This window comes from Peromyscus californicus, unplaced genomic scaffold (genome assembly GCF_007827085.1).
Source record: "Peromyscus californicus insignis strain IS unplaced genomic scaffold, ASM782708v3 Scaffold_10__1_contigs__length_136768540, whole genome shotgun sequence".
Classification (NCBI taxonomy): domain Eukaryota; kingdom Metazoa; phylum Chordata; class Mammalia; order Rodentia; family Cricetidae; genus Peromyscus; species Peromyscus californicus.
The window spans coordinates 31185838-31330016 of NW_026294391.1; the positions used below are offsets into that span (position 1 = coordinate 31185838).

General features: G+C 37.7%; 1 protein-coding gene, 1 non-coding gene and 1 pseudogene across 9 annotated transcripts; all 3 read right to left on the reverse strand.

Annotated features, from left to right (window-relative positions):
• Nucleotides 1–4073: 4073 nt before the first annotated feature.
• Nucleotides 4074–111824, reverse strand: Rps6ka3 (ribosomal protein S6 kinase A3). Of its 8 annotated transcripts, none has more exons than XM_052728573.1 (25): nt 111339–111432; nt 90780–90873; nt 89774–89810; nt 84134–84154; nt 83405–83461; nt 59528–59644; nt 53222–53303; nt 47152–47232; nt 46481–46560; nt 45838–45944; nt 39422–39459; nt 39086–39228; nt 37640–37710; nt 31040–31128; nt 30793–30857; nt 30390–30492; nt 29482–29606; nt 26872–26997; nt 24243–24332; nt 22851–23009; nt 20687–20848; nt 18518–18594; nt 17139–17256; nt 9645–9785; nt 4074–9080 (listed from the first exon to the last, which is right to left on the reverse strand). In XM_052728573.1, the coding sequence occupies exons 5-25, from the start codon at nt 83444–83446 to the stop codon at nt 8958–8960; spliced, it is 2139 nt and encodes a 712-aa protein (XP_052584533.1). In that variant the 5' UTR covers nt 83447–83461; nt 84134–84154; nt 89774–89810; nt 90780–90873; nt 111339–111432; the 3' UTR covers nt 4074–8957. The 8 variants fall into 8 exon arrangements, with proteins under 8 accessions (XP_052584533.1, XP_052584392.1, XP_052584455.1 ...); XM_052728432.1 differs by lacking the exon at nt 84134–84154 and adding an exon at nt 84466–84512; XM_052728495.1 differs by lacking the exon at nt 84134–84154.
• Nucleotides 55335–55498, reverse strand: LOC128118294 (U1 spliceosomal RNA). Its single transcript, XR_008221126.1, has one exon. It is a non-coding gene; the product is annotated as a U1 spliceosomal RNA (small nuclear RNA).
• Nucleotides 111825–136157: 24333 nt separating the features above from the next.
• Nucleotides 136158–136604, reverse strand: LOC128114106 (non-histone chromosomal protein HMG-17-like; annotated as a pseudogene).
• Between the last annotated feature and the right edge of the window lie 7575 nt (nt 136605–144179).

Below are 144179 nucleotides of genomic sequence, written 5' to 3' on the forward strand. Positions count from 1 at the left end.
CAGACTGTGGAGAGGCCCAAAACAGCTTGACCACACAGCTGCCATGACAGGTTTGCTGGCAGGCAACACCCCAATCCAGGAAAAGCCATAAGCTGACACCACCCAGGGATCCACCAGCATCTAAGGGGAAGAACCTGACATCCCAACCAGTCCAACCATTCAGATTAGATAAGATCGATAGATGTCCATGAGCCTAGCACAGACCTATTTCCTCTTTTTATCAAGATACCCCCTAGACAAATGTCAGCCAATCAGGGTCCTGAACCCTGGAAATCCCCTCACCCCAACCTCTGTTACGATAAAAAAAAAAAACCCACCCTGCCCAGGTTTGGAGCTCTCTGCTCTCACAGCTGAGTCAGACAGACAGACAGACCAAGCTCGAGGTTGAATAAAGGCTCTTTGCTTTTACATATGGGATTTGGTCTCTGTTGTGGTCTTTTGGGGGAGTCCCCTCGATCTGGGCATAACACAGACTAGCCTGGGCTATGAATGTAGTGAGACTCTGATTACAAAACAACACAACATTTAAACAACCCATTACCCATTCTCTGGTTCTTTGTTTTGGCAGTCCCACCAAGGAATAACTGCATGGCTACTCAGAGCAAATAGCTTCACTTCAAAACAGGCTTATTTAGGCCGGCAAGATGACTCAGTAGGTAAAAGCACTTACCAGGAAAGCCTGGCAACCTGAGTTCAGTTCCTGAAACCAATGTGAGTGTGGAAAGAGAGAACCAACGCTACAAAATTGTCCTCTGACCACCATACATACCCCCCATTCCAGTAATAATATGTAGAAATTTAAAAGTAGGCTTATTTTTTTTGTCTTTTTTTTTTCGAGACAGGGTTTCTCTGCAGTTTTGGTGCCTGTCCTGGAACTTGCTCTGTAGCCCAGGCTGGCCTTGAACTCACAGAGATCTGCCTGGCTCTGCCTCCTGAGTACTGGGATTAAAGGCTTGTACCACCACTGCCCAGCAAAAGTAGGCTTATTTTAAATAATCTTTCTGGAAACATCAGTGTTTTAACATTGTCTCTATAGGGAGGGAGACTAAATGACAGAGAAATAAAGGTATAATCATCTAACAGTACTTCTGGACTGTGGACATTTGGCAGTGTCTGGAGACAGTTCTGGTTATCACAAGTGGAGGAAGGAATCAATGATGTTGATATCTGAGTAGAGACCAGAAATGTTAAACATTCTACATCTCCTGCCCTCAGTGAAGGATTATCCAATGAGAAAACAAGAATAGAACTGAGGTTGAGAAACTCATCAACAGATGTATTTCTCAGAGTGTAATTAAAAGTGACAGGGCTGCTAGGTAGTGGTGGTGCATGCTCTTGATCCCAGCACTCAGGAGGCAGAGGTGGGTGGATCTCTGTGAATTTGAGATCAACTTGGTCTACAGAGTGAGTTCCAGAACAGCCACAGCTGTTACACAGAAAAACCCTTTCTAAAACAAACAAAACGGGGAAAGCTGGGCATGCCAGTGCACACCTTTAATCCCAGCACTATTAATTATAATAGTGATTAAATTATATGTATATAATATGGCCTTGAACTCATAGATCTGCCAGCTCTGTCTCCTGAGTGTTGGGATTAAAGGCGTGTGCCATCCTGATCTACATATACCTACAAATACAGCGAGACTTGGTCTCAAAAAATGAAAAATGACAGGTGAGTGAAAGTTCTGATTTTCTCTTTTCATTTGTAGTTGTTTGCAACTTACACTTTTTTTGAGACAGGGCTGTGTAGCCCAGTCTTCCTCCATCTCTATGGTGCTAAGATTGCAGTAGTGAACTACAATCAATGCCTGGCTGAAAGTCCAAATAATTGGGCTCTGGAGTTTATAGAGACTTGAGTTTAAATGTGATTCTACAAAACTTACTCTGTGATCTTAGATAGTTACATCATCTTTGTAAGCCTCAGTTTTCTCATCACAGAAATTAATGCAATATGTTAGGAGTTTAGCAATTATGCCTAGTACACGAGTAATCAGATCCCAGGTATATAGCTACATGTTTAAAAGTCAAGTACTTGATGTAAAACCTCATAGGAGAAAACCAGTTTTTTTTTTTATTCCTTTAGCAAGGTTCCTACATCTGATAATCAGAATCACTGAGGAAGAGGTGAATCATGTGGACATCTGGCCTGAAATATCTAGGCAGAGAAAACAGGAAAGGCAAGAGCCTCATTGCAGCACCTATGCTTGCAATGTTCAAGAAGGACCAAGGCCAGTGTGCTGCTTAGTTTTTGTCAACTTGGCACAAACTAGAGCTACCTGGGAAAGGAGAATCTTAACTGAGGCATTACCTTCATCAGACTGGCCTGTGGGCATGTTTGTGGGGCATTTTGATTAACAATTGATGTAGGACAAGTCAGCTAGCTCACTGTGGGTTATGCCACCTGGGCAGGTGGTTTTGGAGTTAGAAGAAAGCAGGCTGAGCGAGCTATAGAGAGCAAGTCAGTAAGCAGCATTCTCCCGTGGTCTCGGTTTCGGCTACTGCCCTGACTTCCCACTATGATGACTATGATCAGGACATTTAAGCTAAACAAACACTTCCCTCCCCAAGTTGCTTTTGGTCATGGCACTTATCCCAACAGATAACAAACTAGAACAAAGCAAGCCAGGGAGCAGTTTGGGAGGGAGAAGATCAAGATCAGAGATGTAAGGAGACCAGATCACTTGGAACCCTTGGTAGATTTTAAATACATCATTTTGGCTTGTGTGTTAAGAATGGCTGTATGAGCCAGGCGGTGGTGGTGCACACATTTAATCTCAGCACTTGGGAAGCAGGGGAAGGTGGAGCTCAGTGAGTTCAAAGCCAGGCTGGTCGACAAAGCGAGTTCCAGGACAGCAAGGGCTGTTACATAGAGAAACCCTGTCTCAAAAAACCAAAAAAAAAAAACCAAAAAAAAAAAAAAAAAAAAAAGAATGTGTGTATGAGACAAAAGAAGAAATAGAATCATGTGGACATTTACGATTGTCCAAGCAAGACAGCTGTGGTGGGTTCAAGTAGGATAGCTTCTTTGGGGATGATGACATATTCTAAAACTAAGCTATCATTATGGCCATGCAACTCTGTAAATATGCTGAAAACACTGGATTGTAAATTTTAAATGTGTAAACTTTATGGTACATGAATTGTATCTCAATAAAAACATTTTGAAAAGAAATGGCAGCTGAGTGTATCGGTACATTCCTGTAATCCCAGCACTTCAGAAGCAGAGGCAGGATGACTGCCCCAAGTTTGGGGACAGGATAGTCTACATACTCAGTTGCAGACCAACCAAAGTCACAGAGTGAAATCCTGTTTCTAAAATCCAAATCCAAACTAAACTAAAACACCTCTAACTCTCCCCAACAAACATTTTTATTTAAAAATAACGGGAGGGGTTGGGGATTTAGCTCAGTGGTAGAGCGCTTGCCTAGCAAGCGCAAGGCCCTGGGTTCGGTCCTCAGCTCTGGAAAAAAAAAAAAAATAAAAAATAAAAAAAATAAAAATAACGGGAGAATGGATTTCAATAAGGAAAAACGATGGACAAATACTATAAGGATTTAAGTGCAATTAGAAAACAGAAACTTGCAGGCCATTTGCATAATTGAATGGTTTCATACAATATCCAGAAATGTATATAGAATTAACCAAACAGCAAATACTGGAGTTTTGCTCAGTGGGTACAGTACAAAAGCAAGGATGTAAGAAAATTCAGGATGCATCCGAGAAAGAAGTTTGGGTGATCAACTCTGAGGTTACAAGGTTCACTCTGGATAGCAAAGGAAATCCAAAGGATAACTAAGGTAACAAAGGAGAAGGGCAGTTTTGGAGCCAAGTCTGGTAGTTTTGGACTTCTCCATGAAAAAGATTATTTCATTTGTGCCCGGCCTGATAGTTGGGAAGATGTTTGGCTCACATGAGTCTAAGATGATGCATAGAAAAATTATTTTGCACTTATTAAATTAGAAATAGTCCTGTTTTAAATTCTACCAATACAATTTCATAAATATAATTTGGAGAGAAATATTTATATTTAAGGTCTAATTATATAACTAAAATAATCTGATAAAAGGAACATACATGGTTTACTTGAAACTTTATTATATAAATTTCCATTTCTTTTAAAGATTACAAAACCTGTTCTTTGACAGGAATACAAGCAATATTGTTCCAGGATTATTCATGGATACATTGGAAAGAGCTTAGATTACACATTAATAGTATGATTTGCAAACTTCCCAGATTGAACTCTTAAGTAAAACAACTTAAAATACTCAGTGAAATCTGATCCTTACAAGCAGTTCATAACTATGGCAGCCGTGCCAAGCATCTATGCTATTTACCCACCAATAAAAGGTACAACACATTAGAACCCTTGATATGGTACCTTGCTTGAGCTTCTGGCATGCCTTACTAGAGATAAACTAGTATAAAGTAAGATCATATATAACAGTAGAAAAATATTTGTGATTTTTTTTCTTTTTTAAAAACTGCTTAAGTAGATACCCACCCCATTCCCACCCATGGCCAAAAATGCAAAATAATTACATCTTTTAGGTGTATACCTTCCCTTTTTATTTAGGGAAAAAGTTAAGATAAACTAATACATGTATATGATTTTGAGTTATACACTCATCACTCATAATCATTAAGTAGGCTAATGAATGACAATACTTTGAAACCTTTTTTAAATTAAAAAACAAAGCTTTATATGGTAAACTACACTTACAGAAACACAACCCAAGTCTTTATCCTCATGCCCTTGCTTTGTACTTAAATGTTCTACTTTAAATACTTGTTTGAAAAACTCAGTATACAGTTCATCCAGTACGATAGTAATATAGGAATAAAGATGTTCACTTTCATTGGACATTGAACTAATCTACTTAGAGAGAACTATTATAGTGACTCTCTTCTCAAATACATTTCCATATACTGTACTTAAATGGTATGTGCTAGAAGACATTTTCTTGAGGTTCATATATCTGGACTTAAATCTCTAAGTTTTCCTTTCCACTAATATCTAGTCAAAACATCATACACCTTGCTAGTTGCTCTGGGAAAAGTCATGATATTTCAACAGTTTATCATGCAGTTCAAGGTATATGGCAAAACAATGAGGAAAGTGCCTTAAGAGGTAGGAAAGTAGGCTCTCATCCCAACCCTTGCTATGCCCATTATGAACAGGTAAAAGACTGACAAAAAGTGGTAAATGTGAGACCTATAATGACACCAGGTTTACGAAAATTAAGTTGACTTAATTACTAGAATTTTTGAGAACTGTCACTTTGGAACTAGTTACAAGTCACTTGGCAACACAGAATACAGCAGTGTCAAAAACACACAAAGCACACTGTAGATACAAATTCTTCTTGGCCATCCATATTTGGGCATTATCACTGTGTAGATTCTTCAGTGGAAAAAGTGGTTAAGTGTGGCTCTGGAGAATACCACAGTCTCAAGAAACTGAATTCATTCCTTCATTAATTGGTCTCCACCAATGGTCACTTGGGGGAGATCAGCAAAATGTAAGCAACCTGGGGTTGAAAAGAGGACTATTTTCATTAATTGAAATAAAAACACTGAATTAAGTCAACTTCTCTGTGAATTAAATAAGGCTCAAAGTATACATCCAGTTTAGTCACATGGAGTTGGATCTTGCAGAGGGACAGATAGAGTTAGACTGGACCCTCCTGGTTTAAGCACCAAGATCAGCCATGGAATCCATTGTTTTTGTGAGTCACAGAAAATAGACCTTTTTTGATCCTTTATGTTCCAGAGCTGAGTACTTTCACAAGTCTCAAATTCTCATCACCACACTAAGGACTTATAAAATACAGAAAAACCTGAAATATTGTAGGTAATTCATAAAAGCCAGGGACTGGAGACTATCGAAGTCATGTTGAGATGTGTATTACTGGCTTCCACAGTGAATAAGAACAACTATACCAAGGTCCTGAAGTCTAGAAAGCCTTTGGCTAACTATCATCCCAGGATGAGTCTACTCTGGTCCTTTTCCTATCAAATACATGCCTTTTCTTGAAGCCTCTGCACCTACTCTCTGTTCCAATCCTTCTTGGACTGAGGGTATGGGCACAGCTTTAAGGACACCCCCACTTCTCTTGATGTCTTCTGATCCCAACAGAAGCCATGTCTAAAGAACAGATGGAAAATGGCTGATCCTCCCAACCTGTCCTTTGGAGAGTAATGCATGTGAAATGTGGAAACTACCACACATACCCTACATCCTCTCTCTAGACACTCAGAACTTACTCTTCTGTATGCCAGCTTCACAGCATCTTGACTTTGGGGCTTGCCAAAATTATTTTTAGAGTTTTGGAGTTGCTTGTTAAAAACAGATTTACATTACATCTGTTAAATTCAAGGCATTAATGCACTTAGAAGATACCTTTTTAAACAGAAGGAGCTGAAATGATTCATAAAAAGCAAAACAAAACAAAAAATAACAAAAAACTTACCTTAATTTAATATCATCACTTGAAAGGGAAGATGCAAAACACATCATATTTTAATTCATAGTTTCCAGTATATGCTTGGCTATGTTAAACACATTTCTATTGCTTGGGATGTTATTTTGCATCATAAACCAAGAGATGTCTGTAAAAAGAGTCCTGTCAGTTTAGTTCCTTTTTCAGTGAAACATAAAAGCAGAGCTGACAACTCTGGGATAAGCCCCCAAAACTGGCAGCAATGGGTGAAAGGCAGAAGACTTCAGGAGCCTTAATCCCGTAAGTACAGTGGCCTATAGGAAATAGACTTTGTGAAATAAATGGAAAGGCTAACCCAGCACAAGCACTACATTGTCGGCCATGTTTGCCCTAAGACAATGTGAACACTAGAGCCACAGAAGAAGTAATTTATGCTCCTAACCTGTTTTGTCAGTAGGAAGCCTTCAGTTTTGTGAATCTATTGGGGAAATCTTCATTTCTCCAATAAAACTAGCAGTTTGACTAGATAAGGAAGGCAATTCTTAAAGGAAATAAATTTGGCATCATAATATAGTATAGGACTGCCCTAAAATTACATAATTTTGACTTTAGCTCCTTTTGGTGATAATATGAAAGAAAGGCAGCATGGTGCTATAAGGAAAAACTAAATGAGAGACAGGATAAATGGGAGAATCTGACACACTGAATAGAAGAGGGGGGGGGGGCAAAGGCTTTCTTGCCAGGCAATGGAAAGCAACTTTGAATAGTTAGCATCCATATACTCAAGAACTTCAGTAGTTGGTATGTAGAACTTCTGGCATCCTCCTAATGTGTACTTTTTATTTAGAAGATAACCCTACATTTGGTTTCTATGCAATCATCATTTCATGTTGCTTGGGCAAAGGTGGTGTTGGAGATTTTCTCTTTCTCTTTAGTAGCAGAGAAGATAAGGAATGACAAGTGTCTTTTATGAACTGCAAAAACCACACTCTTGGGCTAGTACTCTAAGTGAGAAGATTTCTGATGTACGCAGCTCAGTAAGTGACTCACATCTACTGGGGCACATTCCTGATGAGGTAAGCTAAATCACTTTTTTCTTTGCTCATGTTTTTTACAACACATATTAACGTACACTGGGTAGTGTGACAAAGATATGGGTAATGATGGGTATAGAAGTTTCTTTTGTCAAATAAAATTGGAAACCAGCAAGTTAGATGTAGATCCTGAAGCACATGAAGCAGAGCCAGGGGCCATTATGAAAACTGGTCACTACTGAAGTCAAAGGAAACATCATATGGCTATAAACCATCAGCAGGGATTCAGAAAACAGTCAGTGCTGATCAGTCATTGAGCCTGCCTCAGCTATGACTTCAGGTTAGAACAGATACTGTTTGGCCAAGAATATTTTATTCTCTAGAATAATAAAGTTTAAATCCAATTTCATATGGAGGCCTGTGGCCTTTATTACATTCAAATTAGTGTTTAATATAGAATACCTATTTAAACATGAAATATCCAGTAAGGCTTTAATTATCAATTGCTAAATTTTCTTTTTCCAATTTCTTTAATATGATTTTTTAAAGGCCTTTGATGTATGTTGGCAAGATTTCAAATGATATGCCAAATACTAAGTATGAGCACTATGTAAGGTTAAAAGTTCAAGGATTACTTCCTTAATTAAGGAAAGGAAACCCTAAGAAATCACAAAGTATATGGATTAACTTCATAGGTGTATTCTTGATTTCATGCCACACACACAACAACTTTCTCTACCATTAACAGCTCTTTAGGTTAGTCTGACAGAGCACCTGACTTGAAGAAACAAATGAACAAACCAGTGAAACAGATGGAGGAGGATATGTACAATTTGAGAGAATTACATTCAACAGCTGTTCAATCAGTCTGGCCATCTTTAAGGTTTCCCAACAATACTGTTAATCCAGGTGAACTATTTATCCAGATTTAATAGTCAATTGATTAATAGACTCCAAGTTAAACAAGGCATGTATACATTAAAGAAATCAGTACAGAAATGTACTGTATATGAACTGTTTACAAAAACATACAAAATGTTGGATGGCACAAGGGATACAGTGCTAATATAAACGGATTGTTTAAGCTAAGTGCTTAACATAAACTGTCCATCCCTATAACTAACAAAAGAATATTTAGGGGACATGAAATATTTCCTATAAAAATAATGCTATATGGTGAAGAGTACTTTTATTCAGTGTATTTTAGGTGGTATTCATGTGTTCATTATTTTTCGTGTTGATTCAGTGATTATATCTTCATCATGTTTCCATTTTCATTTCGAAGCTCCAGGAAAATCTAACTTGCTAAGAATCAATTAAAGCGAGAAGAGATGAAAGCAGGAACAGCAGGAGCAGCAGCATTATGGGTACCAGCTGGGACAGTGTGTGCTTGCAGGTGTCTCTCAGGTATGTGCTACCTGTCGCCAGAACTTGTGCTATCAGCTTACATCATGGTACCAAATATCTCACTGAGGTCACTTCACAGGGCTGTTGAGGTGATTTTTTTAATACCCCTCCGCTGAGCAAGAGTAGAGCGGCCTACTGGTTCCAAAACTGGTGACTGATTGCGATTTAAAGCAGAGTATGTAGCTGCCATGGCACCCTGAGAAAAGCAAAGAAAGGTTACAACAAAAATGACATGTATACAAATATGAAATAAATGTTATGTCCCCCCCACCCTGGGATTTTCATAATGTAAATGATATAGATCTTTATCAGCCTCATAACGAGAATAACCTGTGGTCAAATTTTCAGATTATAACTAAAACTGAGGCCAATGTGAGAGGTTAAAATTTTGTATGAGAAAGGACAGGGAGGGGCTCAAATAGAGCAGTCCTCATTTTTCTTAGGATCATTTGTCTTTACAACCCTGTAATATGAGAGGCTGTAAACCATGATCTTTCATTTAGAAAAATTCATAGATTCTATCTCTACTGATAGTGAACACTTATGTACACAGAATGACAAAAATGCAAAAGTTTCCCTTAAGCTAACTTAATTACTGACATTCTGATACGCCTTGTGTCACCATGCCCTCAAAGAACTTATAAACAAGATGCAAGGGAAAGTTGCTTGGGGCATGGAGACAGGTTTCCTGGAGGCTCAGCTGGCTATGTCTATCCTGGAGGCCAGAGAGAAAGCAATGACTGGATATAGGGCTGTTCACCTTTACGAGATGTGGTGCATCCTGTCTGTTTAGTTGGTATTGTGGCAATTGGTCCCAATGGACAATCCAAGGATGTCTGAGCACAAGAGCAGCAGTCAGTCTCTGATGAGGATCTACATGAAGCATCTTTGATACCAGGTCCTATCATCAGATGAAGGAGAAGAATAAGACAAGGTTAATTCTTTGCTTCTCTCTTACTTCTATGATGCTTGATATTGTCAGCATTCTTGTTCAGCTTTTATGATGATGATGCTCGAGTTCCTGGTTGCAGTCCTTTTGTCACAAAGCAAATTTTAGGATAAGTTTGTGACAAAAACACTCCAATCTCCCCTCTCTCTTCCCTGAGTACCACAGTTTTGTTATGGTGCAAAGGATCAGTTTACTCTAGCTTTTCTTAGCTTTGCTCTAATTCTAGAGGGTTAGAATATTCAGAGTTCTGGCCTTACAAAGCTTTAGTTCAGTGAGGAAGAGACAAAGAATCAGTTATAAAGCAAGGTAAAGTCTCTGATGGGATGAACAAGTACCAAGAGCAGCTAGAAGAACATAGATACCTGACCTGAACTGGGAGATGGCTTCAAAAATGTCACTTTTGACTGTTACTTTTTTTTGAGAGAGTCTTTCCATGTACCCTCAATTAGCCTGGTACTCTCTACGTAGCTCAGTCTAGTCTCAAACTTGTGGGAATCCTTCTGTCTCAGTCTCCTGAGTGATGGTAGAAAGTGACTCTTAAGAGCAGTAGTTCTCAACCTTCCGAATGCTCTGACCCTTTAATATAGTTCCTCATGTTGTGGTGACCTCAAACTGTAAAATTATTTTCATTGCTACTTCAATGAATTATTTTCATTGTTACTTTAAAATTTCATAATTTTGCTGTTATGAATCATAATGTAAATATATGATATGCAACTCCAAAGGGGTCATGATCCACAGGTTGAGAACCACTGATTAAGAGGAAAGTAAGACCTCAAGGACAGGCAAGAGCTGGACTTGAAAAGGTATGGAGGAGGGCAGCGGTGGCACACGCCTTTAATCCCAGCACTCAGGAGGCAGAGGCAGGTGGATCTCTGTGAGTTCAAGGCCAGTCTGGTCTACAGAGTAAGTTCCAGGACAGGCTCCAAAGCTACACAGAGAAACCATGTCTCAAAAAATCACAAACAAACAAACAAAAGGTATGGAGGAAGCAGAACATCTCAGGTAGACAAAAAGGAGTGGATCTGGAGGAAATCCCTAAGGTACAAGAGAACATGTCTTTGGTGGTCTGAATGAGAATGGCGCCCATGGGCTCCTATTTTTCAATACTCAGACCCCAGTTGGTGAAACTGCTTGCTAAGGATTAGGAGGTGTGCTCTTGTTGGAGGAAGTGTATCACTGCTTGTGCATTGAGATGTGAGCTGCTGTTCCTGCCATCATGCCTTTGCTCCATCATGGACTCTAACCCTCTGAAACTGCAAGCCTAATTAAACACTTTTGAAATTGCCTTGGTCATGGGGCTTTATCACAGCAATAGGAAGTAACTAATACAATGTCACAATTGAGGAACTGACAATACAATGTGGCTACGGTAGAAATTTGCTGTCAAGAAGAACATGGCAGCCAGTAAAGTGGAAGAGATTGAGAATAGACAGATGAGGAAGGTCTTTGCAAGCCATATTAACAAATATGGACTTACTATAGAACAATAAAGCACAAAAGCAAGATGATAAGGTAGTCAAGTTTGAAATTTAGATAGATGATACTCCTTAAGTCTGGGGGATAATAGTTTGGAGGGGCAAAAGCCTGGAGATTTAGTTTTTTTTTTTTTTGTTTGAAGACGTCTCACATAGCCCAGGCAGGCTTCAAACTCACTAAGTAACCACAGATAACCTTGAATACATAATCTTCCTGCCTCAGATTCTCAAGTGCTAAGATTTTAGGAATGCACCATCACTCCTAGGTAGAAAAAAAATTTCTTGACAGAACCTGGTGGCTGACTAGATATTGGGAACTAGGCAGTTGCTATTCTAGCTACTCTTCTGCTTTAGACACTTGCAGTCTCTCTTGGTTATTATTAACAGCTAAGAACAGGACTAAGATACTGAACAGAATTGGAAATAAAGAGTGGGCCAGGAACAGTGGCACATGCCTGTAGTCCTAGCCACTTGGGAGGTTGAAAGAGGATTCATTAAAGCCAGGGGTTTTGGGATAGCCTGGGCAACACTTTGTGACACTCTATACAAACAAAATAAGTATAAATAAAAGATATGTTAAAAAAATCAAACTATGAAAAAAAATGACCTTTCCTATCAAATTCTGAAAATGAACCAAAGTGCTAAAAGTAAATGTTGCAAAACTTCCAGAGACAAAACAAAACTCAATTGTAATTTTAATTGCATCTCTGGGTTTGACTGGGCCAAGGCATTTCAAACTTATCTTTCTTTTACTGCTAACCCTTCAATGGCTACTCACTTTGCCTGCACTCCCTCCCTCCCTCACAGTTCTGGGGAAGGCCTTACACATATTAGGCAAGAGCTCAACCACTGAGCTATATATCCCCCTGCCCTAGGCCTAGCTTTCTCTTTAAATGGTAGCATTTCGTTGAATCCCTTCCTTGGTTCTTCTATCACTATGCTCTGATAATCGCATTCTTAATCATTACTTTAGCTACTATAGATGGTCAACTCCTTCAAACTCCACCATAGACTTCTAAGACCTACAGTCATATGGCCAGTTGCCTAATGACCAAACATCTTATAATTATATAAGCATTTTAAATTCATTATGCCGAAATCTTCAACTACTGCCAATCTCAAAGCTTCTTACATATCCAAACACTTGGTGAAAGACACTCTCTTACATTTGCCTGAGGTAGCATTGTGGACTGCATGCTTGATAGCTGCTACTTATTTATGTTCAATAAACTATGAAGTCTGCTCTGCCTTCTAAATTTTCCATTCATTTGTCTCAGATTCCATTGCAACTGCTATAATTTTGGTCTTCACCTTTCATGATTTGAAATGTATAAAACCTTACAAAAAACATCCCTAATCTTAGGTCAGTGAGCAGTGAGTAAAACAATGCAAGCCAGTTAACAGAGCCCGTTCAACACAGGCAACTGTTCTTTTTTTGTTGTTGTTTTTTTTTTTTTTTTCGAGACAGGGTTTCTCTGTGTAGCTTTGCACCTTTCCTAGAACTCACTTTGTAGACCAGGCTGGCCTCGAACTCACAGAGATCCGCCTGGCTCTGCCTCCTGAGTGCTGGGATTAAAGGCGTGTGCCACCACCGCCCGACCCAGGCAACTTGTTCTTGAATGGATACATCTATACTGACATAATCCTCTTTTCCATTTTGTAGGTAATGATAGTATTACATGATGTTTACAATCAGGAGTCTTAACTATATACAGGAGCAAAAGTTACTGTAATTGCATGGAATTTATAAGACAGGCTCTGAGTTAGAGATAATTTTTTGCTCTATATTTGTGTCTAATCTCATCTTTCACTAAAAAAAAAGCATTCTGGAGTGCAAATGAATGCAAAGGACTAGAGATAACTTTAACTAGTTTTAAATGACGAGAAAAAGCACGTGATGTGTAAGTTCTGGTACTCTGGTTATGGGTAACATTTCTTCATATACCTCATGTGATCTTGACAGTTTGTGGCAGACTCCGTGGATGAAAATAACTGTGCCATAGAGTGAAAAATGGAAAATCTGATCATTACACACAGCTTAGTAGTTTTCTTTTGTTCTTTTTGTTCTTCTGAGATGGTTTCTCTGTGAGGCCCTGGCTGTTCTGGAATTCTCTCTGTAGACAAGGCTGGCCTCAAACTCAGAGATATGCCTGCCTCTCAAGTGCTGGGATTAAAAGCATGTGCACTACCACACTTGGCTAGTTTGGTAGTTTTCTTTTTTTAAACTTTCCACCCAGAGTAAGCCAATAATCCCAAGTATGAGGCACACAGCTATTTACAATTCAGTTCATCAAGCAGCTTTGCTTGTGCATGCTGTAGGAGTCATATCAAATGACCAGTCTGGAGGCACTTGCTGTTCTCATGCTCCCATCACCACCTAACTGGCACGCACTGAGCTCCCTCAGCATGAGATAGAATACAACTTTTTATAGCCTCCTCAGCTGCTTGGAAAGATCTCCCACTGCTTTCTTGTCCAGTATCATCTGTAATCTTCTTTAGCACAAAAACTGCACTAATACAGTCAATCTTGTACTGCACATTTTGTGCTGTCTCTGTGCCAGACTGTGAGTTCTCTGAGATCAAGAATTCTATCTTTGCCATACCTTTGCTCTTCAGACTTTCCATATTATTATTAAACATATCTAGGTGCTCAATAAGGAAAATTAGGAAGGAAACAGGTACCCAGAAAAATAAAGTATCAGCTTTGACAAATTTTACTGTTAGAAAAAGAAAGGCTAACATTATTTTTTATTTTTGGTGCTGGGGCTCACCCAGGGCCTCATGGCTGCAGAGCACATGCTCCACTGCTGAGCTACACATGTTAATTTTAGTCTAACATGTTAATTTTAAACACAGTTAAAAGCCACATATCTAAACATCAATTCAACTGGCTAATTGAACTTTCTGCTCTATCTAAAAGAACCTATGAACTTTTTGGATGGATTCTATTTACAATCACCTCAACTCGAGCTTCCATTCCGAAGGAAAGTCAGTGAGCATTTTTACCAATGTTTCTTCAGTCTCTTCTGTATTTCTCTCATTTGACCTGGAAAAGTTTACTTCTTTAAAGAAAAAGAACTTTCTCTGATTTAAGTGAAAGCAGTGTTAGTCTAAGAATGGCATTTCTAGAGCCAAGGGTTTCTGAATGATTTCCAGCAACCAGGCTATAAACCAGGCTATTATGACTTGTGATAAGGATGAGACCCTGTTTGTAACAAATCAAAATGAGGACACAGTACAGTTCTTTTAGGGAACAAGGACTCTGCAGTGTGAGTTTCAAGTGCTCACATGTACCTGGTGTGCAACTATACACAAGTCTGTACTAAAGCTCTAGTCCTTGCTTTTGTTCTGTGAAATGGGGCTATTACCATCTATTTTACAAGGTTCTTATGAGGTCAAGTGCAGTATGAGGCACACGGTAGATGGACAAGTTTTAAAGATTTCCATCATTATTATTCATCATGCTTGTAAAGACAAAGATGATAATGTATAGACAATAAGGCCAAACCAATGTCCTCTAGGAAAGAAACATGATAAATAGTCCTTTTTGGAATTTAAGATGTTTGGTAATATCACTTCAACATACTACTTTATAAACAAAAACTTCTGTTAGTGTTTCTTCTCATCATGGATCATGAAAAATATTTTTTTCTTAAACACTTGTAATAGGAGCTAGGGAAATACTTCAGTCAGTACAGTGCTTGACACAAACTAGAGTCACCTGGGAAGAGGGAATTTTTTTCTTTTGTTTTGTTTTTTGTTTTTTTGAGACAGAGTTTGTCTGTGTAACAGTCCTGGCTGTCCTGGAACTTGCTCTATAGACGGGGCTGGCCTCAAACAGAGATTGGCTTGCCCCTGCCTCCTAAATGCTGGTTAAGATTAAAGGCATGCACCACCACCACCTGGCTGTAAGAGGGAACCTTAACTAAGGATTTGCCTCCATTAGATTGGCCTGTGGGCCTGTCTATGGAACAATATTTTCTTTTTTAGATTTACTTATTTTATGTATATGAGTGTTTTGCCTGCATGTATGTATGTATACCACATGAATACCTTGGGCCTCTAGAGGTCAGGAGAACGCACTGTATCTCTTGTAACTGGAATTATAGATGGTTGTGAGCCATCATGTGGATGCTGGGACCTGAACCCAGGTATTCTACAAGAGCAACAAAGTGCTCTCAAACACTGATCCATCTCTCCAGCCCCCACACTTCTTGATTAATGACTGGTGTGGGAGGGCCCGGTGTATTGTAGGTAGTGCCATCCCTGGACAGGTGGTCCTGGGTTATATAAGAAAGCAGGTTGGGCGGTGGTGGCGCACGCCTTTAATCCCAGCACTTGGGAAGCAGAGGCAGGTGAATCTCGGTGAGTTTGAGGCCAGCCTGGGCTACAAAGCAAGTTCCAGGAAAGGCACAAAGCTGCACAGAGAAACCCTGTCTCAAAAGAAAAAAAAAAAAAAAAACCCCAAAAACAAAAAAAATATAAAGAAAGCAGGTTGATCAAGCCAGTAAGTAGCATTCCTCCATGGATTCTGCCTCAGTTTTTTTTTCTCTCCCCCCCCCCTCCCCCCGAGACAGGGTTTCTCTGTGTAGTTTTTGGTGCCTGTCCTGGATCTTGCTCTGTAGACCAGGCTGGCCTCGAACTTGCAGAGAGATACACCTGGCTCTGCTTCCCGAGTGCTGGGATTAAAGGCATGGACCACCACCCGGCCCCCTGCCTCAGTTTTTGATTCAACTTCCTTCCATGGCTTCCCTCAGTGATGGACTGTGGTCAGAAAGTGTTAAGTCAAATACTCTTGCCTCTTCAAGTTGATTTGGTCATACTGTTTATCATAGCAATAGAAGAACTAGAACACTGTACAAGCATTAGGACCTGAGTTTGATCCCCCAGTACCCAAAGAAAAAGCTGAGCATTGCTGCATACATTGTAATCTCAGAGTTGGGGAGGCAGAGGCAGGTAGATCTCTGGGGCTCAGTGTAGCCTAATTGGTGAGCCCTAGATCCCTAAGAGAACCCATCTCAAAGCAAGCAAGCAATCAAACAACACCCCTCAACTCAAGTTGCATGGCCACCCAAAAATTTCCTTCGTACTTCACATCTTTTTGCACATATCCATCTGTTCACTGAAAAACATGCACACATATCAAACACCTTATTCCCCTGTCAAAAAGTCTATAATATGGCTGAGGGTATAATAGTTCAGTGGTAGAATGTGTATTTAGCATATATGATGTCCTGGGCTCAATTCTTAGTCCCAATAACAAAACAAAGTGAAACAGCCATGTAATTGGAAGTCTGATGTTTTTTCTGTCAGCTTAGGGGCCCACACCTGAATCTACTGATATTTTAACTATTGTCTGGGCTCTGTGGCCCCCCTGCTGCTACCCTGGGGGCCTCCCCCGTGTATGTGGGGGGGAGAGGGGAGGATTTCAGGTCTGCTGGCACTGGCTCAGCCTCAGCTGCCAAATGTAGGTTTTAACTAAGTCTCTATCATTCTATTTATCAATAAAAACTCGGGAGTCAGATGTTGCAGTGAAAACCTGCTAGATCAGAGAAACAGAAAAGCAACTAGCTGACCTTCCTTTTTGGCCAGAGATCCAGCAAGAGAAGCATCACTCCATTCGTCCCAAACCAAAAAGACCAGGAATCTCTAAGTCCCTCTCTACTCCCTCCTATGTGTCTCTCTGTCTTCCTGGCTCCTCTGTCTTCTCTATGGCTAATTCCTGTCTAGTCTCTGGCTCTGCCCCCTGATCCAAGGTTAATTTTATTTACATAGTCTTGGAGTTTCACAGTGTGATTAAATATCCCACAATAAAAGTCACACATACCTTTGCTGTATCTGAAACGGAATTCCAGTAACCACCACTGAGTGAGAATTTTCCGCTACCTATCCGTGCCAATATTTCCTCTGGAGTATCATCAGGACCATTTGCAAATGGAGTGTAACTAGATTATAATAAAGTCAAAATGTCAATGCATAAAATTTTTCTTATAGTTAATAATGTTTACATTTATTTATAGTTTCTAAAAGTATTCTGAGTAGTTCAGTTAATGTAATACTTTATTGGAGTCTATCAAAGTAAATAAAAGACAGTAAAAAGAAGCTCCATAGGCCAAATAATAGGTTATATTAATTACACTTTGTGGTAGTTTGAATGAAAATGGCTTCACAGGCTCATAGGGATTGGCATTATTGGGAGGTGTGGCATTGTTGGAGTAGGTGTGGCCTTACTGGAGGTGAGTCACTGGGGGTGGGCTTTGAGGTCTCAGAAGCTCAAACCAGGCCTAGTGTGATTTCATTCTTTTCCTGTTGCCTATGGATCAAGATGTAGAACTCTCCGCTCCTTCTCCAGCACCATGTCTACCTGCATGCCACCATATTTCCCACCACAACAATAATGGACTGAACATCTGAACTGTAAGCCAGCCCCAATTAAATGCTTTCTATTATAAGAGTTGTTGTGGTCATGGTGTCTCTTCACAGCAATAGAAACTCTAAGTAAGATAGACTTAATATATATTATATGTATTTTAAGTTATGACACAGTCTAAGATAATATATTAAAACAGCATGTTTATTACATAATCAGAATAAAAATATGAAAAATTTATTTAACACCATAAGACATTAAAAACACAGCTAAAGCCAAGTGTTGTGGTACCCCTTTAATCCCAGCACTAGAGAGGCAGAAGCAAGCACATCTCTGTGAGTCTGAGGCCAGCCTAATATACATAACGAGTCCCAGGCCAGCCAGGACAACACAGTGGGACCCAGTCTCAAACCCCCCACAAAACCAAAAACAAAACAAAAAAAGGAAAGCTAATTAAAAAAAGGATACAGCTGCCAGGTGTGTGTGTGTGTGTGTGTGTGTGTGTGTGTGTGTGTGTGTGTGTGTGTGCGTGCATGCGTGTGCGCGCGCGCCTTTAATCTCAGCACTTGTGGGGCAGAGGCAGGCAGATCTCTGTGAGGTCAAGGCTAGCCTGCTCTACAGAGCTAGTTCCAAAACAGGCTCCAAAGCTACACAGAAAAACTCCGCCTCAAAAAACAAACAAACAAAAAAGGATACAGCTATAAATATGATATAATTATACTACTATATATATATTAGTATGAGAAACATGGAACGATATTACAATATAGGGATTTAAAAAGCCTACATAATTTAGATAAAATATTGATGAATAAGTGCTTATGGTACACACTTACCCAGTAAGCATTGTATAAAGGAGGACACCAAGACTCCATATATCACAGGCAGCATCATAACCTTGTCGTTTCAAAACCTAGAAAAAGTAAAAGATGATTATTAACACACTAATATATTTAAAAATTTATATATTTGTGCATATGCCAGCTTGTCTGTATGTGCACCACAAAGGCCAGGAGAGGGGTCTGATCCTATGGAACTGGAGTTATAAATGATTGTTAGCTGCTGATCCTTTGCAAGAGCAGCAAATGCTCTTAACTGGAGTCATCTTCCCAGCTTCTCCACACTGGTGTTTTTTAGATATATTTAGATATTGAATGGAATTGTATTTTCCAAATCAACACACCAAGCTCGTGGGCGCTCACAGACTCTGGACTGACAGCTGTGGAGCCTACATGGGACTAAACTAGGTCCTCTGCATGTGGGAGACAGTTGTGTAGCTTGGTCTGTTTGAGGGGCCCCTGGCAGTGGGACCAAGATCTGTCCCTGGTGCATGAGCTGGCTTTTTAGAGCCCATTCCCTATGGAAAGATACCTTGCTCAGCCTTGATGTAGCAGGGAGGGGCTTGGTCCTGCCTCAACTGAATGTACCAGGCTTTGTTGACCCCCCATGGGAGGCCTTACCCTTTCTGAGGAGTGGATGTGGGGATGGGTACAGGGGGAATGAGAGGTGGCGGGGGTTGAGGGGGGGAATGACCGGGAGGAGGGGTGGGAGAGGGAACTGTGGTTGGTATGTAAAAATGAATAAAAATATTTTTAAAAAAGGAAACAACAACAAAAACCAAGTAGTAATCAAATTAGAACATTCTGCTTATATACATTATACATTATATACATTTATGTGTATTATGTTAAATTCATATATACATTTATGAATTTAACACTGGTATTTAAATATTTATTATGTACTGCTGTGGGTACAGAGAGGGATACAGAACATATCAAGGGTAATTTCTTTTACATATTTCTTCTTGAGACATAATCTCCCTATGTAGTTCTGGCTGGCCTGGAACTCACTATGTAGACCAGGCTGGCCTAGAACTCATGGAATTCCACCTGTTTCTGCCTTGGTGCTGTAATTCAAGGTCAAGGTGTCTGTGCTACCACACCTGACAGGTTTCTTATCTTAATGAATTTCTATTTTGAATGGAGCTATAGAAATGACTATAAATAATACTTTTTGAGACAGAGTTTCACTCTATAGCCCAGGCTAGCTTCAAGCTTCCCATGTAGTCAGGGCAGATTGTATATACTTTTGATCATATACTCAGCTTCCCTAGTACTAGGATTACAGGCATGCCTTTCATGCCTGGCAAATAACAATACTTTTAAGAACACATGTAACCTCATATAAATGATACAGTGCTAAACCTACTAATTCATATATTATTTGATTCACTCAAACATTTAATCATTATCACTGGTTATTATTAGGCATGCACTATGACCAATTTTGAAAAAGATCAATTTCTTTAAAAAATAGAATCTAGCAGGGGAAATCAACATATAGTTAACAATTCAATGTAAGTATTATAACAAAATCATGTTAATAAAGACTCTGATATTGAGATAAATACATGGTTTATTCATTTTTGTGGAGCTGGGGATCAAATCCAGGGTTTCCTGTAGGTTAGGAAAGTACTCTATCACTGAGGTATAATTTGAGCTCCAATAATTCTTGATATAGGGAGAGAGTTAGCTAGTTTGTATTGGACCTTCAAGTAAGATGGCTGTAGGCAAAGAGAAGAGGCAGAGGACAGTCAAAAATAGAAGCAAAGGACACAGCTGTGTGTGGTGGTTCACATCTGCAATCTCAGAACTTGGGAGGCTAAGGTGGATCACTGCAAGTTCACGGCCAAGCTGGGTACAGAATTGAGACCCTGTCTCAGAACAAAACAACAGGACAGAACAGTGCTAATGAAAGGCAAAGGAGTAAAAAGTAGCTAGAACTTCAGGAAGAGGATACTAGAGAAAGAAGAATTTAGATTTTTCTCCTGTAGGCAACCAGATGTCATCGAAGCATTAAACAGGGAAATAAAGGGCTGGCATTTTATTTCAATGATCAGTTCAGTGATTCTTCAATTAAACAATAATTAACTGTCTATATTAACGATATAAATGAGTTCTTAAATATACCCAAATAGAGCAAGCACACTCTCTCACAATTACCTCTGGTGCAACAAAATTTGCAGTATAACAAGGAGTCATGAGAAGACCATTTTCCGCTCTCAGCTGTTTTGCAAAGCCGAAATCACAAATTCGAATAGATTCTGGATTACCAGATTCATCCACATAAAGAATGTTGCTAGGCTTCAAGTCTCTGTGAACCACCTAGTTGAAATAAAAATTAGAGATTTATGTTAACACAATACATTTCCCCACTGAAATTTCTTTATTCTCATACTGCCAAACAATGCACCTAACAAGCTGATGAGTGCATAATGCTGTTAATTTAAGTGTAGTGGTCTAACACTGACTGACCTGGGCATAAGGAGGAGGAAGGAACAATGTTAGTTGCCTTTTCCCTCTTGTCCAATTGTGTAACTGGGTAAAGGAGAAATGCAAATAGCAACTATATCTATCTCCAGGTAATTCATTCACTTCATAATAGTTATCCAGTCTCTACCATGTGCCAGTGTATTATATAAAGAGCTGCAGATACTGTGTAAATAAGACCCATAAGATCCTGGCTGTTTCATGCTAGGTACTTGCAACATAGTGGAAAGGAATACAACAGACAGGTTCACATAAGGCATTTTAAAGTATGGGACAGTTTTGAGAGGAAATAAATTGTGACCTAAGGCCTAAAGTAGACACTTAAAACAAGCCATTCAAACTGTGAGATACAGCTTCTCTAAAGTGAGGGAATGGTATATATCAAGATAGGAAAACAATAAATACACACACACAGGCATGCTACCTAAGAGTAAAAACCAACTAATTTAAAAAACTCAAATTTAACCCTCCCCCCCAAATTCATTTGATGTACAAATCAAGATGTCACATAAACAAAATCATTCTCTTTTTAAAAAGTTTAGATTTGATTCTCTTTTCAATCACCAAATCCAAGTCTATATTCTAATCACCTTAGTTTTAGTTCCTAACATCCAGGACATTAATTGTATTTTCCTAATTAACTGGTAAGACACAGGGAAAAGAACACAGAAGACTTAGATAACCGTAAAGCTATCAGTTGTTCAGCAAATATTGTCTTCTACCAATTTCAAGGTACAGTACTAGGCAAATCTTGACTACCCCACAACCAGAAAGCTGTAGATCTAACACATTCCACTTGTTAGCTTTTAAGGGCAAACAAACAAACAAACAAAACCACCAAATGAACAAACAACCAAGATGAGACCACTACACTGAAATGAACTCCTTAAGAAGTCATTTTTCACACACACACACACACACACACACACACACACACACACACACACAAGCTAGAGATTGGCTTAGTTGGTAAAGTGCTTGCCTTGAAAGCTCAAGTACCCGAGCTCAATCCCCAGAAACTATATAAATGTGCCAGGCATGGTAGTAAGTGTTTGCAATCCCAGGGCTAGGAAGGCAGACAGGATGGAGCTTAATCGGCTGTCAGTTGAGCCTAATTGGTGAACTTCAGGCCAGTGAGAGACACCCTGATCCAAAAGAGATAGATGGTGTTCCTGAGGATGACAGCAATGTTGTCCTCCATGATCCATACGCATGTGCACACACACACCAAGAACACACACACAAATACGTAAAAAACCTTTGACCTATACCTTAAATGCATTTTTATTAATTAAAAATGTTAAAAAATAAGAAAACTTTCTCCCTGTGATATTTTTTCCTCCTCTATCTTCCTTCTCTTTATTTTTTTACTTTCCCTTTTCTTTCACAGACTTCATTCTTTTAAAAATATTAGTTTTTTTCTTTCCTTTTAAAAAAATCATTTAGTAAAATTTATATGCAGGAGAAAACAATGAGATCATTCACTAGGTGACAAATTGGCTTTACTCGTGTATGTGGATAGAAACCACCATTCTCTTTTTCTGCCTATAATTTTAAGTGGGCCTGGTTTTCAAGGATACAGAGTGCTAATGTTTTACAGGTTCAAAGATCTCATCAACTTTTTCTTAGAAAGCATAACAACTCAATATAAGCATGCTAAGATTTCAAAGTACTTCAGGCTTAATTAAAAAGGTTTGTGTAAAGGAAAAGTGGTAGAATAATGAAGCTCATTACAGTTTTCTGCTACTTTTATATTTTTAATTTTAGCTTGAGTATTAAGAAAAAAAGGATGTGCATACAAATATGTGTATGCATAAATTATGTTCAAAAGACTTACCCCTTGTGCATGAAGATACTCAACAGTTTTGGTTATAGTAAACAGGACAGCACTGGCCTCTCGCTCTGAGAAAAACTTTTGTCTAAGAATTTTATCCAGCAATTCGCCTCCTTTCATAAGTTCTGTTACTACATACACATATTTTCCATCATCATATACCTGTAAAATTTAAAATAACACAAAAATTATTTGAAGCTTTATGTATGTCTCTAAATTACTACTCAAACATACTAAAGATAAGTGAATATATTAAAAGAAATAAAATTGCATATTCAAGAAAAATTTACTTGTGAAAAACCAATACAGGATTTTTGGAGATTGTGTAAATGAATCATTTACAGTGAACAGCTTCACATTTAATGTGACCTAGTCAACACTCTTTATCTAAGACAAATTATTCTGAGAAAATAAGAGTTTTGACAGTATCTAAAGAGATAGCCTTTGAGTCTATGTGAGCACCAACAGCAAGAGAAAGCTGAATACTTACTTGGGAAGTGGATATTTTCATCAATACTCAGTTATAATAAAAGCCACAGAAGACAGAGGTATCAGGACATCCCAGGTAGAGAATACCTCACTTGTCCTGGGGTGGTAATGGTCAGAAAAGGCTTCCTGGGAGGAAGCAGCCTATAGCAAAGTCTTAGTTGTGGTAGTCAACCAGGTAAAGAAGGGAAATGATATTCCCACTAAGGATCCACACATTCAAAAGCACTTGGAGAAAATGAGGCACGTGTGCTTTAAAAAGTCTACATCCCAAATAAAGCATGGCCAGAACATAGGGTGTGTAAAAAAGTATGAAAACTACTACAAAGGAAGGCAGGTGGGAGCACAGTTTAGGGAGCCTTCAGGAAGACTAATCAATCTTGAATATTAATATGTTCAAATTCACATAATATAAGCAATAATGTTAAAATAGTTTTTAAAGTAAAAGCAGAAAATGAATTATAGATTTTAGAGTTTTATTATTAATTTCTTAAAAATCAATCCTCTTCCTCCAATACATTCCCTTCCAATCCCCTGTCCCTATCCTGCTGGTCCCCTCCTTCCTACTACGAGTCCCTTCTTATGATTTCATGCCCCCTTCCCAAACCTCCCTTAAGGTATCTTTATCACCTTTCATGGTCACCTTTCTTGTTTCATAACCTATACCCCCCACTTGTGTACACACACACATACAAAATCTAGGATCTTTATATAAGAAGAACTATGCAGTTTCTGTCATTCAAAGTCTGGGATACTTTGCTTAAGAAATTTCCACTTTCATCCATTCAATGTTACTTTCTAAGCTGACTATTCTGAAGTAGTGTTTGTGTACAATGTAATATTTGAAAAATATCCCAGATATGAGTTTGACAACTGCTTCAAGTTATCTTTGCTAAAGAATCTACTTACATCCTTTAGAGTAATGATGTTTGGATGCTGTCCATAACGAAGAAGAATTTCAATCTCTTCTGTTGGATCTCTCTTGCTTTTATCAATAATCTAAAAGGTGAGAGATTTGTCATAAAATTTTATGAACATGAACCTTAAATGTTTATAGTTATAGACCTTAGGTATCCTCACTGTATACTAGGCAGTTGTAGTTAACTACTTAGCCAGATTGTTTCATTAGAAAGCTAGTCTCCATATAGATGGCTAGATAAGGCTAACCATGCCACACATTCCTACTAGGTCATGCCAAAGAAACTTGGTAGTGAAGTTGGGACTCACTAAAAACTCAAAAACCTCAAGAAAAGTTACCACATCATTTTTTTTTCACCCTTGAATTTCTCAAAAATTTGAGAATTCAACTAATCCCCTATCAATACAGATAACTAAGAGATACATATGTCTGCAATACCACCATTAGCACCTGCTTATTGAATGGAATTTCCTTTTTTTTTTTCAAGACAGGGTTTCTCTGTGTAGCCTTGGCTGTCCTGGAACTACCCCTGTAGACCAGGCTGGCCTTGAACTCAAGAGATCCACCTGCCTCTGCCTCCAGAGTGCTGGGATTAAAGGCATGTGCTACCACCACCCGGCTGATTTACTTCTTTTAATTATTTTAATAGACTGTCACATTAGCTGCAAGCTACTTACAAAAATTAAGTAAACAACCTTATTTTTGAAACTAAGTAGAAAGCTCTGTATAAAACCACCCCTAGAATATTACTTGACTACATTTGACTATAATAAAGCTCTTTAAAATATTAACACAGACTATTAACTCTTTTATGTTAGTTGCTTAAATTTTTTTCTGAATGTTTTAGTATGTTCAAGTACTATACACACATATGGTGTTGAAATCTCCAGAACTGGAGTTACAGATGATTGTGTACTCCCACATGGGTTCTAGGATTTAAACCTGGGTCTGCTGGAAGAGCAGTAAATGCTTTCTTTTTTAAATGATTTTATTTTATGTGTGTGTACCACATGTGTGTAGGAGTCCTCAGAGATCAGAAGTGGGTGTTGGATCCCCTGGAACTGGAGTTACATACTACTGTGGGCCACCATGTAGGTGCTGGGAAACAAACCAGCAAGAACAGTATGTGCTCTTAACCCCTAAGCCATCCCTCCAGCTCTAAGTACTATATTTTGTAAAGACAATTTGTGCTTTGTTTTATGAGAAAGGGTCTCATGGACTCCAGACTGGCCTCAAACTCACTGTTTAGCTGAGGATGAAATCCCCCTGATTTCTCCTGCCTCCATTCCCAAATGCTTCAATGACAGGCATGTGCTACCACACTTGGCTCAATTCTGGCTTTTGAGTCATTCAAAGAGTAGTCTGAAACAAATTTTGTGGTCTTTATGTTCAATTTTATTTTTATCAGTTTTAGTTTTTAAATTTTTTAAGGCAGATTCTCATTTTGTAGCCCATATCAGCCTCAAAGTTTTGTAGCTAGTTCAGGCTGGCCTCACAGTGGCAGCAATCTTTATAAAATGGGACCTTAGGACATGTTTGATGTGTTTATGTATGCAAGACACATTCCTAAACTGCCTATCAAGTATACCATTCCCTTTTTCTCCTTGCATGTTAGTAATCTGGAACTTCTATTCACTTTAGATTTCAGTAAGAACAGTGTACAGCAGAATAGCATGTTAAATCCATTTCTTTGGTTCATCATTGTATCTGACAGAAAGCCTCATGGACACTCATGTCTCTTTAAAGCAATTATATTCAGTTTTACATAGTAATAACAATTTGCTACTCTTTCCCTAACTAAACATGAACTATTTATACTTATAAACTACTACTATGAAGATTCAAGGTCAGTTGGAAGCTTTAGGCATTGCTTGAATTACTTGAAGTGAGAAAGGATAGATTACTTAAATTACAGTGAAAAGGCAAAGAATTTGAATATAATGTTTGTTCATCGATAGCTAGGGGTTTAAAATTCAAACTTTATCACAAAACTATATACTTAGGTTTTGGCTTGAAGACTTCTGTCTTAAGATATCATATTAAATTAAACTTACTAATGATAAGAAATGATCATGGTTCTTTAATTCTTTTAATGGTTCAAAGATTCCTTTTAGATATAAAGAAAGGTATGAACATTTTCACCAGATATAATGCAAAATTTGAACACAGTTTTGAGGAATTCCCTGATACTCTGATCATAAAGTAGGGACTATTCGGAGTATAGGGAATCCTATTAAAAATCATGATGTATAAACTAGCACTTCTCTGGCTTAATTGGCTATATAGGCATCTTACTGTTCATTTCAGCAGAATGGGGATCCATGATTCCAGATTAAGATCTTTGAAGATCACTAACTCAGATACTTAAATTTACCTTCAATTTATTTTATAACAAAAGGCACTTTTGCTAAAGAGAAGAATGTAGTTTATTTTAGGGAGAGTCTTGCCATACTGGCTAGGTTAACTTCTAACTCATGATTCTCTTGCCTCAGCCTCCTGAGTGAAATATAGAAGTGCTACTGCACATGCACCTGGGTTGAAGAGTATAATTTTTAACTCATACTGACATATATGACTAAGAACTGCTAAGAGTTGCATTTTAAATCTAAAAATATTTACCTTCACCGCAAACTCCATGTTTGTGGCTTTATGTATACATCTCTTACAAATGGAGTATGAGCCAACGCCAATATCCTCTTTTACTTCATATCCATCAGTAAATTGAATACTGTTCCTGTGTAATTGCTACAAACAAAATCATAGATTGATATAAGAATTCTGTAATGTCTCTAATGCATTTTATAAACAAGGAATATTTTACTGAGCATGTATTGTTGATGTTATTTACTAATACAAATATTAATAATAAAAATGAGTAAAAATATTATTCATAGCATGTGAAATAGGCCCTTTGAATGTGCTTATATTTAACAAGAGAAATATGTAAAACATAAAAAACAGAAATAATTGGTAGTTCACCTATACCGTTATCTTTGATATATCTTCTTTTGTTTTCATTTTTCAAGACTATCATACAATATATTTTGATATTCTTTTCTCCCCCCAAACTCCTACCAGGCACACCACCCAACTTCATGTTCTTTCTTTCTCTTAAAAAGTAAACCGGGTTGGGGATTTAGCTCAGTGGTAGAGTGCTTGCCTAGCAAGTGCAAGGCCCTGGGTTCAATCCTCAACTCCAAAAAAACCCAAAAAAAACAAAACCAAAGAAAACAAAATAATCAGGAACACACACACACACACACACACACACACACACACACACACACACACACACACACACACACACACAGACACACACACACACCCACCCCACCCCTCCATGGAATCTGATTTGTGTTGGCCAACTACTCCTGAGCATAATGTCTGTCCTAGAGTGTAGTTGACATACTCAGTGTTACTCCATTGAAAAAAACAAACTTTACTTTTTCAGCAGGTATGAGTTTCAAATAGGTTCTTGCCTAGGGGTGGGACTTTGTGTCTACTTCCTTTTCTACATGCTAGGATTTTGTTTGGCTTGAGCTTGTACTTTTAATATAAATACATATATTATATATGTGTGTATATATATGTAATTTATACATATGTTATCTGTATGTTATATGTGTGGGGTGCCCACAGAAGCCAGAAGAGGGTGTTGGGTCCCTTGGAGCTGCAGTTACAGACAGATGGCTGTGAATTGCCTCATGTGGACGATGGCACTTAGACTCAAGTCCTCTGGAAGAATGGAAAGTTGTTTTAATATCTCTAGCCTCTTTCATTCCCCAAACACCTACAGGCTTTTAGAAGTACCTTTAAAAATGAACAGAAGTTTAAAACCTCTGGTACATAAGAAAAGATTCAGGAGGATTCAGAATCAGAAATCTGGATTGTTTCTCTCATTTTCATCTCTCAGTAGCTATGACCCCCTTTCTTCACCCCCATATGTTTGGCTAAAGAAAGCTATTAATTTAATTTTTCAAAAGGCAAATTGAAACCTATGATTTAAAAGATGAATTAAAATTTTTAAACGTATTTTTACTTTTCAACACAGTAATTGCACATGTTTATGATGTATATTATATCTCAATATATGTACACAATGATCACACAGGGTAAATTAAAATTATCTTCCCACAATACTATGACAAAAAAGTAATCTCATAGTTTCTACTCCTTTAACAGTACTTAGAAATACATGTACTTAGAAACCAGCTTCTAAAGTCCTTTACCTACTTTTCCCCCCAAATCTGATAATCAGATCATATAAAGGGGTAAAGGTCCAGTGCTAGATAATTTTTTTTGTTAACTTGACACAAACTAGAGTTATCAGAGTACAGGAAACCTCAACTGAGAAAATGCCTCCATTAGATTGGTTTGTGGGTATGTTTGTGGGACATTTTCCTGATTAATGGTTGATAAGGGAGGGTACAGCCCATTGTGAGCAATGCCACTCCTGAGTGGGTGGTCCTGGGTTGTATAAAAAAGCAGAGTGAGCAAGCCAGCAAGCTGTGTTCTTCCATGGCTTCTGCTTCAGTCTTGCCTCCAGGTTCCTGTCTTGAGTTTATTTATTGCTTGTTTTTATAAATGAAGTTTTACTGGAGCCCAACAATGTACTTTGTACATGGATTATCTATGTCTGTATTTTTGCTATTTTTATTATTTCTTTACTTGATCTTGCTAAGCAGCCAAGGTTTGTCTTGATCTAACTCTGAGGCTCCTCCCCACTAACACTGAAATTGATCCTCCTGCTGCAGCCTCCTGAGTGTTGTTGTACAAGTGGCACCATGGCTACTTTTTTGCAACAACAGCAGTGTTGAGTAACTGTGAGAATAGTTAACAAAGCCTCAGATGTTTGTTTTCTTACTTTTTATAAAGTCTGCTAAGTTATGAACTTGCAGACTTGAATCTATTATTGCTGACCTGACAGAGGCAAAGGCTGAAATATACTAAGCCTAATAAACATTTTGAGATATAGAAGAGGGGGGCAACAAAATAGTGAGTGATGTTTACCTCAATTCTCTTAGAATTACACTTTCAAATCACATACAGGATTTTGGTTCATGCAATCACTGCAATGATATATGAAAGAAATTTCTCTGATGTAAATGATCTAAAATGTTAACGTATTTTATATGTTCACTTAAAGTCAGCACATAAAATTTAACCTTACTATTCACATACTAAAATACATCAACATTTCAAATTCTAAATTATTGAGACACTACTTACCTGAACAATTGAATGCACACCAACTGTCTGCATAGCTTGGCTTTCATCATCTGAGGTAATAGCAACAAAACTAAACCCCCGAAAAAGCTGATGTGCATTAGCACTAGGTGGAATGCCAGGTGAATCTAAAAAGAAAGAGGAATTACTAAAATGAGTCTTTGGAAAGTAGTTGACATTTTGGATTTTCTCTCTTATTCTGGAGTTCTCAGTTACCTGGGACGTGTACATTTATATACACACACCTGCATACCTTTAGCTGTCCAGGATACCTCAGTGAGGCAGTGTATTAGATCTGTCCTGATTACCTACTGCAACCATCAGCCTACTAATCTACTCTTTTGTTTTGTTTTTTGGTTTTTCGAGACAGGGTTTCTCTGTGTAGTTTTGGTGCCTGTCCTAGATCTGCTCTGTAGACCAGGCTGGCCTTGAACTCAGAGATCCACCTGGCTCTGCCTCCCAAGTGCTGGGATTAAAAGCGTGCGCCACCACTGCCCAGCACTAATCTACTCTTAGAGCCTAGAAAATAGTTAATGTCTGAAGAACATAATAAATCAATGAATTATTGGGTTAACAGTATTTGAAATTAGTATCATCTCATTCATTTTCTAAGAATAAGGGAAATTTTCTTGATCTGTGCTGTCCAATATGGTAAGCAACCACATAGAGTTAATGAGTATTTAAAATGTGTCTAAATTGTAATTAAATTCAATCAGCCACATGTGATTATCATACTAGACATCATGGTCCTACATGATGATCTACTAATAATATGGCTCCTCATTTTTATTGGGGGGGGGGGGAATGCAAGGGTCATATACAGCAAATTTAGGAGATTCAAGGAAAAGATTTTCTGATTGAACCAGAAAGAGATAGCCATTGTCTTATGAGTTCTCCTGTTTTCTCTTTACCTTTGGGAGTTTTTGCCGTAAACTCAGGATCAAAATAAAATGTATCTTCAGGCCTGCCAGTTGCAGGCTTAAAAGGTGGGTGAATTTCTCTTCTATAAAGTTTCTGTTGGAAACAAGAAAAACTTAGACATGGGTTAGGTTAATTTTTTTTTTCCCCAGACACGGTTTCACTGTGTAGTCCTGGCTGTCCTGGATCTTGCCCTGTAGATCAGGCGTGTCTCGAACTCACAGAGATCCACCTTCCTCTGTCTCCTCTGGGATTAAAGGTGTGCACCAACACCATCCACAGGTTAATTTTTAAAAACAGTTCAAACTTTTCTTTTTTTTTTTAAAATAGTTGAGTACCCAGAGCCTTGGAAATGCTCCCTTAATTCCCTCAAGTGTGTCTTTAGTCTGTACTTACATTCCAGTCTATTGTTGAGAAAAATGAATGTCTTTTAATTTCTTCAACTCCATCTGGTCCAGCACCTATTGGAAATTGATTGGTTAACAGTTTTATTTCAAGGATAAACATGTACAATCGTTCACAGATTTTGCTTTGAATATTTGTATGAGTATGTAATAACCCCACTACAAAAAATAAACATTCACCTTCCACTGGAAAAAAAATACAAACTCATGAAGGAAACTGATTAATTCAAAGTCTTTACCTAATCTGTTTGCAGGATTCCGTTTGAAAAGCATTCGTAAAAGACTCTGGGCTTCAGGACTCAGAAACTGTGGCATCCCAAGTTTGGCTCTAAATATAAATCCATGTAACAACATTTAACTTTTGGAGGCATTTTTCATCTTCAAACATTAAACTTTTTATTTTGAAATATGTTTAAATTCATACTAAGTTATGAAAAATAATAGCGATCATTCCACAATTCTTACAATGGCAGTATCTTATAGAACTATAATGCAATATAAAACTGACTGAAATAATCTACTGATATCATTCAGGTGGCTCCAGCTTTATTTGCACTTATGTATTTGTATAGTTTTATGCAATGCTCTCATGTACATGAGTAATCTCCTATATGGATGGACTAGTTCATTTATTTATTGCATTCTGAATGATACCTGAATTGTGTTCAGTTTGGATAATTATGAATAAAGCTGCTAGAAACATACATGTACAGGTTTTTGAGTAAGCATTATAAAAATCAGTACTATGAGAATAAGGCCTTCTGAGCCTTGGTTATGGCTAGTACTCTTTTGCCTGTTAGTGCATCTTTATAAGCAAAGGGATTGGATTCTAGATCAATGGTTTACAAACTATAGCCCTAGAACCCTTTTCCAAATGGACTTTAAGAAATCTAATACTGAAAAGAGAATATGTGTGCTTTATATACCACTTTCCTGTGTGGTGGTATTGTGTTCCCCAAAATATTGTGTACCTTAATAAACTTATCTGGGGTCAGAGAACAGAAAAGCCACTAGATACTTAAGATAGGCAGTGATAGCACATGCCTTTAATCCTAGCATTCCAGAGGCAGAAATCCATGTGTTCAAGGATACAGCCAAGCATGGTGACTCACGCCTTTAATCTCAGAAAGCGAGCCTTTAATCCCAGGGAGTGGTGGTAGAAAGCAGAAAGGTATATAAGGCGTGAGGATCAGAAACTAGAAGCATTTGGCTGGTTAAGCATTTGGCCTGGTTAAGCTTTCAGGTTTCTAGCAGCAGTTCAGCTGAGAGCAATTGGGATGAGGACATAGAAGCATCCAGTCTGAGGAAACAGGACCAGCTGAGGAATTGGCAAGGTGAGATAGCTGTGGCTTGTTCTGCATCTGATCTACCAGCATTCACCCCAATACCTGGCCTCAGGTTTGATTTTATTAATAAGAACTTTTAAGACTCATGCTACATTCCTGTGTTTCAATTCCTAATGAAGGGAAACTGATGGGAAAGGAGTTTATGAAACATTGGAGATCCTATGGCATACTAGCTGAAAACCACAAGGCTGGATGACCTTATGGTCTATTTCAGCTAGTGTATTAGTGCATTCTTTTCCCCAACCTAAAGAAACCAAAGATCCTGTAAGTATGACAATAACAATAGATCTAGAGAAAACAGCTAGCATAGAAATTCCTATTTCAGAAACAGATCTATTTATTACTTATTGAGTTGTTAGTGAATTGGTATGTGCCAGATATTGCTTAGTGCTCTGGCTAAAGGTAGTATCCCCCCCTTCAGTCTATAAAAGATTAATATAGATAACCACAGTATATTAAGTGATGAATCCAATGCTGGGAATGGTGGTGCACATCTGTAATCAAAACACTAGGGATACTAAGGCAGGAGGATCTCAAGTTTCAGGTCAGCCTAGGTTATACAGTGAAATCCAGTCTCACAAAACCAAACCCAAAACCCAAAACCAACCAATTAACCAAATCAGCCTGGGTTATACAGTGAAATCTAGTCTCACAAAACCAAACCCCAAACCCCAAACCAACCAATTAACCAAAAGACAGACCTAGGAAGTCATTTGCAAAGAATGCTAAGGGAACAGCAGTGGGTATCTAATTTATCACGGAACATGGTGAAGGACCTTCAAATAATGGTTTTTTTTTAATTTTTAAAAATTTTATGTGTGAATATTTTGACTGCATGCATGTCTCCACCATGTGCATTTAGTGCCCAAGGATGGGCAGAAGAGGGTATTGGATCCCTGGAACTAGAGTTACAAATGGTTGTGCACTGCCATTTGGGTGTTAGGAATCAGATATGGGTCCTCTGCAAGAACAAGTGCTATTAGTCAGCTGAGTCATTTTTCTAGCCCTCCTTCAAATGAATTTAAAGGTTGAATTTAGATTGAAGTTACTCACTGGGTTAGTACTGCCCCAAATGTTACTAAATAACATTATCTCCCGCCCCCCTAGATACTTGGGGACAACAATAAAGACTACTCTATGATCCAGTGAGCTTGTGGACTGTGATTTATTGCAGCCTTCATGTTGAAGACATAAAATAAAGTATACGATACATAAAAGGCTAAGAAATCTAGAGTAAATAAATCATTATTTTATAAATATTTATCTCTAGCATTCCCTTTTGAGAAGATAACTATTTGTTATAGAATTAGGCCTCTTTTGAGAAAACTGGAAAAGCACTGTTGTAATTCGGTAACTGGGGTATAGTGGAAGTCTTGAAACAGTAGTCTAGCATGGCCAGATTTATTTTCAAGATGATAACTCCAGAACAATCTAGAATGGAAAGAGATGGTAGGCACTATACTAGAAGTGTGGCTCAACATTGTCGGAGAGATTATCCCATTGCTTGAACACTGTGAGCAATGCATTGCAGAGGAAGGGCTATAACAATTAAATAGTTCTAAAATAAAATCAGAATACCTGGATATGAAAGAAGGAGGAAGACATATTTCTGACTTGGAAATATATGGAAATGTTTATTGGGGGTATACAGATAAGAAAAGAACAGCAAGTAGGAACTTATTTTAAAGATGTGAAGTCATGCTTACTATAAAATCACATGGGTAAGTTAGTTTGAGTATAGGTCTTGTGCCTAGTATACCGATGTAAGAAGATAGGTATTGTGCCTAGTATACCAATGTAAGAAGACTTTGAAGGTTAAAAAAATGTTGATATTAGTTATAGGAAAGACTGAAGTCAGTCGAGTAACTGAATACAGAGAGGGAAGAGAGAGAAAATACATCAGAGATGGAAAGAGAAGATCATTTGAGAGGTGGTTAAAAAAGAAGTATTTTGAACATTAAAGATAATAAAAATAGGCTGGGAGGACAGTTCAGTGGTAGGGCATGTGCTAACATATACAAGACCCTAGGTTCAATTCCAGCATCAGGAAACAAAACAACAACAACAAAAAACAAAGAAAAATACAACTGGTTGAATCACACTGATTATTTGATGAAGGAAAAGTTCATAAAATACCAGCTAAAAATTGAGGAAAGAAAGACAGCAATAGAAGAGTCATCTCTTTGAATCTTTAAATATATATATATATATATATATATATATATATATATATATATATATATATAGGTTTTTTTGAGACAGGGTATATATATATATATATATATATATATATATATATATAGGTTTTTTTGAGACAGGGTTTCTCTGCGAAGCTTTGTAGCCTGTCCTGGAACTCACTTTGCAGACCAGGCTGGACTCGAACTCACAAAGATTCGCCTGGTTCTGCCTCCTGAGTGCTGGGATTAAAGGCGTGCGCCACCACTACCCGGCTAAAATATGTTTTAAGGTAATGATTATTAACAGATTAAACCCGTAGACAACCGTTTGACAGGAAACATTATGGGCTCAGCTGGAATGAAAGTGAGACAATCATGCACTCTAAGCCATCTGACTCAATAAAATAGGGAGCATGCAGTATAAGCCATCAAATAATACTACCAAGAAGTTGAAACAACTGAGTATGGTAGCACACACCCTTAGTCCTATATATTTAGGGGCTGAGGTAGGAGGATTGAAAGTTTGAGGCTAGTCTAGGATATGCACATTGTTTCAGACCAGTCTTGACTATACAGGGAGACTGTCACAAAATTACAAAACCAAATCAAATACCATCACAAAAACAAGAATTTAAGCAAAAAACAGGAATAGTGGAATAAATTACTAGTGGAATAAATTACTAAGTTATTAGCACAGTTCTAGGAGTAGACTAATTGTTCTGTAACCAAGGTACCAAAAGATTCACAGAACTGGTTTTAAATCCATTCAATTATCAATGACAATTTGCCTGGAAAATTTCCATGCCAACTGACCATTAAGTGTTATCTCTGAAAATTAGCAGATCAGGAACAGCCTCATTCAACTAAAGACACCAGAAGTGCCAACTTATTGACAGTAATTATACTCATATGTGATGCCCAAATACCTCTGGATGTGTAAACCTGTTACTACTTGAATCCTACCACTCCCTAAAACTCTATAAGAACAGCTGGGTTCAGTGGCACATGCTTTTACACCCTGCACTCAGGAGGCCAAAGAAAGAGAATAAAAAATGTGATCCAGTCTGAGCTACATAGTGAGATACTATCTTAAAATATCACACACACAGCCAGGTGGATCTCTGAGTTTAAGGCCAGACTGTTCTATAGAACTAGTTCCAGGACAGCAAGGGCTACACGGAGAAACCGTCTTGAAAAACAAACAAGCAAACAACCCCCCCCCCCCAAACACACCAAAACCAAAACAATACAAAACAAAATCATACCAAAAGAACATGGTTAGAGAGGTAAGACAAGCAGATGAGAGTAGGAAATGACTAAGAAGACAGACAGAAAGACAGAGAGAGAGAGAGAGAGAGAGAGAGAGAGAGAGAGAGAGAGAGAGAGAGAGAGAGAGAAAAGAAAGAAAGAAAGAAAGAAAGAAAGAAAGAAAGAAAGAAAGAAAGAAAGAAAGAAAGGAAGAAAGAAAGAAAGAAAGAGGAGAGTGGTGTGTGTGTGTGTAGTATGGAGAAATTTTCCTTACTTCTCTCTTGTAAAATAACTCCTGCTCTTTCTTTTATACTGGTCACTAACAAAGTAAGTATACACTAAGATATTATCCCACAACATCTGAAATTATCATATTTATTTAAGCATTAATGCTATACTTCCCCCATTAGAACATAAGGACTGTGAGACACTGAAGGTTTTTTCAGTATTCTTCATATTGCATTCAAGGATTGTAGCAAGAACTCTATTACTGGGCTGGAGGGATGGCTCAGAGCACCGACTGCTCTTCCAGAGGTCCTGAGTTCAATTCCCAGCAACCACATGGTGGCTCACAACCATCTGTAATGAGATCTGGCGCCCTCTTCTGTATACTTAATAAATAAACAAAACTTTAAAAACAAAGAACTATATTACTTGTTCAATGAACAATAGGATTACCTTTCTGACAACCTGTCATGATTTAGCAACTAGAAGGCCATTGACAAATGGAGAGCAGTTTTAGTGAACAAATAGGTTGTGGAGTAAAAGAAGTTGAAAAACAATAACAAAAAGTACAGACTACACTTAAAGAGACTTTGTGATGCAAAAAGATGAAAGAAGATAATGCAGTAACTGTAAAGGAAAGTCAGGTCCTGTTTGGAACCTGGGGCCTTTGCAGGGACACTTGGCTCAGCCTGAGAGGAGGGGACTGGACCTGCCTGGACTGATCTACCAGGTTTAGCTGAATCCCTAGGGGAGTCCTTGCCCTGGAGGAGATGGGAATAGGGGGTGGGCTGGGGAGAGGGCGGGGGGGGGGGGCAGGAGGAGGGAGGACCGGGGAATCCGTGGCTGATAAGTAAAATTAAATCAAATTATAAAGAAAAAAAAAGGAAAGCCAGGTCAAAGAAAGGGCTTGGCTTTTTTTGTATTTTTTAAATACTAAAAAGCTTTAGTTGAAATCAGGGGATGGGAAATTAAAGTTTGATATTGAGAGTTCAATGAACATTTATTCATGTAATATATATTTTTTAACCTTTTTTTGTGTAGAATAACATGCCCCAAAGCCATCTAAACAAACAAATGCTCACCTAAAGTACACAGCTCAATAAATAGCTGTCTGGCCAAGAACGATAGCATTGCCAGAAACTTCCATCCAACATAATTTTTTTCTTATTTTGTCTACACTTTTACCATCTGAATATAGACCTTAAAATATGCTTTAGTTTTGCTAGTTTGTAAACTTTATAAATAGACTCACGGAATCAGTTCTTTTGGGTCTAAGCTTTATTTATTTAACTTCTTTGTAAGACATATAAATTCTTGCATGGAATTGTGACAGCCTATTTTCTTTGCTATACAGCATATTATGTTCATATAAAGGCCTGGACTTGCTTTTGTATGGCTACTTAGTCAAGACTTGTTTTAGTCAGGCATGGTGGTACATGCCTATATCTCAATACTGAGGAGGATAAGGCTGAAGAATCATGAGCTCATGATCAGCCTGGGTTACACAGTGAGATTTTATCTCAAAATACAAACAAAAAACAATTGATTTATATTTGTATAGTGTTGGATTAAGAAATACAATAAAGAGCAATGTAATGAAGAGTCAACTGCACGAAAATACCATTATCGTAAATCCACTCTATTGTTACTGATATAATTTTCACTATTACCAATAACATTTTGAATATCTTCGCACTTATTTCTTGTGTGCCCTGACACATAAACGATAAATGCATGCCTAGGAGTGGGATAAACAGAGAAAAGCATACATACATGATTTGTCTTTAGTTTGAAGCATTTATTTTCACATCTCACCAAAATGTGTTCATTTGGGAATACTTACTTAAGAATCATAGTCATTGTTTCTTTACGATCTTTTCCTTGGAAAGGTAGTGTACCAGTGAGCATTTCAAACTACAGAAAGGTAAAACAGAGGTATTAGCCAATAAGTATAAAGTTTCAAGGCCAGAAGGTTAAAAGCAAAAATCATCATCTTAATTATAACTAAGTCTTCTAAAATTGCTACCTATAAAGTCATTGTCCCCTTTTCTCTTGTTTAAAACAGCATGAAATCATTCTATTATAGTGTTACTTAATATGCAAGTTGTACTATAATACATTAGTTTTTAAAATAAACATTAATGTTTCTATTATATTTACTACTGAATTTCTTGATAATTCATAAGGCATAAATAACCAAACTATACAATTCTGAAGAAATCAATCATATTTTAAATGGCATTTTTAAAGTGTAAATATGTGACTAGTCTAACAGACTGCCATTTTCCTACTAAGCTTTTTAAAGGGGTATTACCAAGAGAATTCTCTAAGAGGCTTTTGCAAAGAATAAACACTATATATGAGCGAGAATTGTTGAGACCAAGGTTGGATAAAGCACAGGGACAAATAGCCAAACGAATGGAAACACATGAACTATGAACCAATGGCTGAGGGGTCCCCAACTGGATCAGGCCCTCTGAATGGGTGAGGCAGTTGATTGGCTATATCTGTTTGGGAGGCATCCAGGCAGTGGGACTGGGTCCTGTGCTCATTGCATGAGTTGGCTGTTTGAAACCTGGGGCCTATGCAGGGATGCTTGGCTCAGCCTGCGAGGAGGGGACTGGACCTACCTGGACTGAGTCTACCAGGTTGATCTCAGTCCTCGGGGGAGGCTTTGCCCTGGAGGAGGTGGGAATGGGGGGTGGGCTGGGTGGAATGTGAGGGGGGAGAACAAGGGAATCCGTGGCTGATATGTAGAACTGAATTGTATTGCAAAATAAAATAAAATGAAAAAAAAAGATATAAGAACTAGATAAAAAAAAAAAAAGAATAAACACTATTAACGCTTTTGGGCTTATCTAGCCCAATGATACCATAATACAATGTTGTCATTTATAAATTCACGCTTGAGAACTGCCAAATCAAATTAACAAGTGACACCCCCAAACTCTCACTCTCCTAATGTTTTAGATAAGTTTATGATTTTGGGTTGGGCTGTATTCACACATATTTTAGGGTATAAGCAGCTCATGGACTGCAAGTCAAACACATAATGTAGAAAAATGAAAGAAAATATATTTTGGCCTTTACAAATTAGGATGAGATAGAAGCAACCAATAGGTTTTCTAGTCCTACCCTTCAGGCAATCATTTTATTTGGTTACTTAGTATTAATAATAGAAAATATTGAAAATCAAAGTACTAGCTTTTCTCTCATTGTACGCCCTGCCAAGTCTCATTTGAAAAAAAAAAAGAACTTCCACACGTAAAAATCCGAAGTCAAGCCTTACCATCAACACACCGAAAGACCACCAGTCAGCACTCTGAGTATGACCTCTACGATTGACTACTTCTGGAGCCATATATTCCACAGTTCCACAAAAAGAATAAGCTTTCTTCTCATGGTCAATAGACTCCTTACTTAGGCCAAAATCTGACAAAATAAATACTGAATTAATAAATATCCAAAATATTTTACATACATTTTAAACTCTGAATTCCAATACATATTTATAATAAGAAATATTAACCTAAAATTTTAACAATTAACTACTCAAATTTTTTTATCATAATCAACCTTAAAAGAAATAAAGGAGAAAATATTTTAATAAAATGAAGACTTTTACCAGTTAACTTGATGTGACCTTCTTCATCAAGAAGTATGCTGAAAGAAAAAGTCAGAAAAATGTCTTTAAACCATTCTACATGGAGATATACAGAAGCTGAAACTGCAATTACTCAGCCATCAGCTGACCACATTTACTCTAAAGGGTTACTTTTGGCCATGAGTAATGATGAAGAAAACAATTAAACAAGCTCTATTTTTCCGAAGTGCTCTCCCTAATGCTCTTCTATTGAGGGGACCTGTCTAAATCTTGTCCATACATGCTAGACAGATGAAGTACATATTCAATCTAAATTCTCTCTTTTTTTTGAGACAGGATTACACTTCTTCCTGCTTCAGCCTTCCAAGTGCTCGGATTGTAGGTGTGCATCACTCTCCCTGGCTCCTCTGGGTAATTATAATCTCAAAAATAAAATATTAAAAAATAAATCTAAAAAATATTTGTTGATGAATAAAATCAGTCTACAGAGGGTTTAAAAGGCATTCCCAATAATCCTTGCTTCTTCTTAGTAAAAGGGATGTATAAAGGCACAGAGGAGAATATATGGGTATTTAGTGAGTTCTTTAAGTCATCATGCAGAACATCTGGAAAAGGACACTCAAGTATCTAGTTTGGACAAATAATTTTTTGGTCTTTCCTTCCTTTTCTCTCTCATATATTATATCCTGACCACAGTTTCCCCTTCCTCCTCTCCTTCCAGTCCTTCCCCTCAACTCCACTCTTCCTTCTTTCCCTTCAGAAAAGGGCAGGCCTCCCAGGGATATCAACTGAACACAGAATAATAAGTTCCAGTAAGACTAGGTATATTCCCTCATATTAAGGCTGAATGGGGCAACCCATTTGGAGGAAAGGGTCCCAAAAGCAGATAAAAGGGTCAGAGATAGCCCCTACTCCCACTGTTAGGACTCCCCCCAAGAACATCAAACTACATAACCGTAACATATATGCAGAGGACATAGGTCAGACTCATACAGGCGCCCTGACTGTCGGTTCAGTCTCTGTGAGCCTCTATGAGCCTAGGTTAGTTGATTCTGTGGGCCATTTTTTTGTGGTATCTTAACCCCTCTGGCTCCTATAATCCTTACTTGCCCTCTTATGCTATGCCTAATGTTTGGCTGTGGCTCTCTGCATCTTTGAGCAGATAACTTTTGTGGGGGATAATGCCAAATTATGGAGTCACAGGAAGGACTAAATACTAAGCTGTAAACTCATACTTGTATTTTGGGAAAGGCATGCTAGTATACTAACTTTAAAAGTCAAATAATAAGCTATCCTATAATATAGGCATTTTCTTACTTTGAATATGAACTAAAAGCAAATCAAATTTTATTATAATAAAATTTTACTTGGACAAAAAAATTAACTTTTTAATTATTTATTTTTGAGATTATAATTACATCACTTCCTCCTTGTCTTTGCTCCCTAACCCCAAATCTCCCATATACCCATATACCCCTCTTTCAAATTCATGGCCTCTTTTTTTCATTAATTGTTATTGCATGCATATATGTATATATGTATACATATGACGTCTTTAGTCTCTATGTTACTCATATACATATTTTCAGATCATTTGGCTTTGGATAACCAATTGGTGTGCTATTCTCTGGAGAAGACTATTTCTCCAACTGTCAAGATTCCTTAGTTTCCTATAGTTCTTTGTGCAGGGTTGAGGTCTCTTGGGCTTTCTCCTGTACAAGTTAGTAACCAACTTTCTTTTTTTTTTTTTTTTTGGTTTTTCGAGACAGGGTTTCTCTGTGTAGCTTTGCGCCTTTCCTGGAACTCACTTGGTAGTCCAGGCTGGCCTCGAACTCACAGAGATCCGCCTGGCTCTGCCTCCCGAGTGCTGGGATTAAAGGCGTGCGCCACCACCGCCCGGCGTAACCAACTTTCTTAATGGAGCATTCTAAACATAATTACACTGAGAATAATTTAGAAGGGACATATTTTTCAAGTCATTTTCATAACACACTACTTATTAGGAAAAATTCTTTTAATTATGCTTATTTATGAAGCAGTTCAGTATATTTAGGAAACATAAAAGACACTAATAAAGGCCAGTGAGATAGCTCAGTGGGTAAAAGTGCTTTCCATGCAAGCCTGATGGTCTAAGTTTCATGCCTGGAACCTACAGTGGAAGGAGAGAACTGAGTCCTAAATGCAGTTATCTTCTGGTCTCTATACAAGTGTAGAACATGCATGCATATACACTTACACACACACACACACGCAGAGAGAGAGAGAGAGAGAGAGAGAGAGAGAGAGAGAGAGAGAGACAGACAGACAGACAGACAGACAGACAGAGACAGAGACAGAGAGAGAATTCCTAAAGACACTAATTGGATGGTGGAAATATGGCCCTTTCTATCTAATAAATAGAAGACAGTTCTGAAAACAAAACAAATCTCAATCCTCAAGTTATTCCTAGTAATTCAGAAAGTTAAGAAAATCTGGATAAAAAATGTATTACTTATATTTTCCAGACCAAATGTATTTTTTGTTTGTTTCTTTGTTTGTTTTTTTGAGATAGGGTTTCTCTGTGTAGCTTTGGTGCCTGTCCTGAATCTTGCTCTGTAGACCAGGCTGGCCTCAAACTCACAGAGATCCACCTGCCCCTGCCTCCCAAGTGCTGGGATTAAAGGCCTGCGCCACCACCGCCCGGCCCAAATGTATTTTTTTTTTTTTTGGTTTTTTGAGACAGGGTTTCTCTGTGTAGCTTTGCGCCTTTCCTGGAACTCGCTTTGGAGACCAGGCTGGCCTCGAACTCACAGAGATCCGCCTGGCTCTGCCTCCCGAGTGCTGGGATTAAAGGCGTGCGCCACCACCGCCCGGCCCAAATGTATTTTTTAAAAAGAATTTTTTGAGAATAATATTAGTATACAAAACAAATGAATGTCTAGAGATAACAATGCTCATATTTGTCTTTGAAAGAAATATTAATGTTTTCAGCTATTAATGAATATTATAAACATTTTATTGTAATACAATTTTAGTTTTTTTTTTTAATCTAGAAAGCTGATAGTAGTGACATAAGTCTTTAATCCCAGCACTTGGGAGGCAGAGGCAAGCAGATCTCAATAATCTTCTGGGAAATAAAAAACAAACTATATGAAAAATATAGCTGGGTGGTGGTGGCACATGCCTTTAATCCCAGCACTCGGGAGGCAGAGCCAGGCAAATCTCTGTGAGTTTGAGGCCAGGCTGGTCTACAGAGCAAGATCCAGGACAGGCACCAAAACAACACAGAGAAACTCTGTCTCAAAAACAAAAACAAAAAACCGAAAAAATACATAAAATGTAAAAAGCATGATAATTTCTAAATGATCCCTTTATAGGTTTTCATAGGAGCATGCCCTTTATTTTCTGTCACAATACATAATTATAACATCTTGAGCTAAGTAATATTAAAAATACTCAGTAAAATTCAGGTGTGGTGGCATACAACTACAATCAGAACACCTGGGAAGTAGAGGCAGGAGGATGAACAGTTCAGGCACAGGGATTAGAGAGATGGCTCAGCAGTTAAGAGCATTGGCAACTCTTCCAGAAGTCCTGAGTTCAATTCCCAGCACCCACATGGTGGCTCACAGCCATCTATAATGGCATCTGATGCCCTCTTCTGGCATGCAAGTGTACATGCAGATAGAACACAATATACATAAAACAAATAAATCCTAAAAAAAGAAAAAAAAACTTTAATTAAAAAAAGAGTTCAGGCCCAGTTTTGGCTACCTAGTCAGTTCAAGGCTAGCCTGAGCTACGTAAGACTGTTAAAAAAAAAAAAACACCCAAATTCCGATAGGACCTCTGTTGTTCCTTTCTGTGTCAAACACACAGATTGCAAGCCCAGTGTCACTTTGAGATCTTTGGCAGCAGTTAACTCTGCAACTCACACACGATTGAGCCTGTATGATAATGAGTATTCAGAGACGGGCAATGCCTAGGGGGCGCTCACCAATCTAAGACAGAGCGCCTGTGTGGCCTGGGCAGGTGTCTCCATGACGGGTAAGGTGACCTGCTGACGTCCCATGCAACCTAAGTCAGAAGCTCATTTTTTAGTAAAAGAGGGACCTATAGGGCCCTGGCCCCCGTTTTGAGTAACTGTTGCCTTGCTTGCTGACCTTGACCTTGATATCCTCCCTATGCTAATTCCCTGCCGGGTTCCACCCTCCTGAATGCTTAAGGGAAGTTCCTTGTCTGTGTATCCAGGATAATGGGCGTTAACAGCTTAGATGCAAGATTGTAAAACATCGGTAGCGAACTTCTGCCTTCCGGGGTTCTCCCATTGTGCTGTAAGCCTGTATTTAAGACCTCTTCCTTCCTTCAATAAACAGCATTCGGCATTAAAAAACAAACAAACAAACAACAAAAAACAACCCCAAATCCCAAAGGCCAAACAGTAACAAAAAATTGGTAATGGTGATTGCTTTATATACTGAGAAGCAATGAATTGTGTGGTTTATTTTTTTTCAAATTTTTTGATTTATTATTATTTTATGTATATGGATATTTTGCCTGCATGTATGTATGTGCACCATGTACATGCCATGCCTGGTGCCCATGGAGACTAGAAGAGGCCATTGGATCCCCTGAGACTGGAGTTACAGATGGTTATGAGCCTCCATGTGGGTGCTGGGAATCAAACCCAGGTCCTCTAGAGGAGCAACAAGTGCTTTTAACCATTGAGCTAACTCTTCAGCCAAACAAGCTCTATTTTTTGAGATGAGTCTTGGCTATGTTGTTCAGGCAGGTCAAGTGATATTCTTACCTTAGCTTTCTGTGTAGTAGGTCTATAGGCATGTACACTTACTATAGACATGTGGATCTTATCTCAAAAAAACTGTTTAAAAATATTCTTTATAGACCAAGGCTTCTGTTTATATCCTTGAAAAAAGAAAAAACTCCCGTGTGCATATTATATGAAATAATATCACCTTCTTGATAAATGTCACTGTAAGAGCTGTGGAAAATCTGCTCAAGTTATATTTAAAAATTGAAATTTTTTTTTTTTTGGTTTTTCGAGACAGGGTTTCTCTGTGTAGCTTTGCGCCTTTTCCTGGAACTCACTTGGTAGCCCAGGCTGGCCTCGAACTCACAGAGATCCGCCTGGCTCTGCCTCCTGAGTGCTGGGATTAAAGGCGTGCGCCACCACCGCCCAGCAAAAATTGAAATTTTAAGAATAAATTTTGTTTATTTTTTTTGAGACAGAGTCTATGTAGTCCTGCCTGTCCTAGAGCTTGCTATATAGACCAAGTTGGCCTTAGAGATCCACCTAGCTCTGTCTCCCAAGTGCTGGGAATAAAGGTGTATGTCACCAAGGCTGGCTAAGAAGAAATTTTCGATAAACAGTATTTTGGAGAAAGGGTTAGCTCTACACCATTCTTCATAGAGCTAAGTAAAAGAAAAAAAAAGTACAATTAGAAGAAAAATATCATCATGACATTGGGAAAAACTCTTCTACCAATAAGTCTTTGGAGAAATTATATAAGATTAGTTGGCCCAATGAGACAAAAAAAATGTGTATGGTTTTTAAGGAAAAGATTTGTAACATATGTGAAATGATTAAAGTTCTCTTTTTCCCCCTTTTTGTGATAGGAGTCTCAATACATTGCCTCGACTGACCTCAGATCTGTGCTTAAGTAATCCTCCTGCCTAAGTTTCCCCAAGAGATATGACTACATACATGAATGTTCAACTGTTTCTGGATAAATGGTTAGAATACTTAGTTTGGGGCTGGCAACAGGGCTCAGTGGGTAAAGATACTTGCCGCCAACCTGAGTTCAATCCCCAGTACATGCATGGTAGAAGGGGGAACATTGACTGCTATGGGTTGTCCTCTGATTTGCAATATACACCATGGTGTGTGTGCACACCCATACAAAATAAAGAATTGAAGATAATTTAAAATATTTTTAATTTGTAAAGTTCTCTTTTAAATCAATGGGAAAAATGATATTCCAAAAGAAAAATGAATCAGGTCATGAATAGAACCCCCCCCCAATACAAACTGCCAACCAATAGATTTTAATATCATTTAAAAAATCAAAGAATGTAAATGAAAAACAAGAAAGCCAGGGGTAGTAGTGCACGCCTTTAATCCCAGCACTCGGGATACAGAGGCAGGTGGATCTGTGAGTTCGAGGCCAGTCTGGTCTACAGAGTGAGTTCCAGGACAGACAGGGAAACATAGGGAGACCCTGTCTCAAAACAAACAAACAAACAAACAAAATAAATGAAAACAGGTTAATAGTGTTGTTTAGCAAAGATTTTACAAGTATAAGATCATTTAGTATTAGCAGACATGTGAAGCACAGTACTACAAGGAAGTGCTGTGGAGATCTACTAAGTCAGTAAATTTTATGACCTCCTGTATAGCTATATCACACTGAATTCAATGTAATAGCATGGCTCCTTACTTTTCTGGTTTTAAGTCTCTATAGATTATTCCCAGGCTATGCAGATGGTCTAAAGCAAGTGCAAGTTCAGCCAAGTAGAATTTGACATCCTCTTCTGTGAACATCACCTACAACAAAATAATATTCCCAACTTTATTTTCTTTTTATGTCTATGACATTTATGTGAAATTCCACCTAAGACTTTAAATATTCAATTTGTAAATATGTTAATCAGACATAGATTTAGTTACAATTTACTCATGAAAAAATGTGCAAAATGATCTAATCAGTCAAGTATAATCACTTGCTAAATGTTAACTATGCCCTGTTGCAGAAATGGTTTTTAGCATATTAACATTTTAAAAATGGAAAATGATTTTGAGAATAAATGCTGAATTGACAATATCAATTATTAAGGACATTTATTGATACATTATCAATTTTGAAAAAACTATGAAAGCAGTAGGGTTAAGCCAAATTCTCCAAATAAAGCGCTGCTTTCAGTATAAATTCAAAAGATAGAAAAATAATATTTTTTGACTCAGTTCCTTGAATGAAAGAATTCTGTGCTATAAGAGAATATGATACATGCAACATTGAAATAACAAAGCTTTAATTAAAATAGGATGAGTAGAAATAAATTAAAAAGACATTAATTATATACCTCTTTGGATAAGCGTGTAAACAAATCTCCTCCCCTGAGAAAATCCAAAATAAGATACAACTTCCCTTCAGTTTGAAAAGCTGAATGAAGAAACAAAATTTCTGTTTAGATCATTGTAGTTTATTTTTTAGGCTTATATTAAGTCAATTCATTTATAAATGTTATTTTTAGCACATAAGTGATATCAGAAATCTAAACTTATTTCTACATAGAAGAAAGAAAACACTGATTCTCTTAGTTTCCATGAGGAAATGTCAAATACAGTGTGTATTATCAGGGAACTAAATTTTCTACAGGCAAGAGTTCCCTCAAGAATGCTACCATTCTAAATGTGATCAGTAAGAAAAACTCACACCAGAAAGATTTAACTATGAATTATGATACAAAGCTATGCCACAGGGGTGAATTGGTTAGATTTAATAACATACTACAAAAATTCTGTTATTTACACACTGAGAAATAGCACTTGCCTTTCAGAGAAAAGGAAAGGTAGGTGACAGAAGTTTTAGGATGCTGATACTGGGCCTCTTTCTTGTATTCAGCTTGGGCTAACACATAAGGACTATAAAATGGTATCACAGTGTTATGTAGCTCTATATATTTAGTGTACCTGAATATACTTGGAGTGAGGGAATGTAAAGGGATAGGGTGAGAGGTGGTTCAAAACTTACCATAATGCAATTTGACAATGAAAGGATGATTGACTTCTACCAAGATATCACGCTCCATTTTTGTCCGAACACGGTCTCGAACTACAAAGGATTGAACACATGATACAATGCAAGTATTTTCAAAGGTAATATTAAAACAAATTCTTTTTATATTGCATTTTAATTAGATTTTGCTAATGTGCATAAAACACACATTTTTATTGCTGTTGAATTTTTTAAATCTATAAAAATAACTTTTACTACATTACATAATCAAAGGCAACTATGTATTTATAAACTCTATGCTCTAAGTTAAAAATATGTAAAATATATTAGGTATTAGGTTTAGGAGCATTTTTGTTGAAGTTGTGGAAAACGGCAAAAAGCATGTCAGTTTTTAAAAAACAAGGCATTTCATGGAACATTAAAACAATAACCTGAAATAGGTTTCAGTACTTTTACTAACCCTATCACGTCAATAAATGTTCACAAATTATCTGTAAAATGTGGCAGACTTGGTAAAGGATAGATATATCCCAATTGGTCTATTTTGAAGGAGAGAGAAAAGAGGAGGGGTAGATTGAAAATGTACAGCAGAAAGAGCCAAAGGTTTGTTTTGCTTTGTTTTTTGTTTTTTTTTTTCTTTTTAATTAAAAAGTACTGATTCTAATTTGTATAATCATGAGTAAGTTACTTATTTAAACTCTGTGGAACCTCAGTTACCTTTCAGGTATAAAATTGGGTAATCCTACTATACCTTTGAAGAATCTGTGATTACTTGGATAAAGCCTGTGTGTAAGAGGTATTCAAGTAATGGACTATCATTATATTGAAAAGCAGTAGTGTGCATATGCCTAATGGACATTTTTTTTGAGACAGGGTTTCTCTGTGTAGCTTTGCGTCTTTCCTGGAACTCACTCTGTAGACCAGGCTGGCCTCGAACTCACAGAGATCTGCCTGCCTCTGCCTCCTGAATGCTGGGATTAAAGGCGTGCGCCACCACTGCCCGGCATATGTCTAATGGGCATTTTATCACCAGTGGTAAATATTACTGGAGTTCAGAGAAAGGCAAGATCAGTTTTACTTGTATGGGAAGACTAGAAGTCTAGAAGAAGAAGCAGGGTTAGGTTATGAGCTCTAAGACTCTTCCAGTGGGATTTTCCAATAGGATGGAAAAGACGTGTTCTAAAAGAGTCCAAATATGGAGTATCAACACCTGAACAGACATGGAAGCATAAATAATGACTTGGAAAGAGGCATATCAATGTGGAAACAGAGGTTCACTATAGGGTAGTTGGCATATAGAGGATCCAGATTCATGACAAGCTGAAATGCTGGGAATAATTTGGGTTTGTGGTAAAACTTTTTTTCTAGAAAACATTTCCTGAGCAAAGCCTATAATGCTAGGCACTAGAGCTAGAAGTACATCCAAAGGCTTGAATATAGTAGGGATGAGAACTAAGTAAATGATCAGAAAACATTCTGAAAGCCAGGTGTTGTGGCATGTGTCTGCAATCACAGCATTTTGGAGGTGGAGGTAGGAGCAGTCACTGTTCAAAGCTATTCTCAGCTATGTGGTAAGCTTGAGACCAGCCTGGGTTACACCAGACTCTGTCTCAAAAAGCCAAACTGAACCAAAACAACAAAAACATTTAATGTTTATGTTAGTGATTAAGTCAAAAAGAAAGATGGAGAGTGTGTGTGAGAAACTTGGGTTGGTTTTATTTTCAAGGGAACCACAGATATTTAAAACATAGAAATAAGACCTTTGGGAAACAAACTCCGGTGAGAGATGGCTCACTGGGCAAAAAGGTACTGCTAAGCCTGATGACCTTCCTTTGATCACTGAGGCCCATGGTGGAGGAAGAGAACGAACACTAGTAAGTCATCCTCTGAATATGAGTGAGTAAGAAGAAATGCTATTTGTGTTTCCAAGAATGTATATAGACAATTGTTTGATGTATTGATGTATGAAGTCTTTTAGGCTGACAGACCACCCTAGCAGGACAAAAATTCCGCATTAAATTGATCGAATGTCGTTAACTTCTAGTTGACGGCACTCAGTGTATTAGTAGGAACTTTGAAGTGGAAAGACTTCTGGGTAAACATGGGTGTTCTGTTAATTATTTCTAAAATCCCACTAAAATGACATTAATAGAAAAATGATAGTAGGAAGCTCTTATCTGCAAGGGCTATCTATGGTTTTAGGACTCTTTGTGGGTACCTAAAACCACTGAAATACCAACCCTGCAGACACATACCTATGATAAAATATAATTTCCACATTACACACAGTAAGAAATAAAATAAAAACAAATAATGAAAGTTATTTGGCCAGGTGGTGGTGGCGCACGCCTTTAATCCCAGAATTTGGAAGGCAGAGGCAGGTGGATTTCTGTGAGTTCAAGGCCAGCCTGGGCTACAGAGCGAGTTCCAGGACAGCCAAGGTGGTTACATAGAGAAATCCTGTCTCAAAAAACAAAAACAAAACAAACAAACAACAAAAAAAAAACGAGGAAGAAAGTTCTTTGAAGGTGTTTTTATTCTCAGTCTCTTTCCTTCTCCCAAAATATCTTACTGAAATTGCAGCTTTTCACTTAAAAGAAGGCTTTTGGTTGGCATGTCTAAATTACCAACATCATTAATTTTGTGTTTTGGAGAAATTATTACCATAAGTTTTGCTTAAAATTTCCAAGAAAACATGAGAAGAAAAAAAAAAAACCAAAAAGACAGAAATGGTTGGGCGGCAGCGGCGCACGCCTTTAATCCCAGCACTTGGGAGGCAGAGCCAGGTGGATCTCTGTGAGTTCGAGGCCAGCCTGGGCTACAGAGAGAGTTCCAGGACAGGTTCCAAAGCTACACAGAGAAACCCTGTCTCAAAAAACCAAAAAAAAAAAAAAAAGACAGAAAGGATAAAAATAGTAAAACTTAGAGAATCACCCAGGAAGCACAACATACCCCCAAACTAGGTGTCACAAAATGGAGAATACATGACAAAAAAAAAACTCCACAAAACTTGAAAATATGAGTCCCTAGATTCAAAGGGACCACCCATATTTGATATGATGAAATTTTTCCACCATGCACTCAAAGATACTACTTCATATATGTCAGGACACATTTTTAGATATACACGTACACACACACACACACATGCACACATATACACTTCTGGAGAGGAAAAGTTGCTAACACACAAAGGACTGGCAAATAGAATGGCAATGGCCTTCATCACTAGAACACGGGAAACAAGAAGACAATGGAAGCAGTACTTTCAAATATCTGAGGGAAACTTATTTGTGACCTAGAACTGTAAACCTGATCAAGTCATAAATTCAGTAAGGGGGCAGATATACTTTCAGACATGCTAGATGACACAAATTTTACCATGCAGTTGCCTTTCTACAGTAGCAACTAGGAGATACATACAACCTAATCTAGAAGGTATACTGAGTAAAAGGTAGGAAAAAAAAATCCAGAAAAAGGAAATATAGCAAAGATATGAAGGACACCTGTTCCAATGTATTATTTCATTCAGTTGTGATCAATTTTTTTAAAGAAATTTATTTAATTTTATTTTATGTGCATTGGTGTGAAGGTGTTAGATCCCCTGCAACTGGTTACAGACAGTTGTGAGCTGCCATGTGGGTGCTGGGAACTGAACCAGGGTCCTCTGCAAGAGCAGTCAGTGCTCTTAACCACTGAGCCATCTCTCTAGCCCCAACGATCAATTTTTATAATGCAGAAATAATGAGAACATTGCTGGGCAGATGTAGACATGAAAACTGTGGGTGGCAGCATAAAGCAACTAAACCCGAAAATCTTCCATGCTGGGAAATAAACAGATTATGGCTCCAAATGAAAACAAACAAAGGATTGCAAAGATGAGTGTGGAATGTGAAAGTGAATGCGAGAAGCAGCAAGTCAGTGACTCTGGAAGGCTCAAGAATTAGGACAGGCATGGAGATGTGGTAAATGTACAGCTGCCTAGCCGGGCGGTGGTGGCATATGCCTTTGATCCCAGCACTCGGGAGGCAGAGGCAGAGGCCAGAGGCCAGAGGCCAGAGGCCAGAGGCCAGAGGCCAGAGGGCAGAGGGCAGAGGGCAGAGGGCAGAGGCAGAGGCAGAGGCAGAGGCAGAGGCAGGTGGATCTTTGTGAGTTCCAGGCCAGCCTGGTCTACAGAGTGAGATCCAGGACAGGCACCAAAACTACACAGAGAAACCCTGTCTCGAAAAACAAAAACAAAAACAAACAAAGTACAGCTGCCTTACATGATAAAACTTTGATAAAAATAAAATCCATATTTAAGAACACATCCAAAATTATCTAAAGTTTACAATTCTATAACTCTAATGTTTGCATACACATTTTAGAATTTCCTTCCATAGCTTGTGTCTATATAATTTTATGTACTTGTAATAGCCTAATGTGTTATATTTTTCAGTTGTGTTTTCATTAATTTCTATAATCATATTTAAAACATTAATTTTCATTCCATGTGTATTAGGAGTTTGCCTGCATGTATGCCTGTTACCATATTCATGCAGTTCCTGTGGAGGCCAGAAGAGGGCAGTCGAATCCCCTGGAACTACAGTTACAGACAGTAATGCCTTGTGGATACTGGGAATTGAACCTGGATCCTCTGAAAAGCAGCAAGTGCTCAACAACATTTTGTTTAATCTTATTTTATATTAAGTATGATACCATGATTTTCCAAACATTCCTTTTTCAATATCTATGCAATTTTTTTATCATATTATTGTAAGTGTTTGTGAATATTTTCAAGTGTAGGAACTCATTCTGTAAGGCTATTTCCTCAGGTTAATTCAGTAGCATTAATGACAACTTTGTGCTTAATTCAAAACTGCTATGCTGCCATCATATGAAATAACATTATTATTTGGTGTACATTTCTTGTTTAAAATGTATATTATTTAATATAAATTTCTATTTTATGGAATTCATCATTTCCTCAAAGATTTTTTTTATTAATTTTTTTTCACTTTACATACCAACCCCAGTTCCCCCTTCCTCCCCACTACCCATCATCCTGACCCCCATTCACTCCTCAGAGAGAGTAAAGCCTCCCTTGGAGAGTCAACAAAGTCTGGCATACCAAGCTGAGGCAGAGCCTAGCTCCTCCCCTCTGCATCAAGGCTGAGCAAGGCATCCCTCCATAGGGAATGAGCTCCCATTTTATTTTATTGTTTTGGATATGTATGGGCCTTTTGCCTGCATGTGTATCTGTGTATTACTTATGTGTGATTAGTGCTCACAAAGGCCAGAGGAGGGCAGAAGATCCTCTGGGACTGAAGTTGTGAGCCACCACTGTAGATACTGGGAATTGAACCTGGGCCCTCTGGAAGAGCAGCCAGTGCAATTAACCACTGAATCATCTCTCCAGTCCCCACTCAAAAGATTTATCTTCCTAAGTAAATTTGTTCAAAGTCCTTTACATAAAGTTGTAATAATATGCCTTATCAACTCCTACCTACACCATTATTTTTACATTTATTAATTGGAATTCTACTGCAAAGAGATTTCCTTTCTTCTTCATTAATTTATGGATTAACTATGGATTCTTATTTAATACGAATTTAATAAACTAATACTACTAATTATTGCAGTGGACAAACCACTCCAGAGACAACTCCGGACGTCTATTTCTTTTTCTGTGTGCAAGTGTGTATATACATGTGTATGTGTTGTATGCGTGTGTGCGTGCGTGCGTGCGTGCGTGCGTGTGTGTAATCCTAAAGAATTAAAGCTCTTTTGCATCTGTATGATTAGTACGTTTTCCAAAATATTCAAATAATTTGAAGATGAATCAAACCCAGTTTTAATCTTCTCAACTTCTGCTTGCTTAAAGCCCAAGATAAATTGATAATCCTTCTTTTCTAACATGGTAAGTCCTGTTCTCAAGTCATATGACTCTTAGCCTAGTAGGAAAGTCACTGGAAGTCAGTCTAAATTTAAAGCTGTTAACAGGAGCCAATTCAGAATCTAAGTGGCCTCAGGGTCACGTGAGCTTCATGGCGACCTTTTGGTTTGTTTAGACTACATGAACATGGCAAATAGCAGCAGCACTCACCTTTCAGTGTGGCCTTCTTTAATACCTTCATGGCATAAAGCTGTCTAGCATCAGAGCCTGAGATTTTTTTAACTAAGAAAACCTATGTTGAAATGACAGAAAATAAATGTTACAAAGAATCACAAACAATATTCCTTTGTTACAACAATACCCCATTATATATACAAATACATTCTAATATATTATAAATGCATTTTCTCCAAAATATTATTGGTTGTTAATAGAAGTTATAAACAATAGTTATAGATTGACATTTCAATACAGGTGAATGGTACTGTTTTTCATTTCGTTGTTTGCCAGTCCCAAAGGAGCATATAATATATAGAATAAGACAAAAGTCTTTCAACTATGAATATAGCAACTAAAGAACAGCTCCACACATTCAACGTATACCACAGGAGATGGTGACTGTGCTTTATTGAAACAAAATTCTTCTGAGTCCCTCAATTTTTCTGGGTGTTGGGGGTGTAACCTGGGTTCTCATTCACACTAGGCAAACACTTTACTATTACGCTATATAGGCCTAGTCCCATACCACAATTCCTTTCTTCATTAGTTTTTTTTAATCAGATTTACCTTCTCCATTATTTTCTTGTCATCTTCCCCTTCCTAACTAGTCTTCCTTCTATTTTCATGTCTCTTTTTATGGTGACCAATGAGCTTAATTAGTGTTGCTTATAGGAGCATGGACATCTAACTAGTGGCTATACCACTGAAGAAAATGTCCCTCCCTTCCTGAGCAACCATCAACTGTCTAGGAATCTTCAGGGAGGGGGGTAGACCCTTCTGAGTCGCCTCCATCAAAATTCTTACACCGGGGCTTCTTGTGACAAACTTCTGTTGACACATTTACTCACAGATGAAGGGTTTTTTCTCTGTATGAAAAGTATACACACATCTATCTCACTGCTAGGGAGAGTAATTTAAAAAACTGCCAATGAAGAATCCTAGACATCAATATTTAACATGACACTACCTCTTCACCTTTTTACTAGCAAATCAGCATATATATCAAAGTACAAAGATTACTATTTAGCATCTTCAATTTTCATATATTTGGAGATTCTTTAAAAAGAGTGTGGGGTTTAGGCAAAATAAATAAGACGTGCTTTAAATAACTCATAACTGCTGTAATATGGCTGATACAAATACTTATCAATACATCATATTAATTTTGACTATTTCATTCTTGACCTTTGCCACCAAGACTTAAAGAGAGCTGCTAAATAGCCCTGATATTTTTTGGGGTGTGTGTATGCATGTGTAGCATATAATAGAGAAGGCTGTTGGGTGTCCTGCACTACCACTCTCCATTTCATTCCTCTGAGATACACCCTCTCACTGAACTTGGAGCTACTCTGCTAGCCAACAAGCCCTAGCAACTTTCCTGTCTCTGCTCTTCACAGTGCTGAGGTCACAGGTGCCCAGGGCCACATCTGGCTTTTTACATAGGTGCTTTGGATTTGAACTTAGGTGCTCTTACTTGGCAAGTCATCTCTCTAGCTTCTGGGCATGTATTTTAACCTATTTCTTTTACCTATTCTTTTCAATCAAGCAGTGTCCCCCACTTTTTGGAGACTGGGTCATACTCTGGATAGCCCAGGCTGCCCTGGAACTCAACTATAATTTGCATGCCTCAGCTCCTAACTGCTGGTAATTAGAGATGTAAGCCACCATGCCTTGATGGAAAGCAGTGTTCTTGAGCTGCTATGGGTGGGAAGAAGATTTAAGTTTAGGGTCAGCTTTCAATTATCTGACTTACACATTGTGTGATTAGCACAAAAATCTCCAAATAATCCATCAACTCATTCTCAGGCAAGGTAGAATTTTATTGTTTTGAGAAATGGTAAAAAGCCAATGGGTAATGGAATCAAATGAAAAGCATCACATCTCACATCGGCCCCCAGAGGTAGGATGTGCTCTCCCATAACTGTGTTCTCACTGCCAGCATTAAGGCCCCACCCAGTAGCTCTTTTAGTCAATTATGGGGAGCTGACCTAGAAGGAGAAAAGCATTTTTAATAAGTGTGGTTCTAAGGTAGACTATTGTTCAAATGTTAAAGGCAGTCAGATATTAGTAATAATTATAATGAACAGAAATAAATTTTTTTTTAAAGGGGAGAGCGCGAACGCAGTCCCCCACTACCACAAATTATGCAGTCGAGTTTCCTGCATTTGGGGAAATCGCAGGGGTCAGCACATCCGGAGTGCAATGGATAAGCCTCGCCCTGGGAAAACCACCTTCGTGATTATGGTATCTCCCCTGCCAGGTAAGTATCAGAAATAAATTCTAATTGGGTAGAGGTAATTAGAGATTGTCCTATCAATGTCTTTATTCCGTTGCAAAGGGGAAATTCGTATGGCTTCTAAACTTGTTTCAGTTCTTTGAAAGCACCCTCTTAATGACTTTCAGCACTTCTTAACTTTTACAGTACCTTCAGAAACATTTGCAATGCAGCATCATGACCATGTGAAGAGACAAGTCTAAACAATGCCAGTTTTATAGCTGCTCAAATCAGGGCTTAGAGAAATCAAACAATTTGCCTGGCGTCATAGTAGGACAAGATCCGGATCATATACTCAGTTCTGGGGCCCTACTCATGGCATTCTTTAACTGTTTGCTTAAGCCAGTGAGCTGCTAAGCTTAGTGACAGCAGCAGGAGTCCTCACTTGCTCACACAGCTATTCTAGGCTCTGACAGGTTATCCCTGTTTCCTTGGTTTACACTGGCCTTTAAGGATGAGTAAGAAAGAAGACACCCTATTTTAATGTTTGCTATTTATAGTGAGGCACTTAAAGTACTTTTAAAGAAATAAAGGGAGAAGCATTCAAATTCCTTGAAACTTAACTATTATGTTCCTTGAAATCTAATGTATAAAAATAAACTCTATTTGGGTTTGTTGAAGAGTAGGTAATACAGTTAATGCCCGATGTGTTTGGCCTTGTACCATTTAATTCTCACTGTTATCCTATGAGGTCAACACTATGACTCATTAATATCTTTCAAAATTGTATGCTAGGCACCATGCTACTCATGGAACCTCTAGTCTACAGAGAGAGATAGCCAATAAGTAATTTTACAAATGAGTAACTGCAACTGTAGTGAGTGCCATAAAGTAAAGGTATATACTGTTCCTAGGGTGTATAACTAAGGAGTGTGACAAGTAGGGTGGCAGGAAAGTCTTCTCTGAGATCACAGGCACAAGAAGAGTTAACCAGCTGAAGACAGTTTAGGACCAAAAAAAGACCAATGGGGTCAGAACACAGTATTGGATAACATTTAAGCTGATGTTTTAGAGGTGGCTAAAGAGTCAGACTCAGGGGCTCCTCTGAAATTTTAAGAATTTGTCCTTATCATAAAAACAAAGGGAGGCAGTTGAGGAGTTAATATAACACCAGTTCATACTGGTTCTCATGTACACAAGTGAGGTTAAGAAAAGAAATTGGAGCCGGGCGGTGGTGGCGCACGCCTTTAATCCCAGCACTCGGGAGGCAGAGGCAGGCGGATCTCTGTGAGTTCGAGGCCAGCCTGGACTACCAAGTGAGTTCCAGGAAAGGCGCAAAGCTACACAGAGAAACCCTGTCTCGAAAAAAAAACCAAAAAAAAAAAAAAAAAAAAAAAAAAAAGAAAAGAAATTGGGAAGATACTCTTATAAGACTCTTTCAATAGAGCAGGGAATGACAGTGGCAATGCAGGATAGGATTTCTATGATTTCAAAACTATTTACTAAATCAACAGGATTTGGTGATGAGTCATACTGGCTGGGGGTGCTATGTGACATGGTGGGGGTTAGAGGGTGGAAAAGAAGAGAGGAGGGAGCAGACCTAAGAAAGATCGTAAGAATGCCTCCCCAGTTTCTGGCTTGTTTAACTGGATACTATTCACAGTGACAGAGAAAAATGAAATAGTATAGAATTGGGGGTGCTAAAGATTGTGAGTTTGGTCTGAGACACACCAAGCACAAAATAAAATGCCTTTGAGACAAATGGGGGTGAAGAGTAGCCACAGAAAGAGTTCAGAGGTCATAGAAAAAACAGATTGGAAATATAAATCTGTGATGTCAGCGGCATGTGAATTACAATTAATATAGGGACATAGAGAAAATCAATTAGTGAGGAGTACAAGATGGCAGTTTAGAATCAAACCTCAAGGAACTTCAATATTTAATGACATGCTAGAATAGGGAAACAGAGCTCTAAGAGATTAAATAACATAGTGATAAGTAGAAAAAAAATGAGTTCAGTCTGGCTGACCTTGGGTTGAAACATTTTATTTTAGGGGTTGGGGAGTTAAACTTAAAATCATCATGCTCTGCTGGCTCTTGAGTCTATATTTGGATTAAAAGTATGCTCTATGTTTAAAAGTGGCTAAACAACCATAACAAATTATCTGTATTAGCAAAGAGTTGCTAAACAGCCCCACTAAAATACACAAGAGAGATCCACTGATGCCATTTTGATGCTTACAGAGCATGATACTTTCCACTGTTTTCTTATAGGGAGGTGGTAAGGAATTACTGCACTGTCAAAGTTGCATGAAATCTCAGAATATTGTTCTTGTTGAAAATCTGTCTCGAAAAATCAAGTAGTAGCAGCTTGGGAAGTGGAAAGTAGAAGGACTGTTGGGAGTTTGAGGCTAGTGTGGGCTAGAGGGAGACCCTGTCTTAAAACAACAATAACTACAACAATAAGAGAACAAAAAGAAGAGAGTGTATGAAGGGGATAGCTTGTGATTTTTAATCATTCAAGAAGCACGAGAGCTGAGAATACAGCTTAGCAATAGTGGGCTTGTTCAACAAGCCCTGACACGCTAAGCCTAATCTCCCCATTGCAGACACAAAACAAAGTAAACAATACACCCACCCTAGCAGCAGGACAAGAAATGACAGTCTTAAAGATAAAAAAAAATGAGTATGAACACTGTCAATTTACTAAGGTTTCTACTGTAGTTCTGAAATTCTATTCTTTTCATACGTACTAATAGCAAAAATATAAAAAGAGAAAATATTGCTGGTAGAAAGACTGGTAGCATTTCATAAAATATCTCTTTTCCAATGTGATAAAACATCCATGAATTATTAAGAGTCAGCTCTTTTTGAGACAGGTTCTCATTCTAGTCTAGGTTGACCTAGGCTGGCTTCAAACTCATGGCAATCATCCTGTTTTATCCTCTCAATTGCTAGGATTGCAAGCCCAAGACATTAACTCCTTTTAAATCTGAAGACATTAACTCCTTTTAAATCTGAAGATCTTTTGAATTTGTATTCAGTTCCCTTTAACGTGTTTTTTTCTTTTTTTGAGATAGAGTCTCATGCAGCTTAGGCTGGCCTCACACTCTCTCTGATTCTGAGTGCTGGGATTGGAGGCTTTTGTCACAGGTACTGTTTTCCTTGTAATGTTTTTTTTTTTTTTTTAAGACAGTCTCTCTATGTAGTCCTGCCTATTCTGGAACTCACTATGTAGACCAGGTTGGCCTCGAACTCACAAAGATCTGCCTGCCTCTGCCTCCTGAGTGCTAGGACTAAAGGCATGTGGCACTATGCCAAGCCTCCTTGTAACTTTCTAATCTAAACCTTATGGTTTAGGATACATACATATATTTTATTATTTATGAAAATATTTATTTTTATTTTTTTATTTACATGTATCTATGTCTGTCTATAGATGTGAATGTGCCCACAGAGGCAAGAAGAGTGTGCCAGAACTCTTGAAGCTAGTTGGGAGTTACAGCTGGTTGTGAGCTGCCCAATGTGGGTGCTGGGAACCAAACTCTTCTGAAAGAGCAGCAGGCATTCTTAAAAAAATGAATCATCTCTCCAGCCCCATCTATGTATATTTTAATGGATATAACTATACATAGTTATGGGGCATAATACAACAATTTGATAAATATATGTAATGAATAATAACCATATCTGAGGAATTAGTATTTATGTATCTTTAAACATGTATAGCCAGTTGTGGTGGTACATGCCTATAATCCTAGTTAGTACTCAGGAGACTGAGGCAGAAGGGTTGTGTAACCTGCCTCACAGTAAGATCCAATGCCCCAAAAGATGTTAACTTTCCTTGTGCTAAGAACCTCCAAACTTCTCTGCTAGTTCTTAATAAAATATGTAATAAGTTGTTGTTAGCTATAGTCATGCTACTGTGCTATAGAACATTAGATCCTATTCCTTCTATGTATCTAATTTTGGTATCCATTATCTAGCCTCCCTCTATTCCAAGCTTTGTATGATTAGTATTCTATTTTCTATGTTTACCGTATTTCTATAAACTTTGCTTAGAGCATACAATTATGACTTACCTTTCCAAATGATCCTTGCCCTAATACTTTCAAAAGCTCAAACTGGGAAGGATCTGCCTTTTCATGTCCTTCCTTCACATGATGTGTGATTGCAATTTCTTTGATACTGCCTTCTTCCTGTTGAAATACATATAAAGAGACAAAACACTTGTTAGTCATAATCAAATATCTTAACTTAGTATAGCATATTAGAAATGCTCAAATTAATATACAAAACTACTCTTGACTGACTCATCAAGTAAATAGAAAACACACATCAAGTAATTATACTTTCTAGCTAAATGTTAGAGAATGTTAAGCCATAATAGTTTCTATATAATATTAGCACTAATTATTTCCAAATCTTTATTCTTTCTTTCGGAAAGAATTAGGATAGTTTTGAGGGGGGAAAGCATGTGAGAATATCTGAAATAGCAGATTAGAGTACTATACTATGTCTGGCATGTGACTATAGCAGGTGGAACAAACGCTATATATTAAAGCACTATTTGTTGGGGGAGAGGGACTGAAAACTGTCCTAGGGTAAACACATGGTTCCATCCTTAACACAGCTGTCTAAGAAAGCATACTGAAGAGGAGCAAGAAAAAGCAGAGTGAAGTTTTATGTTTGAAATACGTAAGTTACTTCCTGTTTTCAAAGGAGATAAAGGGCTATTAACACTAAAAACCGAAGTCAGAAAAGATTTAATATTTGGATAGAGGGATTAAACATGGGAGGAAAGGGCTGTTTTACACAATAAATACAATGAAAAATCTTCAGGCCAAGAAAGGATGTTTTGAGATAGTGTCTTATTATGTAGATGAGGCTGGCCTCCAACTTTTCCCAAGTGCTGGGATTATAGGCATGCAACACCACATTCATCTTAAGGAAGGATCTTCAAAGCCCACAGTAGATACTAGAAAATATATAATGTGTACATAGGATTTCAATTGCCTATTTGTATTGAGATAAGCAGATTAATCAAGACAATACTGTGTTATAGACAAAAACAGCAACAATAAAACAAAATTTAGTAAAACCAGAGGTACAAGCCTGTTAAATAAACACTGTCATTTCTACTTTGTTAACTATGAATGCTAGTTTTTCTAGATGCATAAGTACTGGTAGAAGAATCTAAAAGTGTTATACAAATACTTTTGTTTTTGGAGCTAGGTTTCACTGTGTAATCCAGGCTGGCCATGATCCTCCATGATCCTCCTGATCCTCAGACTCCAGAGCACTAAGATTATAAGCATGTGCCACCATACCTGGTTAGCATTTTCTCATATACCCTTAAAGGCTGGAAATAAACTCAGTGGTAGAACACTTGTTTAACATGTGGGAGGTCCAAGATTGGTACTATAAAACGAACCAACCAACAAACTACCAAACAAGAATTACAGTGTACAGAGATTTCTCAAAAAAGATACAATATACCCTAATGTAGTTTCTGGAAATGGGCAGTAAAAAGAAAAGGAATCTCCAGGTAGAAGATATAAAGGAATATACTATTTTAGTTTCCAAAGCAGATGTGCTGTGTTGTTCATAGGCTAGCCTACTACTTCAGCAACTTACTCCGTTTGGAGTCTTTTAGAATTTTAACAACAATAACAAAAAATTTCCCCCAATATCGTCATGTATTTTATAATTTCACAAGCATTATTCCCTTTATGTGAAATATTAGAGTAGAACCAAGCATCAGCTGAGTCTAAGGTGCTACCTCTTTCTGAACACATTTCTCTCTGAATGAGACTGAGCAGTTACAGTAAGAAAATCAGGAAGAAAACTACCAAATTAAACAATCTTTCCGAAGAATAATGCATATGGAAGAGTGATAAATAAGATTTAGATGAAAATCCAGCAAATACTTATTATCTATCTTGTATCAAACATGCATTAGGTGCTTTTTCACCTGATATCTTGTATTTACATTTGGTGACAAACCTTTGACTTTTTATTAATGTTTTTGAGGGCTGAGGATAATACAGAATAAATTTCCAGATCAGACACAAGCATTTCAGAATTCTAATGTGTTCTCCCAACTCCATTCACCATGAGAAATTTAACAGATCTTTTCAAGGCAAAATGTTTTGAACAATCTTCAGTCTAAAGTTTAAAGAGATTAAATGAGGGCTAAAGAGCATAGCCAGTATGTTCCAGACTCAGTCAGGACTCAATTCTAACTTCCAAACAAGGCCCATACAGTTACACTACTCTAAAGCTGGTGGATGTTCTTGGTGGTTTCCCACACAAGAACAATGACAGGAACCTACAGATTTTATGCCCCTGGGCTTTGTGGTCTTTGTTTTTGACACAGGGTATCACTATCAGTTTAAGCTGGCCTTGAACTTCTGGTAAATCTCTTTGCCTCAGCCTCCTAATTTCTGCAATTACAGGTATGAGCCACTATGCTTGGCTGTAACTAGTCGCCTATCTTTTGCTTCAGTTACCTCAGTAGCACATCCTTAGCAATAAAATTATTATCATACAACCAATATTTGTATGCTTATTGGTTTGTAAATTATATACACATAAAAGAAGTTCTCTTTCTTCTCCACACACAAAGTATCACCACATTGTATTTTAAAGACTAACGGACTGCAAACTTGACTCATGGAGCCAAGTTCACTGGCTGGATTGTAGCATGTACAATTTATGTCCTTAAATCATATGACCATATACTCTGCAATAGTCTACATTTTATCATTTCTTTTTCTTGGGTAAGTGGGATGCAATTCAATTCAGCTACAATATTTCTGCATCTTATAGTCTACAGCAAATACCTGCTGAGATGCCTTTCACAAGGATGCAACATAAGCAAGGAGGAACAGCTCCTGAATCAAGCATTCAGTAGACTGTAGCAAGCAAAGGGGATCAAGGCTTACTGTTACAAGTGTAGGCTACAATCAGGGAATGGATCTCAAAATAAACACCCGTTTCTATTCTTATGTTTGATGACTACCCTTTCTTTCCTCTCATGTCAATTAAGCCACTAAAAATGCAGGCTCTCTTTGATCTTTTCACTCAATAAATATATACTAAAACACCAGCTAGATATCAAATGCAATGTTTAGAAGACCTTTCATCCTTTCTTCTTCCATTCCAATGGCATCATGCATATATAATCCTTTAATCTTGCATGTAGAAAACTGAAGTGGGTATGGTATGCATAATACCTCATCCTGTCTATGTCTAGTTCATCTTTCTTGTTACATTTTCTGAAAAGTATTCAGCTCCAGTTATATGACCAGATTACTCAAACACCTCTCCAAGCTCTCCCAAATTCAATGTAATGCTTCATGCTGGCATTTGAGGCCCTTTGCAATATGGCTTCAACCTACTTCTTTATTATATAATAGTCTTTTGTCAGCCTGAAATATTTTTCAATTTTTAAGAATTTAGTATGTATATGTGTGATTTCCTGCATGTGAATGAGCAAGTGTGTAGGTGTCCATGGAGTCTCCTAGAGCTAAAAGATTACATAGAAGAAAATGATTTTTTCATCTTCCTAAGACAGGTATTGCTATTAGCACAGGCTGGTCCCAAATTTATAATTCTTCTACCTCAGCCTTCAGAGTGCTTACAAGTGTATTGCTATACCCTGCTGGAAAAAAATTTTCTGAACTGCATAAATCTGTAAATGTCTTTATTTTGTCTTCAGATTTGTAAAGTTTGGCTTGATATCAAATTTCAGGCTGAAAACAATTTTGTCTCAGAATTTGGTGTCATTTGTCCATTACCTTCTAGCAACTGTGTTGCTTACAAGATGGGTGACACTAACCAAGATAAATTTAGCAGATCATCTTTTAAAATCATTTATTTTTTACATACAATATACTTTGGTCACATATCCCCCCCTCCAATTTCTTCCAGCTCTTCCCCACCTCCCATCTGCCAAACTTCATGTTCTTTCTCTAGCTCAAAACAAAACAAAAATAACAACAACAAAAAACCAAACCACACCAAACCAACATAAAAAGCAAAGGCCAAGAACAAACACCAACACGACAAAAAAAACCCCAACCCCCCCCAAAACAAAACAAAAAACCCCAAAATTAAACAAAAGCGTACATACAAAAAGCATGGAGTTTATTTTGTGTTGGCCAACTATTCCTGGGCATGAGGCTTACCCTGGAGTATGGTTGATGTACCCAGTGACATTCCATTGGAGAAAATTGATTTTCCCTTTCCCAGCAGGTGTCTAACTATGAATAGCTTCTTGGTTAGGGATGGGAGTTGTGTCTACTTCCTCTTCTCTGTGCTGTTTGTTTTTAATTTATTTATGTGTATAAGCATTTTCTTTGCATATATGTCTATGTACCATGTGCATTCCTGGTGCCCATGGAAGCTAGAAGAGGGTGTGGGATCCCACAGAACTGGAGATACAGATGTCTGTGAGATGCCACGTGGGTACTAGGAATTGAACCTGAGTCCTCTGGAAGCACAGCCAGTACTCATAACTACCGAGTCATCTCTCCAGCCTTAGATGTTCTTTTAAAAATATATTTAACATATTTTTGTGGTGTGTGTGTGTTCGTGTGTGTCTCATGTGTGACAAAATGCGGGGCAAAGGACAACTTTATAAAGTGAGTTATCTCCTTCTACTATGTGGCTCTTGGGACTGAACTCACGTAGCCAGGATTGGCAGCAAATGCCCTTACCCACTGAAGCATCTTGCTGGCCTTTATTATTTACTACTTACAGTTTTTTGAGACAGGGTCTCACCATATAACCTTGGCTGACTTTATTTTTTTTGAAACTCTATACTAATGAAGTAAATCAGAGTCTGCTTTCTCTGAGAGTACTAAGTGCTTAGATAATTTTATAATCTATGAATTCTTTATCTCTATGGGGAACTCTAATATTTAGTGATTTCCTGCCAATCCTTTTTCAGGGCTTCTATTTTTGCAACTTCCCTTTGGGTTAGATTTGGAATTATATATATTTAATCTCTTATGTCTTTACTTTCTGAGAAATTTTCTTGACTATCTTCCCATTTTTATATTAATTTTTTTTGAGAAAGAGTCTCACTATGTAACTCTGGCTGTCCTAGAATTCACCCTGTAGAGTGGGCTGTCCTCAAACTCACAGAGATCTGCCTGCCTCTGCTGGGATTAAAGGTGCACACCACCACTGCCTGGGTTGAATTTTTTTCCCGAGAAAAGTCTCATTTTGTAGCCCAAGCAGACTTTATCTTGAACCAATCCTCCTACATGAGCCTCCCAGTGCTGGGATTACAGCTGTGCACCATCACATCTAGCTTGATGTGATAGGCCTAGCCTAGTGTTCGTTGTTTTAAGTAATACATGAATACTTTTTTTTTTTTTTTGGTTTTTCGAGACAGGGTTTCTCTGTGTAGCTTTGCGCCTTTCCTGGGACTCACTTGGTAGCCCAGGCTGGCCTCGAATTCAGAGATCCTCCTGGCTCTGCCTCCCGAGTGCTGGGATTAAAGGTGTGCGCCACCACTGCCCGGCCACACGAGTACTTTTGTCACCACAAAATATCCTTAGGTTGTGCACCTAAAACTGTTATAAATTCTCGAATGCTTTTTTTTTTTTTTTACGAAGTCTGTTTATTTGTTAAGCAAATGTTTTATGATAGGCAAAATGGGCTAGCAATGAAATCCACAACACAATTCTACGTCATCCTTTTAAACTTCCCTGACGTTTGTCACCTATAGCTTAAGGGTACTGAAGACCTCATACTAGTATTAAAGGCTACCAGGTTCATTCTTAGTCTTTTTTTTTTTTTTTTTTTTTTTTTTTTGGTTTTTCGAGACAGGGTTTCTCTGTGTAGCTTTGCGCCTTTTCCTGGAACTCACTTGGTAGCCCAGGCTGGCCTCGAACTCACAGAGATCCGCCTGGCTCTGCCTCCCGAGTGCTGGGATTAAAGGCGTGCGCCACCACCGCCTGGCTCATTCTTAGTCTTTAAAGCTCACCCTTAAAGTGGGAAAAAAGGTTAACTTAATATTTCCTTTCTAAGCCAGGCATGGTGATCAATGCCTTTAATCTCAGCACTAGGAGGCAGAGGCAGATAGATCTACAAAGCAAGTATACAAAGCCTGGTCTACAAAGCAAGTTCCAGGACAGGCAGGGCTATACAGGGAAACCCTGTCTCAAAAAAATTCCTTTTCAAGCCATGAGGGGAAAATGTAACCTTGACCCTAAAATGTAAAAAGAACTAAAGAAAAGGTACTTACATTAATGCTGTCTTTTTGAGTTATTAAAAACCTAATATTGTACCATGCTAACACTAAGAACACAAACTGGGTGATATTAACTGATTTTAAAGAATGATTCAATGTTTGGCATTATGCCCTACCTTGTATACATAATTTCCTTTTTCCTCCCCTCCCTTGAGTCAGGAAATCTGTTCTTGAGGCATTTATATTTTCCAAATTGTTTTGAATGCCAGAAAACATTTTTAAAACTCAAAGAAAAATATTGAAATGCTCCTTGGTACAAGACTATAAAAAATATTTCTTAACTATGGACCTATTTCTTGGTGTAATATACAAAACACCTTACAAATGAAATATACATAGCTTATCCCTTAAAGGTACTGTAGACTAAAGTCATTGGACAATCACTTCCTACAGACATTACTATAACACTATAATCGTTTATTTGAAAGGGCTTCTTTAACTTTTGTTTTTAATATGATTTAGACGTCTATAAATTATTTGGTGTTGCAAATAATTAGGATGGTTATCCAAGCCATGGTAAGAAACAATATTTTAATTTATTTTAGAAGACAATTTGATTAGATTCAATTTATTTCACTTGCTAATGAAATAAATGAGTACAACATATTTACTTAACAAAATTATTTAAGAGAATATCATGAGACAACTTCTATGTTTAAAAGAAAGAGTATTGCTAGTTCTCCAGACCAACATTTTCCACACTTCACTCACCCCCACCCCCCCCCACCCCCCGCCCAGAATCCCAATTAGCAGATTTAACTCTCTTTAAAGAGAGCAATATAGAACAATTCTCATGGCAACACACCAAGCTAATTTTGGCAGGATTTTATATTAAATATAATGCAAATTATCATCTACTAAACCCACTGTGAAAAAATATAATTCTCTGAAAACTGTGTCTGTACTGAGTCAGGTTAAATCACTTGCTTACAGTTACTTAAATGTAGAGCCGTTTGAAGCTCTTGAGTTTTTACAGGAACCAGTTTCAACAAAACCCTGACTAAGTGTTTGACTGCTTAAAATAATACTCTCTTATATGCCAAAATATTACTTTCATAACAATAAGCTCCAAATTTTAGTTAAGTTTGCAATTCTATTCATAACTAGTTTAATTCTGAGAGTCAGTCATTTGTTTTATTATATAAAATTATAAATACAAGCATGATAAAATTACTCTAGCACAAATAATCCAATGTAAAAATAAGTTAACAAAATGAAGAGTTGAAATGTCCAATTCAACCAACTAGCTTACATTTAGAAGTAAAAATGTTTCGTTCAAAACTTATTCTGAATTTTTAAAAGTTCCTTAAAAGAACCTATAAAGCTGAATGACGAGCATAATTATAGTTCATTCTGAATGAAACATCTTATTTTTAAAAGAAGTTGAACAAAGCTTACCTGTATAGAGCGAACACGAAAAGACAAAAATTTAAACATGGCTACGAAACCATGCTGCTGATAAAGAATTCCTGACGGGAAAACCTAAGTTAGAAAGAGGAGGCCAAGCCCCTGCAAAGTTTTCTCCTACCAGCTGTTCCGGCAATTAGAAAATTTCCTGTCAGGCGGGTCCTGAAAATGCTAGAAAAAGAGGCTGGACAGTTTTCCTGTGGTAAAAGAAAGGAGAAACCTGCCTACAGAGGCTCTCTTGTAGCTGATAGGTAGGGAGGCCAGAACAGGAAACTGCAACAGATTTGCTGATAACCAAATCCTGTTGAAGTGTTTTTTTTTCTCCTGATTCCCAGCAGTCCTAACAATTTTTACAACCAGTAAAACGAATGCCATTTTAGAATCCTGAGAAACGGCAGTATTCCTTAACTATGACTCTTAAAAGCAAGTGAAACCAGTCACTGCTATTAAAATAATAAAAGTTGCTGATGCACAAGTGGGAATTTACCCTTTGTAATGTTTATACCCATATACAAGACATGGCCTCAAGATGACTTTCAAGATATATATAGCCATGCCATGGGTGTTCCCTGTCAGTAAGGAAGAGTTTCATAACTATGGTTAGAAAACAAAGGCTACATGCAAAACACAACACAACAAAAAAAACCAACCTTTAGACTAAAGGATAAATTCTTTCCATCATAAATGAATAGAAATGGAACTTACATGTTAAAGGCAAGGCTCTAGTAACTAAAATTCAATTCTCAGCTGATAAAATCTAAATTAAAAAGTCCAACCTCTGGGATTATTAGCAAGCAAAAACCAATTTCCAAGAAACTAAGCTGGAAAGGAAGGCAGAGCCTAGCTTCTATATCAGCCCTTCCTCATTTCACTTACTGGCATTTTTGCTTTGGAAAATATTTTTAAATTATGCCAATACTCAGAATCACCGTAAGTGGAACTTAAAATATCCAAAGGATCAGCAGATACATGATGTGATCTAATGTAAATTTAATATATGTGGATCCAAGAAAAACCTCAAGTGCTAATCTACATAGCTTACAAAATTTAATAAAATCACTGAAAGTTCAAACCCAAAGAGACTCTGAAAACATCCAGAATATGGGCCTTAGGGTGTAGCTCAGTGACCATGTTGTATAGCATGTGTAGAACCCGAGGCTTCAATCCTCAGGACATGGAAAGTGGGAGGAGGAGGAGCAGCAGTAAGAATAAGCTAACTTTTTGGATGAAGAGACTGTGGCAAAGCTAGGCACATTTTTGGCGACAGAGTTCTCTACAGTTGGGGCTCAGCTGAGCACTTATCGATTGAGCTATAATATAGTGCCCATTATGTGCTAAATAAAAAGCCAAGGTTCTTCTTGCTACATCAAATTTTCATGGCAAGGGCATCATGTAAATGGAGAATAATTTTAAAAAAATGCTACATCACCAAATACATTAGAAATCAACTAAAATAAATATCTACCATAGATCTTTGACTTATATACTCAGATGACTGCACACTTGTCTTAGTTAAAAACAGATGACTATGTTTTTCAGTAAGGAAAGCATTTATAAGCTTTTCATAAAATTCTCCCTCTCTCATGAATCACTCAAGTCTTAAGAAGCTCCAACAGGGCAGCAAAGTTAGGACATTCACCTAACACACTACTGTAGTCTGAACATGAGGTACTTCATCAGACTATACATTCACAGTTACATAGAACTAATTTTTTTTTTTGGTTTTTCGAGACAGGGTTTCTCCATGTAGTTTTGGTGCCCATCCTGGATCTCGCTCTGTAGACCAGGCTGGCCTCGAACTCACAGAGATCTGCCTGGCTCTGCCTCCCGAGTGCTGGGATTAAAGGTTTGCACCACCGCCACCCGGCCTAGAACTAATTCTTTAAAGTTGTAGTATATTATCAGGAGTATTGCTTTCCTGTTTGCATTTTTTTTCCTTCAAAGTCCTTTGTCTTTACAGTAGGCAGAATAATCCTAAAGCACATATCATAGCCAGGTGAGGTGGCACAGGCTTATAATTCCAACACCAGGGAGGCAGAGGCTAGAGGATCTGGAGTTTGAGGCCAGCCTGACACACAAATAAAGACTTTATTTATTCACAGCTTCATACTATATCCTAGCTATGGGAAAACAACAACAACAACCCAGAAACACAAACCCAAACATAAATTAAAATAGGTTATGGCCCTACCCAAAATTCTTCACTGGCTTCCAATTATAGAACAAAATTGAATTCCTCCATCAATGGAGCTTAAAGTAAGCTATACCAAACGCTACTTTGATCTTGACTTTGTGACTATAGCCACTAAAATACTTAGACATAAACATTTAGTTTTAAACCTATGATAACATTTTTTCTTTAAATCGTCAATGTTATAAGAAATCTTGGTTTTCTATTAATAACCACAGAGTTTCTTCTTTGATTTACTAATTTGATAACTTATCAAAATAGGTTTCTTAATATTGACCTATACTTGTATTTGGGGGGAAATTATCTTAATGTAATTTTGAACTTAATGTATAGATGTTTTACTAGGATATTTGCACTTGTGTTCATGTTAAATTATCACGCTATTTTTTTCTGTACCACTTTTCATTTTCATGGTCATAATTTTGTAAAACAATAGATGCTAATAAGAAATTTTTTTTGTTTGTTTTTCGAGACAGGGTTTCTCTGTAGTTTTGCGCCTTTCCTGGAACTCACTTTGTAGACCAGGCTGGCCTCGAACTCACAGAGATCCGCCTGGCTCTGCCTCCCGAGTGCTGGGATTAAAGGCGTGCGCCACCACCGCCCGGCTCTAATAAGAAATTTTTATGGTCTGCACTGTGAATGTGTGTGTGTGTGCATATGGTGTACGTACACATGCTTTATGCTCATTTACTAATGACTTAAATTCTTTTTACTATTCATTTCTAATATAGTTTAGATTTCCCTTTAAATATAGTTCAGAACAAATTAATATAGTGTTATATTTAGTATTATTTTTAGCATACCCAGAAATGCAAAGAAAGACTAGTATAGCAATAAACCCTGTCACTGAGCTTTAACAATTTCCCTCTTTTTGTTTTTTTCTTTTTCCTTTTAAAGATTTATTTATTTTTTGTACATGAGCGTTCTATCTGCATGTATACTTGCATGCCAGAAGAGGGCATCAGATTCCATTATTCAGATTCCATTATAGATGGTTGTGAGCCACCATGTGGCTGAGAATTGAACTCAGGGCCTCCAGTGCTCTTTACTGCTAAGCCATTTTTCCAATCCCTCTTGTTTTGTTTTTTAAACAGGAGTTTCATGTAGCCAGACTGGCCCTCAAGCTCAGGATGTAGCTGAGGATGACCTTGAACTTCTGATCCTCTTTCCATCACTTACAGAGTGCTGGGATTACAGGTCTGCACCATCACACCTGGTTTTATGTGGTGTGATAGAACCTAGAGTTCCCTGTATGCTAGGCAAGTGTTCTATAAACTGAGCTACATCTTCAGGCCAGCTTTAATAATTCTCAACTCATGACCTTGTTTCATATATTCACTTCCCCTTTCATGTAATTATTTTTAAATAACCCCAAATCTCCTTCCTATCTGTGGTTATATATTGTTTTGCTTTCCTAGTGTTGTACATTTGCATCCCCTCACATTCTATTTCACTGACTGAATTTATATTGAATTCCCTCCTCTTGGTTTTTATTGGTTTACTTTTTTTCCTTTGTTAAGTGAATATGGAGTTGCTTTTATTTCAATTATCCCATTTGCTGATGCTCTCTTGCAGGTATAGCTGTAACAATAATATTTAAGATAGTACTATATCCTAGCCACTATCATTTACATGGAATTATCTCAGATAATTGTTACCACTTAACTCATTTTTAAGTTCGATTATCTGCAGTACAGATTGCTGTGGGATGGTCTTTCTGTGTGTTGTGAATATGTGGTGCTTTCATTGGTTGACAAATAAAGCTGCTTTGGCCTATGGCAAGGTAGGATAGAGACAGGCAGGAAATCCAAGCAGAGACACAAGAGAAGGGCAGAGTCTGGGAGACACCAGACAGCTGCCCAAGAACAACATGCCAGCAGACTGGTAATGCCATGGCCACGTGGCAATAGTTAGATTAATAGAAATGGGTTAATTTAGATGTAAGAGATAGCTAGTAATAGGCTTGAGCCATCTGCCAAACATTTATAAGTAATATTAAGCCTATGAATGGTTATTGGGAACTGGCAGGTGGGAGAGAAACCTGTTTACAACAGACAAAGGGGCTGAGGCTTAGAGGGAAAATTCAATAACCTGCTGCTCAAGTCTATACAGTTTGAATATGGAACTGATGGGATGTTGGTGGCAGCATAATAAAGCAATTCAATGGAGAATGGAGAACATATGTGAACTAATTAGCCCAGTGGTTCTTAATTTTTAATACAGATCCTCATGTTGTGGTGATCCCCAACCATAAAATAATTTCATTGTTACTTCATAACTGCAATTTTGCTACTGTTATGAATCATAATGTAAATATCGAATATACAGCATACCTGATATGCGACTCCTGTGAAGGGTTGTTCAAACCCCCAAAAGGGTCAAGACCCACAGGTTGAGAACCACCAAACCAGTAGTTGACTTAGGTAAAAACAAACAAACAAAATCAGGAAGTTGCTAAACTTTCTGACAAGACTCTGAAGGAAGATAGCTCAATAGAAGGTCCAAGGCAGAACCATAAACACAGTTAAGTCCAATTATCAACCATCTTCATGATCCTGTAACTGGGGATGCAGCTGAGTTGGTGGAGTGTTTGCTTAGTATGCATGAAGCCCTGGGGTTGATCATCAGCCAGGCATAAACCAGGCACTGTAGTACATACCTGTAATCATAGTACTTTTGGAGGTGGAGGCAGGAGGGTAAGATGTTAAAAGTTATCTTCCACAACATAGGAAATTTGAGGCCAACCTGGAATATTTGCAGTGGTCTTAAAATATACACACACATATACCCAACCAACCAACCTACCACCCCCCACAAAAAGCCCAACTAAATTTGTATGCTAACCACGTAAAATCATCATGTTCTTAACTGATTTCTTTAGAATATATTTTTGGATAGTAATACAAGCTTTTCAGATAGTTAAGGGTTTGGTATCTAATCATTTTCCTCAAAGTACAAGAGTTTTAGTGTACATTGATCCATAATTGCTACTGTAAGATGTTAAGGTTTTGAAATCAGAGACAGAATACAAGGTTTATAAAGATGATTGACTTGAACTAAATGGTAGTGGACTCCTGGTTCACTGTGAGGACTTACTTCTAAGGCCTTGTCTAGATGGAAAGCAAGGACGCTATGTTCTACTTGTCCTTCCCATGGGCCAGAAAAGAGAGGGGAAGCAGCATCAGTGTCCCGGCTAGGAACATATCACCTCTCTCTTTGTCTACATAGCTTTTTTCTGTTTACTCTCAAGGTCTTAGTTATGCTTGTATGAAATAGTTAACTTAAAATACTCATTTAGATAAAGGGGCCATAGCTTTTCATATGCCAGTATTTCAGTTTGACTCGGTCAACCATTCATACTTGAATATCACTCAGTTAAGTCACTTGCTTTCCTTCCAAATATGGACAGCATCACTCAACCTGAAAGAATAGATACTGTTTTGTGATGAATACACCAGAGCAGAGAAGTAACTTTAAATCAGAGGAGGCATTGTACCATAGGCAAGCCATACCAGTAGTAAGCTGTGATAAAAGGAAAAGTAGTTTTGTTCAAATTCTGGTGAAGAGGCGTTTTAAGGTATAGAAAAAAGGATCGTTAGAAGTAAAAACAAAACAAAAACACCCTGAAAGAATGTCAAAGCCAGCAAAGAGAAGCCTTATAAGTTTGGGTACACATATTCTATTTAATGCTACCACACTATGTTAATTATAATACTATTTAGCTCAGAAGTATTTTCCCTAAGTGGCATTTATTTAGATCAACTAGAGGATTTTTATCCCAACCTCTGAGTGCTGAACTACACTTCTCAGTCAATGAGTTAGAATGACAGACAATAATTGACGAAATTAGTCAATAAGTGTTATTGTACCACACCATGCATTTTCCTGCCAATGAGTACTCAACTGTACTTTCCTGTTTTGAGTAGCGCATTGCCTATTGTCTACTTTGTTTAAGATTCTTTCTGTAGCTTATTTTGTGCTTTAACCAGGGCTGCTAAGAGTGTGCTGAACTCATGGCTTTGAGTGTTATTTGGGATGCTCAAATTCAAGTTTTAAGACAGATTGAGGGAGCCTAAATGAGCAAGTGAAATACCCTGAAAGGAATTATGCACACCATTGCAGTCTCATGGTTACAGAATGAGCAGTATCTAAAATAATGGTGGAAGTGGAAGATAGAAACTACTGCTAACTGCTAATGCCCCAATGTGACTTCTGGCAATCTGAAAAGAACAGGATATTTACTGCCTGTGTACTACTGCCTGTGTCCTTCATAAAGGAACCTGAAATATGCAAGGTCCAGGGTTCAATCCGAAGCATGGCAAAAAAAAGCTTCAGAATATTTTCAAATGCCTAATAAATGGGGTATTTTGGGGACGGGACCCAAGTCTAAACATAGAGATCATGTACGTTTCATATTCACTTTATATATATAGCCAGAAGCTAATTTTATGCAGCATTTTTCATGAGTCTGAATCTTTACTACAATCTGTCATATCTGTACAGGTGTGGAATTTTTGACTTGTACCATCATGTCCATACTTTAAAAAGTTCTGGATTTTGGAGTACTTTGGATATATTAGTTTTAACCAGCTTATTTTGCTTAACAATTATATGCATAACTATAAGAGCTATGGAGACTGGATTAATAAATGCTGTTTTGTAGCAATATGTCACTTACAAAGACGTTATAAGCAATTCATGTATGTATGGTCATTGAAAATACATGACAGAAGGGAGGTTGGTGCAGTGGTGCACAACTTTGGTCCTAGCTACTCATTTGGGAGGCTGAATCAGGAGAAAAGCTTGAGCCCAGGAGTTTGAAGCTGGTTGGCAGAGAGTATTATTCTGTGTCTTATTTTATTTATAAATGAGTGAATGAATGGCAGATGGGATGGAAGGGTTAAAGTACTCAATTAAGGGAAAGTGAACTCATTTCATAATTTGCCTGAGGCCAGGCCTACTTTCAGCAAAACAAACAAAGAAACAAACAAACAAACACTGGCTACAACCCTATTCCTTAGGAACATACTTCACCTCTGACAAACAACATAAGAAAACAGGAGCAGCCTTTAGAAGGAGTAAGATGGGAAAATTAATACTTACTAGGCTCTTACTTCGTGCTAGGCATTACTTCTCTCCTTTGATTCTCAATCCTTAGAAGGACATTTGAATACTATTACAAGAACTCTTAAGAGAATCAATTCCCTACTAAACAGAAAGCTGCTTTATATTATTCTTTGATGACCATCTTGGCAGTCAAGACTTGCCAATTCTTCAGCACAGATCATGAAGACCATGGAGTTCTATCTCTGCTATGAAGGCAGTTTCTCGTCTAAGTCCCACAGGAATGAAAGATAAAGTAACCCCTTCTTATCACCAGAGGAGACAAAATAAAAGATACTGGCTGGAGTTAAGTTGTGAGATAAATGAATTATGCATAAATATGAATTTGATAAAGCAACATATCCGGAGGAGATGCTATCATTTGATCTTCTGGTGATGAGCAATTTATTTTAAATTGGGCAAATTTCTTAATATGTTATGAGATGAACAGAGGAAATAAAGAACTTTAGGTGAGTAAAGACAGTTAATGCTTGACTCTTTAGGAAGAATTATAGCATTAAAACTTAGAGAAGACAGAAGAGGATCTAAGACTTGGCTGGGAAGAAGACTCCAGGAAAAATACCAAATGGAATAGAGGAGGAATTAATGAGGAAATGGCTTTATCACAAATGGAATGACGAACTCCGTGTTAGATAGAAGGCCTGAGTGGAGGTGTTCTTTTGTATTCAGGAGAACTTAGGCTCTTCTTTACGGGTATCATCTTAGGCAAATGGATTTAACCATCACACATCTCACCTTCCCTCCCTTGTCTTTTGTTTACACCATTTTCCCCTGAAAAAAATTTCATCCCCAAACTGACATTTACTTTCAAAATCCTGTACCTAGTCTTCAACACTCATTTTTCATATTCTATAATTTACATTTAAAAATATTACATGATACAGCTACTTAAAAATTGCTTAATTTTTTATTAAAAGTGAAAGGGTTAAAAATTCCTGCCAGGCTTATAACAAAAAAGCAGCCTTCTTGGTAGCCTTTCAGCTGTTTTCACCATTCCCTCTGATTTTTTTGCCAGTCTTGCTCAAGCTCAGGCTGGCCTGGTACTCCTTATGTAGCCCATGCTGACCTTGAACTTGTGGCAACCTTCCTGCTTCAGTGTTGGGATGAAGGGGATGAGCCACTGTGTTTGGCTTCCCTGACATGTCATCTAATGCTATCCAATTTCTGACATCATTAGACATCCTATTTTATAACTTAGCAATCATAACATTAATTTCAATAAAACTGTTATTTATTTACTCTTTATAACTACTGTGATTTTGTAGAAACTTAATTTCCTAGTATGCTAGCTACATTTTTTTGTTTTTTTCTGAAGATTGCATTATGGTGGCTTTGTTTTAAAACTTACTTTCCTTGTATCTATTTCAAATTCTTTCTGCTTTGCAACAGCTTCTCAAGTGAACTTTCAACACTCAGACCTATTGAAGAATTCATCACTTTTATATCATTGACGTCTTCCCTATCCTCTCTGTGGGCAGCATGCATTCCTGGAACTGGGTGTCTCAGTTTGGATTTAGTGTTCTTTGAGCCTACTGAATAAAAGAGCTTTCTGAAGATTCATTTATTTACTATGATTGGAAGGTCCCTTCTTCAGCAGGATCGTAGTACTGGATACTTTGTGTCCCAAGTACCATGTCTCTTTTTCTTCATCAACAACTCTCTAGAAACTTCCTCCCATAGGTAATGTCTGAAAATATATTGGCTGAAAATAATTTTCACTATGTATTTTTTAAAGACATTGTTCTTTCTCTTCTATCATGTAAGAGGAATCTCACAACCAGCCCTGTATATGATTTTTAAAAATCTCTTTAAAAAGTTCTTAAAAATGGGGCAGAGTGTTATATATCTATAATCCTAGTTATATGAGAGGCTGGCCAAATCAAAACAATGAAAAAGAGGGGGGACTATCTTTATTCTTGTTGTTTTAGTATTTCATAAAAATGACCATTTTTGAGATCAGGTCCTTTTGGTCTTTCTTCTATTAGTAGTCTTTTGGTAGATAGGGCTTTTTAATCCAGAGACTGATCCTTACTTGGGGGAAAATGGTACTATCATATTCTACCTAATATAAGAAAATGAGCATCATTTTATGAGTATGAAAGAAAAATAAGGCAATTAAAATTATTCAATTGGTTATAGCTAACATTCTGATTTCAGAGATTAAAAGATGTGAAAATATGTTTCTAATGGTGTTTCCTCTTCTATTTCTTTTATTTCTTTCTTTTTTATTCATTTGAATAAGGGTGGAACATTTTGCACAAGGAGTTATTTCCAGCTACTCAGGAGGCTGAGACAGGGGAATTGCATGAACATAGGAGTTCAAAGTCAGCCTAGGTTACCCTATATCAAAAGGAGGCACTGAATAGCATGGGGATTTGGGGCCTAGTCAGCTGACATGCTTTATTGCAGGTTGTCTTTTTAGCTCTATGCCACAACTCCACTTCCCATTGTACCTGGAGTTTCTCTTCTTTATTTATTTTGAGCTTCCAGGGCTGTAAACAAGGCTTTCTTCATGTTGGAGGATCCCTCTAAAATCACTTAGATTCTGTAACTTCCTATTGTTAGGTTTCCATCTGCCTTTCAATAATATGTCTTGTGATTCAAATTATAGAAGTCTTCTGATTAAGAAAACTCAAGTTTCTGTTTCTTATTTTCCTAATACTTTTGGGTGATAATTTCCCCTAGGAGAAGAGGACCAAGGCAGCTTTGTTATGCTTTTAAAACGACGAGTTTCTCTTAGATACCTCTAATATCTAAAAGATACCTCTAACAACACAGCAGACAGAGTACTTAGCATCTAACAGACATGAAGAATTCAGCTCATCAATGAATCGAGTGGTTTAGATACAGACTAAGCGCTGTAAGTAGAAGACCCCCAAACACAAGGCCTCACTCAAATAAGGTAAGTGCCTATTTCATTTATCAAAGAGCAGTTCACAGGTAAGAAGGTAGTGCAGGGTGAAGAGCTGTCATCAGAACACCAGGTCATTAAGAGGCCCAGGTTTCTCCTTTCTCGTATTTATTCATCCTTTATATTGTCCTGGTGAAAACTGGCTTATCACAACTTTGTATTCCAGACCATGGTAAAGTGGTTAATCAACCTACTAAAATGCCTACCAGTTAACAATCTTCATACATAAATTTATCTATCTCCTGTGGGCTAGGAATCTGAGCCAGCTGCCACATGAGCTTAGAAGTAGATCCTTGCCTAGTCAAATTTCAGATGAGACTCTATGTGGGGCCAGCTTCCTGACTACAGTCTATGAGAGTCTCTGAAGCTCAAAGGTTAGGCAAAGATATATCCAGACTGTTGGCCTACAGAAACTGTAACTGATTAATACAGCATTTTAACCTTGACCATGTAAATTATTAGTAACTGACAAAAAGCAAACTCTTAATTGTATTTTAAAGGTAAGTACAATTTTTCAAGTATAAGGCTAATATAAATTTTGGTAATCTTTTTAAACTTATTTTTTGTGTATGTGTGCGGTGTACGTATGTGAGTGCATACATGTAAGTAAGTGTGCATGCACATGGATGTGCATCTGAAAGCCAAGGACTGACAGTACATGCCTTCTTTTCTTCTTTGCCACCTTTGTCTTTGAGACAGTGTCTCTCACTGAACCAGAAGCTCACTGTTTCAGCTAGACTGCCAGGCCAGCAAGCTCCTAACCAAGAATTCACCTGGCCCTGCATCCCTAGAGTTACTGGCTCATATCACCATACACCTGGACTTTACATAGATTCCAGGGATCCAAACTCAGGCCTTCATGCTAGCACAGCAAACATTTTACCCACTGAGCCATCTCAGCAGCTGAATAGTCTTTCGGATTTAATTACATTAGAGAAATATTGTTTGTATCTGATAACTCAACCTAATTCCATATTCACTAGACTGATTATCCACATTGCTGGTAATATCATACTTTTACAGTTTTCCAACCTGTACCATAAGCAAAAGTACAAGCCATATGACATTATATGCTTTCATTTTAGACTACAGAAAGTAGAAAATGTGGAGGTTTTCCTTCTAAAAGAATTGTCACACAAAGCAAAACAATGTTAATACTGATTTCTGTATCTGTTTACATGTCAATATACATTATAGACCATGATGTAAAATACCTCAAATGGTTTGAGAAAGGTGGGAATTAGACAAAATCTGAAGGTAGTTCTAGCTTATCATGGGTTTCTGCACAGATAAAATTTAATCCATGCATATAGAGAATTAACAAACACTTACTGACACCAATTGGGTACTATAAAACAGTGAATAAGCCATATTTGGCCACTACTTCATGAAGTTTACACTTTAACAGGGAATATGGACAAGTAAATAAATAATGGGATTTGGTGTGGTATCTGCATTAAGATATGCAGATTACTATGGTTGGACAAAGGAAAATGCTTAACTAAAAATGGAAGTCAATGTGTTAGTTGTGTCAGGAAAATGCCTCAGCTAAAATGATACCTAATCCTGAACCTCAGAGATGATTAGGTTAAATGGAAGGGGGTGGGCAGTTAAGAACCATGGGAGAAGAAATACCTGTGGAAGTGAAGAAGCAAAAGAGAAGCTGACATATTTGAATGAGTGGACTCTGAGTAGAAGACAGAGTAGTGTGGCCAGAGAGGATGTGAAGACAAGTGGGGAAAGACCTTGTTTATTATTATACAGGATACTATAGGTCATATTGCAGAGTTTAGCTCTTATTTAAAGGAAGCACAAAACTATGGAGAGGCTTTAAGCAGAAGAGTAAAATAAACTCATTCCTCTATAACTCATATAGTATAACTATTTGTTTGACTTATGAAAAATTAACTTTTGCAACATGTTAAAAAAAGCCAATAGAAACATATAACTAGGCAGGCATGATGGTGCATGTCTATAATTCCACAACTTGGGAGGTGAAGGCAAGAGGATCAGGAATTCAAGGACATTCTTAGCTACCCAGAGAGATTGAGGCCAGCCTGGGCTACATTTAATCCTGTCTCAAAGCCACTCCTCTATCAAAGAAGAGAAACACATATACACATATTAGCAGTAACTCGATGGAAGACATAACAAAAAATATCCCATTTACAGTAACAAAAATTGAAACAAGGTATGGTAGCCTTCTAATATTAGTACTTGAAGCTGAGGCAAGAGAATTACCAGTTTGAGACCATTCTAGGCTACATAGTAAGTTCCCAACTAGTTTCAGAGGGGGAAAAACAAAACAATAAAAAGAATTATAAATACCCATAAATTGCTGGGTGGTGGTGGCACATGCCTTTAATCCCAGCACTTGGGAAGCAGAGGTAGGCAGATCTCTGTGAATTCAAGGCTAGCATGGTCTATAAAGAGTTCCAGGACAGCCAGGGCTACAAAGAGAAACTTTGCCTTGAAAAACCAAAACCAACCAAACAAACAAACAAAAAACCCCACCAAAACAAACAAATAAAAAACAAAACAAAAAAAACCCATAAATTATCTTACTTATACATTTAGTAATAAGTATATAAAAACTGTATGCAAAAAGCCATAAAATTGTCAGGTAGTGGTGGCACACACCTTTAATCCCAGCACTCAGGAGGCAGAGGCAGGTGGATCTCTGTGAGTTTGAGGCCAATCTGGTTTACAGAGCTAGTTCCAGGACAGCCAAGACTACATAAAAAACCCTTTCTTGAAAAACAAAACAAACAAACAAAAAGAAGCCATAAAATTTGAGAAAAGATACACAAGAATATTGAAATAAGTGAATATGCTGAGATCTGAAGACTAAATTTTTAAAAATAATTTTTATCATGTTAGCCTATAAACTTGAAACAATTCTAATTAAAAAGTCCCAATACATTCTTTAGGAGTAACTGACAAACTAAATGTAATATTACTGGAAAATTAAATGCATAAGACTTTAATTTTTAAAAAGAAAAGGTCTTGACTTGCACATACTTAAAAATATGGTAAAAAACACAACGGATGGAAAAGTATGTAGACCAAAATACTTGTAGTTGAATTGTATCCTTCGAATAGACACGTTCAAGTTCAAGCTTTGTTACCTATGAATATGGCCATATTTTAAAGTAGTATCATTGTAAAAGCAATATAAATTAGGTTATACTGTATAAGACAGCCCCAATTCCTATGGCCAGCATTCTTATGAGGAAGGAATTTTGGACAGAGACACAGACAGCAATAATGTCATGTAATTGTGGTGATATTATGTTCCTCAAAATATTGTGTACCCTAATAAACTTATCTGGGGTCAGAGAACAGAACAGGCACTAGATATAGAGGCCAGAAAATGGTGGCACACACGCCTTTAATCCTATCACTTGGGAGGCAGAGATCCATACGGATCTCTGTGAGTTTAAAGCCACACTGGAAACAGCCAGGCATGGTGATTCACACCTTCACACCTTTAATCCCAGGAAGTGAGCCTTTAATTCCAGGAACTGATAGCAGAAAGCAGAAAGGTATTTAAGGCGTGAGGATGAGGAACTAGAGGCTAGTTAAGCTTTCAGGCTTTTGAATAGCAGTTTAGCTGAGATTCATTTGGATGAGGACTCAGAGGCTTCCAGACTGAGGAAACAGGATCAGCTGAGAAGTTGGCAAGGTGAGGTTAGCTGTGGCCTGTTCTGCTTCTCTGATCTTCCAGCATTCACCCTAATACCTAGCTCCAGGTTTGTTTTTTATTAATAAGAACTTTTAAGATTCATGCTATAATAAGAACTTTTAAGATTCATGCTACATGTAATGGCTGAGATTGATATTGAAATGATATGTCTACACAACAATGTTTAGGCTACTGGCACACCAGAAGCTGGAATAGGCAAGGAAGGATCCTACTTTGGAGCTTCCAGGGATAGGTAGTATTGTGGAAACTTTGACATCAGACTTTTGACTTCTCAAACTGAGAGAATAAATTTCAATTATTTTAAGCCTTGCAGTATGTGCTAATTTGCTATGCCAACCCTCAGAAACTTATATAGTATGTAAAAGACAAATTAAATAAGATAAAAGAGATATCTTAAATGAATGCATAAAGAATGGATTTTATTTACTGAATAAATAGGGATTAGGACAACAGGCTATCTATTTGGTAAGTAAAGTAAAATATAAACATCATACCACAAATTAAAATACCAAGTAGATGATAGATTTAAATACAATAACAGAAAAATATAAAACAAACCAGCAATACAACAAAAATCCAAAGATTACTAGGTCAAAATATAAGAGTATAAGAGTTTGTTTTAACAACAGGGATAGGTATTCTAGCCAGAACATGAAATCTAGGAGCCAGGTGTGCTAATTTAAAAATAAAAACATGTGTGTACATCTAATGCAAGGCATAAAAATCAAATGTTTAAAAAACTGTATAAAATATTTGGAAGATTGATAATAGACATGGGATTAATGTCCAGAATATATTCAGAGACATACAAATCAAAAAGGAAATGAATTATCTAAAAGAAGTTCATGCTAAACATAAAAAATTAAGACTAACAATATGCAGATACTTAATCTAATAATCAAATGAGATGCAAACTAAAATGAGAAAGTATTAAATATTTAAAGTGGCTCATAAAGACTGTTTTCTGGTAACACTCCACTGTGGGATAGGAAATGGTCAAACAGGTACTCTCATATGCTAAAACTTTATCAGCAGTTTTGTAAGGTTATTTGGTAATGTCTATTGAAATTTAAATATTCATACCTTGTGGCTCAATGCAACCTTTTCTGTAGTCTACTGAAATATAAGTTTATAAAAATAAATAGTGGAAAAATTACATTAAATAAAAGATACAGACAGAATAGAATAGCATGTAACCATTGTAAAAAGATGTAACCATTTAAAAAAGAGGTAACATCTGTGTATGTTATGAAAAGATGTTCAAGACATGTCAGTGAAGAGAGCAAGTTGCAAAATAACTGTCATATGTATAGAATAACAAAATTATAGCTGAGCTACTGGCAATGGACAGCTGTCCCATGGAGATGGGAACAACTTACTAATTTATTTATACATACTTAATGAGTACTTCATGTGTGCCTTGTTCTAGATGCTGGGGATTCAATATTGAATAACAATTAAAAAAGGAGGAAATCGTAAATAATCCACTTTCTATGTTAAGTATTTCTTTAAAGTAAGACCTTAATATGTATGTCCATATAAATGAACACACACACACACACACACACACACACACACACACACACACACACACACACACACACACACAGAAACAGTCTTATTACTAACCTAGCTGGTATCAGACATGTGATTCTTTTGCCTCAATTTCCTGAGAGCTTATTATAGGCCTGTGCCACCAGACCCAGTTTTGTCATTCTTTTAAAACAAATCTTTTTTCTTTTTCCAAGACAGGGTTTCTCTGTGTAGTTTTGGTGCCTGTCCTGGATCTCACTCTGGCCTTGAAACTCACAGAGATCCGCCTGCCTCTGCCTCCCGAGTGCTGGGATTAAAGGCATACACCACCGCCTGACAAATCTTAAACAGTAGTTAGAAGGGTCATTGGCATATCGTTGTGTGATATTTTGATTGCATTCTGACACTCCTGAGACTGATAATAAAGTTTGTTTTGAATCAGAGGGCGGAGCTAGCTACTCGATGACCAAAATTAACTCTAGAGGTTTTGGAGAACTGAGGACAGATAGACACAGAAAGTAGTAAGGCGGAGCTGAGAGAGTCTTGGCCTTTTTGAATGGAGGAACAAAAGAGATAGAAAGTCACTGGTCGCTTCTCCGCCCCTTCCCTGATAATTCAGTTTCTTACCTCAATATCTGACTCCCAAAGTTTTATTGACAAAAAAAATAAACAAACATATCAACATATTTTAGTAAAACTAATGTGAAAGCATCAACGAGTGCCTTATATTATAAAATGATTGCTTTGCTTAGTTTAAAACTAAGAATAATTTTACAACATCTGGTTTGTCTCTGTCCTTTGTGATACATATTTTACTTACAGTTTGTGGATTAATCTCCTCCTCTCCCATAGGTTCATCCATAATTTGCTGTCCATTCTGTGAAAAGCACAGCAAGTAGAATGTTATCAAAAAAGATTTCTCATCAAAATTGTATGAAGACAGACAAAAAGAAAATAAACCAACAAAACTATCAACCCATCATCTAGAATATTTTCATGCCTAAAGAGCTTCAGTGAAATAGAACCACCATCTAAGAATGCAGGGACAACTTTTGGAACAAGTTCATAGGTAATTTAATTATTTGAAACTATCTGAGCATATTTCCATGGAACTAATAAACGATGACTACCTTTCCAGGTGAGCTCTTATGCTTCATAAGTAAATGCATTATAAATGGTCTTAGTCAAGCCTCACCTAACATCATTTATAATACTTTGTACAGCAAAACATATTCTAAACTCCAATGCCATTAATAATTAATCAGGAAAACTGATTAATTATTGTGGAGAAAACTAAGCTCAATCTCCACATCAAAGTAAGTTCCAGATGGACTAAACATTTAAATGCCAAAAATAAAACTAAGTATTAGAATATGGGTGAGTAATAGTTACAAGAATATAAATCATAAAGAGAAAAGTGACATTTCCATCCATAAAAGTTATTCTACCAGACACAAAGGATTACAAATGACAAACTGATTACAAAAAACTAAAGCAACATGACAAAAAGTTGGTATCCTTGATACATAAAGATCTTTGTTTTACAAACCTGTAAGAAAAAACGATGAACCTCAACAGAAATGAGCAATAAGGGAAAAAAGAATTCAGCCTTAGTGCCAGTCATAAAAATGCATTTAACCCAAAGGTACCTTTTGCCTTCCAAATCAGTAATAGCTTACAAAAACCTGAAACTAACACTCAATGGGCATGGGGAAAATTCTGGGTTTACTGGTAGAGAAAGTGTAAATCAGCACTCTTTCAGGAAGACAATTTGAGTCTATTAAAAACAAACAAATACCACACATAAAATTTTAGTTTCCCATCCATTCTAGTTCTTTTAAAATAGACAAGTGTACAAAGATGTATATACAAGATGCTCACCATAATTATTTTTTCCAAAAAGAACTCCAAATTGGAAACCTAAATTCCTAACAATAGAAAACTAGTTAAATATAGTATGATATATCCATATAATGGAATACTATGTGGTCATTAAAATGATAAAGATGTAAATTTATTGACATGGAAAGACAGTCACATATAATAAGTGAAAAAGCAGTTTACAAAACAATATGGATTATAACAAACCCATTTTAAACAAATATATACATGTCTTAATGTATATATTTGTATGGGAAAACACTCTGAAGGATATACATCAAAATGTTAACAGTGGCTATCTCCAAATGGCAGAATTTCAGATGACTTAAACTTTTATTTTGCTTATTTGAATTTTGTAATGTATCTATAGTATCTACAATCTATAACATGTTTTATTTGTGTAATTGAAAAATAAAACAGTAAGGAGTGGTGACCCATGTCTATAGTCCCAGAACTTGGGATCTTGAGGCAGGTCTGTAAATTTGAGGCCAGCCTGAGATATAGCAAGCCCACATCTCAAAGAAACAAAAACAAAACTTAAAACAATGGAACTTAGAAATATTATTATTCATAATAACTCATCTGTTATTCCCTCAGTGGACAAAAGCCCTCTAAAGCTCCTTGCTGATTCAACAAATGTACCAGGATCTAAATTAACCATTTTTAGAGCATTATAAATGGGGAAGTAATAAAAGGCAGCCCACAATACCACATAAGGCAGATTCTCTGAATTTAAATCCCTGTCTCTCTGCTCTCCCCAGCTCTATTTATCATTCGTTCATTCATTCTTCATTTGTTCATTTATTCATGCTATGTTCTAGGTGGTGACCTGGAGATAAAAGAAAACATGTCTTTCATCCTAAAATGTCTACTGACTTAAACAAAGGGCACCTACACGCCTAGGTTAGAGGCTGTCTATACAATAACACAAAGGACAAAATTGGTGCCAAGATGCAGGAAAGTGGGGGTGGGGAGCATATGTAAAATAAAATCAGAGGCTACAATACCCCCATTTTTGTGGTAACGGCATCCAAACTATCTTCAAGACATGCCTTTCTTCTAAAAAGTGTAACCTTTTATTTGACAGACTTCTGATTTTTTTAATCCAATCTAGGGACCCCAAGAAAACCTTAAATTAGTTAAGAATACTGAGTTGGAGGCAAGCATGTAGATTCGAAATCTCGTTCTCACACTAGCAATGATGAAGCCTTGGGCAAGTTATTTAAACCACATAAGATTTGGTTTCTGTACACAGAAAGTAACAATTTAGAGAGTATTATTCAGAGGATTGCAAAGATGAAAGATAAATACATGAAAACCTAATCTGAGTATTTGGCATTTAGTAAATAATCAGATTAGTTATTTTTTATTATGTCCAGATGCAGTCATCTCATCTATGGCTGGCCAACCTGCTATCTTTCCTGTAACTACTCTCTTAGTGAATGCTACCATCTAATTATATTTACCTTTCTCTAATGGTTGGATTTTAGAACTCTTAGTCTAACTGGAGGTACATTTATATTTTCCTTGGGAACAGAATTTCAGAACCGCCAGTTCCTTGTAAGTTTCAATGCATGCAAAACAGCGACCACACTTTTTTACTTTTAAAGCCAGCTGGTACAACAGGAACAGCACTGAACTTGGCATTGATAGACCAGCGGTACTGACATAGAGACCAGGCACTCAGAAGCCTTATGATTTGGGGAAATTGGACTTTCTCTGAACCTATCATTTTCTCTGTTCAAATAGGGATTATTTGCCCTGTCTACTCAAAAGATTATTATTCAGCTCAAAATTGAAAGGATTCATAAGAAAGCACTTTGTTAACTGTACCAATGTAAAGTACTATTAAGATGAAATAGCTTCATAAGGATAAAATGAGACAAGATAAAATCCTGTTGATAATCAGTAAGACATCTCAAAAGTCTTCTGTTTCAACTGCATATTGCATATAATCTATTTAAATTCTTTCCACCCTGTTTTTACCTATGTTCAAATGCTATCAGGATAAGAATGTAGGCTTGCCAGGCGGCCGTGGCACACGCCTTTAATCCCAGCACTTGTGAGGCAGAGCCAGGTAGGTGGATCTCTGTGAGCTTGAGGCCAGCCTGGTCTACAGAGCAGCTCCAGGACAGGCATAGGGCCGGGGGATGGGGGTGGGGGTGGGTGGGATGTAGGCTTATCAGGTAGCCCACTACTAGACTGCTTCTGAAAAAATACTGTCTGCTAAACACAATTACTCATTGTACAGTAATTTTCCTCACTCACAAATTCCACTTTAAGAAGATACTAATAAATGAAGACTAATTTGCCTTTAGATTACCTGTAAAGCCATAAGAAGTAAATCTACATCCATGCTTATAATGTGCCCATGTCTTATCTTTTATAGATAACTCAAGTTTCTCCAAATATTTAAGACAGATGAGACTTATGATCCTATTTGCTGAGCATATTCTTGATTCATTTTAAAGAGTAGTATATTAAAACACATGCAATCAACATTCCAACTCTGGTTTTAAAAATGCAGAAACGTGGGTGATATACTTCCCTTTCCTAGATAATAAACTTTCATTGATGCTGTTTACATTTGCAAAATTTTGGATATGCCTCAACATACTAAGTTTTCTGTTGATTCAGTCCCTGTCTTTTTTTAAATAGTTATTTTATTAGTTATATGTATCTATATCTCTGTGTGTGGGTATGCATAGGTACATGCAGGTGCCAATGGAGGCCAGAGGTGTTGCATCCCCTGGAATTACAGACAGTTGTGAGCTACCTAACATGGGTACTGGGAACTGAACCTGGGTCCTCTGCAAGAAAAAGTCCTCTTAACTGATCTAGTTCTCTAGTCCCAACATTTATCTAGCTTGCTTTTGGTGGTGGTGGTTATATGTGCCATAGTGTGTGTATGGTCAGAGGCAACCTGAGGAAATGGATTCACAACTTCTACTATGTGGGTCCTAGGAATTGAACTAAGGTCATCAAGCTTCCAAGCTATCTTTATGTGAAGAACCATCTAGAGCCCATTCCCACTTTTTTACTTACAGTACAACTTATTGCACCAGCAATATGTTGGGGCATACCCAAGATAATGCATCTTTCATCTTGAACCTGTTGTTACTTATTCCCACAGAAAAAGCCTTACTTAAAAAATTTTGATTCAACTTTTCCCACCTATAATCTTATTGCTACAGTTTCTATTTGTTGGAATAAAAAACCTGTAAACTACTTCACTATTTTCAGCTTCATATCACTCACAAATTTTGACAATAAATTATCTTTTCTGAAATATTTAGCTAATAACCATTAAAAATAAACATTCTAAGAAACAACTGAAGTGAAACATGATCCCAAAGGTATCCCATTCTCTAGTGTAGGCAAATAATCCACTTCTTGCTAAATTTAGGGAAGATTCAACTTTGAACTTCATTATTAAAGTAGGGAAATAGGAAAGCCAATGTTATCCTATATACCAACTTCACAGACCTTTTTCTCTACTAAAAAAAAATCTGTTTCAATGAACCTTTGGTATCATTCATCAAAATAAGGATCGAACCATGATTAGAAATGAATGTAATGTTATGTTTGCAGTTAAGAAGTTTATTTCCCCTTTGAAAACTGACCTTTGGCTATCACTAGAGACTAGGATAAACAGATGACCAGTCTGACTCAATGCAGTACTTAATATAGTTTCTAAAGCTAGAGGGATAGGGTCTACTAAACAAGAAAACGGATTTCTCTAATTTTAAGACAAATACAAACATGTGCACTGAAGTTGGTCAGTATCACTTTTAAATCCTGGCCATGTCCCATACTGGTACAGTTACCTGAACTTTGGGTAAGCTAATTAAAAATTAAGCTGCAGTTTATCCATTCGTAAGATGTATAATATAATATACATGATATGTATAATATAATATGCCAATCTTGTAGGATATTGAATTAGAAGGGTCCATCACAGGACAGTAAATGCTATACGTTTTCTCTTTTGCCTCAAATGATCAGGAAATGTTTGCATTTCTGCAGATAATTTCTAAAGATGTTATGCCGTAAAGAATAGGAGAGATGTCTTTCTCAACACTCACAGCAGTCAATTTCCTGCCAAGCAGGATAGGAGAAATCATTCATATGTGTGCTATTTTTCTGTACAATGTGGCTGAAGAATAAGTATGAAAAATAGTTTTAAAGTGAGGCAAATGTATTTTTCCTCTCTCATCCTACCAAAATGCCTGCCAGCCAAAAACAAAACAAAACAAAAAACGAACAAACAAACAAACAAAAAACCCATAGAGCTTGGCAGATTGTACATATGCAAATATGATGTGAAATATTGGAAAAGGTTAGGAAATGCTAATCATGCTTTACTTTGTTACTTTGAAATGTATAAAAAGTCACAAATTTGATTAACCTACAATACGGGTCTGATCAGAACAAATCAGATAAAGGAGACTGTTTCAGCAGGAGTTGTTTTCAAAACAACTTTCAATGTTATATACAGGGATCAATAAAGACTGTCTTTGAGGTGTGATGGGCAATTCAATCAGTAATTCTAAACTGAAGTTTCAATACCTCTAACGTATTCCAAAATATTTTAAGGGAAATGCTGATATGTTACAAATAAGACTACTTTCTTAAGAATGTTTCACTCTCAGCAACCCTACTATGGAGATTACTGTGTTGCAATACCTGTTATACCATATAGTCCCAGGGGTGTTGCCTGGTCTTTGGAAAAAATATAAGGTAAGTTTTAAAAAATTCTTTGACTTTCTACAGGAGATCATCTGGAAGAAGTGCATGAGGACTAAGAAGTGATCTGTGATGGATGAAATTTGACCTTTACCTTTGTGGGACATACCAACTACTTACACTCTCTTACCTAGAAGTGAAATGTACCTAAGAACACTGGGAGAAAAGGATTACTCATAGAGAATAACAATCTAAAGTAATAGGAAAGGAAGAAGAAAAGGGTCTGAAGCCACAGCATATTAATACAGAGACCCAAGTTGCAGGAAGGAGCAAGGACCACACTTAAGAAAACAGCAGCCCCAAAACAAAACACCCTCACATTTCCACAAGTATATCTGCCTTCCAAACTCCCTGATCCTAGCAGTGGTTTTCCTGTTGAAAGTGTAGGTAGCAGAAGTTTCATCATAAAGGTGCTGTACATGAGGCAGCAGAAACCTCTTTCCAACTTTGGTCAAGATACCATTGTATTGTTCAGAATCCAAAGAAGCTTCTATGCAATCACATTGAAACAATAAGAAACAAGCATTTTATAGTCTTAATAAGGAATGTATATAATCCTTACCAATGTGACAGGATTAAGAATCAGCTCCTCATTTATCCTAAGGAAATATCAGAGATGTGCATAAAGACTTATGTACAGTGATATTCATTATACTTTAAAATAGAAAACAATCTAAATGACCAACAGGGGACTGATTAAATAAATCACAATACATCTATTCATATGTAGGAACACTATGCAATGGTTAAAATCAGGGCCTAATGAAAAATTAATGATGCAAAATATGCCTGCAATATATTACATTTAAGAGGATATAAAGCTGTAAGTATGATCCCAATTCTGTACCCTCCCTCCCAACATGGGAGCATGTAACTAGCAAAACATAAAATCTTATCAGCGGTTACCTGGGCCATAGGATTTTCTTCGTGGTACTGTCTTTTCAAAATTATATGCATTTATTATGTATTTTTAAAGAGAAAAGGCAATAAATGTAATTAGAAAAATTGGTTTATCTTCTTGTTACAGTGCTGTTATGCCTGCTTTATTGGCTCTCTTGCTACCAAAAATTTGCTGGTACCCAGGACTGCTCTATTTTCTAGACTAGGTAGGTATGACCTCTGTTTGTATCTCTACTTTTAAGTTTATGAGGGTCCTTTCTTAAGTTTTTATTTGGTTTTTTTTTCCCTTGGTCCTGTAGTTGTGGCCTCAGAAAATAAGGTTTAGGCCTAGATCCACCTCATGTTTTTTGAAGTGTACCCTTAAGGGAAATTCTGTTTATGAAACAAGTTATGTTGGGAATAAAGAAATGAAAACACAGTAGCGAAAATTAAGTCTGTATTGTGAATAGCAAATATCAGAACACACACTGCAGAAAACAGAATCCATGCCACAAAGGACAAACTTGAGTAAATGAAAAAAAAGAAAGAAAGAAAGAAAGAAAGAAAGGATTTAAAAACTATGGAAGACAGACAGAAATAATCTATGAATAACAAATGTTCCTAAGAAAAAACAGAGCAGATTAATCAATCAAAAGTATAAGAAAACTTTCCAGTTCTGAAAAAAATACCTGAGACTGCAGACTGAGAAGGTTCAACAGAGATCATCAACACCAAGACATGTCCTGGTAAATGTTTTTAAATTTCAAGGATAAAGATATAATCCTATAAGCATACAAGCAGAAAAAATAGGTTATTTCAAAGGCACTAAAATCAAATTGACCTCAGATTTTTCCTCACAACAAAATGCCAGAAGACGATGAAGTAATGACCTACAGAGAGTTAAAAGGAAACAGTTAAGATCTAAGGATTTCATACCTCACCCTAGTTTTTCAAGTTCAAAGGTCATAGAAAATTATTCTTACATCTGCAAAGTCTTATGAAATGTCACCATCTTGGTAGCATCTTTTAAAAATAAACTGTTCAAAGGCACACTCTAGAAAACCATCAGGAGAATAAAGAGCTCAAGAATATGAGAAGAAGTAACGTCTATAGACACCAAGTTAATATCCAGGAATAATTGACTAATTTAACCCTAGTAAAGGATAATGTAGAAAAAAATGAATAATTATTGCTATAAGTATATAAACAATGTAAAAGAAAAATTATTTTATAGAGTTGAGATTTATAACCTTGGACTAAATTAATATCGATTCAAAAGAGGTAGGAGGAGAAGAAAAAATTAATTCTCCATCCTTCCTAAAAGTATATTTAACAACCATTATATTTAGTTTGTATCTGTTAAGTTTCGGATATTTTGGAAAACCACACAATAATAAAAAATAGATATTACAGTCTGAACCACTAAAGAATGCGCTATGTGGCTGATACATCTGATTTGATAGTCCTTTAGGCAGACATCATATTCAACCCTAAAAATATGAGGTAAATATTAATTACTTGTATTTCACAGCTGAAGAAACCAGAGTTTGGCAAATAAATTAGTGAACGGCAGAAACAGGACTCAAACCCAGGTCTTTTCAGCTCAGTAAGTCTTTCTTCTATCTTTCACAATTGTCTCAAAGAAAGCATTCCATATGGCAGAAGAAAAAATTCTCAAGGGAATAACAAAATGACAAACAACCATTTTGCAGGTGGTATAAGAAGTGTCTAATTAAAACAAAGTGACTAGTATTTGATGCCCTTGTAGCCTTTTGTTTGAACTGCTAGAGGCAGTACCCAGGACCTCACACAAGCTAGACAAATATTCTACCACTAGGCTGTATCTGTAGTTCTCTTCTGTTTGGAGACAGGGTCTCACTAAGTTGCCAGACCTGGACTTGAACCCATTCTACAGCTTGGGCAAGCTTTGTACTTGCAATCCTCCTTATTTACACTGGACTTGACTCATCTAGGATTAGCTTCAGAATTATTCACTGGAGATGGGGCAAGGAAGTATGGGTAGGGTAGTGTGTGGGAGGGGAAGCAGTAGGGATAAAATAGCAGGTCATGAATTGGTAACTTTTGAGACTTCAATCTTAGAAAATGGTGCTTGTTTATGCTACTTTCACTGTTCTGTGTGTAAAATGCTTCACACTAAAAACTTTCAGTAGGCTTATATTTTTTAAGAAGGAAAAAAATCCATTACTTACTGACAAAAGAGGCAAGTATAGAAAACCATATAGAAGAAGAAAGCACACAACTAACTTTTGCAGTTCTGGGAATTGAACCCAGGCCTTCATTCATGTTAAGCAAATGTTTTAACACTTAACTATGTCATCTCCAAGCTCTTCATTGTATAATTAATGTACACTTTTTAAAAAAAAACTGGAAGCAAGTGTTTGTAATATTAACACTAAACATAAAATCTAAGACAAAGAACCTTTAAGGTGATCACAAAGGTCATTTGGACTAAAGATACCAGTACTGAATGCATAGTAATAATGGTTACTATCAATTACTGAGCTCTTGACCACTAGGCAAATACTAAGTGTTATTATCTCTGATGATTCTACCAATTTCAAGAGACATTGTCACCAATTTTACAGATGAAAAAATTAAGCCAAGATGGATTTGTCAATATTTTTTGGTATACTCTCAGCAAAATGCCTGGCACATAGTACATGCTCAATAAATACTTGGTGAACACATGAAAAAGTACATTAACCTGTCCAAGGATAAAAGTAGGGACCACATTTAGACTCAAATCTAAATATAACCCTTTTCTTTAATCACAAATAATATTTTAATAATGCTCCATTATAGCAAGAGTACAGATATATAATTCCTTTATGTATATTTATTTTCCAGGTTTTATATAATTAGCATGTGCTATTTTTTTAGATACAAAAATAATCAGTGTGTAAAAGTACTGAACATTTAGCCACAGACTAAACAAACCACAACACAAAAGCACATGCATTAGGACTATAACATGAAATAAATGGAAACAAGGGCGATATGAAAACTTTAACACATGACTATCAACTAACATAAAAACAGAATAAGGACAAATTATTATAATTTATACTAGGATAGGTAAATACTATATTTTAGAATAAAATAAAGTATTAAAAAAGATTAAGGATTCAAGTACCTATTAAAAACTGTGTTCTAAGCCATAAAATAAATTAAAAAATATTTAATATTTTTTATTTTGTAATTATTTTCTTTATAAGCTGGAGTTACAGGAGATTGTGAGCACACTAACAATGTGTGCTGGGAACTGAACTGGGGTCCTCTGAGCTGTATCTAGCCTCTAAAATTCTTTTTTATTTTGTATATGTGCGTGCGTGTGTGCGTGTGTGCATGTGTGCGTGTGTGCATGTCTGCATGCACATGCCAAGCATATGCATGGAGGTCAATGGACGACTGTGGGAACTCAATTTCTCCTTCCATATGTTACATATTCTATCATTTGTTTGCAATTATTAATAAATCAGGAGGTAGATGTTATGTATAGTAGAGATGAAGGGAGGTTGAGAGTACTTTGTTCAAGATCACAGCTACATTTTGTAAGTAAAATAAGTGAAGCAAAATCAAAATGCAAAGTACCCATTAAGTGCACTTAGACAGAAATACTGCTGTAACACTGCTAGAATTGACATCCAGGCATGCTTATTTATTTTTTTGCATAATACAAAATTTTATATCAAAAGTGGGGAAAACCAGAGTTCTTTTATACAACATGTTCTGAAAATAATCACTTTGTAAACACATTATTCTAATAAGGGCATGGTTCATTTTTCTAACAGTTCATTGGTTGAATACATTTCAAATCATATTATCGCCTAAGAAGAGTTTCTATAGTCTATTCTCAATAGGGCCATGAAAAAATGGAAAGTAACATAAAACTAGATAAAGTAAGGAATCAAAAGTAAACATGATTTGCTGTCCATTTCTAAAAACCAGCGTGATCTTGGAAAAGGTACTTAGCTATAATCCTCAGAGTTCTATGGAACTTTGGTCAGTTTAGATTTGAGAGTCTGCCACTGTGGGTAAGCCCCTAAGTCTGAGAGCTCCCTCAGCTTGAAAATGTTATAATCCTTTGATTTTAAAAATTAAGCTTTAGATTGATTATTTACGATTTTTTGTTTTGTATTGCACTTGAGGAAGTTACCAATTCTGTGCTTATAGCTATTTTATATTTTCTTTCTAAGTGTAATTCTTTCATCTGTATCCAGAATAGTTTTATCTGTATCTATCAGTAGTGCATTGCTCCCTATTGTAAAGAAGGATAATGCCAAAGAATGGATGGAACAGCTGTTGTCACCTAAAAGAAAAATAAAATATGGGGTTTCTTTACAGATTAAGGACTCTAATGCAATCTTATAATTTCCACAATCCAATCTTACAGTATTTTACTAGCAGAGAAACTGGTGTAGTGCCAACTTTTTAAATAACTCCTATGAAGATTCCTAATTCTATTTCTGTCTCCCAAGCCCTACTTCTTTTTAATAGACGGCAGGTTTCCAATCCCTGCACAATGACCAGAATTGGTTAAGTTTTATGGTAACTTACAGTAGTAAGCAGACTGCTTGCCTAGTATCTGTGAGGCCCTGCATTCAGTTTCTAGTAACACAAACACAATACAAAATAAAATAAAATATTTGGCCTTCCTCCACACAGAAACAAAATCAGATTTTTCAGAAGCTCCATGGCTTAGTATTTTTTTTAAAGGGCATCTTGGATGACTCCTGTGATTATACAACTCTGGGAAAACAGTGTAGTAAAAAAGATCACGAGTTGTGATTTTTTTGCCACATCAAGTTTCAAAATCTGGCTTGTCCTTTATTACAGGTGTCTTTGGACAAGTGATTTACCTCAGTTTTCCAATCCAGAGTTACTCAATCCACCAGAAGCTGTGATAAATTCAGTCTAGTCAACCTTACGGGATAATCAATAAATTTCAACTTCTCTTTCCTGTGTTTACTTTTTAGGGCAAATATCATATGAGGAGCTTTAGAGGAGTTCCCTGTCCTAAGCATCCTCTCCCGTTTTCGGAACTAAAAACCCAAAATTAGATAGCCTATGTATTGTTTGGGTTGAGTTAATTCAGATTTATTTAGTCGGTTTCCAGAGGCTCAAATGAGAAATACCATCATGTTGGCTTCAAAGGCCAGACGTTTATTTTGGTGTGATTATGGAAAAAAAAATCACCTGGACCTCTATTTTTACATTTACAATATGATCATTAGATTTTTAAAAAACATTTTCATAAAAATCACTTTATTTTGTAGTCTTACCCCAAAAGTACCCCCCAACACAACTGAATTAATCTAGAATTCATTTTTCAAACAAATTCATATTTTTTCAAAATTCATTTAAAAATGAATTTACATTGCTTTTAAAAAAAAGGTGACATCTTTTTCTGCTTGGATTTCAGTTGAGATGTTTAAGGCCAGAGCTCTTCCCCAGTATTTGATTTTTCTAGTATTTGCTTTTGACTTTTTTTTGGAGACAGGGATTCTTTGTGTAGCCTTGGCTGTCCTGGAACTCACTCTATAGACCAGTGTGGCCTTGAACTCAGAGATCTGCCTGCCTCTGCTTCTTGAGCACTGGGATTAAAGGCATGTGCCACCACCACCACCACCTCCCAGCTGACTTTTTTTCCTATATGCCAAGCATTTTTTTTTTTTTTTGGTTTTTTTGAGACAGGGTTTCTCTGTGTAGCTTTGCGCCTTTCCTGGAACTCACTCTGTATCCCAGGCTGGCCTCAAACTCACAGAGATCCGCCAAGCATTTTAACCAATCCCATTTAATATACTCTGGCAGACAATCCCACGTTGAGGTGTAGTGTGAGGGCAGCTTGATATATTCTCTGGAGACTACCAAAACTACCCAAGCACTAGTGGAACAATGTCTCAAATGCTCTTGCAGATGTATTCAGCTATATGCTTGGTTCCAGAGAGTGAACTACCAGCCTCTAAACACCTTGATGCCTAATGGTTAGGACTGTGAGTTCACCTTTCTTCTGGGCTCTTGGGAAGCAAGGTAAGAACCAAAAGCCTATCTTCTCAAAGAGTTCCTCAAGGAGAGTTAACCAAAGGGAGGAACACAAGAAGAAGTGGATGGCTAATCAGTCTCACCCTCTCCCGGATACAGTGGAGGCTCAGCATCCGCTACGCCCCACTGACATTAGCAGGGATGAGAAACAGTTGAGTACTCTTGACCCCAGCTGTCTTCTTCTGCCTGGTTGATTCTGGGGGAAAGGTGGAAGCTTAGTGTAAACTATCCCAGCCTTTAACGACTTTAAGTCTTCCTATTTCGGGTTTGTGGTAGAGGCGCAACTTACTGCTGACAGTACACTGAGAAGAATCAGCTTCCTTTTACAAGGGTAGGAATGGTGAAAAACCAGCCTTCTGAACAGTCTGCAAGTCACCCAGCAGAGGGAACCAAAGCACTGTCCACTTTTTTTGCTGGAAGAGCAGAACACTGCCACCTGTTCCCTATTCCTGTCAGTATTAGGGTAGATTAGAATGAGAACTGCCAAGGTTTAGTCTTACTGAACTGCCCTTTCCCCAACTGTTTGACTAAAGAGGATAGAGCCTTTTTTGAGCTTTTTGTGCCTTTAGCATTTTGTCTGTGATATATGGGGAATCAGTAAGAAAACCCAGAGACCACATTACTTGTGTTACTTTTAGGATCCAAGGTCCTCAGGCAATTTGCCTTCTTTTCCATTGCTCCACTGTTTGTCCTATTTGTTGAGTTTCAGTTGGAAGGAAAAGTCCTGGGAGCTATAGGGTTCCTCCATATCTTGGCATAACCAGAAATTTCTTCCAAGTGATATTTATATTAAAAATGACACTTGTTTTCTAGTTTTCACATCATCATTAAAACTCTACTATAGAAAGCTGTTACATTGTAAGATTATAATTTTCCTCTAAATATCCAATTACATCTGTTTGTATTCCTGATCAATTTAGCTTGTTTTATGCTATTTTCGTTGTCTGTCCAGACAAATCAGGTATTTTTAGACTACATAAACCAAAGGAAAGAATTCTACTTACTTCATTATCACCTAGTACACACACTAAAGGGAGCCAAGAGGAAAAGAACATTTTAAAACTAATTTGCACATTCTTTTTATTGATCCAAGGCATATCTTATTTTTCACTTGCCTATACTATTTCTCTCTGTAAGCAACCTCCCCTTTTACCAATACCAACAGCCACTGTTATAGTTATTCTCTTGAATTATACCAATTGCTAGCAGGAACTTGAAGGAAAGAAGGTTAGTAAGGACAGAGGTAACTGAGACGGATTCTTTTTGTTGTGGTTGTTTTTGTTGTTTCCCAAGACAGGGTTTCTCTGTGTAATAGCTCTGGCTGTCCCAGAATATGCTCTGTAGTCCAGGCTGGCCTTGAACTCACAGAGATCCACCTGCCTCTGCCTCTCAAGTGCTGGGATTAAAGACAGCGCCACAACTGCCTGTCTGAGAAGGATTCTTAAAAAGAATTCCTTTAATACACTTAACTTTGGAGATTTTTTTAGACTATTTCTGATTATCAACATATTTCTATATTTTTGCTTAAAAAAATCTACTGAGTTTCCAAGACCTAGGGGGCTATTTCCTGCCTTCACCTTCAAGAGTACTTTCTGAAGTATCTGTAGCTTTCTATAACCAGTCTATATCTCTATGTTGTGTTCTTCAAGGAACTCTGCTCCTGCTTAGATAAAATGTACTAGGTGATGAGGTAACCTAAAGCATGTTCATAGAACCTAGGCCTTTATTAATCCAATTGAAAACCCACTGCTCTAGGGAAAGTTTTGGAGAATATAGACATATAGGGCACTTTCTTTTTCTCTAGAGAAAAAAACCATTTAAATGTCTAAATCAGTAACAAGCACAGAAATTAGGACAAAAAGCAAATGGAACGATCCTTAATATCATTAGTTACTAGGAAAATACAAATCAAAACAAGGAGATACTTTATACTGACTACAGACAGTTTCAGTAAAGAAATGTAACACATGTTTGGGGAAAACGTAGAGAAATACTATTAAGGGCAATGGAAAATGGTGAAAATGAGTTGTAAAAGAGTTTGGTAATTCCTCAAAAATGTTAACCATAGATCACATAACTCTACAACTTTACTTCTAATACATAAAATAATTGAAAATATATACTCACACAAAACCTTTACTCAAACATTAATACCATTATTCATAATAATCAAAAGGTAGAAGTTTGAAATAAGTCAAATTCCATCAGCTGATGAGTAAACAAAATGTGGCATACTCATACAATGTGGGAAAAAGGATGGAAGCACTGATACATTCTACACAACACGGATGATCCTTGAAAACATCATGATAAGACAACATATACAAAGGTCATTTATTGTAGGATTTAATAGGTAACTATAAAGACAGAAAATAGATCAGTGGTTGCCAGCAAGTGTGGGGCAATGTGACTGTTAATGAGTAGGGCATTTCTTCTTGGAGTAATGGCAATGTTCTAGAATCAGACAGGTAATGGATGCACAATTTTGTGACTATAGTAAGAGCGAGTCACTGTGTTGGTTAGTTTTTTGTCAACTAGATACAAACCAGAGTTAACTGGGAAGAGGGGACCTCAACTGAGGAATTGTTTCTATCAGATTCGTATGTGGGCATGTCTATGAGGGTATTTTCTTGATTCATGACTGATGTGGGAGGGTCCAGCCCACTGTGGACTGGGCCACCCCTGGGTAGATGGTCCTGGGTTATATAAGCAAACAAGCTGAGAAGCCATGGAGAGCAAGTCAGTAAGCAGTGTTCCTCTATCTGCTTCATCTCTTGACTGAGTTCCTGCCTCAACTTCCCTCAATGATCCAGATTTCCCTCAATTATCAGGATGTGTAAGCCAAATAAACTGGTTCTTCCCCAAGTTGGTTTCAGTCAATGTTTTATTACACGTACTTTATAAGGGTAAATCTTGTAGTAAATCTATAATTTCTATCTCAAAAATTAAGGCCACTTGACTTGTTTAAAAGTCTAATAAAAGAATTCACTGATTGCATAACTTTAAATTTTTCCTTTTCTTATGCTACAGCAACATAACTTTATTTTTTCAAGTATTAAGGTTTTTTTGCTGTTGTTGTTTTTTAGTTGAAGCAGATCCTACTTCCTGGCACTTTAAAAGGGTATCTGATAGGCCTTTTTTTCTGAAAGGAGGAGTCAAATATCAATAGGTAATGATTTATTAAAAAACTGCAAGTAACAAGCCACATTTACTCAAATTCCTACGGAGGGGCTTCTATAAGGACAGTTGGTAAATAATGTTTAGACAGCCTCCTTCTTCCCCACCTCAAATGCAAGATACTTTGTTTCAATGGTAACATAGCTGTTTATAAATCTGAATGCATTTTCCCACATAATGTGAAACGTTTTTACTCAGGCTAGTTTAAAAAGGCTGTATTGCAAAGCAGTATTAATTTTTATTGACTTTCCTGACTACACAGACATTGTTTCTATTATGAACAGCATTCCTAATTTATGCCAGGATCACATCCTCCATCGACCTCATTGAGAGGACTTCACATACATGAGAAGGTGCCTATCTTTCTAAGTCATTAACCTCCTTACATTCTCACAAACATAGCCACTTATGCAAACCATTTGGATACTTTCTGCATTATAGATGATTTCATCTAGATGGCATTACTCATCTGGATGTTTTCAATTCAAGCATGCCAAGTCAGTTGAAAGTCAGTGCAATCTGCAATCTGTGAAACTTGGGTTTGAATCTTTGCTCCTGTTAACTAGCTATGTAATCTTATGAGCAGTTTCTTTCCCTCTGGGCTTCAACTTCCCCAGATAAGAATAACGATATCCCTCATTCCAGTTCAAACACACCAAGTACCCAATCCAAAGGGCACTTGGGAGATGTGAGTGTCCATTCATTTAGGAGAAAGAGAGTAGTAACCTTGACACACTCCACACTATTTGATTGCAGGTAGGACTGTTACCAAGTTGTTTCTTTACCCTAAGGACTGGCTGAATTTTCCAAATTTACAAACTAAAGTTAAGGAAAATTGATTTTAGTATTCTGACAAAGCAAACAAAGTTAAAATTAACAAATAGAAGAGAAAAATGTTTAAATTTTTACATAGTGGCTATTTAAATTATTCTATTTAAGACAGTTTTAAACAATTACTTTTAAATTATGTATGTAGTGGATAGAAAAATGAATTTTAGTGAAATGGGATGTTCTGAACGGGTCTGTTTTGTGTGTTTGTGTGTGAGTGTCTGTGTATGTGAGAGACAGAGTCTCTGTACATAGCCCTGGCTGTCCTGGAACTCACTACGTCCAACAAGCTGGCCTCAAACTCACAGCTATCTGCCTGCCTCTACCTTCCAAGGGCTGGGGTTAAAGGTGTGCCACAACATCTGGCTAGGTCTCAGTTTTCTTACATAGAATAGGGCTAAATTGTTCTTAGTTCCAAAATTCTATACTAAATTAAAATAAAAGTTTCAAGTTCCAAGGCACTTAAGCCCACTTTTAGTTTTAAGTAGCACAGTAGAATGTACAGAATATAAATTACCATGCATTTTTTCATTCAATAACACAGAATATAATTGCTATTTTCTGCCCTATTTTGTTTAATACTTCTGTCCACAGCTCAGTCCACAAGAGGAAGCTTATAATTTTTACATTTTGATAGCTAAATATTCCCACTGCTTCAACAGGAAATGACATCAGCAAAACTACTAAAGAGAATGGTGAATTGGGAACATACCTCACTTAAGGAGGCTTCTAAAACATCATCAGGATAGGGAAGGAGTAACTGATAATTGTGAAAAACGTATATCAAATATAATATATTTTTATTTAGAAAAATGCCTTAGTTTGTTCATTTCAAAACACAAATAAGAAGTAGAAGAACAGGAAACTGAACACTGAACTAGAAGGAAAAGGGGAGTTCTATTCATACAAATCCTTATAACCTATGACTGCATTGGTCTCTATAGTAGACAATAAACACAGGTGACTATTTAAACTAAACTGAAAATTCAGGGCATGGAGGTAGCTTAGTGACAGGGCAATTCCCTAGCATATGTGAAGTCCTGTGTTCCATCCCTAGAATTGTTCTTCAGCCACACCAACTGTATTTCAAGTGCTTAATAACCCACCATTAATACTATATTGAATGGTACTGAGCTACAAGTTTTAATTTTATAAAATAATTTTGTTTTTTATTTATATGAGCAAAAGAGGTTGCAAGTGCATATAGATGCCCACAGAAGCCAGAAGAGGGCGACAGATCCCCTGGAGTTGGAGTTACAGGTGGTTAAGTCCAATGAAGGACATGGGTGCTAGACACTAAAGTCCAGTCCCCTGGAAGAACAGTAGCAGGCATTCTTAACTGCTCAGCCATCTCCCCAGACCCCTCTCAGTTTTAAAAAATTAATTTATGTTTGTGTGTGTACAATGTATATGTATGCATGTGCATGTGAGAAGAGTATGGGTATGCATAAGCCAAAGTGCACGTGTGGAGATTAGAGGACAATATCTAAAGGTCCTCCCCTTCTACCTTATTTGAGACTGGGTCTATGTTGTTTCTCCTCTGCACAAGCCAGGCCATCTGGCCCTTGAGTTTCAGGGAATTGTTTCTCTCTCTGCCTTCTACCTCCCAGTAGGAGTGATGGAAATACATACAAATGCTCATGCTACAAATCTGGCTTTTGCATGAATGAGTTCTGCAAATTCAAACTCAGGTCTTCATGTTTATATGGTAACTGTTTTTATCCACCAAACCATATCCCCGGATCCATTTTTTTCTCCAGTTGAGGTAAGTCTCACATAGCTCAGACTGGTCTCAAACTGGATATATGTAGTCCAGGATGACCTTAAACCTCGTCCTCAAGTCTTCATCTCCCATGCACTAGTATTACATGTATGTATCACTATGTCTAGCTAACAGTTCTTTTAAAAGTAAATCTTCATTATTTTATACTGTTTTCAGAATAAAAAATAAAAACAGTCACCTCTGTTCCCAAATGTGAAGAAATAAATAACATTCTAATGTTGAGGATTTTACTGTAGGTTTTATAAGATCTTTAGAACAAAGTTTTTTTCCCCTGGAGCTGAGGACTGAACCCAGGGCCTTAGCAAGCGCTCTACCACTGAGCTAAATCCCCAACCCTAGAACAAACATTTTTGTCCCAGCCACTGCAGTAAGATGTAGTTCAATTTATTAGTGACAAAATGGTCTTTTGCTTCAAGCTATCATTTGATACCTGCTTCTAACACATATCATATGATTGAACTAAGTTTCCTACAACAAGCTTTGTGAACCAAAGGATTAGAGTTAAGCACACAGTAAACTAGATGACCAGGTCAGATTTACAGATCATCCTATATAAGATGATGATATAAAAATTAATTTATATGGTCAACAAAACAGTCAACACCTAACGTGTGTAAGAGACTTTATTAGCTAAGATGAAGAAATTCTCTTTAACTTACTTTGCCTGTAATACTACTTCTATTATCAGAGAAGAACGAAGAAATCGAAAAGTGCTTTTGGACTAATACCTAAGTGTAGAATATCTAATATTTGAGAAACCAGCAAAATCTCCCAAGAACAAAATTGGACCCATAGTATGAAAACCTGATTACACATAGGGAGACAGGCTAGCTTTCCACTTCAGAGCTGCCTAGTCGTTACTTCATTCACATTCTACTTTGTAGCTCACATCTTTAAGAGAAGGCAATGAGCCATTTGTTAGGGTATGCCAAAACATAAAATTACCATTTACTATTAGGTAGTATGTCCAGTAAATACCTGATCCTCTAGGTATATCTACACTTACACAAGTCCCTAGATAACTATGTGCTATCTATAAATGATGTCAAGTTGCAATATCAAAATTTGGACACCCCTGCTCTACATAATGGACAGAGTCTAACAGAAGGTTGAGGACGTCCTTTTACATTATTTGGTGAATTTAAAAAAATGAAATCAAAATATTCCCAGGTAAAAATGGCTCCATCATATTAACTCTAGTTTTCTACCCTCTACTAACTGTAAGTTAGAAGCAGTTAATTAAAAAAAAAAAAGGAGAATGTGAGGTGGCAGAAAGATTGACAGAAGAATAAAGTGGCACATAGTAAAAAACAAACGAACAAAAAACCCCACCTATTTTTTTTTAAAGTTGAACATGGTAGTGCACACATATAATCCCATCACTTGGAAAGCTGAGGCTAGAGGATCAGCAGTTTTAGGCCAGTCTGAGCCACACAGCAAATTTGAGGCCAGCCTGGACTACACTGAGATCTTATCTGAAAACAAAATGAAAAAAAATTAAAAATTGTGAATACCTGACAAAAGTTAGAGGAATTTAACGTAGGGGTAATTTAGTAAAGGCTTGATATTAAAGAACTACATAACTAAGGATTACCAAAAATCAAATCAAAACCTTGAATTTTAAAAAGGTTTATTTAAAAATTTGTGTTTTTAACGTTTATTTGCTGGGAGTGGGGCACAATCAAGTTATAGTGCACATGTGCCATGGCCTACCCATGTGTGGAGATCAGAGGACAATTTATGTGAGTTGGATATATATATCTATATATCTATATATATCTCCTTCTGCTATGTGGGCCCCAGGATTGAATTCAGGTCATCAGGCTTGGTGAGTAAGCATCTTTACCCACTGAGACATCTTATATTTAAATTTTAGTTCACTACTGAGTTGGAAATTTATTGTACAACTTAGAAAGATTTTAATTAAAAGTGAAACGAAATTTTTCTTGACAAAGTCAAAAGCTTCAGTATAGTCAATTAAAAATAGGAGCTCTTTGCCGGGCGGTGGTGGCGCACGCCTTTAATCCCAGCACTCGGGAGGCAGAGCCAGGCGGATCTCTGTGAGTTTGAGGCCAGCCTGGGCTACCAAGTGAGTCCCAGAAAAGGCGCAAAGCTACACAGAGAAACCCTGTCTCGAAAAACCAAAAAAAAAAAAAAAATAGGAGCTCTTCTACAGGCAATAATGAAGGTACTGAACTTTCTGAAACTGCTCTGTAAAACACTTATGTTGTTTAAGATTCCAATAGGTGGTTCATGAAAACAGGACCCTGACATCAAGTTTCAAATACAATTTTTTGTTGTTTTGCTTATTTATTTATTTATTTTTTGGTTTTTTGAGACAGGGTTTCTCTGTATAGCTTTGCGCCTTTCCTGGAACTCACTTGGTAGTCCAGGCTAGCCTCAAACTCACAGAGATCCGCCTGGCTCTGCCTCCCAAATGCTGGGATTAAAGGTGTGCGCCACCACCGCCCGGCTTATTTGTTTTATAAACACAGGATCTCACTATATACCCCTGGCTCAAATACTGTTTTGCAGTTTCACTGTGTACAACATCTTAAACGTTCTCAGAAATTATGCAGTAAAGATAATGGTTAAACTCATTTAACTCCACATTTTTTAAACTTACTGATGTCATGTGCTCTTATTTTTTAGAGGGGGAAGTTGATTGCTGGGTCACATATATCCTTTAATAACAATTCCAGAGTCTCTGGAGACTTTAAGAGTGTCTCTAGAGTTTTCTCTGTAAAATACTCTATAGTATTTAAAGTTTTTAAAATACCAACACCTCAAAACAGACAAAATCCAAAGGCTTACATTTCTAGACAGGAAATCCTATTTATCCATGGTCTGTTCAATAACCAAAATAAATATATTACAATAATGGAAGGGAGACAAACTATATTAATTTCCCTAATAAAATAAACAAGAACTGATTAAGCCTAAATAATGAAAATATGTGTATACCTTGTTTTGATGTACTTTAAAAAAATCAAAATTCTATCTATTGATGCTATATACTGACTAATCATTTCTTCACAAATACATTATCTTCAAGAGATCGATGTACAGGCCATCCTGTATTTCACTGATCATAAGACAGCATCATGCATAAGGTCTACTATCATTTTATTTATCTCTAAGAAAAAAAACTGGCATGCCAGTTTATAACACACCTTCTGGTTTCAACAGTTTTAAAATGGGAATACTCTTTTCTGTCCTCTTTTTCCTTACATGTCCTTCATGATGCTCTTTACTGGTTTGTATTTAAAGATAATATTTGCAAAGAACAACAAAAAAAAGGACAAGACTGAAGAGATTTCTGTTTAATCTTACCTTTATAGGTATATTCAGATATTACAATGATTCTGTTTAAAATGATGAATCAAATAAACAATTTTACCTGCTTTACTTAATTCTGGAAAAAAAATATCCAAGAAGATATTTCTTTGAGCAAGTCATTTATAAGTATCATTTAATAAACACAAATCATAGAGTATACAATTATTTTACACACATTATCATTTCATTTAATTCTTATCACAACTCTGAAGTCAATATTTTTATACTTATTTTTGAAGATTCAAGAATAGACACTGCAAAAAACCTTGATATGGTTAGAAAGTTATTCAGAGGCAAGGCCAAGACTCAAAACACAGGACTTTATAGCTCCAAATTTAAAAAAAAACACACTTTTGCAGGAAGCAAATGATCTGACAAAGTTCCTTCTAAATTTCAAGGTGATAAAGCTGAAACGCTTAACTATAAATAATAACTAATTAATTCACTTAGAGTAGATCAAATGTACTAAATGATCATTATATGCTATATGAGCATATTTTCTTCTGTAAACTTGTTTTATAATATGTACATAGTGTACCTGTGGAATATACTTATTTAGTTGAATCTAGACACATTTTACTTAGCAAGTAAGATTTATTGTTTATATTTTCCTTTGTGTTTATGATTTTTGCTATTAAACTGATAAATCAGACTATCTGAGTAGCTGAGTAGTTCCAAATTCATAATATAAATAGTCACTGTATTAAATCTAAACAACACACCAGGTGGGTATGAGGATGTGTTAATACTATGTATTAAAACTTAATCACTTAATTTTCATATGATATTAATTCAGAGAACAGGATGTAAATACATATACACATGTACACACACACACTTGTGCAGGTGTATTTCAAGGCTTAAAATGCATTTTTCACCAAAATACCTTAACAATTGAACACTATTATACTTATGCATCATTAGAGAGACAAGCAAATGTTATTATCCTTCATTACAATCTGAGCCACCGGGCCTAAAGTATCCAATGTGTAATGAGTGAATTAGGCCACTCTGACTTCACTCATCATTTATAGCCTGGCACTATACATGTTCTCGAGCATGGAAGGATAGAATAAATCTTGTTAACTGTGACAATGATAAGATTTTTTTAGTGGATGATAATAAAGGAAAACTTTAAGAATAATTCTTCAATTCAGACTTCTAGATAAATAACTTACTACACTTCTATTTATTTTACAACTTACCAAGTCAAATCCTTGTTTCAGGAGTACATATCTAAATTATGTCATTTTCTTATGTAAAATTAGGATATATTTATTGTGATTTCCAAAACTGTAGTAAAGAAAAGTTCAAGTGTGCCTATACTTGCTTCTTTGAATAAACACTTTTCTCTCTTTATCTTAAAGTTCAAAGGAACATGGGAAGTTTCACATTTTGGATACACTCTAACACAGGATATGGCTGCCAAAATAAAGCAGGTTTCTGGAGTTTTAAAAAAACATTGTCCTGCCGGGCGGTGGTGGCACACGCCTTTAATCCCAACACTTGGGAGGCAGAGGCAGGCGGATCTTTGTGAGTTCGAGGCCAGCCTGGTCTAGAGAGCGAGATCCAGGAAAGGCGCAAAGCTGCACAGAGAAACCCTGTCTCGAAAAACCTAAAAAAAAAAAAAAAAAAAAAAAAAAAAAAAAAAAAAAAAAAACATTGTCCTGTATCAGAATTACTGAAAACAATGAAATATTCAGTAATGTGTCTCCGTTACTTGACAGTTGACAAAAGCAGTATCTGTCCTCACTTCAGATCTTCACTTGGGGGGAAAAAAAAACCTGAAAAGTGGTAAAAATGAACAGGAAACAGAAAAGAACTTAATAAAACATTTGTTCAAAGTCAATCATCATAGGTGAATAAAACACTTTCTGAACAGATTAAACTTAAGAAATCTATATAATATATATTAGAAGCACTGTAGACACCCTATGCTGTTTTTGTTGTTGTTGTTGTTGTTTTTTTGAGACAGGGTTTCTCTGTGTAGCTTTGGCACTTTTCCTGGAACTCACTCTGTAGACCAGGCTGGCTTAGAACTCACAGAGATCCACCTGCCTCTGCCTACTGCGTGCTGGGATTAAAGCTGTGTGCCACCACCACCCGCTACCTATGCTGTATTATAATAAGGGTTACTGTATAATTTTTGAGGTTAAAAATGGCTGCATGTTCACTAAATCTAAAATACAAAGTTCTTATTTTTTGTTATCAAATATAGTATTTTTCAATGCCTGTTAGGTACTTGTTACTTAAAGGAAGTCAAGGTGGCTATTTTTATGCAACACATTGAATAAAAACATTGTTCATATTATATACAATACATTGCATTGTGAGTATTTTTAAAGAGCAAAAATAACCTTCATTTTATTACTTTTACATTGTCTTCTATTTAGATTAGCATTTATCCCAATTCTAGTGCAACTAAGGAAGATCATATACTTTAAGTTAGGCTGGTCATCTAGTGATATTTGTCTCTGACAGCAGTGGCAATGGATTTGTAGAAGAACCACGATTCCTTGATATCTACCCCCTAAACAGTCAAATATCAAATAAAAAAGTATTCACAACTTAAAGTAATCCATTAAGAACTTCTGAATATCTACTAAGGAAGTGATTTTGATTTTTTTTATCTTCTAATAACCCGACTTTGCTTACATAGTACTTCATTATCCTAAATTTGCCTTAAACATTTGGCCTACTTCTAGCCTATCATGCTATGACCCATGTTTGAGTTCAACCACAAGGGGTTTTTGTTTTGAACACCATGAGACTTGTGTGAGGTCTTAAAGCAGGAAGGCTGGTGTGAAGGAATGAAGAAACTGTTTTTAGAGGCATACAGGTCTTCTAAAATTGTTCATAGTTCAATGAGGAATTAAAATAAGAACATAGATTAAGAATCATAAGCACCCTATTCCCGACTTTCATAATTCACTTAGCAGACATTTACTGAGTTCATAATATGTATGTGCCAGGCATTGTGTTAATTGCTGAGGATTCAGAGAAATAAAAAAGAGTTTGTTTTCAAGAGCTCAGTCTATCTAGTGATGACACCATAAATGTAATCCTATACAAACCAACCTTAAAATCTTTTAGCATGGAGAAGAAATTTCTGATGCATTTGCTCAAGCAAATATTTCTTTAGAAACCCTGATATTTCTCTGGTAAAATACAATTATTCCAGGATGTGAGTCTACTGGGGAGGAGATGGTATAATAATGGGTATCATCAATATTAGCTCTTTATGAAAACTCTCAACTCTTCTCTCACTGCTTTCAGTATTTTAAAATCATATCAGAACTATTTTACTTGCAATAGCTTAACAACCAAAGGAAATAGAGTATCTAAAGGCAATGTGTTGAAGTCTACTTTTAATAAATCTAGGCATCACCTAACTCTGACATATTTTATGCTAGAATAGTAAAAAAAATTTTTAGAAATTACAATTTGTGGAATCTTATTCACCAGGCTATGGAAAACATGACACTGATACATGCATGCGTGCACATGCAAGCACACCGACACACCCACATATATATATATATAAATATTATGTGTATAATTAATATATATTACATATATTGATGCTTTTCCAAATCAGATCTTATATTTGCTTATGAAGAATACATGATCTCTAACTATTAGCATGTTTATGCCTTGACATGTTTATGCCTTGACTCTACAAATGATTTGAAGCATCTATTCTAACATAAAGCAAAGCACACAAATTTTATCTACCTGGCTTCAAATTATGGCTCTGCCATTTACTATTTAAAATCTTTGTGCTCTTAACTACTGAATTTAGTTTCCTAATTTGTAACAATGGATACCACAATCCTCTCTGCTGGGTTACAGGAAGGATAAAATGAAACAGCAGATATACCACAATACTGCCTTTGCATATAGTAGATGCTAAATAAGTAAGTTTGTATTTTCTTTATCTAATGAATACTATACAGAAAAAGGATAAAGTAGAATTTTAAATGATTTCTACCTGCATATTGACACATGCCAATTTAACACCCAAAGGAAACAAACTATCTAAAGGCAATTTGTTGAGGTATATCTTTAACAAATCATTTTTAATGCATCAGTGGATTCATTTTGAAACATAATTGTTATTGTGTGTATTTAAAAAGCAGACTCATATCTGGGCATGGAGGCATATGCCTTAATCACAGTGCTTGGGAGGCAGAGGCAAGCAGATCTTTGTAAGACTAAGGCCAGCCTGGTCTACATAGTGAGTTTCAGGCCAGCCTGGGCTGTCTCCAAAATACTAAGAAAAAAAAAACTAAATTAAAAAGCAGAGTCTAAGCATATATAATGTTTTCGACAGGTGTAGTACTTTGGGAACATTTTAAGCACCTTGATAGCTGTATTTTTAAATGCAATTTTTTTCTGAAGGAAAAAAATGAAGAGGCTCCCTTGCCATATGGTTTTTCACAGTATCCATTCAAATGACGATTAAATATTCTAAATTTAACTGTTATTAAAGATTTACAGAATTCTATTGGCTCCCAAATTTAAATAAAATTCTTGTAATTCTGCCAGTCTTAAAAACACCATTTCTTTTTTTTTCCCACCGGCCTTTCCTTTAAAAAATATGGCAATATATATCTATGTCTTTTATATTTTTGAGAAGCATTTAGATATTAAAGGCATTATCTAGTAGCAAAATATATTAAGTACAGACTTGTATGCTTCATTACAACTCTTCCTGCATTTAGGAAGATCAAGTAAATATTTTTATATGGCAATGGAGTGACTAGAGAGAAAAACCTGAAAAACGATTTGAAAGGATTCCTGTCCTCCTCCCCTTCCCCCTCCTGGAGAATATAAGTGTCCCGCATCTCACACCAAACTGAGCTTGAGTTTTACTGACGTAACCAGTAACCCTATCCACCTCTCATACTGCGGAGGCCGGCAGGGGCAGCGGCTGCCGCCAAGTACACCACTCATCAGAGCCTGCCCGATTCCACCCCCGCGTTTCAGTCATGCTTTCCAGAAATGGGGTCACTCGCTCAGTAACTATTACACACACCCAGCCTATCATCCTGTAATCCCCTAAAGTCCGCTGTGAGGACAGAAGGCAGCGAAAAGTCAAGAAAGAAGAATCACAGACGCGCCACCATCAGGAACTGATTTTCCACTCTGGAGAGGAGCGCTGATACCCTGGAATGGATCTTGTCTGTATTATTTTCTCAGATCTCGAGTTGATTCTGGGACAGAGGCGGCTGCGAAATGCTCAGTGCTGGGATGTGTCCGCAGAAATTCTGTTTTGCCTTGTTTGGGTATATTGTTTGGGCTTTTTGACACTGGGGTGGGTATCTCAGGGATGGTCACCAGATCCCGGGCGAGGAAAACCAGATAGCCCTTTACAACAACCGCTGATCTTGAATTTCACCCGCTCACCTCCACCGGCAGGAAACAAAGTTATACTCGGGGTCTTACAACTCAGTGACCTCAAAAACCGAGGAGTAGGGGATCGGGGGCGTCCCGTTTTCCTTTCGCAGCAGCAGAAAGCGCTGCGGCAGATAGGGGGGGTATCCCTCAGTCCTGTACCCCTTACTCAAAACCCTCATGGCTCACCACCCTGCCCTGCGTGCGCCCGTCTCTCTGCAGTAACCCCCTCCCTCGGCCAGACTCAAGACTTGGATCCAGGGTGAACCGAACCCATTACCCCAAAGTCGCTAAGAATCCGGAGAAGCCCCCGGAGCCCGCAGGGCCAAACTTCCCAACTCCCCGCCGGCTCCCGCTCTGCCTCCTGCTTCCCCCACGCAAAGTTGATTAAAACCGGCTTCTTGCAAAGCCTCAGCGCCCACTCCAAACCCCACGCGCCGCCACACCGGCAGCCCCCTCCCAAAAAAAAAAATGCTAAGGAGAGGTGAGGGAGGGAGGGAGGAATAGACAGATGGGCAAACCCCAACGACCCAAAGCAGAATCCCGCACCCGGGACAAGATGTAAGCCGGAGAAGATGGTCGAAGGGCACCCAGGGAAGAGAGCGAACCGGCGGGGGCGTGGGGAAGGGGCGCGCCTGCCCCGCCGTCCGGCTGCACTCACCTCAGCGCTGTCGGAAGGGCTCTCCACAGCCATCTTCTGCCACGGGTCCGCCAGCTGCGCCAGCGGCATCTTCCCCCCCTCCCCGGCCCGCCGCCTTCACCACCTCCTCCCTCCCCACCCGCCCCACGGCCGGCCCGGCTCCTTCGCCGCTCGAGCGCAAGGCAGAGTCGGGAAGCAGCAGCAGCACAGCGGCGGCTCCCGAGAGCAAGCTCGACGCCGACACTGACCGCCCGAACGCCCAGCGCCTGGCCACAGCTGCCCGCACTCGGAGTGAGAGCCTCGCGCCGCCGCCAGGCACCAGGGCTCGCCCCTTTCTTCCTCTCCTCCTTCCGCCGCCCGGACTACGGCTCCGCCCCCCACCTCCCCTCCCCGCCGGTTCCCGCGCCCGCTCCCAGCAGAACAGCGACCGCCGCGCGCTCCCCCACTTCCGCTCACAACATGGCGTCTAAGCGATACCTGTCTCTCAGAGCGAGGCTGGGCGGCCACCACCACCACCGCGCGCACCCAGGGGCGTGGCTAGTGCAGGACACGCCCTTGGGCCGCTACGCTCGGCTCCTCCCCTTTCCCACCCCCTCCCCTCCTCCTCCTTCTCCCCCAGCCTCAGCTTCGGGGCCTCGCCTACTTTCAGGAAGGGCGAGCCCAAGAGATTTGGGGGCGTTGGCGGGAGTTGGGGGGTGGGGTGGGGGAGAAATGGGCAATGCAGGAAAGACGAGAGGCTGGGTGACTTTTAACTGCCACGAGTCCAAGCAGGTTGGAGGCTCGTTGAGACTGGGAGAGCAGAGTGGTTGCGCTCAGCTGGAGAAGCTAGGCAGGGCGCTGGGGGCGCAGTCCCGTGCTAGCAGCCCGGGGTGGAGGCGGGAGATGTCTTTTCGGCCTTTCTCCTCCAGGGGTGCGCGTGGGCGCGCCTAGGCTATGGGCACATCCCCTCCTGGCCCAAGACTCCCTCTTCGGGGTCACATGCTGAGTATTCACCTGACCCCTTTCCTCCGGCTTGTACAGGGACTGGAGAGGCTTCGTGCCAGGGAGTCAGCTGCATGTAGGTTCAACTCCCAGTTTGATTCAAAGCTTTTAAAGTTGATTCTTGTGTTTAATTGTTAGTATTTGGGATTTTTTTTCGTCCGATCCTACTTCCTCCCCAATAACCCTTCCCAAGTGCGTAGAGCCCTCGAATTTCAGCCCAGACTGTCACACCCCTCCCTTGCTACCTAAATCTTCAAGGAGAAAACAGAGGTTCCTTAAGGTTGCCCTCCTTGGCAGAGATTAAGGAGTTAGTAAAAATATCTTGTAGGCAGGAGCGCGGGGCTCCTGCTCCTCCGTTGACTTTAAATAAAAGATTAGTTTTTTTTTTTTTTTTAAATCAAGCTGGTCGTAGGCGGAGGAGAAAGGGAGGGGGAGGTTGTGACTCCTCCTCCTGCCCAAGAAGAGGAAGCCCTGGGTTAAGGGAACCCAATCCCCAGTAGGCATCAGAGCCGCAGAATTCTAAGAGTTTGAGAATTAAGGCCTGGACGCTCAGAGTGGGTTCCAGGAAGGTTCAATACTGGGTTTGTCGCGCCTGCTGCTTAGGCGCGCTGTATGCCTGGGTAGAAAAGTGTGAAAGTCGCTGGGTTGAGTGGAAAGCTACTGCAGCCCCTGGCTAATCGCCCTGCATCGGGAAGGGGGAAAAAAAGCCCAGGGAAATCTCAGGCCAGCTTGATTTCTTCAATCCCTGAGGCCTGGAGGGAGGCATCTCTAACCTCCCACGCTTGGCTACCACAGCGCGTCCCCCCGCTGCGCTCTCCCTGCACGCCTTTTAACAGTTTCCTTTAATCATCTTGGGGATCCAGACACCTGGAGAGCTCTCGCCTCCCTCCCTTCGGCAGGTGTGAGAATGACCTTAGAGATCCACGCCCAGCTGGCCAGGTCTGTGATGTGTGAGCGAGGATTCTTGCCTGGCCCGCCAGAGACAGGTGTTGGGCTCTTTTTGCTGCCATCTGCAGTGTGCCCCTCCAGGCCTGGGAACCTCATCTGATGAAAGCTCCAACTGTTTAGGGAAGGCAGCCGGAAATTCTTGCTGAGAGCCCTCTCCCTCAGCCTTGGACTCTGGGATAGCTCACGTTGAACAACAACTAGGCGGGCTCTGAGTAATCTGGAGGAGAGGGACACATGGAGAAGCTTGTCACCATATTTGATTCGGATGCTGCAAATCCAACCAGGGCCCTAATTCAGGTTAGTTGGCAGCATCTTTTTGATGTAAAAACATGCTCACAGAAGTTTGAAGATAGGGAATTATGTATTATTTTGCACTTATACACAGAATGCCTAAATTATGTGCCCAAACACTGTCTGGCATTAATTACCCCCATAAAAACCATATTTTAAAAAAAGCATTTTGAGCCAACAAGAGGCTTTAGTGTGTAAAGACACTTGGTGGCTAAGCCTGATGACCTGAGTTTGACCCCCAAGACAAAAATGGTGGAAGGAGAGAACTGCCTCCTGTGATCTCCCAAACTGGTGTGCACATGTGCACACCCCTGTATAATAAGTCAACGCAACAAAAAATACAAACAAAGCATGTTGTTGGCGATTTTCAAGACCAACTTTTACTGATTTCTGTTTACCTTGAAAACCAACCGGGGTACCTTATTTCAATCTTATGTTTTCAGTACTCTGGATTGACCTTGGGGCCTCTACAGGGTAGGCAAGCACTGCCACTGAATTATATCCCCAAGCCTTGTTTGTTTGTTTGTTTGCTTTGTTTTGAGTCAAGGTCTCAGTCTCTCAGTGAAGTTTAAATCTTGTTATTCTCCTGTCACAGACTACCAAATAGCCGGGATTACAGGCCAGTGCCAGGCCCTGCCTGTAATAACTTTTAAACTAGAGTAATGTAAGCCGTGGTTAATTGCGGGAATTGAACGTTAAATTGACTGCTACTACTGGGTTAAAACACCACTACGACAGATGTCTTCTTGCACATAGGATCAACTTAAACTGTGGACTGATGTCGAAAAATGAAATTCTACCTGATTTTTTTTTTTGCCTCCAAAAAAAGAAAATGATGGGGGAGTGTTTTCCCCATTTATTTATTTTATTAGACCCAAGAGTAGTGCAATCATCCTCTTTGCTTGGGTAACTTGGGGAAAATCAGCTAAGAGTACAGGATTCGTGCCACCCCCCCATACACTTTTATTTATTTGCTTTTCATTAGGGCAAATCCTGAAGGGCTACAGCATTACACATACTCTGTGTCCAATGGCTTTAGCAGGAGGGTTGCTTTGGAATTTGGAATTTGGCATGAATCATGCCACTGTTTCCATGGGCCCGGGTTATGTTTCTCCAGATTACTCTGACTTTGTTCAGTTTGCCTCCAGGAGTCACTTTTTTTTTAAAATACACTGAATAGAATTCAGTTTCATCTGGGGCACAAACACCTTCAATTTTAAGAAGAGCCATGTGTTCTCTTTGTTTCTGGAGACCTCACTTACAGCCAGCAAAAATGGCCTTGCATCACAGCCTTCCAGACATATTTACATTTCAGAAGTCCTGTTTCCAGCAGGCACCAAGATAGAGGGAACAGCTAGAGGACAGGATTTTGGAAAAATAGTTGATGCTGCCCTGAACGATTACTTTGGTTTTCCTAACGAAGAACTCTAAGTCTGGCTATTCAAAGAGGTGCCTTCTACCTCCAAACCTGCAAAGATGGCAAGCCACTAGCCTTATGTGGCTACTGAGCCTTAAGAAAGGTATGCTGGTCCAAATTGAAATGCACAGTATCAGCTGGGTGTGGTGTCTAATGTCTTCAACACCAGCACTTGGGAGGCAGAAGCAGGCAGATCTCTGAGTTCCAGAGTTCCACACCAGCTCGTCTACAAAGTGAGTTCCAAGGCAGCCAGGACTACACAGAGAAACCCTGTCTTTAAAAAAAAAAAAAGATGCTCTGGTGTGCTGTATCTTAAGATATCTTAATATAAAGTATCTCATCAATATTTTGATATTGACTATATGTATATTGAAATGATACTATGACTCTCTTGTGTTAAATAAAATTTCATTATATTAAGTTCACCTTTGATTTGCCTTGTGACAGAATCTCACTACCTCTCCCAGGCTGGCCTCAAACTTGCGATCCTCTTGCTTTTGTTTCCTGAGTACTGGGATTATAGGTGTGCACCACCCCAACACCTGGCGTTTGATTTTACCTTTTGAAACCTGTAAATTAGTTCATTTCTTGTTAAACTTCACACTACAGTTCTTTAGGGCAACACTGCTCTAGAATTATCTTTTAACATTGAGCCTTTTATGAATGCCTACAGGTCCTAACCTTAAAGTCATAGCTCCAGGCTCTGCTCCCCCCCCCCCCACACCACCCTGTGCAAAATCAGCAGAAAGGGTTGATTCATTTATTTCCTAATCTCCCTACCCTATGTCTCCAGAACCAAAACACTGGAAAGTTATTACTTGAAACAGCAGCTGAGGAAATGGCAAACCTCAGTAGAAAATCTGAACTAGAGTTTCAAGAAATGATTCCTAATGTATGACAGGACAGCTAGCTTCAACCTCTTCTGCCCCCAACCATTTCCTGCTATAATTATAACCTTTGTGTACAAGTTTAAATGGGCACTCATTTGACAAAATAACATTTGTCAAAAAATGGAGTTCCCTCAGTCTGGAAAAGTTGCGACATGACTAACTGTGGCTCATGGTGAGCTCTCCGTCTCACATACTTTCAAAATTCACAGTTCTATACATATAGACCTGACACTAACATAGAAAACTCACAGAGCAAATCCCTGTCACCTCCAGGAAAAGGCTTCCCTTTTATAGTATATGAAGTAAATCTGTTTTCACAAAAAGAAATGGCAAGCAAACAGTAGACATGTTCTTCTTTACAGAAGGAATGATATGATTTAGGCTCATATCTTACATCACATAACACAAAAGTAACAAAATGCATGGTAGTGTATCTTTCATGTTTTTCATGATTTTCCTTAAGACTTCTGAGATAAAAAAAAAATTATCAAGTCCAGGTATGGGGTACACACCTTTAGTCCCAGCACTCCAGAAGCAGAGGCAGGTGAATCTCTGTGATTTTGAGGCCAGCCTGGTCTACATAGTGAGCTTAGGCCAGCCAGGGTTACATAGTGAGACCCTGTGTCAAATGAAAAAATATCACAATACAAACCTTTATGAAAGAACAATAAAGAGCTATTTGAATGTTTTATTTGAGAAAATTCAAATATTTGGAAATATAAAAATTTTCTTTAGGTTCCTCTCCAGATAAAAAGCTCAATGACATGATGAAAGAACACATTAATAAAATCTATAAGGAACAAGGGTAAAGGCATTCTACAATACAGCTACATGAAATGCTTCCTTTTGAAAAATGTATTTATCTGTGTGTGTTCACACAGGCATACATGTGTGGATGTCAGAGGACAGCCTCAGGGGTTTGTGGGTCCTTGCCTTTCACCTTGTTTGAGGAAGAGTCTCTTCTTTGTTCTTCACAACTTGTATGTGCCAGTCTAGCTGGTCTGTGAGCTTCCATCAGTTCTTGGAATTCAAACTCAGGTCCTCACGCTTGTACAGTGAGTGTTGTACCCACTGGGCCATCTTTCCAGCCCAGGGAACATTTTCTCCAGCATTATTTCCATGAAGGGACGATGGGGTCACGATAAGAGTATATCCAAATTTCATATTTGCTTATCTCTCTAAGCTTCAATTTTGTTTAGAACAGGGATTGGCATATAAGAGTTGCTCAGTGGGTATTTGCAAAATAAGCTTTGATTTCCTTGTCTGAAATAAGAATAATAGTACTCATCTCATTGGATGGTTGAGAAGATTAAATGGGAATGATGTCTAGAAAGCATTAAGTACATCATCATTAGAAAGCCTTCAATAAATGGAGTTTTTGTTACCCATTTCAGAAAGGGAGTATTCCTGAATACATAATGTGACTCTTGAAAGTTATTGCTTTCCATTTGTTGAGAGAGCATTTTATTGTAGTACTATCTATTTCTTTAGGGCATTCATACCACACACACACACACACACACACACACACACACACACACACACACACACACCCACAGGTACTGTGAGTAACTTCCTGTGGAATTCAAATAAAAGAGAATGTAGGGTAACTGGCTGTTTTGTGTTTCAAGCTACATGTGTTGAAATGCAAATGATTACAGGTCAGTTGCCTCATGGGCTATGATCAAAACCTGTTTATAGAATGCTCAAAAGAAATTAACAAATGTCTGATTCAAAGTTAACAGTACCTGACTCATACTTATGGAGGGAACACAGGAGGAACAGGGAAATATGGAGTCTGTGTCAGGCATGCTTTAATGTTTTCTTTTATTGGTTTCCAAAATGTTTAATCCTTGGAGGTGTCATTCTGTTTTAGAGTCGTTTGAAGGGAAAGAATTATGAGGCTTTGAGACTTGACAAGGAACTGAGAAGCCATTCTTGGAGCATTAATAAGCTACTGTTCTCTTTCAGTTTTTTGACTAGAGCAGAAAAGACCCTCAAAATGTTCTTGTCTATAAACATTGATTCATAAGAGGGAGATAATACATTCAAATTTCATTTTCAAACCAATATTAAAAATGGCTGTGTTAACATTAAGCAAAAATCATAGCATAATGCGTTCCTTCAGAGGCCAACATTTCTGCTTTATAACTATCAATTTAGTGTGCTTGGTTAGAACAGTGGTTCTCATTTTTTTCAGTTCACAAACCATTTTGAAGCAAAACCCCAAGGACCACCGGTTCCTATTCATCATCATGAAAAGAAAAAAAAAAAGGAAATTTAAAAAAATGAAAAGAAAAAGAAACGCCTAAACATTATGAAACTATTGTTTTAGAATGTGGCTGCTATTGTGGTTATTTTAAAGTTTGTGTTTGTTCTCTGAAATGTAGATTTGAGTTTGCAATTAGGAAGATAACTTTAAGAAAAACTCTGAGATTTTTTTTTATTTGGATTTAAACTCATTCCATAACCAGCGCTCAACTGGAAGTGACACCATGGAATTAAATGGAACTCTACTCTGTGGCTACTTACCAAATTCTAAATCTCTATGCTTGGGAAATATGCAACTTTAATCACAAACTTGTGTAAGTGAGGCAGTGTTAAATGATGTCTGTTGCTGGAAAAACTGGTGATTTATTTAATCATGCCATTTATGAATGAAGTATGTTTTCATCACATAACACATTGATTATGATTTCAGTAACTTATTTAAATGGATAGGGGTAAGAAAAAATACATTGAGGGTATAGATACCCCCAAAAATATTCTTTAAAAACCTGAATATAACTTAAAATGGCTTATTAAGTAAGGGGTGAAACTATAGGTTAAATAGTTTTATTTGAAAATGTAATTAATACCACTTAATAAAACTGTGTACATTTAAATTGTTTATGTTTGTGCAAGAATTATTGTGAAATGATATTTAGAGAAACAGAAAATATTTTACTATTTCCAAAGAGCAATATATAATATTTTTTGATGGCTGGTGATATAGATCAGCGGTAGAATGTTTTCCTGGCATGTGAGAGGCCCTGGGTTCCCTTTCCAGTACAATAAAAGAGATGGGGGGAGGAAGGACAGAAAAATGAACCCAGGTATTTTGAAAGCATAATAATGAAAAACTTTTCTATAGGTCTTTAAACACTGTTAAGGGTTGAATTATGCTACCCTACAGAAAGATACTCAGTTCCTAATCCCTCCTACTTTAGAATATGACCTTATTTGGTAATACTGTCTTTCCAGGTGTAATGAATCAAAACGAGGTCATACTTTAATAGGGTAGGCCCCTAATCCAATATAACTGATGTTCTTTTAAGAAGCTTGCTCTGTGAACAGAGATATGGGGGAATGCTTTGTAACAAAGGAAGGTTGAAATGGTGCACCTGCCAGTCAAGGAATGTCAAGGGTGGTTAACAAAGCAGCAGAAGCTAAGGAGGGGCTCAGAAGGGTTTTCTACAGGTTTCAGAGGGAGTTAGGTTCTGTGGGCTACCCTAATCTCACAGTTCTAGTTTCTACAACTGTAAGACAATTCCTCCTCCCCTCCCCCTCTTCTTCCCTCCTCTCTCTCTGTCTGTGTCTGTCTCTGTCTCTCTCCTTTCCTTTTCATTTGTACTTAGCCAAGGCTAGGCTAGGCTAGCCTTCACTGGCCTTAGGCTCATCATCCTTCCACCTCAGTCTCCTGAATGGAGGGTGGGCAGGGGATGGAATTCTTTTTTCTTTTCTTTTTGAGATTATAATATAATTATATCATTTCCTCCTTCTCTTTCTTCCCTTCAAACCCTCTCATGTATCCCTCCTTGCTTTCTTTCAAATTCATGGCTTCTTTTTATATACACATATATATTATATACATATACACATATATGTTGTTATATACACATATATATTATTAAATATAACATTCTAGTCTGTATAATGTTACTTTTATGTATGTTTTCAGGGTTGACTATTAAAGCTATCCAGGTTGTGGTACTTTATTATAGCAGCCCTACCTGATTAATACAAACATGGAGATAATTTTTGCTTATATACTTGCAAAATATCTTTACTTCTGAGTGTATTACATCTACAATTTAAGATTTCTCAAATAGCATGTTTTTCTCTGCAAGCAACAGGAAAAAATAACAATAGAGAGGAAATTGCAATTGCAAGAGGACATTTTAATATGGATTAGGAATATAGCCTCAATTCGATTTTTTCAGGTTAAAGACTTAATGTCAACAACATAACCCTGACTCTTCTTTATAGGTCTCTGGAATCTGGAAAATGTTACAAGAAAAACTTCTCTCTCATATGGTATAGCACTTATTATTAGAGCAATTTAAAATTCAATCTTTCCTTCTATAGGACAAGTCCATCTTTAGATGGGTTAAGTTTTTCATTTAAAATTTTTTTCTTCTCTTCCTCAATTTCTAGAGGGTTGTTGTATCAGCATTGACTTAGTTTAACAAGTTAGAAATGGAGAGGTCAGGGTGAGTATGTGTGTTTCGGCTGTGTAAGGAAAGAAAGGAAGCGAGGGAGGTGTGTGGGAGGTAGTGTTCATCGTACCATCCAACCCTTGTCCTTCTCTCATTCATCTTCCACTCAGGCAGCATCACACAACCAGATTGTAGTTCTGCCTTCTAATCTACGTGTTCTCTCATTTCTCTCTCTCTCTCTCTCTCTCTCTCTCTCTCTCTCTCTCTCTCTCTCTCTCTCTCTCTCTCTCCCTCCCTCCCTGCCTCCCTCCCCTTTTCCCTCTCTCTCTCTGCCACTGTTTCTGAAGGTTAGGCCTTCACTATCTCTGGCCTGCTTTTCAAAGCATTTTTCACTAGCTCTGACCTATGTCCAAAGGATGCATTCTTAGTGAAAATCTCATCTAATTCCTTAAAATCCACAATGCTTTTCCATAAATCAAGATCTTAAAAAATCTAGTATTTTTGCATAGATTTTAGAGAAAGGATAAAAGAATGTGCGTCTGGCTTTGGAGTTTCCACCAGATATTATAAATCTGGAAAATAGGATAGATGGTGTGAACCCTAGCCTGAAGAGATGAAGGCCAGATGAGCTGGCCGCCATTTAACTCCTGTAAGCAAAAGATAAATTTTGGAGCCCTTTATCTCACAGTGATGGTTTCCATTAGTTTCAGACATAGCAAAAATGTTTGTTTCCTTTGATTTTTCATTTCTTTTCCTTCCCCCCAAATATAGGTCATGTATAAAGTCTGTCTTTTTAATATTTTACTTTTGTAACAAAAATATGTCATACAAAATTTACCACCTTATTCATTTTAAGTGCACAGTTCAGTAGTCTTAAGTCATTCACATCACTGCACAAATAATCTCTAGAATATTTTTTTTAATCTTGCAAAGCTTGAAACTCTATACCCAGTAGACAACAGCTCCCCATTTCCCCCTTACCTCGGGCCCTGGTTGCTATCATGCAACTTTCTGTCTCTGGAAATTTGTCTACTTTAGATACCTTATGTAACAAATACATTATTTGCCTTTTCTTTTGAGATTGATTTATTTCACTTAGCACCGTGCCCTCGAGGTTCATTCATGTTGCGGCATGTGACAGAATTTCCTTCTTTTAAGGTTGAATAATATTCCATTTCATGTTATAACATCACACACACACACACACACACACACACACACACACACACACACACACACACACACACACAATTTCTGCCCTTAATTCCTTACATAGAGTTCCTAAAACTCTTGTAATTTTGTCTGTGGTAATAAGGTGACTTTGGGTGGGCTCTGAATATGATTAGAAGCTTGGAGCTTTCATCCCTGTCATGCTCCAGGGAGAAGAAAGGGATGGGAGATTGAGTTAATAACTAATCATGCCTATATGATGAAGCAGACATTAAAATTTCCTAAGCTGTGGGGTTTGGAGAGTTTCCAGGTTAATGAACACATCTCCATGCCAGGAGACTAGTGCATCCAAATTTCACAGGGATGGAAGCTCCTGCAGTCAAGGCCCCTCTAAATCTTTTCCTAAGGACTTTTTAATTTGGATATTTATCCACATCCTTGTAATATTCTTTTAAGATATACTATCTTATTAACTTTTGATATTTCATTCATGCATGCAATGCACTTTAATATTTACTCCTACTACTTCCCCTGACTCCTCCAATATCTAACCCCCATCCCCTCCTGACTCTGTGTGTGTGTGTTTTCCAATTTGTGCTGCTCATATACTCATGGGTCTGGGACCATCCACTGGAACATTGTTGACTATCAGGGGCCACACCCTTAAAGAAAACGAACTCTCCTTCCCTCAGAAGCTATCAACTTGTCAATAGCCCCCCACTTAGGAGGAAGAGATGTAATAGAAATGTCCCATTTGTACCTGAGCATTCTACAGATGCTCATTCTCTGCACTTTGACCAGTTGTGATTTGTAATATTGTTTATAATAAACAGACTGTTTATTTTATTTATTCATTCATCAATGGGAAAATGGGTTGCTTCTTTTGGTTATCATGAATAATGTTCTATGAACATGAATATGTAAATCCATGATTATATGGTAGATTGCAAATCACAAACTAAGCTTGAATCCATGTGTTGTATAACAGTCTCCTCAGATATTAAAACATTCCATTCTGCAGGGGAGCTCCTTAAGCAGAGAGGTAAACAACTAAGAAATAGTTTCAAGAACTCCCTGAAACTGACCAGATTCACTAGTCCCCTCCCTGCCAGAATGAACAATAAAAAGCTGAGCTTCAAAGAAGACTCTCAGAGGAGAAAAGCTGCAAAGAAGATTCTGAGACAAGACCAGCTGCTGGAAGAAGCAGAGACCAGCTGAGCTGCCTGGAAGAGGTTTAGACCAACTGAGGCACCTGCTAAGGACACTCTCCATCCTGTTAGCTGCCTGCAGGCTGTGCAGTGCGCTCCAGGTTCCCAGCTTTGTGAACTGTCGCCCACGCTGGGGTGGACTCTGGTGATGCAGCAGTCTTTGAGTCACTTCTGCTCCTGCAAATGACCCCTCACCTATATTCTTGTAAGTCACCCCAATAAAACTCATTGTTCCACCAAATTGGACTTTGGTAGTATCAGTCCTTGTTCAGTTGTTTATTCACTAACTGGGGTAAGTAGACATGTGTGTTGCATATCCCTAGGAAAAGTTTGGACACACAACACCATGCCACTTTGCAGCATGACTTTTCAGTTTGTTCCATCAAGGTGGAGATGATTTTCTGCTATTTGAACCTGGGACAACCTGATGACTACTTTTACCCAATAGAATGTGATGTATGCAATGTGGTACTGGTTTCAAGTCTGAGCCACATTAATATTGCACCTTTCTTTGCTTCCTTTTTCAGAGTCCACATGAACACATGTAGGTCAGAAATAGTAAGGGAAGAAAGAGCATATGAAGTAGAGATAAGACGTGTTAGATGTTGCTCAAAAATAGTGAGAGCGTGCAGCCAAGGTCTAGATAGCTAACTGCAGAGGATCTACAAGGGAGCTGAATGAATATCCAGCTGAATTTAGCCCAAATTCCCATTTTATGAAATTTTAGGCCAAATAAATGTTTTTTTTTTTAAGATAGGATCTCACATGTAGTCCAAGTTAGCCTCAAACTCACAATCTTCCAGTCTCTGCTAGGATTATAGGCATGCACTGCCTCTTCTGGCTGGTTGTTGCTTTAAGCACATGGTAATTGTATTCCTTTCTTTTCCTGAATACTCTGACAAAAGCACCTTAAGGGAGAAATGGTTTATCCTTGTTCACAATTCAAGGGTATGGTCCAATCAAGACAGGTAAGCAAGGCAGCAGGAGCTTGAAAAACCTTGTCACATTGTATCCATAAGCAGAAACAGAAAGCAATAAGCACATACCACTGCTTGGTTCCTTTTCTTCCTTTATACAACACAGGGTTCCCTGCCTAGGGAATGGTCTCCCAGGCAGTTAAGATGGTCTTTCCACATTAAGTAACATAATCAAGATAATCCCCAGAGGCATGCCTAGACATTCTAGATCTTGTCAAGTTGACAACACAAAGCATCATAGTACTTGACAACTAATGCACATAACATCATTTAAATACCCATATTCTACTTTGCAAACCTAACTTCCAAAGGACTTCAGTAATCTCTTCTATATTGACAGACTCCAAATTATTTTCCTCAGGCTTCACTTCTGACCTTTTGCATAACTCCATCTTGTATTTGGGACTCTACGTTGGATACTCCAGCTGAATATCATGTTAACATTTGAAATCAAATATTTCCCAACATGAATTTCTCATCCTATATCCAGGTTATGTCTTCTACAAAGTATCTTTTTGCTAATTAATAGCTTCCCTACTGTTCTCCTACTTCTGGCCTTTGTTTACTTGAATTCATCTCATCTACTGACTTAAATGATTCATTCTCCTAAAGTGTGCAATGATGAGTTGACTACTCAGCTCTATACACTATAAGTGCATTTCCTTTTGGATGTATATTGCAACATTTTCTCCATTGGTTATTATTTTTCTTGAGCATGAGTCATGTTTTACTATCCATGTATCTAATGATTATGAGTTATGTCCTACATGTTGTAAATGACATGCCTAGGGAGTATGAATTAAGTTTTGATCTTTTTTGTTTGTTTTTATAGGCAAGGGACTGAGCTGAACTCAGATTCCAAATGGGGCAGCAGCTGGAAGTTTTAGCCCAAATCTTTAAGTTTGAGCTGCTTTTCTTGTAATCTGCCATGTACATGTGTTTTCAGTATCAACCAGAGATTTAGGCAAAGTTAAAACACAGAATTTAAAACACCTGGAATCTGGATATTTTCTTTAAGAGAGTTCTACTTTTCTCTCTAAACTGCTTTCTAGTTCTTCAATAAATAATGTTAGTTATATCTACCTTGTTTGGTGAAGGCCAGAACTTCTCTCTAAGCAAAAAGCTAATGAATATGGGAAACTCAAAGAGAGCTGTATTCTCCTTCAAGCATTTACCCATTCAGCACTTGACAGTTTTTATTTGTTCTCCAGTGTCTTTAGTAAGATTAAAAATTGGTTTCAGGCCGGGCGGTGGTGGCGCACGCCTTTAATCCCAGCACTCGGGAGGCAGAGCCAGGCGGATCTCTGTGAGTTCGAGGCCAGCCTGGGCTACCAAGTGAGTTCCAGGAAAGGCGCAAAGCTACACAGAGAAACCCTGTCTCGAAAAACCAAAAAAAAAAAATTGGTTTCAGACTCAGTTCTTTGTAAGGGACAGGCCACTGAGAGTTTGACCATGCTCCAGTGAATGTATGGACAAATTGTACTTGTTTTTTTTCTTAATTATTTTTGGGGGGAGGTCACAAGGGAGGGGGCAGACATAGAAGTACTGGGAAATGAGTGTGATCAGGGCACATGATGTGAAATTCCCAAACAATAAAAATGTTATGTTGGAAAAATTGGTTTATATTTATAGTTATTATAAAGAGAGTGGTGGTCATTTGTGTGTAGTAGTCAGATATCATCAGAAGTAGAAACCCTCTGCAAATTAAAAACCTTCCATTATCTCCTCATGCTTATGCTCTCCTACTTATGCTAAGCTTGTCTTTAACTTAGCCTTTGTTCACTGTGTTCTTCTTTACAGTTAGATGCTGTTTATATCTCTGTCTATCAAAATATTATCCATCTTTCAAACAACCAAGACTTGGTCCAAGCTCTCTTGTCCCATTGTAGCAATGTTTTCTCCCTGTTGGTCTTATACAAGTCCATGGATTTAAATATTATTTATTATATGGCAGTGATTCATTCACAAATTGGTATCTTCAAAAGCGTTTTACAGATTCAGTGAAATCCCATTCAGAATTCTTCACAGACCCAGAAAACACAACCCTGATATTTGTATGGAAGCACAAACAATCCTGAGCAGCCATAACAATTCCAGGCACAAGGAACAATGCTGGAAGTATCACAACACTTGATCTCAAATTATATTGCAGAGCTATAGTAACAAAACCAGCAGGCAACTGGTGTAAGAACAAACACATAGATCAGTGTAATATAATAAAAAGCAGAAATAAATCCACATTGTCACAGTCACTAATGTTTTGACAAAGGTGTTGTCATGCAGTGATTTCCTAGAAGTTGAAGCATTCCACTTGAACAGGCTCTATAAGACTCAAAAAATTCTAAAAGGAGACTCATTAAGATTCAAGAAATAAACAACTCAAAAGTTTCAAGAATTTCCTAAAACTTAGCAGAAGCACATGAAACCTCTCTCCCCAAGTTTAAATAGTGTGGAGACCTCCAGGGTTCCAGTTTTCACCCCATGCTGGGGTGAGCTTTTGGTGATGTAGTTGCATTTGAGTTGTCTATATTCCTGTAAGTAATCCCTTGCCTATATACCTTTTTATTGTTGGAAAATTTCATATATGCATATAATGCATTTGGATTAAATCCACCCACAACCATACCTCTCCAATTCTCCCTCTATTTCTTCTACCACTATTCATTCCCAATTTCAGGTGCTCTTTTTTTCCAGTCCAATTTTTTAGTTCACTTAGAGCTGCCAGCATGTGCATGAGTGTAGGGGCCATTTACTAGAGCATTGGTAGTCTCTCAGGGGCAGCATTCCTGGAGAAAATTGACCCTCCCTTTCCTAGCAACCATCAGTTGCTATTAGCTCCTTAAGTAGGGATGGGACTTTGTGGTCCCCGTCCCAGTCTATGCTGGATTTTGTCTACTTCGATCTTGCATAGGTTTTATACATGTAGTCATAGCTGCTGTGAGTGCATGTGTACAATAGCTCTGTCATGTCTGTAAAACATTGGTTCACTGCAGTCACCTACTACTTCTGGCTCTTGCAATCATTCTGCCCTCTCTCCCATGACAATTCCTGAACCTTGGGAGGAAGAAGTGTAATATAGATTGTCCCATTTAGTTCTAGCACTCCATAGTCTCTTATTCTCTGTAAATTGACCACTTACGGGTCTCTTTGTTAATTGCCATCTACTGCAAAAAAAAGTTTCTCTGATGAGGATTAAGAGGTGCACTAATCTATGGGTATAAATGTAGGTACTTAGGGGCACAGTTTAATACTGCATCCACTTAGCAGAGTAATAATAGTAAGTTCTCATCTAGGACCTATGACTTACCCATCCATGGGTTCTTTGACACTTTAATGGTGCCAGGCATGAATTCTGTCTTGTGAAATATGTCTTAATTTTAGGCAGAAAGTGGTTGGTTCCTCCCATAACATTTGTGCCACTATTGTACATTGGCATATCTTGCCAGGCTACTTGTTATTTTAGTTTGCAGGGTTCACAGCTATGTAGGACTACTGCTTACTTTTCTCTCCCAGTAGCATGCAAAACGCCTTCCAGCACCATGAAAGCTAGTCAATAGGGATGAAGTTATAACTTAAGCATGTGGTATTTTCAAGAATAGAGTCTTATCCTCAAATTATGTATCATAATGAAGAACAATAGCAATAGTCTACAATGTTGGGGGCGTCTATGAGGCCCCACTTTCTAAAAACTCCGAAAGAGGTAACCTTCTGGTACTAGGCTTTTTTTATTTTTATTCTTTTCTTTTTTAAATGTTTGGTGTCTAGTAGTGACATTGTCGCTCCATTGTAGGGTAAACACATGTAAAATATTTTATGTATATGCATATTTTAGGAAGATTTTATAGTAGTAAGTTTCCACATGACATTTTCAAAGGTCTTTCATATAGTTATTTCCTTCCCATATTCCCTTTTCAAGCTTACCCTCCCATCTCTCATCCCACTTAACCCCTCCTGGTCCATTATTTCTTCTCTCCACTCCATACTAACTCTGCTCTGTCTCTTTTCCCTTAAAATACACCCCATAGCTCCTTACTAGTTTCCTGATTTTTATGGGTACCCCAATTTAATCACACATATCCAAAGGTTCATAGCTAGCATCTGCATATGAGAGAGAACATGTGGCATTTGTTTTTCTGACCTCTTCATATATACACATTTAAATAATCCAGAAAACCTGATTGGTTCACCAAGTTGGATTTGGGTATTGTTACTTAGGTCTGTTGTTTGTTTCCTATCTAGGGTAATTATGTGTTTGTTCACATCTTGTTGTTTTTGCTCTTTACTCTTTTGGGGGCCTGCCACCCAGCTCCCAAATAAATCACACATGGAGGCTTATTCTTACTTATAAATGCCTGGCCTTAGCTTGGCTTGTTTCTTGCCAGTTTTCCTTAACTTAAATTATCGCGTCTATCTTTTAGCTCTGGACTTTTCCTGTTCTCTTACTTCTATAAATCTTACTCTTACTCTGTGGCTTGCTGTGTTGTTGGGTGGCTGGCCCCTGATGTCCTTCTCCTTCTCTGGCTTCTTCTAGATCTCTTCTCCTCCCAGATTTCTTCTTCTATATATTCTCTCTGCCTGCCAGTCCTGCCTATCTTTTCTCTTTCTTGCCTTGCTATTGGCCATTCAGCTGTTTATTAGACCATCAGTTGTTTCAGACAGTCACAGTAACACAGCTTCACAGAGTTAAACAAATGCAACATAAACAAAAGTAACACACCTTAAAATTATATTCCCCAACAACATCTCTCTAGGAATAGTGTCACACAACACTACAGGTGTGTCAAAAACATACACTAGAGAAAAATCAGCCTCTTCAACAAACAGTGCTAAGAAAACTGGGTATCCATGTATATACGAATGATACTAGATCCTTATCTCTTCCCCTGCACAAAATAGTTTCAAAATGGATCAGAGAACTTAATAGTAAGACCTGAAACTGTAAAACTGTTGGGGAAAAACATTTAATGATATAGGCAATATAAGAAATATTAGCAAGAATTGACATATGGGATTGCATGCAATTTTAAAATCTTCATAGTAACAGAAACATTAGAGTGAAGAGATTACAGAGTGAGGGAAAATCTTTGACAGCTATATATCTGATAGGGAATTAATATCTAGAATATACAGAGAGATAAAAATTAAACACCAAAAACTGAATTATACATTCAATAAATGGCTAAATGTACTGAACTGACAGTTCTCAAAAGAAGGAACAAAAATGGTATATATGAAAAATGTCCACCATCCTTAGCTATAAGAGAAATGCAAATTAAAATTGCCTTGAGACTCAGTCTCACTATTCAGAATGGCCATCACCAAAAAACAAATGACAACAAATGTTGGTGAGGATGTAGGAAAAGAGGAACACTGTATGGAGATTACTCAAAGAAATAAAAATTCTACTTCCATATGACCCAGGTGTACAACTCCTGGAATATACATAAAGGACTCTAACTCAACAGAACATACCTGCACATCTATGTTTATTGTTGCACTATTCACAATAGTCAATATAGCCATCCTTAGTGCACATCAATGGATGAATAGATAAAGAAAATGTGGGGGATACATATACAATGGTACTTTATTCATATGTAAAGAAAAACGGAATTATATCATTTTCAAGAAGATGGATGGACCATCCTATTAAAAGAAATAATCCAGGCTCACAAAACAAAAATATTACTTATTTTTCTCACATGCAGAATATAGATTTCAATGTACATACATACTTTATTAGTTACTTTTTGTTGCTGTGATTAAATATCATAACCAAAAGCAACTTATGAAAGAAAGTGTTTATTTTGACTTATAATTCTAAGGGAAGAGTCTATAATAGTGGAAGGAGGCATGGCAGCAGGAGATCAAGAAACTGAGAGATCACATCTTCAATTACAATACAGAGCAGAGTGAACTGGAAGTGAGACAAAGCTCTAAACTCCCAAAGGTTCTCTCAGTAAGCATTCCTTGCTAGAAAAAAAAACCACATCTAACACCAGTATTCACTTTCCACCAAGTCTTTATTGTAGCTTGCTCCTACAAATACAATCTTACCCTTATTTATTTATTTATTTATTTATTTATTTATTTATTTATTTATTTATTTATTTTTTGAGACAGGGTTTCTCTGTGTAGTTTTGGTGCCTGTCCTGGATCTCACTCTGTAGACCAGGCTGGCCTCGAACTCACAGAGATCCACCTGCCTCTGCCTCCCGAGTGCTGGGATTAAAGGCGTGTGCCACCACTGCCGGGCAATCTTACTCTTTTTAAGCTGTATGTCCATGTTTGTCATGGTTTAAATATAAAATGTCTCCTGTAGCCTCATGTAAATTGGGAGCTTGGTTGACTGGATATTGACTTTGGGAAAAGTGATTGGGTCCTGACAGCTCTGCCCTAATCAATGGATTAATCCAACAATGGATTCATAATGCAGTGGCATTATTGGGAGATTGTGGGGAAAAAAAGGAGGTTGGCCTCGTGTGTAGTCACTTTTACTTTTCTTTCTGATTGTTGTGACATCAATTACTCTGCTCTACCATTTTGCTCTCCTGTCATCATGGTGGACTGAACTCTCTGAAACTGAACTAAAACAAAGATTTTCTCTCTTCAAGTTGTTTATGTCATGTATTTGGTCACAGCTATATGAAAGTAACTTCTACAGTGTCTCTTGTATCATTTACCACTCCCAACTTCATGTTATAGTCTTGTGTGTATATTTTATTTTCTCAAACTAACTATGGAATCAGAAGGGATAGAGTAGCTGCCTAATTCACTTGAATATTCTCTACATGACCTACTACAGGGCTTCACTCAAAACCATGCTGATAGATATTGAGTGAATGAATAAGTAACCAAGTCAATATTTATTTCCATTTAAGAGAATTAATACTAACATTAAGACAGTGCCAACAATGAATGGTCTTAGTTAGGTCATTGCTAAATTCCTTTGGAAGTAATGCAACATAATTCATTCACTTAAGCCTATATTATAAAATGTTCTTTAAGTGGTTATTAAAGTTTTAGTGCTTAATTAGAAATGTTGGAAACTACTGAAGTATTCCAACTGAGGTGAATTTCAATAACACTGCCTAAAATGTTCATGTAACTCATATATAGTATCATAAAAAACATGCCAATGAATTCTCACTAATTCAATAGCAGAGTTCCTTGGGTATCTTCTAGATAATGGACAGGTAGCAATTTGGGGGACATATTTATAAATTTTGAATGCTGACTTATATAAAAAATCTATGTAAACATAATGGAAAGTTTTCATTTTAATTACACAAAACTTAGATCTCATAATCTCATCTTCTGACTTGGCTTCATTTTATTTCTTCTTCCTATTTTTCCAGCCCTTGCTACTGAACTATGCTCTTTCCTGGTACTTTTTAAAGCTTGTTTCAACTCAGAATCTAAACTTACTGCCCAGATCCATTAAAGTCACAACAGCTTTACCTTAGAGAGAAATACGCTTTAAAGATTTTTTCACGTAATAGAACTTTTCTACATTTTAATGCTATGCTTTTCTGGTCATTTTTGGTTCTTTGAACTTTATTAACTCTGTATAGCTAGCTTAGTAATTTAGAGTGAGGCTTATTTATGTGGGGTGATTGCTTATTAGATATTCTCTGCTTTTGTATTTTGTATGTATCTTGTGGTGTTTTGAATTCAATTAATTGAAAAGCACATTACCAAGGCAAAATATATGATGAAAAAAACCCCTATGTGATCAAGGTAAATTAAGTGCAAGAAAAGTTTCTTATTATCTTGACCTGAAAAAGACATTACTCAGAAGTGACATTGTGGAAGAACGTATTAAATAATTCAAGACCATTGATGTCATTGTTATCTGCCCAAATACATTTGACTGAAGAGGAATAACCTTTTCTCTCTCTCAGTTATTTTGTAGAAAAGATTTTCTCCATTTCACACAAAACCTCAATTCTATTCATCATTTTATCTTAGAGGTTAAGCTTTTAGAGAAGTGCACAAAAGCTAATGTAAAATCAAGCAAAAGTATCACTCTTTTGTATTATACTAGGTAAGATTTCTCAACTGTTCTTTTTTTTTTTAACTGCAGAGAGCTGAATACCCATCTAGAAGTAGCTTAAGAATTAAGGGCATTCATGTTTTTAATACAACAAGAGCACAAGGGAATAGGGAGTTCGAAAGATTAATTTGTTGATGACATTGTCATTGAGATCCTCCTTTACATCTGTTTATTTATTTGCATGTGTTTGTTTGCAGTGCAGGTGCACCCACACATGCACACGCACATGGAGGTCAGAGGACATCCTGTGGGAGTCAGCATGGCCCTTCCATCACATGGGCTCAAGGGAGGACTGAACTCGGATCCCATAGTTTTGACCCACAATTCTCAGAGAAATGGTTTGGACTTCTGGCTTATCTGTTATGGTAGTGAGATGGTCACAAAATTTCAGCTTTCATATGTAGACAAAATGGTGGCTTGAGTGGGAATATAGACCTTTCTCCTAATAGATCTATTCTTTGTTCTTGGGTCTTTGCAGTGCTTGGCAGTTTGTCCTTCAGATATGATAGACTCCATTTCTTACAGGTGAGCAAAGGCCACTTTACTAAGAATAACAACTATCACCTCCTCTGTATTTTGTCACTTTGCTTTCTTTTTTGATATAGGAACTCATTATGTATTCTAGACTGGCCTTGAACTTATGATCCTCCTGTCTCACCCCCCACCCAGAGTGCTGGGATTATAGGCATTTACTACCATACCTGACATCATCCATTATTCCCCTCCCTTGCTTTAATTTTTATAGCACTTAACATCAGTGTGTGTGTATGCATGTGTGTGTGTGTGTGTGTGTGTGTGTGTGTGTGTGTGTGTGTACATGTGCCACTATAGACTTGAAGACAACTTGCAGCAGTTGGTTCTCTCTTTTCCATCATGTGGGTTCTGTGTTGTTTGAATCTTAGATGGTCTTTTAATAAAAAACCCAGAGCCAGCTGAAAGATCAGAGAAGTACAACAGCCAGCCACTAGTTCTTACCTCTAGGAAATCCTCAGCCTAAAGAGAGTGAGTTCCTGTTTCCTCACGCTTTATATACCATTCTCTGCCCAGACATCACTTCCTGGGATTAAAGGCATGTGTGCTTCCCAGTATTGGGATTAAAGGTGTGTGCCACCACTGCCTGGCCTCTATGTCTAATCTAGTGGTTAGCTCTGTCCTCTAATCCCCAGGCAAGTTTATTAGAGTACACAATATATCACTACAGTTCTGGAAATTAAGCTCAATTTGTTAGAGTTGGCAGCAAGAGCCTTTACCCACTGAGCCATTTCATTGGCCTCCCTGTACACTTCAAGGTGTTCCCAATGACCATTTTTCCATCTTCAGTTGGAAAAATGTCCATCCCAAATTAAGACTACTTTCTACTTTCAATTGAAACGGTGTGGTCAACAGGATACTGACAGAAATCATGGCTTTCAGTTTTCAGAATTTTGCTATAAGACAATTGGTGTGCGCATTTTACTTCTTATGTTATTTGGTTTTTGCATTTCTTGTCTAAAGCATGGAAGTGATGAGTGGCTCTCTAACCACTATTTTAGACTATGAAGATAAAGGTTACATTGCTTACTTCTCATTTTTTATGTACATTGGTGTTTTGCTTGCATGTATGTCTGTGTGAGGGGGTCAGATCTTGGAGTTACAGACAGTTGTGAGCTGCCATGTGGGTGCTGGGAATTGAACTCGGGTCCCCTGGAAGAGCAGTTGGTGCTCTTAACTGCTGAGTCATCTCTCCAGCCCCACTTCTCATTTTTTGTTTGTTTGTTTTTGGTTTTTTTCTAGACAGGGTTTCTCTGTGCAGCTTTAATGCCTGTCCTGGATCTCACTCTGGAGACCAGGCTGGCCTCGAACTCACAGAGATCCGCATGGCTGTGCCTCCCGAGTGCTGGAATTAAAGGCGTGCGCCACCACTGCCCGGAGCTCATTTTTTTTTATGTGAAAAAAAGAAGTAAGTTTTTATCTTGTTAAGCTACAAGTATTTGGGTCCATTTTATTTGCTACCAAATAAACCTAATTCTAACTGATAGACAGAAATAAGATTTTAAAACTTTACACTTGGAGAGTGGCTCAGGTCATGTGCATAGGTCATAAACCAAGGGCACAAAAATTGAATGTGGGTAAAGTCAGATCCAAAATACAGTTTTCTTAATATCTTTTTCCTACTCTATGCTCTATGTATGTATGTATGTATGAATTATGTATGTATATACGTGTGTGTGTGTGTGTGTGTGTGTGTGTGTGTATTTCAAAACAGTTTGGAACCTGATTCCTGTTTTCACATTGACTTTGTTTACAATATTATAGGAGTTACAAGTAGATAATCTTTTAGTGAGTAGACTCAAATATTTGTTGAGAGTTTTTTTTTTTTTTTTTTTTTTTTTTTTGGTTTTTTTCGAGACAGGGTTTCTCTGTGTAGCTTTGCGCCTTTCCTGGAACTCACTTGGTAGTCCAGGCTGGCCTCGAACTCACAGAGATCCGCCTGGCTCTGCCTCCCAAGTGCTGGGATTAAAGGCGTGCGCCACCACCGCCCGGCGAGTTTTTGTTTTGTAATATCTCTTGATTCTTTAAATGCATACTTAAATCTGCTCCTCCATTTTTGTGATGTAATTAGAACATTAAATTGAACCAATACATCTGGATTGTAAGATAATTCTTCATCAATTGATATAGGCATATACAGTATGATCTAAAATAACTTGAAAATTCTTTAGGCATAGACATAGGCTGATAAGAACAAAAGTAGCTATTTCTTTCTTTTTTCTTTTTTTTTGTCTCTATTTGTTTTTTAAATTTTATTTTACAATACAATTCGGTTCTACATATCAGCCACGGATTCCCTTGTTCTCCCCCCTCTCGCCCCTCTCCCCTTCCCCCCAGCTCACCCCCCATTCCCACCTCCTCCAGGGCAAAGCCTCCCCCAGGACTGAGATCAACCTGGTAGACTCAGTCCAGGCAGGTCCAGTCCCCTCCTCGCAGGCTGAGCCAAATGACCCTGCATAAGCCCCAGGTTTCAAACAGCCAATTCATGCAATGAGCACAGGACCTGGTCCCACTGCCTGGATGCCTCCCAAACAGATACAGCCAATCAACTGCCTCACCCATTCAGAGGGCCTGATCCAGTTGGGGGCCCCTCAGCCATTGGTTCATAGTTCATGTGTTTCCATTCGTTTGGCTATTTGTCCCTGTGCTTTATCCAAATGTACCATGTTTATTAATCACTCATGTGATCTGCATAATACTGGATAGATAGGGTGGCCATAGCTGCAGTTTTTGCAAGTTATTACCTCATAAAGAAGCTCAGGAGAGGATATTAGGAGAAACATCAACTATTAAATATATTAATAATCACGAGGCAAGGGAAGGAGCTTCTCTTATGAGCTTTCTTAGTCTCCAATGAAGTGTTATTCTAATTATTCTTTATCAATAAAAATTCAGGAGTCAGATATCAGGGTAAAAACCTGAAGGATCAGAGAAACAGAGAAGTCACTAGTCTTCTCCTACCTGCTCTGTTCCTTCCTCCAAAAGGGCCGAGATCCCTCTCCACCCACCTTACTACTTCCTGTCCTATCTGTCTACAGTCCTCCAAAACCTTTGTGGTTAATTTTGGTCAGCTAGTGGCTAGCTCTGCCCTCTGACTCCAAGCAAGCTTTATTTATCAGAACACAATCAAAATATTACACAACATTCCAATAGTTTATATTTCATTTCTTTCATTATTTTAAAATATATTTTATTTTGAAATAGGCCATTGTTATGTAGCCTAGGTTGCCTCAAACTTGCTACATTGTGTTTCATTTCTTTTTTCAAGCTGAACCTATCCAGCTTTATTAATGATACTTTTTATAAACCATCAGGGTGTTTAAGGAAGGGCATGGGGTAACGATCATTAATGGTATGCTAGAGTTTCCAAATTCCCTTCTTATAAAGGCTACCAAGATCAGAAAGCCATTATGAAATCCAATTTTGGAGTGAGAGTTGACCTTTCACCTAAGGATGTTGTTTAATAACATTCCACAAGCCAACCTGGCTTTTAGGAAATGAAATTAAAATGGTAGAATTATCAGCCTGAAGAGCCAAAGTCTTCCTGGAACTAGTTCTGTAGACCAGGCTGGCCTCGAACTCACAGAGGTCTGCCTGCTTCTGCCTCCCGAGTGCTGGGATTAAAGGCATATACCAACACTGCCCAGTGAACAAAAGCCTTTCAGAAAAGGATCCACTGCTCTTTTGAGGAACACCAACTCAATGGTGTCACTGCAAGGTACAGCTCACTTAACAAACTGGTCAAACCAATTTTAGGGGATTAGATCCCAGCGGGACTCTGGTTTTAAGAGAATTAAGTCTATGTTGATGATGGAGAGGGAGAAAAATGAACTTAAAGTTTTCTCATGTCTCTAGGTATTTTTGTGCCAAGGGGCCCAGGTGTGTGAATACCAGGAAATTCCTCCTGAAGCCAAGATAAGCCATTCAAGATTAGCAGGGAAGGTATTTTCCCATTAATTCAGCTTGGGAGACATTTTGTTAGTGACACATACCCCCGTGCCCCCAAACAGTGAAATGATCTGTGTGCTAATAACATAACTGTTTTAAAAAGTAAAACAAAATTCTGCATTTTCTAAAACTTGATAAAAATAGTGTTTTAAATTGTACAGTCAATAGAAGTACACAGTTATTAAAAAAATGCATGCACTTGGCAGCTCTTTGTGCCTGGTCAGTTTGGGCATCTCTACTTTCTTTGGGATTGCTCCCCTCCTTGCTAACATCAGCTTCTGCCTTTTGCTCTGTGGGCATCTCCTCTCCCTTGTTTGCAGGGGCATTGTTCGGCTTAGGCTAGGGCTTTGAGGATCCGGTTCAGCTGACCCCCTTGCAGATCTTCTCTGTGGCTTGTCCTTTGCTTTGGCCTTACCTCCTTTAGCATACCCTTCAGCCTTTCTTTTGGGCATGGTGGTAGCAGGGCAAGGGAGTGGTAGGCCCCAAATGCCGAGATACAGCAGTGCACAGTTTTGGTAGGTTGAGGGGTCTTTCTGGCTTCTTCTTCATGCTGCTCAAACTATCAAGGTCAGACATTAATTAACGATCACACAGGTAATGTGCTAGCTAGTTTTATGACAACTTGACACAAGCTAAAGTCATCTGAAAGGAGGGAGCCTCAATTAAGAAAATGCTTCCTATAGGGCATTTTATTAATTAGTGATTGATGAGGGAGGGCCTAGCCCCTTGTGAGTGGTGCCATCCCTGGGCTGGTGGTCCTGGGGTCTATAAGAAAGCAGACTGAGCAAGCCATGAAGAACAAGCCAGTAAGCAGCACCCCTCCATGACCTCTGCATCAGCTCCTGAGTTCAGAACCATCATACAGGTAATGATGATGCTTTTCTAAGCAAAGACATGAATTGATGTCTCTCATTATAGTAAACAGAATGGTAATATAAAGCTAGGAAAATATTTATACCCTATAGGGAGATTAACTATGAGATCTCTGGTATGACAAAGCTGCTGGTTTGGACTCAATTATCTTATAATTAGTGGGAATCTTATTTGTATTTATCTCATAAAATCTTTAGGAAAAGTAGGGTATGAGACAAAGTGAGACATAGTGACACATGCTTGTAATCCCAGCACTTGAGAGGCTGAAATAGGATTGTCAATTTAAAGCTAGTTTGTGCTCCATAGCGATATCCTGATGCAAAAAAAAAAAAAAAATCAGAAAACACTGAAGAGAGTATATGTTCTCTTACGTGGGTTCTCAGGAGAGTGTTTAAAAACGTAAGCTACAGTAAGATAGAAGTTTATAAACATGAGGTTATTTTATTTTACAGATTTCTGAAAATTCCCATGAGCATTTGATGGAATTTATTGACATCCTAAGAAACTAAGTATACAAAAGACAGCACAAAGACTGGGCTGTCTGCTTCCTTTTTTCTCTCTGATAACGGCCTTTCCAGCCACTTGGTAATCATGAGGATGACCATGTTTGTCCCGCCATTCCTGCTGTGTCAGGTCACTTGGCCACTCAGAGGCTGGACCTAAGACATTTTAGAGATGCAAAGAAAAGCTAGGGCCATTTTCTCCCCAGAGGCTCCAAAAGTGGAGCATAAAAGCCAGAAGGAGCTGTTAGGGCAGAGAAAGAAAGCTCTCCTTTCCTTCCCTATTGCTGGGTTTATGGCTGAACACCCTGTGACAAAGGACAGAGGGACTAGAGAAAAGCACACACATTGATTTAATGTAAGTTTTATGTGATCCAGGAACCTCTATAAGGATGTGACACCCAAAGAAATGGCTAACCCTGTGTATTCTCATGCTAGGTTTAATGGACAAGTGTGTTTTCATGAAGGAGATGATTGGATGAAAAATTATGATCTAATAATAATCTTGAAGGAGAAGCTTAACAAGACCTGTTTTCCAAGAGTCTTGTCCTTGTGCTTTTTTGGGGGGGTCGGGTGGGGACAGGGTCTTTCTATGTAATCCAGGCTGGCATGGAACTCACAGTGTAGCCCAGGGTAGCCTCTATCCTCTTGCTTCTGCCTTCTGAATATGGGATTACATGCTCCCTGCTTCTGTGCTTGTGGTTTAGGGATAAGAGCTCCTTATAGGTACATGGATACCTCTTCTTGTTTTTGTTTTGTTTTTCAAGACAGGGTTTCTCTGTGTAACAGTCTTGGCTATCTTGTAACTCACTCTGTAGACCAGGCTGGCCTTGAACTCACAGAGATATGCCTGCCTCTGCCTCCCAAGTACCAGATTAAAGGCATTTGCTACCACACCTGGCTGAGGGCACCTCTTTAATGAGGGTTTATGACTTACTTCAGAGGAAGGTAACTGAGTGCTTCCGAGATTTTATGACCTGCTTAGGAAGAGAGAGGCATAGTAAGGTCAGAAAGTGTCCTTCCTGCTTCTGTGGTTTGCTTGAATGCCAAGGTGCCTTATTTTGGAGCAGTTGTGTCCTGAACCCTATCATTATTTATATTTTCTGTCACATGGAGGAAGCCAGTTGCAGTAGAAAGAAAAAAGCCAAGGAGGAGAGAGTGTCAACCTCCTATTCTATCTCCTATTCTAGTAGCTTGTTTCTTTTTTGAGATAAGGTATATTTACGTAACCCAGGCTGGTCTTGAACTTATGATATCAAAGTGGGCCTCATGCTTCAGTCTTCTGAGTAGATGGGAATGCAGTCATGCATGTCAGCTTGCTGCTGTAGTAATTTTTATGACTAAGCCAGTCATATATATGAGGGTTTTGTTGTTACTGTTGTTGTTGAAATCCTTATCTTGGAATCCTGATCAAGTTAGATCTCAGTTTTTCTTGAAAGAAATAGAAAGAATACTGTTGACATAACAGGACATATGTGAGATGCCCTTGCACTATAAGTTTGTTTACCAGGGACTAAGAACTTCTCTTTGTATTAGTGTAGCAGCTCATGGTCAGGACAGGATGTAGTTCAATGATAGGAGTGTATATCTATTATTTGAGAAGCACTGGATCCCCAGCACTAAAAGAAAAAAGTTCTCATCAAATGGGTTTAGCTGATTCAGTATATATTGTCTTCTAACTGAAGCTAGTTCAACTTGTCTCCTATTTATGAAAAGTCTTCTATCAGGTTGGATATATATAATATATATATATTAAAAAACTGTTTTATTACCAGTGTTCTACAATTCAGACTTCCCTGCAATATTTGTCAAGATATTTAAAAAGTTTTAAGTGCTTTTAACATTAGTGTATTGATTTTTCTTTTGAATATGCCATGAGAGAGAAAAGAAACAACAGCAAATTAGTTTATTTCCTCCTGCTCTGGGAAGCAATCGAGTCTCAGAAAACCATAAAACAAAATTTATAGGTGTCCTGCTTGTGAAGCAGAATGAAACTTTTATTTATTTATAGAGGGGTATAGACTTTTCTAGTGACTTGAATCGGAAAGTCTTCTCTCCAAGGTACTCTCTTCCCGGTATACCTAGAAACTATTTTGTTTATCAGGAGATCATGCTGATGAGGATGGAATTACACAGAACAGAAATTGGCTTTTGTTAAGCAATACAGTATTGAGCTTTGAAAGAACCCAATCTACTACTCATCCGGAAGACAAAATTGTCAGTGGGAAAATTCTAGATATTCTTCTCATTGGATTGACATCTGTTTCCAGGCTGCCTTTTCTGCTTCCTGGGTTCGGAAGTCTTGGATTTTATTAACCTTTACTTTAAATAAAAACTACCACTGTGGCAGGAATTAGCAGGCAATAGGAACAGTGGTAGAAAGCAGCGTGATCTTCTGAGAAACAAAATAACATATGTAGCCAGAGAAGCAGCATGGATAAGATTATATATCGTTCCATATTCATTAGTTATCTCTTGCTGCGTAACAAATTACCTCAAAATTAGCACTTTGTAGTAACAAAAAAAATTATCTTTGTCTGTGGTCAGGAGTTTTCAGTCCTTTAGGAAGATCTGCCTCTTGATCTGAGGTTGGTGTCAAGATGTCAGCTAGAGCAGTGGCCTGAAGGACCCACTTCTGGGATGGTTTGCTCTTAAGAACACTGCCGTGGATACTTGTGATTTCACATGTCTGATGCTGGTGTCCACTTAATGTTTGCAGGAAAACCTTGATGTATGTTCAGAAGCCACTTTGACTATATTTCCTTCAATGTTATGTTAATTTTGAAAGACAGGTTTTGAATATGAGCCTATATAAATGTCAAACCTTGGCTACAAATATCACAGCCCATGAACATTTCTGCAGTGTTGTCTTTGGGAACTCACCTAGTTATAAAAGAGGAGGAAACACAACAGCATTTATATGACTTGGAGGACAGTAAGAAAGGAAGGGGGTAGGTTTCAAAAATAAGAGCTGACCAAATAGAAAGACACTCTAAATCTTGGGGAAGAGGACAATTTTTAAAATGTGATTCTTTCTAAATTAATATATTAATATATATTCATTCAATTAATTCTATTTGTAATGCCAATAGTCAACATATCTTTTTTAAGGAACTGAATGAAAATTCTACTTTTCCTTAAGTGGTAGAATGTTCAAGAAAAGTCAAATTAAAAAAAAAGAAATAGAAGGGATAATGTCTGTGTTATTAATTAATTAGTTTTTTTAAAGGCAAGAAGGCCCTATGTAACCCAGACTGGCCTTGACTCGTGACAATTCTTCAACCCTAGTCTTCCAAGTACTGGGATTATAGGCCTGTTCTGCCACACCCAGATCAGAAGGACAATGTGTTTCCTCATAATACTGAACAAATTATAAAGCTCAATCATACAGTGATTAAACAAAACTGGCTAATAGTTCAACAGAACAGAGTCTGGAAGAAGACTAGAATGTATTTAAGAATTTAATATATGACAAAGAATCCTGGGAGGGACATAAATCTTTGAGACCAATATAAGAAAATAAAAGAAAAGAGAGATGTGCAGAAGGCAGACAGACTATTAAATATACGGGGCAGACCTCAGTGGCCTGTGCATTTGAAGTTAGATAAGAATCACCTGCATATCAAAGGAAACAATCAACTGAGTAAGATACACATGACAGAGGGTTAATGTCCAGAAACTACCAAGAACCAAGGGAATTTAGCAAACTCAAGAAAACAAGTAATCCAATTAAAAATGTCAAATGACCTGAATAGACAGACATTCTTTAAAGGCAGAAATACAACTGCCCAATAAAAATTTGAAAAAGTGCTCAATAATGTTAGCTCTTAGGGAAATGCAAATCCAAACTGTAAGGAGATGCTATCTCACCTGAGTTAGAGTAGCTATTACCCCACAACAAAAACAAAAGCTTGTGAGCATGTGGTGAAATCGCATATTGTTTGTGGGCATACAAACTAGTACAATATCTATGGAAAACAGTATGGTGAGTGCTCACAAATCTAAAAGTAAAAGTAACACATAGTCTAGCTATACAACTAGTGTGTGTTTCTCTTAGTGTGTATGTACATATTAGCATGTTTATGTATGTCTAAAGGAGATAAAGTTAGCATTAAAAAAAGATCCCAGAAGAGTCCTGTTTGTTTCAGTGCTATTCACAATAGCCAAGATCAGTCTAGGTGTTTGCCAGAAGAATAGATAAAGAAAATAAATGTGTTTTATAGTCATAATGGAACATTACTCAGCCATAAAGTAGAATGAAATCATGTCATTTACAGGAAAATGGGTGGAAATGGACATCATGTTAAGAAAAATAAATCAGACAGAAAGTCGTATCACTTGGTTCTCAAATGTGAAAACAAGAAAAGCAGTTGATTTGGAAAGTATAATAGTCATTACCAGGCACTGGAAAGTGTACGGGGGTGGATGAGTGTAGAATAAAGGTGGCTGGATATGATCAGTGTACTCAGTATGCATTATGTGGAAATATTGCATGGAATCCCATTAATATAGACATTTAACATGTAAAAATCAATTTCACACATGGATCTTATTTTCAAATCTTTAATGTTAAGTGTTTAACGTGCAGCCCCCTATAGGAGCCAGAAAACTACAAAGGGATCAGTGGGAGAATGTTTCAAGGAAAGGGAACTAGTAGAACATAAGTGTTATGAAGATAGAGATGGAGAATACAGAGATGATATGAAGATAGAGAGGAAAAATAATGGGATGGAAAGGTTCAACTGGGATGGGGAGGTGAGGGGGTGGGGGAGGGGATATTAACCAAAGTGAAGGACCTTTGGAAACACCATATGGAAAAATATATACGCTAAAAACAGTTGGGAGATATATCATGTAGCTGGAAAAATGCTGTTCCTAGAAGCCATTGTTTATAAAATAAAAATCCTAGTGCCTGGAGTAGGCTATCTTGTTATGAGTTGTTGGCAAGGGATCCTCAGAGGCCCCCAATATAATACAGGCTATTGTTATTCCTCTCGGTTGCCCACCAGAACTAGATGGTAAGACCATGTTGCCAAAGACAACACACATCTTGATTGCAAGATATAGAGGAAGCAAGCTGGAATTCAGTTGGAAGCTTTCTCCTTAAGTGGGTAGCTTTCATGATGTTAATAGTGCTGTGGAGATTACTTGGGGGAGATAAGGCACCAGTGGTGTTTCCCAGCTATGAATCCTGTGAACTGTAGTTTGAAATTTCCAGGCGAGACATGCTGTTGGTGCAGTAGTGGCACAATGGTTACAGGGATTACTAACTGCTCTCTGACTGGATCTGAGGACTCCATAGGAGGAATACATGCTTGGAATTGTAAACTCAGTCAAAAACCCATGGCTGGGAAAGAGCACAAGGCCATAGGAGGAACTCAACATTGTTGTTTAGCTAAACTGACTCAGCAACAAACTGCACTTTGAATACTAATGTTTCTACCCATTAAGGATGCAACTCTCATCCTTGATCAGAGATGTTTCCCTTTGTAGTGAATGGCAGTGAATGTAGAAATTCATGGCTACTCAAGAAGGTAAGAATGAACGTCCTGAACAGGACATTTACATAATATCCTCTAAGGCTCAGGGGACACTGTGGAAGAGGGAATGGAAAGAATGTAAGAGCCAGAAGACAGGGAGAGGGCTGGGAAATGCTATATTCAGGACATGACACAACCATTGCAAACATGATCTCACAGCAACTGCAGTTGCTTACATTAGGCCTGCACAAGACTGGACCTGTCAACAGCCAATCATGTATCGGGAGGTGCTCATGGCACACTTGCCCTCCCTGGTGAACCATTGGCAGGCAGGCAGTTTGAGGGAGGGACAGTCATTTGTATACTAAACTGTGAGTTTATCAAAAAGACTTTAGTGGATAGTTCTAAACTCATGGCCACACAGACAGTCCTGGTTAAAACCCATGGGTCACAAAACAAAACAAAACAAAACAAAACAAAACAAAACAAAACAAAACAAAACAAAACAAAACAAAACAAAACAGCATGAAGGTGGAAAGGGGATGTGTGGGGAAGACTGGGCAATGACAAGTGTAGAAGGGAGATGAAAGAATGTAGTGGCGGGGGGAGTAAAACAAAATGCACTAAATACCTTTGTGAAATTGTTAAAGAATAATCAATTGAATGCAAAATGTCTCTAAAATCTCCAAAGCTCCCACCTCAAGGAAAATAAAAAATGTTATGATCATGCCTTGTTTATTGTAGATAAAAATAACTTTAAGATGGATTAAATGCTTAAATATAATAAACACAACAAAACATCTTGCTAGAAGCCTGGGTAGATTAGATCTTCTTAACCAAAACTGGGCTGAGATAACTTGATTTATAAAAACATAAAAGTCTATAAAGTTAATGGACAAACAGTATATTTGGAAAACATTAGCAACAGTAGATAAATAAAATGTCTTGAAAAAACTCTATAACTCAATCTAAAAATGGGCAAAAGATTTAAAGAGTCAATTATTTCAAAACTCACTCTTGAAAAAAGTTTACTAACCTAAAATTTGAAGGGACAAATGCTTTTATTGGACAGATGGAAAATATTTTAAAATCTAGATCAGCTTATACTTTGTGTGTTTCAATGGTGCTCTTTGTAGAATAGGTAGTTGGAAAATAAATATAGAAAACAGTGCAA

Bases quoted from the DNA above. Each gene is read 5' to 3' on its own strand.
- Rps6ka3 (XM_052728278.1), bottom strand. From the start codon at position 111,407: ATGCCGCTGGCGCAGCTGGCGGACCCGTGGCAGAAGATGGCTGTGGAG. The intron at 30,858-31,039 runs GTAAAGACTTTG...AATTTCCAATAG, and splicing joins GAATCCTGCAAACAGATTAG to GTGCTGGACCAGATGGAGTT. The intron at 26,998-29,481 runs GTAAGTAGTGTC...TTTTGTTTGTAG, and splicing joins GTGTGCATTCAATTGTTCAG to CAATTACACAGGAACAGTAT.